At 39.9% G+C, this 144179-nt stretch overlaps 1 protein-coding gene across 2 annotated transcripts; it reads left to right on the forward strand.

Moving 5' to 3' along the window:
- Window positions 1-20222: 20222 nt before the first annotated feature.
- On the forward strand, window positions 20223-119414 carry LOC149772517 (guanylate-binding protein 1-like). Of its 2 annotated transcripts, none has more exons than XM_089947687.1 (12): window positions 20223-20482; window positions 77485-77763; window positions 79826-79953; window positions 80464-80573; window positions 82074-82261; window positions 82861-83103; window positions 84294-84406; window positions 87404-87571; window positions 88106-88318; window positions 113410-113512; window positions 113720-114033; window positions 118432-119414. In XM_089947687.1, the coding sequence occupies exons 2-12, from the start codon at window positions 77565-77567 to the stop codon at window positions 118576-118578; spliced, it is 1926 nt and encodes a 641-aa protein (XP_089803813.1). In that variant the 5' UTR covers window positions 20223-20482; window positions 77485-77564; the 3' UTR covers window positions 118579-119414. The 2 variants fall into 2 exon arrangements, with proteins under 2 accessions (XP_089803813.1, XP_089803814.1); XM_089947688.1 differs by having other exon boundaries at window positions 20473-20568.
- The last annotated feature ends 24765 nt before the right edge of the window (window positions 119415-144179 follow it).

Raw genomic sequence — 144179 nt, forward strand, 5'->3', positions numbered from 1 at the left:
CCTAGCTCCACGATACACTTTGAAAGTGCACCCTCAAGAAGTGCGCGGGTCTCTGTTGTTTCGAGGGCAAGATTTTAAGGACGGAAAATACATTCATGTTTATCATCACGATGACCATTTCGATACCATTACCAGTATCACCGGATTCCTGGGATACGGTTATTACTGTGAGAAATGTGACCATGGTTATAATAATCGAGAGCAACACAAGCATTGTGGATCGAAATGCTCAGGATGTTTGGCCTCTTCACCCTGTCTGAGCGAAGAACCAGTGCCTTGTTCCACTTGTCTGCGCACGTTTGTCAGCCCTACCTGTTACCAACAACATCTGAAAACGCAAGGTTCACAGCAGAAATGTGCTTGTCAACTCCTGAGATTGTGCCCTACGTGTGGACAAGGCATACGTACCAATAGTACCAAGGCACACGTATGTTCAGGAAAAAAGAAATGTCACATTTGTCACCACATCGTGGACTTGGAACACCAATGTTACGTGCAAAAATACCAACCCCTACCAGAGAAAGAGGACGGTCAGAAGAAGAAAGGCAATTTCATCTTTTTCGATTTCGAATGCATGCAAGAGACTGGCATTCACATTCCTAATTTCTGCGTGGCTCATCGAGCGTGCGAGAAGTGCATTCAAGAACCTATCTTCAGTCATTGCCCTCACTGCAGCAAGATTCCTGGAGGGCGTGAAAAAATCTTTCGGGGGCCAAACACGTTAGCCGATTTTGCCCAATGGGTCTTAGACCCCATCGACAAGACGTGGAGCCAAGAGGACATCGGACTTTACGGAGATTGTCATCGTCATGCCACGGTGATGGCTCACAATTTCTCCGGATACGATGGACAGTTTCTTCTCAGATACTATACGGAACATGGCACCGAACGTCCTAAAGTGACTTTGAACGGAGCCAAAATCATTTTCATGCAAGTGGGACAAGTACAGTTTAAAGATTCGATGAGCTATTTGGCCATGCCTTTGAGTCGAATGCCTAAAACGTTTGGAATGACAGAAATGGCTAAAGGGTACTTTCCACACTTTTTCAATACGGAAGCCAATCAACACGCCGTTCTACCCCATTTACCTGAGGCTCACTATTACGACCCCGACAACATGCGTACCGAACAACGAGAAGCTTTCTACGCTTGGTACCAGGCTCATGCCTCTGACCCCTTCGACTTTCAGGAAGAAATGCTAAAGTATTGTCGTTCCGACGTGGACATTTTACGGCGTTGCTGTGGAAAATTTCGAGAACTGTTCATGGAACACGGAGGGGTCGATCCTTTGAAAGAAGCTTGCACCATTGCCAAAGCGTGTTCCTTAGTGTATCGACAACGATTCATGCCTGAAAACACCGTGGCTGTCATCAGTCCTCAAACGACCCACTATGTCAAGCGTCAATACTCGGTCAAAGCACTACGTTGGTTACATTACTTGTGCGACAAGGAAGACAAGTGGATTCAGCATACCCGCAACGGAGGGGGCGAAAAGACCATCGGAACGTATTCGGTCGATGGCTGGGACTTAGAAAACCCCAAGATCGTGTACGAGTTTAACGGTTGCTTATTTCACGGATGTCCCGTTTGTTATCCTGACCGTGGCACTAAAAATCAGTTTTTGCAACGAACCATGGAAGACTTGTACCAGGACACTTGTCAGCGACGCCTAAAGTTAGAACAGCAAGGATACCAAGTGGTGGAAATGTGGGAACACGAGTACGATCACCGTATGAAAACCGATCCCGAGTTTAAACGCCTCGTGGAAAGTTACCAGTTCATGGACCCGCTGAACCCGAGGGATAGTTTGTACGGAGGAAGGACCAATGCCACCTGTTTGCTGTACCAAGCCGACGAAGAGAACGGAGAAGAAATCAAATACTTGGACGTGTGTTCGCTGTATCCCTACGTGTGCAAATATTGTCGCTTTCCTGTAGGGCACCCGCAATTGTTCACGGAACACATCGACCTGGTCAACATTCGACAATACGAAGGCTTGATCAAGTGTAAAGTTTTGCCTCCCACGAACCTATACCATCCCGTCTTACCTCACCATTGTCAAGGCAAACTGATGTTTCCTTTGTGCCGTACTTGTGCCGAAACGTGCAACCAAGACCAGCCTTGTCATCACAGCCAGGAAGAACGGGTCTTGACGGGAACCTGGGTCAGCGTAGAATTGTTCAAAGCTATGGACATGGGATACCAACTGTTAGAAGTGTACGAAATTTGCCACTTTCCCAAGACACAACAATACCACAAGGGTGACCCTACTCAGAAAAGCATTTTCGCCGACTACGTGGATGCCTTTTTGAAACTGAAGCAAGAAGCCAGCGGCTATCCTTCCTGGTGTCACACTCCCGAAGACCAAATACAATTCAAAGAGAAATACTATGAACAAGAAGGCATCACTTTAGACCACATCGAGAAAAACGAAGGCAGGCGATCGTTTGCCAAAGTGATGTTAAATTGCTTGTGGGGTAAAATGGCACAACGACCGTGTTTAGCCAAGACGGAATATTTGACAGAACCTTCCCGCTACTTTCAGATGATTCACGACAAAACCAAATTCATGAAACACGTGGACGTCGTTCGCGAGGATTTGATCTTGGTCAATTACGAAGAAGATCTGGACTTTGTACAAGACGACCCCTTTGGAAATGTCATCATTGCGGCTTACGTGACAGCCCATGCTCGCTTAAAATTGTACGAAGCTTTAGAACTGTTAGAAGAACGCGTCCTGTACTTTGACACGGACAGTTGCATTTACATCCATCACCCGATTCAACATCACCCTGACATCGAAGGAGACCGTTTAGGAGCCTGGACAGACGAGCATCCCGACGACAAGATTCTAAGTTTCGTCAGTGGCGGTCCCAAAAATTACGGCTACGAATACCGGGACAAACAAGGAGAAGTGCACACGACGTGCAAAGTGAAAGGACTGACTCTGAATCATCGTACCAGTCGTGTGGTCAACTTTGGGGTATTGAAAGAAGCCTTGCAATCGGAAGAGGATGGAAACTTTAAAGTGACCACTTACCAACCGAACAAGATTGTACGTTTACCCACTCACCACATCGTCAGTCGACCTTTGGAAAAAGTTTATCAAATCGTGTACCAGAAGCGAGTTCGACTTCCCAATCATTTCACCTTACCGTACGGTCACGTCGGTATTGGTCTGTATATAAAAAGGAACCCTAGGCAAGATCGATAGTTCATTGTGACTACCAAGACCGAGCAAACAAGATGAATACTTTGAAAGAGACATCGTTCCAGTTTGGGGATTGTAAAAAAGTTGTATCTTCCTCTAGTGTGACTAATATTGGATGGATAAGACCCAGGCATTGCGACGGAAAATGTCCGGAAGGAAACTGCGATTGTCCATGTGGTTACCATTGTAATTGCGTAACGGAGTTTGCAGACGAGTGCGATTGTGAGCCTTGCGATGGATACGATGCTGTACGTTGTGACCTGAGCGATGCCGTAAAGCATCATGGGAACTTTAGTGCCCCTACCCCTATCATGGAAAGTGATGCTGTGCGTGTCAAACCTGTCGGATGCGAAAGTGATGCCGCTCGTCCTCTTGGACATTTTACTGGGCTTCGTTTTAAAGGGGAATGTTCACCTTCACGTCTACCCCCCTACGGATGTCATCCAGCCTTGAGCAAACTCCTACCCATGTCACTCAACCCTCATCGAAACGAACCTGTGAAAAACGAATATTCGTTTCCTGTGCGTTTGTCGGAATACTGCGACTTTGAAAATCGTCTTCAATCGTTCAAAGGAAAATGGCCAAAGTATCTGGGAGGACCGACCCCCGAAGAATTAGCCAGAGCCGGATTTTTCTACTTGGGCGAAGGAGATAAAGTCAGGTGCTTCAGTTGCGATGTGACACTTCACCACTGGGAACCGCAAGATTCGGCCTACGTAGAACATGCTCGATGGTCACCGAATTGTCATTACTTACCCTTAGTGGGACCGAGACATTGAAGTAACTTCTTACCATAATAATCTGTTCATGGATACTTTACAAGAGAACATTCGTGCTTTGCCTGTGGAGTTGAGAGAACTCATTTACCGAGAGCTGGTCAAAATACAAGTGAAACGTAAAGAACAATTGCATCCGTTACGTCACCGGTGTTTGAACCACTGGTACCTGAAGGCTATACAAGGATTGATTCAATTGAAAGTGTTCCATCGGACAGACATTGATCAACGATCCTCTAGTTTTAAAAAGGATTGGTTTGGTATGGACGATTCTACCTACATCATTGTAAACGTACTGCATCGATTTCCAGAGGAAGAGTTAACGAATTACCAACATCTTGAACACAATGTCAACTTAGTGAAAGAGGAAACTTCTGAACGAATTGTCATGTATAGATTAGTGACTCAACGATTTAAATTTGACACTGAAGTGAAACCATGTTTGTGCAAAGAGTACATTTCTTGTGTCAGACCAAAGAGGATTTAGTATGACCTATTCATGGATACTTTGCTAGAGAACATTCGTGCTTTGCCTGTGGAGTTGAGAGAACGCATTTACCGAGAGCTGGTGAAAATACAAGTCAAACGTAAAGAACAATTGCATCCGTTACGTCACCAGATCTTTAACCACTGGTACCTGAATGGTATAAGAGAACTGATTCGTCAGAAATTGTTTCAGTGGTCAGACCTTGTTCAACACTTTGAGTTAGTGAATGATCGAAATGTTCATTATTTTGGTTACTTCGAGATTCACCTACAGCAATACATTGAGGAAGACAAGTTAAAGGATTATCAACATATTTTACGTGGAATCTACTTAGAGGAAGAGGAAACTTCTAAACGAACTCTGAAGTTTCGGTTACAGTATGCAAGATTTAGATTCCCTACTGGAGAACGAAGATCTCTGGCTAGAAAGTACGTGTATTGTTTCCGAAACAAAGAGACTATAAAAACAGGCTGCCATGCCACGACTTATGTCACATGTCATCCAACAGATTCCGTGGAAGGAACTCAATGACCATATTCAAACCGTGGATCATTACCATCGATTATTACAAGAACTGTATCCATTCAATTTGGGACGACAAGTGGTGTGTGTCTTAGTGACTTGTTTTTTGGGATTTCGTTTACCAGCCGATTCTTTGTGGACTCTTTACGATCAGTACTTACCACCTCCATGGCCTTAAATGGTCACGAAAAACTCCTTTTGCTCAAAGCCTTGCGTTTTCATCTGGATACTTCTCGACCTCTACGGGAAAAAAAGATTCGTCAACTTTTAGCTACCCAAGACGTGTATGATGATGTGTGTGTAGCTTGTGACTTACATCCCCATTGGACAGATGTCCGTGCCTGGAAAGAATGGGATTTTGAGGCTTGGACCCAAGAAGTGGCCCAGTATGCACGAGAGTTGTTCAAGGAAAAAAGTTACTTTTCAACCCGTGTTAGTGACGGTGCCAGAAGAACCCGTCACCTAGGACAGGACTGTCGTGGACAGACCTGAAAGACCCTTTCGGGAGGACACTTGTGTGACCTTACCCCCTGTTGAACTGGTTAGAACATTACCCGAAAGATGTGATTGTTGTACAGACACTTGTGTTTATTCCACGTTCATCGTTATCATGTGCCTTTTATCCTTGTACTTAAGCCTTTGGCTTTTATGTATTTTTGTCTTTCGTATTCATGTTTGATAAAAAACATTCAATAAACGTGTTCTGAAAAAGTATATAAACTCTTGTCTTGTTCGTTTTCGTGTCACAAGTGACATTTCTCACACCATGGCTACCTCTGCTGTCTCTGCTCCCTCTTCCTCTACTGTCAAAGTCATCGACGAACACTTAGATCGTACCAGTTGGGAGGCTTTGTATCTTCGCCATCCCTTTAACATGCTCATTGCTGGACCTAGCGGTTCAGGCAAAACCGAATTCGTCAAACGTTTGATCGAACATAAACATCATTTGATCGATCGACCCCCTCAACGGATCGTGTGGTGTTACAAAGAGTGGCAATCGGCGTACAGCCTCTTGCGAGAAAGTCAAGGCGATTCCATCGTGTTTGTGGAAGGCATTCCTAAAGAAGACGACGGCATCGTCTCTGACTCCCGTCAAACCCATTTGGTCATTTTCGACGACATGTTAGGAGAAGACGAAGAAGAAATTAAATTGTGGTTCACGCGCAAAGGGCATCACCGTAATGCCAGTGTCATTTACATCACCCAAAATTTGTTTCAACAAAGTAAAGCCCATCGCGCCATCAGTCTCAATGCGCATTACGTGGTCTTGTTTAAAAGCCCTCGAGATAAATCGCAAGTGCAAGTCTTAGCCAAACAGTTAGGAACGCCTTGGCTGACTCAGGCGTACGACGATGCCACTCAAACGCCACACGCCTATTTACTCGTGGATTTGAAACCTACGACCCCCGAGGATTTGCGATTTCGTACCCACTTGTTTCACCACTGGTGCCAAGACGGAGGGCCTGTCCTGTACACGTCTCCGTCCTCGACTTCATTTCACTCCCCATCAAAAAATCTATAAAAACCTCAGACCCTTTTTCGTCTGTCTCACACAGTGTGAACATGACGTCCCTTCAGTCGCATCTTCCCGTCAAATTGATTCGTGCCTTGTATGGCATCAGTCGAGAAAAAAATCCACAAACACGAGCCCGTGTCTTAGAAGCTAGTCTCAAAGAAGTCTTACGATGGTTCACGGTGACGGCACGTCAATTACTCCAAGGAATCATTCAGATTCCTCATCAAACCCAACGCTTTTTCGATCGAAACAAAGTCGCTTTGGTCCAACTGGCCGATCCCCGCATCGACACTCAAACCAAAAAACAAATCATTTTGAAACCTGGAGGGAGCGGTACTCTAGGAGGGGTCATCATTCGCTCACTCTTAAGATGGGATCCTAATGCCCCCAAAGTTATCCCCAAGACAAAAGTCCAACGAAGCCCCAAGAAGAAAAAGAAAAAGACCAGGTCCCCAAGAAGAATAACTTCTCCAGTGGCAGGACCCTCCTCTTACCAGACACCACCACCCCGGAAAAAGAAAAGAAGCCCCCAGAAAAAGAAACAGAGAAAAAGTCCCCAGAAAAAGAAAAGTCCACAGAAGAAAACTAGTCGCAAGAGAGGCACTTCGGCCAGGACGCAACCTTACACTCGCAAACCACGACCTGCCACGGCAGTGACTGCGTCTCCGGCATCCTCACGTTCATCCACTTCTCCGTTGATGACACCCAGAACTGAAGAGTACTTGGAGACGTTGATCACACCAAGAACATCTCCGTTGATGACCCCCAAAAGAACTTCCCCAGTGGCAGGACCCTCCAATTTAGTGGCAGTGGCTGCTGCTCACAAAGTACCTTCTCCCAAAATCAAAGTCCAAGAAAGATCGGGCATGTTACAAAGTTTACTGGATTTGTCCAAGCAAGAACTGGCTCGATTTAGTCCGTTGCGTACCCCTGCACGACGTGTCATGCCTGTCCTCAAACTGATAAAACGTAAAGACAATCAGTGGCGACGCGTTCCAGTATAAAAAGAGCCTGTGACCAAGTCGGGGTATCAGTGAACTTGTAAAAAGATGTCACCTCCAAGAAGCCACAAAAGAAAGAGACAAAGGCAGACGCGTCATCCGACAAAGCACTTAGCCAAACATCGACATTACCCTAAGAAAAGACACAGTCGTTCCAAGAAAAAGAGGCGTCAACAAAGGGGAGGATTCCTTGGTGATTTTGGGAAAAACATTGTCACCTTTATGACAAAGCGATAGTCCCAAAAAAAAGATAAAAGGGTGTGCCTTAAGTCATCGACGTTAGTGTCTGTTCGGTGAATGTCCCGGAACCCACAAGCAAAAATGTCACCCTCCAGAAAACCCCAAGGAAAGAAAAGAAAAGGACTGCCACCACGTTTAGCTAAACATGGGGACCTGTTATCTGTCCTGTCCAAAGCTTCTTCACCCCTACGAAAAAAACTCATTCAAACGGCCTCCAAAGAGGTCATCGATACCGTGTGCGAATGTTGTTTGAACGTTTTGAAAGGCACGATCCCTTTGTCCAAACACCAGAAACAATGCTTAGGCAAACATCGTCACGTTCTTCGCCAAATGGTTCGAAAGAAAATTCCCATTCGTCAAAAAAAGAAGATGTTGGTCCAACGTGGAGGCATTTTACCTCTCTTGTTAGGCCCCATACTGAAAGGAGTCTTGGGAACCATGTTGGGAGGACTGGTGGGAGCAAGATAAAAAGGCCCTCGGAAGTTCCAAGATCTCAGAATCGACCCCTGACAACCCCATGGAAGGACGAAAACTAGCTTTAGTGCCTTACAAACGATGGATGGAATACCATCGGTGGCAAGAACAACGCACCCCGCATTTACCTCCCAATCCCCATTTGAGCGAGATGTCCCAGTTACAACACGAATTGCAATCCTTGATGGATCGCCAAGATTTGTCCGAAACAGAAAAATCGCAAAAGTACGGTCAACTCTTGCAACGACTGCAACTCTTTCACCAGAAAGCTTTAGACGAAACAGCTCTACCCACTTTGAAAGATTTTAAGACCTTGATGAAAAGTCCAGCACCATCACCAGTACCAGTACCAGTACCGGTACCAGTGGTCAAGACAGAAAAAGGAAAAGAAGAAGAAGAAGAAGGGTTTCAAACTCCACCAGAAAAAGTACGCAAGTTAACAACACCACCTACCTCCAGAATTGGATGGATTAAAAAGATGATGGCCACCCTTTCTTCCTCACAAGAGAAAAAGAAAGTGAAGACAGAAGTGAAACAAGAACCGATATCCCCTGCTCAGACATCCTCCTCTTCGACACCTATTGCCGGTCGCACACGCAAAGCCTTGCAATCCAAGAAAATACCCCAAGAGAAAAAGAGTAGCCTCTTCCAAGAGTGGGTGCCTTATTAAGACACCAATCAACACAAAAAAAAATGGAAAAAGTCTTAGCTAGCATTTACTACGATCCCTCGCATCCTGCAGGTTACGCAGGAGTTCAAAAATTGTATCGTGCTGCCAAAACGCGAATGAAAAGTCTCCGTTTACCTCAAGTGCAACGATGGTTACAAGAACAAGCTACCTACACTTTGCACAAACCCATTCGACGCAAGTTTTCCAGAAGTCGCACCCGAGTGGAAGGCATCGATCATCAATGGCAAGCCGATTTAGCCGATGTCTCTCATTTGGCCAGCTACAATCGTGGCTACAAATATCTGTTTTGTGTCATCGACGTCTTTTCCAAATTTGCCTGGGTCGTGCCCTTGACTTCCAAATCCAGCAGCGAGTTAGTGCGAGCCCTGCAACGAGTGTTGAAACAAAGTGGCCGTCACCCTCTTCGATGGCAAACGGACAAAGGCACCGAATTTCTGAACCAAGCTTTCCAAAAGGAATTAAAGAAACGTGACATTCATTTTTTTACCACCGAGAATCCCGAAACCAAAGCCAGCATCGTGGAGCGTTTTCAACGCACTTTGAAAGAACGCATGTGGAAATATTTTACGCATCACCACACTCTGAAGTACATCGACATCTTACCGCACCTGGTGCAAGCGTACAACCAATCTTACCATCGAAGCATCGGACGTGCCCCGCAAGACGTGACTCCCGACAATGAAGTGTTGGTGTTTGAGCGTCTGTTCGGTACGTCCCCGACGAGGGCTGTCCCCAAGAAAAGTGGAGAGTTGACCGTAGGAGATTGGGTGCGCATTGGCAAAACCAAACGCACTTTCGACAAAGGTTACTTACCTAACTGGACAACCGAATTGTTTCGCGTCACTGGACGAGTACATGGCCGTCATCCTGCCGTCTATAAATTGGAAGACATGAACGGAGAAGTACTCAAAGGAACGTTTTATTTGCCCGAGTTACAACGTGTGACCAAAAAAGAAGACGACGTGTACGACATCGAAAGCATTCTCGAACGCAGAACCCGTAAAGTGGGCAAACGACGTGTCAAAGAAGTCAAAGTACGTTGGAAAGGATATCCACCCAGTTTTGATTCTTGGATCGACGCTTCGCAAGTCATCGACTATAAAAAGAAGTGACCATCATGCCCTTTCACACAGCAGACGCAGCTACGTCGACCACTCCTTCTTCACCCAGTTCTTCTGTGCAAGATTTACAAAAACAACCCTTGTGGGTGTGGTGTGGAGAACGTGTGCCTAAAACGCAAATCGTCTTTTTCTGCCAAATCTTCGTGGTGTATTGTGTCATCGGGGCAGCCATCGCCAATTTGAGTTTGCAACAAGGAGACAAACAATTGTGGACCATTTTATTGAGCAGTTGCATCGGTTACCTGCTTCACAATCCCTCCCTGAAATTCTCCTCGAACGGGAACGTTGTGTCCAGTGCCAGTGCCAGTCACCACTCCAACAACAACCACAACCAGAACCCTATTTTGGGCGGAGACACACCTCTGACGTCCAGTAATATCCCCTCGGACAGCCACAGAACTCTGGAATTATGAGTCACCAAAACCAATTTTACTTGACCTTACCCAGTGACAGTTCCATGGAGGTGTTTCCCAACAACACGTTGTGCTGTTACACGGCCAAATTACCTCAAGCCATCCCCTTAGATCACGAAGCCCATTGGGAAGTGGCTTTAGTAGAAATGATTCACCCTACACAAATCCAAAACATCACCGAAAAACAAAACTTTTTTGAGGTGGAAATCCTGAACCAACAATTACAAGAAGCCATGACTGACATCGGGTTTTCAGGGATCACAAGACCAGCCAGCAAACCAGCCTTCAGCATCTACACCGTGAAAATTCCAGCAGGGTTTTATTTTAGTGGTCAACATTTGGTGGACACTATTACGGACAGGTTCGAGTTCGCCTTTGGCAAAGCCCTGAACAGAACCAAAAAAAGTGTCACCCTGGAGTACCATAAAGTGGCTCGTCGCTTACTGATGAAATTTCAAGATACGGACACATTGTCCTTCAGGTTCAATGGTAGATTGTTTGAAATTTTGGGTGGACATTCAACAATGGTCACAAACAATTGGAGCCCCAAGATCAACAGTAATATGGATTTTTACAAAGCTTTTGGAAAACCGGTAGAACTGAACCAAGGACTGAATTTAATGTTCGTGTACTCCGATGTGGTGGAGTACAACGTGGTGGGACACACCTCCGTGCCATTACTGCGTGTCATTCCTTTCAAAGTGGATTCTACCACGAACACTGACGAGGAAGGTGGAAACACTTACCACGTCCACCGCGAATTTGTCCATCCTCACTATTTGCCTGTCAGTAAGTCGTATTTGGACACGGTCAACATTACTATAAAAGGAGATTTGGGACAAAATATTCCATTCACCAAAGGAAAAGTCACGGTGAAACTCCATTTTCGAAAACGGTTCTCTCACGACTCGTAAGTAAGTCATGTATCCAGTGTACCAAGGGGTGGCTCGACAGCGAGGACACGGTTTAGGAGATATGCTGAAATCGGCCTTTCGTTCGGTGGCCCCAGTGTTGAAACCGATGGTGACACGCGGATTGCACGCCTTGAAAGATGCGGCACTGACGCAAGGCAAAGAATTTCTCCAAAATGTCATCATCGACAAACAAAACCCTAAAGAAGCCTTCATGAGGGCAGGCAAAAATGTCTTGCTGCAAACGGGCAAAGACATTTTGGGCCGACGAGACACACCTATAAATGCCCTGCACGCTACCGAATCAGGCATTCAGCAAGGACAAGGCAGAAAGAGACGACGAAGAAGAAAACACCCTTTCACCAGACTTCAAGCAAGAAAGGCCAAGAAAAGAAGAACCGTTCGAGACTTAGACGTTTTCGATTATTGAAACACAGAAAAAATGATGCACCGAGAGTCTTGCGCCTGTTCCAAGACGGAACTGGATCTGTTTGCCATGCCCCCCACCATGATGACCATGCAAGAATCCCAATGGGTGGAATTTCACCCCGTCTCCTCATTGGCCGATTCCGCTCCCATCGAGTTTGAAATCAAAGGACAGCCCGAAGATTACATCGATCTGAATAGCAGTTACTTGTACTTGAAAGTCAAAGTTCTAGATAAGGATGGAAATGATATAGACACTGAGCCAGTAGCTCCCGTCAACAATTTCATGCATTCCTTGTTCAGCTCAGTGGACTTGTACTTGAATAACAAACTAGTCAGTAGCAGCATGGATACTTACCCTTACCGTGCCTACCTGGAAAATCTCTTGACGTACGGAATAGATGCCAAGGATAGTCATCTCAATGCTTGCGTGCTATGGGAACCTGACGAAGCGGGCGAATTTGATAAAACAGGTCTTGAAGCTGACCCCAAATCAAAAACAACCACCAATGAGGGATTTGTAGAACGAAGAAAGAGAATCATGGGAGTCAACCAAAGTTTAGAACTGATGGATCGTTTGCATTTGGACATGTGGTTGCAAGAAAAATATTTGCTGAACGGGGTGAATGTTCGCCTGAGACTGAATCGTAGCAGTACCGCTTTCCATTTAATAGCTGACAGTGCCGATTACAAAACCAAAATCGAAGAAGCCAGACTCTACGTACGCCGTGTGGAAGTGTTACCTAAAGTAGGTAACGACATCAGTCAGACGTTGAGCAGAACGACCGCCAAGTATCCCATACGACGCGTGGAAGTGAAAACTTTCACTATTCCTAGGGGACAGAAATCCATGATCGAAGATCATCTGTTCCAAGGACAGCTACCCAAACGTTTGATCATTGGCATGGTCTCGAATGAAGCCTTCAACGGAGCCTTCACTAAAAATCCTTTCAACGTTCATCACTTCAACGTGAAGAAAATTGAAGTCAGTCGTGATGGCAAGTCCTTGTGTACCCGACCTTTCGAACCCGACTTTGAGAAGAAGAATTACTTGAGATCGTACTTGTCCCTGTACGAAGCCACGGGTCAGTTAGGAACCAACACCAGTCACGGTATTACGTACGACGATTATGACGGAGGCTATGCTTTGTGGTCTTTCGATTTCACTCCAGACCAAGGCAGCGACGAGGGACATTTCCACCCTATAAAATCCGGCCAGATTCGTGTGGAAATTCAGTTTGGAAACCGAACCCTTGAAGATGATGTAACGTTGAACGTCATCCTGTATGCAGAATTTGATAATACCATAGAAATCAACAGTTTGAGAGAAGTCATTCTAGATTATTAGAAACCATGGAAGACTGTTATCCCTCTTTACAAAGTGGAGAAACTTTGGAGACGGAATGTGAGGAGATCGTGGAAGAAGGATCCCAAGACAAAGACGAAGAAGTTGTCATGATGAAGTCAAGATGGCCAGAACAAGAAGCCCATTTAGTCTCCTGTTTTGCCAAACACTTGGTCGACAAAATGACGGAATTGATCAAGAAAAATTGTTATGGATGTCAAAACGATCATCCCAGTCAAATTCAACACGATAAATGCCTGATGTTGAGTCAAGAAGAAAAATTGGACGAGTATCTGGACGAAGCTTGGAGCCTCATCTCGAACAAAGACGTGTTGCACCAGTGGTATAAAGACTTGCGTGAACATTCTTGTCCACCATTAACCACTCAAGAGATCCATCGTATCGAAGCTCTCCTAAATCAGAGTGAGGAAACAGAACGAATCACCGTTTATTCGTCAGACATTTTCAAGCAAAAAGTCAGGATCGAATTGATGACTTATTATTACCTGTGAAGAAGAAAACAACACAAATCAATGGATACCTGGGAACTTTATTACCTTTTGAACCACAGTTCGTATACGGCTTCTTGGAATCCTGTCGTCTGTGCTAAAGATGAACTCCCTCATCGCAAACCTAAAGACCATCAAGCTTACGTAATCAACACGGACGACAGTCATCTCCCAGGAACCCACTGGGTAGCCGTCTACTTTCCTCAAGAAGGCTGTGTGGAATATTTCGATTCGTACGGATTACCCCCTTTGGAAGACGATATCATCGACTTTATGAGAAGAAATGCTCAAACCACCCGATTCAATAATGTGAAATTACAAGGCACAGATTCCTTGGTGTGTGGACAGTACTGTGTGTATTTTCTGCATCATCGCAGCCTGGGCTATTCCTTAGAACATTTAGTGACTCATTTCGATCCTCGTTCTTCTGCTAGAAATGATGTGAAAGTAGATCGATGGTTTTGTGACCATTATGCTTATCTTTTGTCTCAAGCTAGGAAACGTAGTGTCCATCAATGGCCTAATGATTTCCAACAGTGGAAATCACAATTTAATTCACAACGTTGTCAGCCCTGTTTAAAGTAGATTGTCCATTGAGAAAAAATGTTGGTGATTTGAAAAAAATGGTTTGATGTTATAGTGTTGGATTATTGTTAAAAAATGTTAGAGTTGTTGTTTAGTGTTAAGTGATTTTTGAATAAAAAATGTTGTGTTTTGAAAAAAAATGCCTTTGTCTTTTGTTTAGCTAGAAGAATGTTGGATTGATGCTCTTTCATTTCTTACTATCCCTCTCATGACACTCACTAAACGTTGCGACTCGAAATCCGTGTGGGGATGTTTTCCTTCACGTCCGCGCTTTCACTTTAAGAACCGGGGTTGTTTCCAGTCTAACCATCCATTGTCGACTCATCCTCCTACGAAGATGTGCTCCAAACTAGCTAAGCTCAACGAAGCCTACGTGAATTTGCATAGGGTCAGACACAGTCTGATACCGAAGCCAGAAGAAATAGAGAATGTGAGAATGTTAAAAATCACTGAAGACCTGATAGAAGAGCTCTTCAGAGAAGAAGTGAACAGGGAGAAAGAAGAATGGACAGAGAAGTACAGACTTCAAAAACAGCAACAACAACAACAACAACAACAACAGCAGCAGCAACCTGAACCTGACAGAGGCTTTGTCGATTGCCGTATCGACACCAAAGAGTTCTTCTTCTCTTTCCGAAGAAGCAGACCTATCGCCAGAAAGTCTATCCTCAGAGGACATCGCATTCTTAGAAACTAAAAAAGAATGCCATAGCAAACAAAAAAAACAGCCCTTTTCAGGGCTACCCCAATACTCTAGAAAAGAAGTAACGATCGATTTGCGAATGTGTGTGTAGGTAGAGTAGTGTGAAAATAAACACTAACTCTTTTTAAAAATGTGAGGGTATGTGTTGGTGTGTTTGTGTTTGTAAGAGCTCAAGTAAGTTGGCGTGGATAGTAGATTAAAATGATATCTTTTCTTAGTGTTTGAGGTGTAAATTTGGAGTTAGATTGAATTGCTTTGCGTATGTGGATAGTCTATTGAAGTGATTTATAAAAAAATTTTAAAATAGTGATGGGTAGCATAAAAAGTGAGTGAGTGTTTCTTTTAGGTCCGCGCGTTGTTGTTTTTTTTGGTCATGATCGAGGTAAGATAAATTTTATGTTATTAGGGGGATGTTTTCCTTCACGTCCGCGCTTTCAGTATAAATTGAAACTCGTTCGGCAGTCCAGCTACCCTTGTTGATTGATCAACACCCAAAAAATGAACACGAGACTTGAGAAACTGTTGGAGCTTCATGTGCATCTGGAATATGCCAGGCACATATTAAATGAACTGGCCGCGGAAGCCATTGTCGAGGAGGGAAGGATAAGAGAGGAGGAAAGAAGAAACAAAGAAGAGGAGGAGAGAAGATATAAAGAAGAAGAAGAAAGAAGATATAAAGAGGAAAGAAGAAACAAAGAAGAGGAGGAGGAAAAGGAGAGAAGAAATTTCAAAATCCCAGAGAGCGAAAATTGGGATTCTGAAGCAACATATCCTGTCTCTGCTCTCTCCCCCCAAAAGGTAAAAAGTAACTGGGGGATAAGATGTGTATGTGGCGCCAGGCCTGGAAGGTGCCACCATTAACCAGGTGTCCATGAAGTTCCAAACAAAACAGCCCTTTTCAGGGCTACCCCAATACTCTAGAAAAGAAATAACGATCGATTTGCCAGTGTGTGTGTAGGTAGAGTAGTGTGAAAATAAACACTAACTCTTTATTAATAGTGGGAGTGTATGTGATTGTGTGTTTGTGTTTGTAAATGATGAAGTAAGTTTGTGTGAATAGTAGATTATGGGTTTATTTATTGTTTCTTAGCGTATGTGGAGAGTATAGTTTGGGTTATATTATATGAAATGAGAAAAGTGGGGATGTTTTCCTTCACGTTCGCGCGTTGTTGGGTCATGATCTAGGTAAGATCGATTTTATGTTTTTTAGGGGGATGTTTTCCATCACGTCCGCGCTTTCACTATAATAACCCACAGTGTTCGTTGTTCAAACCATTCTGCAAAGAATAAAAAGAAGATGGCGTCAAACCAAATCGACAAAATTCAAACCTTGCAAGACGTTTTAGACAACTTAGGAATAATGGAACAGATGCTAATAAGACTGGTTGAAGACCATTATTCCTATAGTCCCCATCGTGTGAAGATGGAAATTAATAACTTAAGGAAAGCAAAGGACAAGATTAGTGGTGTCATGAAAGAGATCAAGGAGGAGAAGGAGGATGAAGAGGAAAGAATAAGAATAAGCAAATGGAACGAAAAGATCGAAAAAGAAGAAGAAAATGAAAAGAGGAAGAAAGAAGAGGAGGAAGAGAAGAAGAAAGAAGAGGAGGAGAAGAAAAAAAAGAAAGAGAAGAAGAGTGTAGGAGATAAAATAAGAACTTGGTGGAGGAAAAGAAGAAATTAGAAGAAGAAGAAGAAGAAAACCCAAAGGCCCTTTTCAGGGCCAGCCATATTTCTCGAAAAGAGATAGTCTTTGAATTGCCTACCCTTTTTTTATTTTATTTTTTTTAAAAAAAATAGAGACCCTCCCTGTTTCAATTTTACATAGACCCTATACAGTCCCAAGGGTTTATGTCCATGTTAAATTTACATAGACCCTATATTGTCCCAGGGTTTTTGGCCATGTTAATTCCCATAGACCCTATATGTTCCCACGATTTTTCTCCATGTTAAATTTACATAGACCCTATATGTTCCCAAGGGGGTCTGTAATGATAAATCCCATAGACCCTATAAGATCCCCATTAACTACTTACAACCCCCCCCCCATTTTAACATTAAAGTCCCATTGTCACTAGGGTATCCCCATTCACTACTTACACTTATATGACGTTTAAAAACATTTTAGCTTTGTACGAACAGTGGCTGAAATATAATTGGTAGTTGCAATGAACAGCGCCTGAACTGTGTACAGCGGAGCTTGCGTAATGATGCAAAGGTGAACAGGTAACAAAAAACAATCAAGTCCACTATATCCACATGGCCAAGGGGGGGGGGGGGCGAGAGCCGGGAGCAAGCGGGCATATAGAACTAAGAGATTCCCGGGTGTTTCTTACCCCAGGGCCAGTGATCGCTCTCTACGGCCCTGTCTATTCCATAAGATTAATTGAGACGGACCCCCCAAAAAATAAAGAAATAGTCTACGAATGAACTTTTATCTAGTCATAAGAGTTTCCCATGTACCTGTCACTTAAGTGAAAACCACTTTCTCTTTATCTAGGACTGTTGGAGACATTTTCACTCCGTGGTGTACAAAGGGTAAATGACGCTGGGGTCGATTATGAAGGCCCACATTTTTTGGGGGTACCCCAAGAACTCTGGAGTCCGTGGTTTTGGTGCCATAAGACCTCTGGAGCCGGGGCAACCTCCCCTTCCATCCCCGACTACTGCTTTCACTTTCACTTCTATCTTTGATGAAATATGTCAGAGTTTAGGTTTGGTGTGGCTTGTACGTCGCTGATCTTATTTCAAAGTCGGTGACACTTGATAATGAAATAATTGTACAAAGCGAAATTGGTTTCCACCTCTACGTCATATAAAGCGATATTACGGTGTTACCTTAAAATAACTCCTTTTAAACACCTAGTGTTTTGAGTCATTGTTCCTTCAGTATTTACTGGCGTAATCCAAGTGAATATAACTTCCCCAAAATAACAAGTAGCACACAACACAGAAGTAAAGTAACTGAAAATCAAAGTTTGGGGAGTGGGGTTTAAAACAGAATTAAGAGAGAGCGAGATTTTACCGTTTTTGCTCAATAAAAGTGTTCTCAATTATTTTCAGATAGCATTCCTCCATATCATTCTCTCTCTCTCTCTCTCTCTCTCACACACACACACACACACACACACACACACACACACACACACATTTACATATACTAAGATCGGACAATTTTGGTAGGTGATATGTATAAGTTTAAACCATTTCACGCAGATATAACAAAAAGACAATTTTTTTTTTTGTTGAAGATGAAACCTTCACTCACCCGTTTTACATGGTCGAATAGAAAATGAAAGGAGTCTGTAAGATGCTGCCACCGAAACACCTAACCGAACGTCATTCTTTTTTGTTCTTTTTTGAAGTAGTGAAAAAAAATCTCACGTCTATGCATCTGAGTTTATGTTTGGTGTCACCAGTCAAATGTTTAATTATATGCGCAGCGCGTAAGTGTGGTACTTCCCCAAGTTGCCAACATACTTAGAAAACAAAACTTGTGTAATCAGATGTGTGTAAAACAATTGCGTAAAAGAAGACATCGCAAAAGCAGCGAATGACTCATTTAAAACTGAATTACTAAAATGTTTTGTATAAAATATTAGAGATATGGATACAGTTTTTCCACAATATTATAATATCCAGTAAAGCATGTTGTGAATCAAATTTGGCAAATCTTGTATTAGACTGAGTTAGACTCTCTCTCTCTCTCCTCGGCGTGATTTATAGCCTATCCTATGTGTTGAAAGTGCCGCGAAAACGCAATCCTTCGTACGTACGTGTGTGTAATTTGGAATTTTAACGTAGATTTAACACATTAACCCTTGCGACGACTTAACGGGACAGGAAGTAGTAGCCTACTTCCGAGCTCTGTAGCGTCATGGTCATGCATGATACACTAAAGTGGGTGGTATTATAGAAAGGTAGGCAGATGTAGCTCTACAATGATACAAAAGAAAATCTGGAATATCTAGTCGCACTACAAAATACAGATACAAAAAAACTAAAAATTTTTACCTGACTTTTTCCTACCCAAACTTCGCCCGTGGTCGGGATCCTATTTTGTGTCCGAATTATAGACTTTTTGGTCTGGGATGTAAGGCAAACCGGTATGAACTGCAAACAGACAGATAAGCCTTTGCAAAAAGTATAAGATGGGCATTTGGAATAAAGAGTGTTTTCGACACAAAAATAATGGCTCCGTTTAGCACCAAAAAAAAAAAAAAAAGAAAAAAAAGAGAAAAAAGATAAGAAAGACCAACTCTTACCTTTCTGTTCATGTTCGAGTCAAATAGCCGATAAAAACGATGTTTGTAACACAGCTAGGCAGTATGTTATTGAAAGAACACCGGGGATTTGGTGTTTTCTGATCTATTCAGAAATACCTTTCAAAATGTGTTTCCTACTCGATTTTCAGGCAAAAATGACAAAAACCTCCAGGGGTTAATGTGTTAACAATGTTAACACACGATGTCTGCAGTGTGACAGTTTATAGTGATGTCAAGCACTGGGGCATCATGCCGTAGACATGTACCTATGTTCCACCCAGTCACGTTATCCTGACACCAGGCCGACCAGTGATAACATTAACCTCTTAATGCTGAGCGCCAAGCGAGGCAGATGTTAGTACCATTTTTTGTAAGTCTTTGGTATGACTCGACCGGGTATCGAACCCACGATCTCCCGCATCCGAGGCGGACGCTCTAACCACTAGGCCACCGGAGCAGTTCTCGCATATATATATATATATACACGATCCACTTATTTTAGTGTACATAGACACATTTCCAATTTTCAGGAAATATCTTCAGCTTATAGACTAATAAATAATCCCCAGTTACGGCATGATTTATAGACAGCCCTTCCAGCCAGGATCTTACTTTATTAATTTTAGAATGACTGAAAGTCTGAGATTAACGGTTTTGTAATTTGATAAAAACAGACACTGTTAACACCCTTCCCTAACATGTTATATCCTATACATCTGGAAACCAGAATAAACCCCTTGATTCATATTTATCGGTACAGCTATATTTTCCAATGCGTTATAACTTTGTATCAACTATTTATAGTAATTTTATTTTGCATGTTGTCTAAAAAAATATTTATATATTACCCAACATTTAATTAATATTTTAATACAGTCACCATGTTTATGAAAACATACAGTCGGCGTTTTAGCACGTGAACTTACCTTATGTCTTGCTTCAAGACTCAGTCGTTTTTTAACTGTAATTCAGTCGCGCAATAGGACGAGGAATTAACATGTTTCTATTTATAGACCAGTCGGGGATTTCGGTTTGCCTATTAGTCAAGCAAACTGTGTCACTGCAGAAGATTTATTTAAATTAAGTTAACAAAAGGACATAGAATTATAAAATCAGTTTTGATAGCTTTTGCTGATAATACAGTGATTGGTGCATTTGATTAATTGAGAATCGTAACGGTATAGGTACGACCTTGACAGAATCTGAAAGTAGCAAAAGTGAAAGGAAAACCCCACTCATGAAGGAGGAATTTTTCTGAGCGTCATTCTGTTCTGTTATACAGCAATGTAAGTCTGTTCTTTAATTTCCTCATTATGGATTTTTTTTCTCAAAACATTTACGTTCAATTGGTATGTTCAGTGATAGAGGACTGGTATGTAACATTCATTTCATTCTTTATCTACCATCTTTAATGTGATAATTTTCTATAACGTTTCGGTACAGCTATATTTTCCTTGCGTATAAGTTTGTTTTTCTTGTTGTTTTATAAATTTAAATTATTTTTGTACGCTGATGTAGATGAATAACATTCAAAGCTGTCTTTTCACCAAAACAAGAGCGTAAGTACACATAAATAATACTAACACCCACCCACCCATCCTCCACCCTGATACTTCACGCTTACAGGCCCACACAGTATTAAAAAAAGCGTTTTCATCACTCACAATCACCACCACCCATTAGTATTCAAATTCAGTTGAACTTAAATGTTGTTTTATGTAGGTGTTTTAGTGGGAAATATGTACTATTTCACGTGATTATTTTATTTAGGTCCTTCTAGTCGGAGATCCATACGAATTTATGTGGGTGTTTCTTGTGGGAGATGTATACTATTTTATTTAGGTTATTCTATTGGGAGATATATCCTATTTAGATATTTCTAGGAGGAGCTATATATTATCTTATGTTTTTTTTTTCTTCATTCTAGTGGGAGATGTATACTGCTTTATTTAGGCTATTATAGTAGGAGATGAATACATTTTTTATTTAGGTATTTCTAGTGGGACATATCAATCAATCAGTCCTCTCTGCGCCGTCTGGTGCTTGAGGCGACAGCAAGGGAGCACCATTTTGGTCTGTCGGCTGCTGTTATGGGGGCGGTACGGCGCCAGGTCTCTTTGGGTCTGCCACGGTTCCTTTTCTCCTGTGGAGTCCATCTCAGTGCCACCCTTGGTAGTGAGTCAGGGGGCATTCTGCAGACGTGGCCGAGCCATCTCCATCAACGAGAGATATATACTCTTTTATTTCGGTTATTCTAATAAGAGATGTATATTATTTTATGTAGGTGTTTCTAGTGGAAGCTACATACTATTTTGCGTAGGTCATTCTAGTGGGACCTATATACTATTTTATTTAAACTATCCGGGCAGGAAATGCATAATATTTTTTATAGGTATTTCTAGTGGGAGATGTATATTATTTTATGGAGGTCATTCTAGTGGGAGATTTTACTGTTTTTTTTAGGCTCTTCTACTAGGAGATGTATACTTTTTATTTAGGTGTTTCTATTGGGAGATATGTTTCTGGTACATCGTTCCCAGTGAACAACTTGCAACAAACAAGTTAATTATCTTCGCCTCTGCCTCAGGAAGGTGTTAACCTTTTCAGTGGGGCAAGCTCACACACATACCCCCCCCCCTCCACGTTTCTGTTTTTCTTCAATATAATGTACGTTTGTTTTCAGAAATGTTGCTGTTGTTTGCTTTCGTTGCAAACCTTTGCATTTTGGTCGCTACAAGAATTAAAATAAATTCTCCGCTAATCTGTGGGGTTTGTTTTGGGGGGGGGGGTGAGTAGTGAATGGGGTCACTTTAGCGACAATGGGAATTAGCATTAAAAACCACCCTGGGTCACTTTGGCGACAATGGAAATTTAACATTAACCACCCTGGGTCACTTTGGCGACAATGGAAATTTAACATGGGCAAAAAACCCTGGGTAAGATTAGCGACAATGGGAATTTAACATGGGGAATAGAGTTTGGGTCGGTCTAGGGACAAGGGGAATTGAACATGGGGAATAGAGTTTGGGTCTGTCTAGGGACAAGGGGAATTGAACATGGGAATAGAGTTTGGGCTTGTCTAGGGACAATGGGAATTGAACATGGGAATAGAGTTTGGGTTTGTCAAGGGACAAAGGGAATTGAACATGTTAGAAAAAAAAACTACTTTAGGGACAAGGGGAATTGAACATGGGATTTTTTTAAAAAAAAAAATTTTAAAAAAAGGGTAGGCAATGGAAAGTCAGTCTCTTTTCGAGAAATGTGGGTGGCCCTGGAAAGGGCCTTTGGGTTTCTTCTTCTTCTTCTTCTAACTCCTTAACTTCTTTATCCATCCTCTTATTTTTTCCATCATTCCTTTCTTCTTCTTCTTTTCTGTTTCTGGTATCCAGTCCGGGTGACCCATGGCTCGGAACTTCTGTTGGATTTTTATCCAGTTAGCGTTCAGTTTCTCTAGTTCTTCCTTTTCTTTCTATTTTCTTCTTCTTTTCTATCTTTTGCCCACCTGTCCTTTATTTTCTCCACTTCTTCATCTATCACCTTTCTCATCTTTTCTTCCCCTTTTTTCAATCTTTCAACACTCCTTTTGACAAAGGGCCACTCTGACCTTTTTTCTATCTCTTCCAAAAACCTTCTTACTTCTTCTACCTTCTCCAGGGCCTCTTTTAATGTTCCCACTCTGATATAAGGGGGATTTATTAGCCCTCTCAGTCTCTTCACTTCTTCTTCAATTAATCCTTCTATCATCTCCCTGGCTAATTTTAGTTCGTTCACATAGTGCACACTGGTTCTTAACCTCCAATCTCTTTCAATCCTTTCAACTCCATATTCACCATCCACCATCCAAAAATAAACATGCCTTAAATCACTGAACAGTTGGGACACTTCCATCTTCTTTTTTATTCTTTGTAGAATGGTTTGAACATCAAACCTTGTGGGTTCTTATACGAAAAAGCGCGGACGTGACGGAAAACATCCACCTACTTTCTCATTTCATATAATATACTATCCACATAAGTGAAGCAACATTTAACAAACCCATAATCTACTATCCACACAATCGTACGTGAGCGGTTACAAAACCCAAACTATACTCTCCACATACGCTAAGAAACAATAAACAAATCCATAATCTACCATCCACACCATCGTACGTGAGCGGTTACAAAACCCAAACTATACTTTCCACATACGCTAAGAAACAATAAACAAACCCATAATCTACTATTCACAAAAACTTACGTGAGCGCTTACAAACACAAACACACAAACACAAACACATACACTCACACTATGAAAAAAGAGTCAGTGTTTATATTCACACTACTCTACCTACACACATTGGCAAATCGATTGTTATTTCTTTTCTAGAGTATTGGGTAGCCCTGAAAAGGGCTGTTGGTTTTTAACTCCAGATGCACCTATCTAATGCTGGCACCTTCATGGCCTGGCGCCACACACACATCTTCTTCCCCAGTCTCTTTTCACTCTTTTTGGGGGGAGAGCAGAGGCGGGATATGTGGCTTCAGAATCCCAATTTTCTGTCTCTGGGATTCTGAAATTTCTTCTCTCCTTTTCCTCCTCTTCTTTTTTTCTTCTTTCCTCCTCCTCTCTCATCCTTCCCTCTTCGACAATGGCCTCCGCGACCAGTTCATTCAACAGGCACCTGACATATTCCAGGTGCATCTGGAGTTCTAGCAGTTTCACAATTCTGGTATTCATTCTCTTCATCAATCAACAAGGGTAGCTAGACTGCCCAGCGAGTTTCAATTTATACTGAAAGCGCGGACGTGAAGGAAAACATCGCCCCAAAAACATAAAATTGATCTTACCTAGATCATGAACAAAACAACGCGCGGACCTAAAAGAAACACTCACTTTTTTATGCTACCCATTACTATTCTAAAAAAATTTCATTAATCACTTCAATGTACTATCCACATACGCAAAGCAATCCAATCAAACCCACAAATCTACTCTCCCCACACCTCAAACAGCCAAAAGCATGATCTTAATCTACTATCCTCACCAACGTACGTGAGCACTTACAAACACACAATCCTATACACATACACATACCCTCTCACTATAAAAAAGAGTCAGTGTTTATATTCACGCTACTCTACCTACACACATTGGCAAATCGATTGTTATTTCTTCTCTAGAGTATTGGGGTAGCCCTGAAAAGGGCTGTTTTTTTTGCGTTTGCTATGGCAATCTCTTAGTTTCTAAGAATGCGACGTCCTCTGAGGATAGACTTTCTGACGATAGGTCTGCTTCTTCGGAAAGAGAAGAAGAACTCTTTGGTGTCGATACGACAATCGACAAAGCCTCTGTCAGGTTCAGGTTGCTGCTGTTGCTGCTGCTGTTGTTGTTGCTGTTGCTGCTGTCTCTGAAGTCTGTACTTCTCTGTCCATTCTTCTTTCTCCCTGTTCACTTCTTCTCTGAAGAGCTCTTCTATCAGGTCTTCAGTGACTTTTAACATTCTCACATTCTCTGTCTCTTCAGCTTTTAGTATCAGTCTGTGTCTGACCCTATGCAAATTCACGTAGGCTTGGTTTAGCTTAGCTAGTTTGGAGCACATTTTCGTAGGAGGATGAGTCGACAATGGATGGTTAGACTGTAAACTACCCCGGTTCTTAAAGTCAAAGCGCGAACGTGAAGGAAAACATCTCTCCACAGTTTTCGAGCCGCAACGTTCAATGAGTGTCATGAGAGGGATAGTAAGAAGTCAAAGAGCATAAATCAACATTCTTATAGCCAAACAAACCGCAAAGGCATTTTTTTTTCAAAACACAACATTTTTTATTCAAAATCACTTAACACTAACCAATAACTCTAACATTTTTAACAATAATCCAACAATATAACATCAAACATTTTTTCAAATGACAAACATTTTTTTTTTCAATTCATACTCTACTTTAAACAGGGCTGACAACGTTGTGAATGAAATTGTGATTTCCACTGTTGGAAGTCATTAGGCCATTGATGGACACTACGTTTCCTAGCTTGAGACAAAAGATAAACATAATGGTCACAAAACCATCGATCTACTTTCACATCGTTTCTAGAAGAAGAACGAGGATCAAAATGAGTCACAAAATGTTCTAAGGAATAGCCCAGGCTGCGATGATGCAGAAAATACACACAGTACTGTCCACACACCAAGGAATCTGTGCCTTGTAATTTCACATTATTGAATCGGGTAGTCTGAGCATTTCTTCTCATAAGTCGATGATATCTCTTCCAAAGGGGGCAATCCGTACGAATCGAAATATTCCACACATCCTTCTTGAGGAAAGTAGACGGCTACCCAGTGGGTTCCTGGGAGATGACTGTCGTCCGTGTTGATCACATAAGCTTGATGGTCTTGAGGTTTGCGATGAGGGAGTTCATCTTTAGCACAGACGACAGGATTCCAAGAAGCCGTGTACGAACTGTAGTTCAAAAGGTAATAAAGTTCCCAGGTATCCATGTTTTGTGTGGTTTTTTTCTTCTTCACAGGTAATGATAAGTGATCAATTCGATCCTGACTTTTTGCTTGAAAATGTCTGACAAATAACCGTTTCTTCGTTTCGTCTCCTCACTCTGATTCAGGAGAGCTTCGATACGATGGATCTCTTGAATGGTTAATGGTGGACAAGAATGTTCACGCAAGTCTTTATACCACTGATGCAACACGACTTCGTCCGATATGAGACTCCAAGCTTCGTCCAGATACTCGTTCAATTTTTCTTCTTGACTCAGCATTAGGCATTTATCGTGTTGAATTTGACTGGGATGATTGTTTTGACATCCATAGCAATTTTTCTTGATCAATTCCGTCATTTTTTCGACCAAGTGTTTGGCAAAACAGGAGATTAATGGACTTCTTGTTCTGGCCATCTCGACTTCATCATGATAACTTCTTCGTCTTTGTCTTGAGATTCTTCTTCCACAGTCTCCTCACATTTCATTTCTAAAGTTTCTCCACTAGGTAAAGAGGGATAACAGTCTTCCATGGCTTCAAATAATCTAGAATGACTTCTCTCAAACTGTTGATTTCTATGGTGTTATCGAATTCTGCATACAGGATGACGTTCACCGTTACATCAGGGGGTGGGTCTGCAAACTGAAGTTCCACACGAATCTGGCCGGATTTTATAGGGTGAAAATGTCCCTCGTCGCTGCACTGGTCAGGGGTGAAATCAAAAGCCCACAAAGCGTAGCCTCCTGCGTAATCTTCCTACGTAATGCCATGACTGGTGTTGGTTCCTAACTGGCCGGTGGCTTCGTACAGGGACAAGTACGATCTCAAGTAATTGTTCTGGGTAAAGTTAGGCTCAAAGGGTCGGGTACACAAGGTTTTGCCATCGCGACTGACTTCGATTTTCTTCACCTTAAAGTGTTGAAAGTTGAAAGGATTTTCATTGAAGTCTCCGTTGAAGGCTGAATTCAGGACCATACCAAGGATTAAACGCTTGGGTAACTGTCCTTGGAACAGATGATCTTCGATTATGGATTGATGGTTACGGGGAATGGTGAACATTTTCACTTCCACGCGTCGGATGGAATACTTGGCGGTCGTTCTGCTCAACGTTTGACTGATGTCATTTCCCACTTTAGGTAACACTTCCACGCGTTGTACGTAGAGTTTGGCCTCCTCGATTTTGCTTTTAGGATTGCCAGTCTTAGTAGCATCATCATCAGCCACCAAATGGAAAGCGGCACTGCTGCGATTCAGTCTCAAGCGGACATTGACCCCGTTCAGCAAATATTTCTCTTGCAACCACATGTCCAAATGCAAACGATCCATCAGTTCTAAACTCTGTCCTTTTTTGATTTTGTTTCGTCTTTCCTCAAAGCCGTCATTGTCTTTATCTAATGTGTCAAACTTGCCCGCTTCTTCAGGTTCCCATAGCACACAAGCATTGAGATGAGTATTCTTGGCATCTATTCCGTACGTAAAGAGATTTTCCAGGTAGGCACGGTGAGGGTAAGTATCCATGCTGCTGCTGACCAGCTTGTTATTCAAGTACAAGTCCATTGAGCTGAACAAGGAATGCATGAAATTGTTGACGGGAGCTATATTCTCAGTGTCTTCTACTCCACCATTATCCTTATCTAGAACATTGACTTTCAAGTACAAGTAACTGCTATTCAGATCGATGTAATCTTCGGGTTGTCCTTTGATTTCAAACTCGATGGGAGCGGAATCTGTCAATGAGGAGACGGGGTGAAATTCCACCCATTGGGATTCTTGCATCGTCATCATGGTGGGGGGCATGGCAAACAGATCCAGTTCCGACTTGGAACAGGCGCAAGACTCTCGGTGCATCATTTTTTTTTTGTTCTTTCTCAATAATCAAAAACGTCTAAGTCTCTAACGGTTCTTCTTTTCTTTGTCTTTCTAGCTTTAGACGTGTGAAGTCTGGTGAAAGGGTGTTTTCTTCGTCGTCTCTTTCTGCCTTGTCCTTGCTGAATGCCTGACTCGGTAGCGTGCAGGGAATTTATAGGTGTTTCTCGTCGGCTCAAAAGGTCTTTACCCATTTGCAGCAAGACATTTTTGCCTGCCCTCATGAAGGTTTCTTTGGGGTTTTGTTTGTCGATGATGACATTTTGGAGAAATTCTTTGCCTTGTGTCAGTGCTGCATCTTTCAAGGCGTACAATCCGCGTGTCACCATCGGTTTCAACACCGGGGCCACCGAACGAAAGGCCGATTTCAACATATCTCCTAAACTGTGTCCTCGCTGTCGAGCAACCCCACGGTACACTGGATACATGACTTACGAGTCGTGAGAGAGCCGTTTTCGAAAATGGAGTTTCACCGTGACTTTTCCTTTGGTGAATGGAATATTGTGTCCCAGATCTCCTTTTATAGCAATGTTGACCGTGTCCAAATATGACTTACTGACAGGCAAATAATTAGGATGTACAAATTCGCGGTGGACGTGATAGGTGGACGTGATAGGTGTTCCCACCTTCCTGGTCACTGGTCGTGGTACTATCCACTTTGAAAGGAATGACACGCAGTAACGGTACGGAGGTGTGTCCCACCACGATGTACTCCACCACATCGGAATACACAAACATCAAATTCAGTCCTTGGTTCAGTTCTACAGGGAATCGAAAAAACTTGTAAAATTCCGTATTGCTGTTGATCTTCGGTTTAAAATTTGGAGCCATTTAAACTGATGGACAACGTTTGGGTATCCTGAAATTTCATCAGTAAGCGACGAGCCACTTTATGGTACTCCAGGGTGACACTTTTTTTTATTCTGTTCAGGGCTTTGCCAAAGGCTAACTCGAACCTGGAAGCAATGGTGTCCACCAAATGTTGGCCACTAAAATAAAACCCTGCCGCAATTTTCAAGGTGTAGATATTGAAGGGTGAATTGTTGGCTGGTTTTACGTCGCCTGAAGACCCGACGTCATTCATGGTTTCTTGCAATTGTTGGTTCAGGATTTCGACCTCAGAAGTCTTTTGCTTTTCAGTGATGTTTTGGATTTGTGTAGGGTGAATCATTTCTACCAAAGCCACTTCCCAATAGGCTTCGTGATCTAATGGGATGGCCTGAGGTAATTTGGCCGTGTAACAGCACAACGTGTTGTGGGGAAACACCTCCATGGAACTGTCACTGGGTAAGGTTAAGTAAAACTGGTTTTGGTGACTCATAATTCCAGAGTTCTGTGGCTGTCCGAAGGGTTACTGGACGTCAGAGGTGTGTCTCGGCCCAAAATGGGGTTGTTGTTGTTGTTATTGGAGTGGTGACTGGCACTGGCACTGGACACAAGGTTTCCGTGGTTCCCGTTCGAGGAGAATTTCAGGGAGGGATTGGGAAGCAGGTAACCGATGCAACTGCTTAATAAAATGGTCCACAATTGTTTGTCTCCTTGTTGCAAACTCAAATTGGCAATGGCTGCCCCGATGACACAATACACCACGAAGATTTGGCAGAAAAAGACGATTTGCGTTTTAGGCACACGTTCTCCACACCACACCCACAAGGGTTGTTTTTGTAAATCTTGCACAGAAGAACTGGGTGAAGGAGTGGTCGACGTAGCTGCGTCTGTGTGAAAGGGCATGATGGTCACTTCTTTTTATAGTCGATGACTTGCGAAGCGTCGATCCAAGAATCAAAACTGGGTGGATATCCTTTCCAACGTACTTTGACTTCTTTGACACGTCGTTTGCCTACTTTACGGGTTCTGCGTTCGAGAATGCTTTCGATGTCGTACACGTCGTCTTCTTTTTTGGTGACACGTTGTAACTCGGGCAAATAAAACGTTCCTTTGAGCACTTCTCCGTTCATGTCTTCCAATCTTTAGAGGGCAGGATGACGGCCATGCAATCGTCCAGTGACACGAAACAATTCGGTCGTCCAGTTAGGTAAGTAATCTTTGTCGAAAGCGCGTTTGGTTTTGCCAATGCGCACCCAATCTCCTACGGTCAACTCTCCACTTTTCTTGGGGACAGCCCTCGTCGGGGACGTACCAAACAGGCGCTCAAACACCAACACTTCGTTCTCGGGAGTCACTTCTTGCGGGGCACGTCCGATGCTTCGATGGTAAGATTGGTTGTACGCTTGCACCAGGTGCGGTAAGATGTCGATGTACTTCCGAGTGTGGTGATGCGTAAAATATTTCCACATGCGTTCTTTCAAAGTGCGTTGAAAACGTTCCACGATGCTGGCTTTGGTTTCGGGATTCTCGGTGGTAAAAAAATGAATGTCACGTTTCTTTAATTCTTTTTGGAAAGCTTGGTTCAGAAATTCGGTACCTTTGTCCGTTTGCCATCGAAGATTGTGACGACCACTTTGTTTCAACACTCGTTGCAGGGCTCGCACTAACTCGTTGCTCGATTTGGAAGTCAAGGGCACGACCCAGGCAAATTTGGAAAAGACGTCGATGACACAAAACAAATATTTGTAGCCGCGATTGTAGCTGGCCAAATGAGAGACATCGGCTAAATCGGCTTGCCATTGATGATCGATGCCTTCCACTCGGGTGCGACTTCTGGCAAACTTGCGTCGAATGGGTTTGTGTAAAGTGTAGGTAGCTTGTTCTTGTAACCATCGTTGCACTTTAGGTAAACGGAGACTTTTCAGTCGCATTTTGGCAGCACGATACAATTTTTGAACTCCTGCGTAACCTGCAGGATGGGAGGGATCGTAGTAAATGCTGGCTAACACTTTTTCCATTTTTTTGTGTTTGTGTTTTAATAAGACACCCACTCTTGGAGGATGCTACTCTTTTTCTCTTGGGGTACTTTCTTGGATTGCAATGCTTTGCGTGTGCGACCGGCAATGGGTGTCGAGGAGGAGGATGTGTGAACAGGGGATATCGGTTCTTGTTTCACTTCTGTCTTCACTTCTGTCTTCACTTTCTTTTTCTCTTGTGATGAAGAAGGGGTAGCCATCAACTTTTTAATCCATCCAATTCTGGAGGTAGGTGATGTTGTTAACTTTTTCTGGTGGAGTTTGAAACCCTTCTTCTTCTTCTCCTTTTTCTGTCTTGGTCACTGGTAGTAGTGGTACTGGTACTTGTGATGGTGCTGGACTTTTCATCAAGGTCTTAAAATCTTTCAGAGTGGGTAGAGCTGTTTCGTCTAAAGCTTTCTGGTGAAAGAGTTGCAGCGGTTGCAAGAGTTGACCGTACTTTTGCGAATTTTCTGTTTCGGACAAATCTTGGCGATCCATCAAGGACTGCAATTCGTGTTGTAACTGGGACATCTCGCTCAAATGGGGATTGGGAGGTAAATGCGGGGTGCGTTGTTCATGCCACCGATGGTATTCCATCCATCGTTTGTAAGGTACTAAAGATAGTTTTCGTCCTTCCATGGGGTTGTCATGGGTCGATTCTGAGATCTTGGGACTTCAGAGGGCCTTTTTATCTTGCTCCCACCAGTCCTCCCAACATGGTTCCCAAGACTCCTTTCAGTAAGGGACCTAACAAGAGGGGTAAAATGCCTCTACGTTGGACCAACATCTTCTTCTTTTGACGAATGGGAATTTTCTTTTGAACCATTTGGCGAAGAACGTGACGATGTTTGCCTAAGCATTGTTTCTGGTGTTTGGACAAAGGGATCGTGCCTTTCAAGACGTTCAAACAACATTCGCACACGGTATCGATGACCTCTTTGGAGGCTGATTGAATGAGTTTTTTTCGTAGAGGTGGAGAAGCTTTGGACAGGACAGATAACATGTCCCCATGTTTGACTAAACGAGGAGGCAGTCCTTTCCTTTTCTTTCCTTGGGGTTGTTTAGAAGAGGGATGTTTTCTGGAGGGTGACATCTTCAGGAGCACCAAAACACTGATACCCTACTTGGTCACACACCTTTTTTTATACGGGAACGCGTCGCCACTGATTGTCTTTACGTCGTATCAACTTGAGGACAGGCATGACACGTCGTGCAGGGGTACGTAACGGACTGAATCGAGCCAGTTCTTGCTTGGACAAATCCAGTAAACTTTGTAACATGCCCGATCTCTCTTGGACTTTGATTTTGGGAGAAGGTACTTTGTGAGCAGCCGCCACTGCCGCTAAATTGGAGGGTCCTGCCACTGGGGAAGTTCTTGGGGTCATCAACGGAGATGTTCTTGGTGTGATCAACGTCTCCAAGTACGCTTCAGTTCTTGGTGTCATCAACGGAGAAGTGGATGAACGTGAGGCTGCCGGAGACGCAGTCACCGCCGTGGCAGGTCGTGGTTTGCGAGTGTAAGGTTGCGTCCTGGCCGAAGTGCCTCTCTTGCGACTAGTTTTCTTAAGTGGGCTTTTCTTTTTATGGGGACTTTTTCTCTGTTTCTTTTTCTTGGGGCTTCTTTTCTTTTTCCGGGGTGGTGTCTGGTAAATGGAGGGTCCCGCCACTGGAGAAGATCTCCTTGGGGACCTGGTCTTTTTCTTCTTCTTGGAGCTTCGTTTGACTTTTTTCTTGGGTAGAAGTTTGGGGGCATTAGGATCCCATCTTAAGAGAGAGCGAATGATGACCCCTCCTAGAGTACCGCTCCCTCCAGGTTTCAAAATGATTTGTTTTTTGGTTTGAGTGTGGATGCAGGGATCGACCAGTTGGGTCAAAGCAACTTTGTTTCGATCAAAAAAAGCGTTTGGTTTGATGAGGAATCTGAATGATCCCATGGACTAATTGACGTGCCGTCACCGTGAACCATCGTAAGACTTCTTTGAGACTAGCTTCTAAGACACGAGCTCGCATTTGTGGATTTTTTTCTCGACTGATGCCATACGAGGCACGAATCAATTTGACGGGAAGATGCGACTGAAGGGACGTCATGTTCAAAATGTGTGTGAGACAGACGAAAAGGGTTTGAGGCTTTTATAGATTTTTTTGTGGAGTGAAATTAAATCGAGGACGGAGACGTGTACAGGACAGGCCCTCCGTCTTGGCACCAGTGGTGAAACAAGTGGGTACGAAATCGCAAATCCTCGGGGGTCGTAGGTTTCAAATCGACGAGTAAATAGGCGTGTGGAGTTTGAGTGGCATCGTCGTACGCCTGAGTCAACCAAGGTGTTCCTAACTGTTTGGCTAAGACTTGCACTTGCGATTTATCTCGAGGGCTTTTAAACAAGACCACGTAATGCGCATTGAGACTAATGGTGCGATGGGCTTTACTTTGTTGAAACAAATTTTGAGTGATGTAAACGACAGTGGCATTACGGTGATCCCCTTTGCGCGTGAACCACAGTTTAATTTCTTCTTCGTCTTCTCCTAACATGTCGTCAAAAATGACCAAATGGGTTTGACGGGAGTCAGAGACGATGCCGTCGTCTTCTTTAGGAATGCCTTCCACAAACACGATGGAATCGCCTTGACTTTCTCGCAAGAGGCTGTACGCCGACTGCCACTCTTTGTAACACCACACGATCCGATGAGGTGGCCGATCGATCAAATGATGTTTATGTTCGATCAAACGCTTGACGAATTCGGTTTTGCCTGAACCGCTAGGTCCAGCAATAAGCATGTTAAAGGGATGGCGAAGATACAAAGCCTCCCAACTGGCACGATCTAAGTGTTCGTCGATGACTTTGACAGTGGAGCAAGAGGGAGCAGAGACAGCAGAGGTAGCCATAGTGTGAGGAATGTCACTTGTGACACAAAAAAACAAACAAGACGAGAGTCTATATACTTTTCTTCAGAACACGTTTATTAAATGTTTTAAACATGAATGCGAAAGACAAAAATACATAAAAGCCAAAGGCTTAAGTACAAGGATAAAAGGCACATGATAACCATTAACGTGGAATAAAAACAAGTGTCTGTACAAGATGTTTTGGGTAAAGTTCTGACCAGTTCTATAGGGGGTAAGGTCACACAAGTGTCCTCCCGAAAGGGTCTTTCAGGCCTGTCCACGACAGTCCTGTCCTGGGTGACGGGTTCTTCTGGTACTGTCACTAACACAGGTTGAAAAAGTCGCAAGGCTCACAATCGCATTCCACTTCAGAAGCCCCACACTTGAATTGTGCCTTTCTAAACTTGTTTTGTGTTTCTCTGAAAGTATTCATCTTGTTTGCTTGGTAGTCACAATGAACTATCGATCTTGCCTAGGGTTCCTTTTTATACACAGACCAATACCGACGTGTCCATACGGTAAGGTGAAATGATTGGAAAGTCGCACTCGCTTCTGGTACACGATTTGATAGACTTTTTCCAAGGGTCGACTGACGATGTGGTGAGTGGGTAAACTTACAATCTTGTTCGGTTGATAGGTGGTCACTTTAAAGTGTTCGTCCTCTCCAGACTGCAAGGCTTCTTTCAAAACCCCAAAGTTCACCACTCGACTGGTACGATAATTCAGAGTCAATCCTTTCACTTTGCACTGCGTGTGCACTTCTCCCTGTTTGTCCCGGTATTCGTAACCGTAATTTTTAGGACCACCACTGGCAAAACTTAGAATCTTGTCGTCGGGATGCTCGTCTGTCCAGGCTCCTAAACGGTCTCCTTCGATGTCAGGGTGCTGTTGACTCGGGTGATGGATGTAAATGCAACTGTCCGTGTCAAAGTACAGGACACGTTCCCCTAACAGTTCTAAAGCTTCGTACAATTTTAAGCGAGCATGAGCTGTCACGTAAGCCGCAATGATGACATTTCCAAAGGGGTCGTCTTGTACAAAGTCCAGATCTTCTTCGTAATTGACCAAGATCAAATCCTCGCGAACGACGTCCACGTGTTTCATGTATTTGGTTTTGTCTTGAATCACCAGGAAGGAGCGGGAAGGTTCGGTCAAATATTCCGTCTTGGGTAAACACGGTCGTTGTGCCATTTTACCCCACAAGCAATTTAACATCACTTTGACAAACGATCGCCTGCCTTTGTTTTTCTCGATGTGGTCTAAAGAGATGCCTTCTTGTTCATAGTATTTCTCTTTGAATGTCTTTTGGTCTTCGGGAGTGTGACACCAGGACGGATAGCCGCTGGTTTCTTGCTTCAGTTTCAAAAAGGCATCCACGTAGTCGGCGAAAATGCCTTTCTGACTGGGGTCACCCTTGTGGTATTGTTATGTCTTGGGAAAGTGGCAAATTTCGTACACTTCTAACAGTTGGTATCCCATATCCAGAGCTTTGAACAATTCTACGCTGACCCAAGGCCCGTTCTTCCTGGCTGTGCTGACAAGGTTGGTCTTGGTTGCACGTTTCGGCACAAGTACGGCACAAAGGAAACATCAGTTTGCCTTGGCAGTGGTGAGGTAAGACGGGATGGTATAGGTCCGTGGGAGGCAAAACTTTACACTTGATCAAGCCTTCGTATTGTCGAATGTTTTTCAGGTCGATGTGTTCCGTGAACAATTGTGGGTGCCCTGCAGGAAAGCGACAATATTTGCACACGTAAGGATACAGCGAACACACGTCCAAGTATTTGATTTCTTCTCCTTTCTCTTCGTCGGCTTGGTACAGCAAACAGGTGGCATTGGTCCTTCCTCCGTACAAACTATCCCTCGGGTTCAGGGGGTCCATCAGCTTGTAACTTTCCACGACACGTTTAAACTCGGGATCGGTTTTCATACGGTGATCGTACTCGTGTTCCCACATTTCCACCACTTGGTATCCTTGCTGTTCTAACTTTAGGCGTCGCTGACAAGTGTCCTGGTACAAGTCTTCCATGGTTCGTTGTAAAAACTGATTTTTAGTGCCACGGTCAGGATAACAGACGGGACATCCGTGAAATAAGCAACCGTTAAACTCGTACACGATCTTGGGGTTTTCTAAGTCCCAACCATCGACCGAATACGTTCCGATGGTCTTTTCACCCTCTCCACTGCGGGCATGCTGAATCCATTTGTCTTCCTTGTCGCACAAGTAATGTAACCAACGTAGGGCTTTGACCAGGTACTGACGTTTGACATAGTGGGTCGTTGAGGGCTGATGACAGCCACAGTGTTTTCAGGCATGAATCGTTGTCGATACACTAAGGAACACGCTTTGGTAATGGTGCAAGCTTCTTTCAAAGGATCGACCCCTCCGTGTTCCATGAACAATTCTTGAAATTTTCCACAGCAACGTCGCAAAATATCCACGTCGGAACGACAATACTTTAACATTTCTTCTTGAAAGTCGAAAGGGTCCGAGGCGTGAGCCTGGTACCAAGCGTAGAAAGCTTCTCGTTGTTCGGTACGCATGTTGTCAGGGTCGTAATAGTGAGCCTCAGGCAAATGGGGTAGAACGGTGTGTTGATTGGCTTCCGTAGTGAAAAAGTGTGGAATGTACCCTTTAGCCATTTCTGTCATTCCAAACGTTTTAGACATTCGACTCAAAGGCATGGTCAAGTAGCTCATCGCATCTTTAAACTGCACTTGTCCCACTTACATGAAAATGATTTTGGCTCCGTTCAAAGTGACTTTAGGACGTTCGATGCCTTGTTCCGTATAATACCTCAAAAGAAACTGTCCATCGTATCCTGGGAAATTGTGTGCCATCACTGTGGCATGACGATGACAATCTCCGTAACGTTCGATGTCCTCTTGGCTCCACGTCTTGTCGATGGGGTCTAAGACCCATTGGGCAAAATCGGCTAACGTGTTCGGTCTTCGAAAGATTTTTTCACGCCCTCCGGGAATCTTGCTGCAGTGAGGGCAATGACTGAAGATAGGTTCTTGAATGCACTTCTCGCACGCTCGATGAGCCACGCAGAAATTAGGAACGTGAATGCCAGTCTCTTGCATACATTAGAAATCGAAAAAGATGAAATTGCCTTTCTTCTTGTGTCCATCCTCTTTCTCTGGTAGGGGTTGGTATTTTTGCACGTAGCACTGGTGTTCCAAGTCCACGATGTGATGACAAATGTGAAATTTTTTTTTCCTGAACATACGTGTGTCTTGGTACTGTTGGTACGTAGGCCTTGTCCACACGTAGGGCACAATCTCAGGAGTTGACAAGTACATTTCTTCTGTGAACCTTGCGTCTTCAGATGTTGTTGGTAACAGGCAGGGCTGACAAAAGTACGCAGACAAGCAGGACAATGTACTCTTTCTTGTCCTTCACTCAGACAGGGTGGAGAGGCCAAAAATCCTGAGCATTTCCATTCACAATGTTTGTGTTGTTCTCGATTTTTATAGCCATAGTCACATTTCTCACAATAATAAACATATCCCGGGAATCCAGTGATAGTGGTAATGGTATCGAAATGGTCATCGTGATAATAGACATGAATGTATTTTCCATCCTTAAAGTCTTTCCCTCGAAATAACAGAGGCTCACGCACTTCTTGAGGGTGCACTTTCAAGGTGTAGCGTGGAGCTAGGACATCTTGCAATTTTTGCATTTCAGGAATGCCACAGGGTGTGTCTTTGGACAGGCCAGCTTGTTGCAACAGGAGTCCTGCTTCGTTTCGTTGTTTGGCTCTGTCGGATCGTTGAATAGTTTTCCAGGCTCTTTTCCATTCTGCCGTGTCGTTCTTGTTGGCATAGGTTCGTCCCACCACGATGGCTCGGGCTACACACATCTGGTCTTGAGAATTGTGAATTTGGACGAGACTCTTTTTGGTGTTGCGAAGGTCGTTCACCAATAACACCTTATTGCGTTGTCCGGTCCCTTGAGGAGGAGAGACGTGGGCCATTTTCAGTGTGGCTTTACCATCGGTGATGTCAAACTGGTCATTAGATTGTTGTACGTGTTGAATCTTGTCCATGACTTTGGAAGGGGTTAGTTCTGCGGGTCTGCTAAACTCGATCCAAACAGGGGATTTCAAGCTGTCGTGATCTATGGATAGTGTCAAGCGATCGTCTTCTTTGGGTTGACATTGTCGCTTGAGTGCGGTGAGCAAAGAATCCCACATCTCGGTGATAAACCCTTCTGCTTTCTCCAATGGTACGTCGGACTTAAAATCTTTAAACTTCACTGTGTAGGTGTAAGCCGTGGTTCTAAATGTTCTAGAGGAGCGCTTTTCCGTCTCTCGAATGGAATAGTACTTTTCAGGGTTGACTAAGGGTGGTGAACTTTGTTTAGAGGGTTCAGATTCTGGTTCACTCATGTCCTCTTCAAAATCACTGGCATGAATTTGTGCCAAGACTTCAGCTCTGGTACGAGGCGATAGATCACGTTTCTGCCTTTTACTTTCTTCTTCTTTCTTCTCGAATGAATAGGATCGTTTCATCTTGAGTGCAAAACGTCAAATGACTCAAGTTTAAACACCATAGACTAATTTATAGTCATGGCAAGCCAGCGTATATAAAAGGGTGTGTGTCTTGTCCTTTCACTATTCATTTCACTCTCAAGCCGAGCACAACGATGGAAGAGACGTTTCATCAGACCTTTGCGAGGAGTCATTAGAAAATTCTCTTCAGACCAGCCGACGGACTACTCTCCTTGCTTTCGAGATAAAAGTCAAGATACCTGCTATATCTGTCAGTAGAAAGGGCACTGGTCTTCATAGTGTCCAGACCGTCAAAAAAAAAAAAACAGGGACTAGAAAAGACAAAAGTCAAGATACCTGTTATTATTGTCAAGAAAAAGGACATTGGTCTCCAGATTGCCCAAAAAAGAAACAAGAGGAGTCAGAAGAAAAGAGGGATTCTTCAGAAGAAGAGAGAGATTCTTCAGAGGAAGAAAGCAGCCAGGTGAAGAAAAAGAAACAGGAGAAGAAAAGAAGAAGGGAAGAAAGTGAGGATGAAGAGGAGGAAAAGACTGTGACTGTGAAGAAATTTAAAAAACAGAGAGAGTAAAAAAAAAGAAACAGAAGAAATGTATGAACTTTATAAAGTGTTCTGTTGTAAATTGTGAATTGGATTGTAACTATGGAGAAAAGAATACATTAATTATATAAGGTAACTGTCTTTGAGTTTTGATTTTAAATAAGAAGCTACACTCACGCACTCATACACAGACACGTACTATAAGGGTAAAATGTTTTTTTTTGTGTTGATTTTTGAGTTATTGGCAAATTGAAAGGCTATCTCTTTTCGAGAGAAGTGGGTGGCCCTGAAAAGGGCCTTTTTTGGTGTAGGGGTGAGTTTAAGCAATCAGCTTTAACTGCCTTAAGCCTTTGCCACGGCAGAGGCCTACTTCTGATGATGATGATTGGGTTGAAATCACTAAGGGTGGTACGGTAGGCTTAGTCACAGGGTTGGCGTGTTTAGCTCGGGAAGGTCGTATTCTCTTCGGTCGTGATAAAGAAGTCTGATACATTTGTTTCAGACTTCTTAACTCCGCTAAAATGTCCAACAGTACCGTGACCGTTTGATTTTCACCCTCTTGTTTCTTTGCTGCTACTTCTTCTTGTTGTTTTTTTTTTCTTACCTCTTCTTGTTGCTGTTGCTGTTGCTGTAGGAGAAAAGCTTGTTCCGCTTCCTTTTGTCGTTGCATAAATTTCTCCAATTCTTCTTTCTGTCTCTGTCTAAAATTCTCCACTTGCGGTAATGAAGAATGAGACGAAGGTTCCGGAACAAATTCTTGCGAGGTAAGAAAATCCACAAAATCCCAATGTACCTCTTCTGAAAGTAAGTCCGGGTTCCCTTGGGTGGTCTCCACTGCTGGTGCACCCCAGTGAATCGTTTTCTGAGTTTCCGTCATGTTGAATCACTGTCGCATAGATTGACTGCACACAGGTGCTAGCGAATCTATATAGACCACGTGACGTCACAGACTGCTCTCTTCGGATTGGATGCGGGCTGACTGAATTTTGTCACGCGTATTTGGATTGGTCAATGAACTCAATCCGTTTCAATCCTTCCTCTCCCTATAAATAAGCGCAGTTCAGCGCAATCACTCACCTGTTTTCGGAGCCTCAAGATGTGGACCGACGTTCAATCTTCCACCCTTGTGTCAACAATGATGTTCAGGACGGACATACCCATGTATGTCCGGTCCAAGTGGACTGTTGTCGATAGGACAGATACTAGTCTATGGATGAGAAGAGTTTACATAGAAAGACAAGGATGCCTCAAGAGGGTACTTGTGTATGGACCTGCAGTTAGAAGGAGTTTAAGAAGAAGAAGATGTGACAGATGCCGTCTATGTTAATATTAACATAAAACCAAAGGCCCTTTTCAGGGCCACCCACATTTCTCGAAAAGAGACTGACTTTCCATTGCCTACCCTTTTTTTAAAAAATTTAAAAAAAAAAAATCCCATGTTCAATTTCCCTTGTCCCTAAAGTAGTTTTTTTTTTCGAACATTTTCAATTCCCCTTGTCCCTAGACAAACCCAAACTCTATTCCCATGTGCAATTCCCATTGTCCCTAGATAAGCCCAAACTCTATTCCCATGTTCAATTCCCCTTGTCCCTAGACAGACCCAAACTCTATTCCCCATGTTAAATTCCCATTGTCGCTAATCTTACCCAGGGTTTTTTGCCCATGTTAAATTTCCATTGTCGCCAAAGTGACCCAGGGTGGTTAATGTTAAATTTCCATTGTCGCCAAAGTGACCCAGGGTGGCTTTTAATGCTAATTCCCATTGTCGCTAAAGTGACCCCATTCACTACTGGGGTGATTGACATTTTCATCACACTTCACATATTCCGGTTAATTCGAAAGGGGGAAAAGAGCTGAACATTTTTCGGTATATTCTTATTTATACACAGTCACTTCAGTCCGAAGTAATTAAATGAAATACTTATCATTGCTTTGTATAATCTATAGGGGATTCGGAAATCTGTGCCTTTATAATCCATAGGGGATTCGGTTCCCTATGCCTTTATAATCCATAGGGGATTCGGATCCCTATGCCTAGTTGCAAGAATCTGCACAAGCATAATTTTCAAAATTAAAAGTAAACAATTGTAGCAAAAATTTTGTTTCTAATATTCAAATACATTGATCATGATTGGTCCCACTGCATAATATTTTCTAATATAGGAAAATGTGGGATCAAACGTGCCTAGTAAGTATCCAACTTTTATAAATTTGTGTATTATAAAATGTCCCGCACTGCAAAAGCATGCATAAGGGCAGAAAAAGTTTTAACCACAAACCTTTGTCTCAGCGTTCAAAATGTGAAATTAGTCATCGTCTTTCACGAAAACAACAACGGTAGTCAACAATTAATCTTTTCTCTGTTGAAAATTGTGAACAAAGAAGATTTAGTATCAATCTTGACAGTCCAAGCTGGAGACGGTAAGACGGTTGTAGATAAGAAAAGTACTTTATGATGCCATACTTATCCTTAGTTTATTCATTTCTTTATTCTGAATAACTTTTGGGGCCATCAAAGTTTATAGATGTTATTCTTAATTCATTCTTGGTACTAAAATTATTTTGCGATTACGAGGCCTGAAAAACGATACTACAGGGAATGCGGGATGATTTTGTAAAATATTATTTTGCGATTATGATGCCTGAAAAACGATATTACAGAGAAAGCGGGATGATTTTGTAGAATATTATCTTGCGACATTTCACCCGGCTGCTGGGAAGTGCAGGCCGAGGCCCGATGCACGTGGAGACAGACGATCCGTAAGGACGGTAAGGGAATGGCAGTCGCTGAGTGAGGAGAGGCCAGCTGGCGGCAGAGAATGTGAGAGAAAGAAGAGGGCGGCAGAAACTACAGCACCTCAGACCTCCCAGTACGTCTGCACCAGCTGCAATAAGGACTGTTACTCGCGCATAGGCCTGCATAGCCACATCAGACGTTGCCAAAACCCCAGAGACAGACGACACTCCAAGGGCGCTACTCACTTGGTCTCTCAAGACTGAGCCACCAGTGATGATGATTTTGCGATTACGAGTCTTGGAAAACGATAGTACCGGCAATGCGGGATGATTTTGTTAAATATTACTTTGCGATTAGAAGGCCTGAAAAATGAGATTACAGGCAATGCTAAACGAATCTGTGTAGTCTGGTGAAATACGTGACGAAGCTTAAGAGATTTATTTTGTGGACGTAAACTAAAAAAATGCGCACACACACAAACACATACACATACACTGAAACAATTTAGAAACTTGTTTAGATGTAAAATTGTATTAATAACATAAACATAAAACTGTGTATAAAATATATGCTTTTATTATATACAAAAATCAAAACTGATTCTACTTTTGAGAAACTGGAGTAAGGTTTTCCCATGAAAAAATGCGAATCGTCATTGTCTGTACTGTATGTGTGCGATTATTTCCCACGTTTTTCTTCTGACTTTGTTCATACGTCAGTCAGTGAGAGGTATATTATTATACAGTAATGAGTATAGCTTCCTTTGACCCAGATTTATTATTAGAGAATGTCGATGTACATTACAAATGTCTAGGATATTTGAATGGTCCTTTTAAAAGATGAGAGGGCGGGGACGTAGGAGAGTTGTCGCTGAACTGAAATTAGCACGGATGTATGCAAATGTACAGTTGTAATTTGAAAGTGAAATATTTCGATAGAAGACCTAATGCCTTTATTTCCTTATATGTCCGCCTTGTAGGTGCTGTTTTTAATCTTTGTGAAGATCTACTGCTTCTCATCCTTAAACAATGTGTCAGATGTCGTTTACTATACCTCTGCATCAAAAGAAATGTATGCATAGTTTGTGCTCAATCTGATTAAAATCATATCACCACTATCTTACGTGAAGATCTGACATCGACCGCTTAGGAGTCATGTTCTGGTGACCTTTGAACTTGCCAATGGAAATGCAGTTTTCAGAAATCTGAAAGTGAATCAGATTGTTCTGCACACATTGACGCTCTACAGCCATAATGAACAGTCTCTCAAACATGAAGATATTAGACTTCATCTGATTGACTGATAATATAAGTGATTATGGTAATAAGATATGTCGCTGTCAGATCTTCACGTATGGCAGTGGAGATTTAATTTTAATCAGACTGAGGTTCTACAGCTCATTTTCAGACAATGTGTTAAGTTACACAGTGAAGTATAAGGTATTGTCAGTCCTTTCTTGTATGAATACGTGTTTGAATGTATAATGTTGTAAAATGCATCAAAGTCGTTTAAAATGTAAACTTCCTACATTGATAAAATTATTTGCTTATGAAAGTGAATGTTAAGAACTGTTCAAGTATTTGATCACACTTCTGGGAACTGGGAGAAATTTTAAAAAGGCAAAAATAAGGAATACACCAGGGAGAATAATGGAATTCGATCGGTTAATAAACAAAAGTCCTGAGCAAAACTTAAATCGCGGAAAGGAATGCCGATAGTTTACATCTATAAGGAAACAAAACAGTAAATAACGGAAAGGAATGCCGATAATTATCATCTGTAAGGAAACAAAACAGCAAATAACAGGAAGGAATGCCGATAAGTATCATCTATGTATCTATGAACTCTTGAGAAATGTAATAGTTAGTGGAATAAAATAATTATGCTTGTAATAATCAGTTTGTCTTTAATTTATCTTTTTCATCCAGGCACGTATTTCTTCCTGAACTAATGGATGGTAATCAGCCAAACGTGTTAGTTGTTTACCTTTGTTGGATTGGTAACAATTTGTAAAAATAGAATTTGTTTTCTCCGCGCGACTCCCTGTGAAGTGGTCGAAAGTAAAACGTACACACACACACACACACACACACACACACACACCAAGTATAGTGACATTTTTGAAAATTATAAAAAAGACTTGATCTGTGCCGTTCTAGCTGACACGAGGACGCGTAATCTATGCACCATATTTCAGCTTTTACCCATGTAGCACTTCTGGCGGTAATTGGGGATGGGTGTACAAAATGTGATGTGATGTGATGTGATTTTGATTTTTATCGTAGCTTTAACACTTTTTCAGTCATATCACTACGATATCTGCGTTGTGACAGTTTATAGTGATGTCTAGCGCTGGGGCATCATGCCGTAGACATGTACCTATGTCCCACCCAGTCACATTATCCTGACACCAGGTCGACCAGTCCTAACACTAACCTCTTAATGCTGAACGCCAAGCGAGGCAGCTGTTAGCATCATTTTTGTAAGTCTTTGGTATGACTCGGCCGTTGATCGAACCCACGACCTCCCGCATCCGAGGCGGACACTCTAACCACTAGGCCACCGGAGCGGTGTGTACAAAATGGAGGGGAGGGATCTGGACAGAGGGTCTAAAATGTGCGTGTGTATGTTTGGATTTTTAACGTAGCTTTAACAATATGAGTCATATCGCTACGATGTCTGTAGTCAAAGTGTGGCAGTTTATAGTGAGAGAGAGAGAGAGAGAGACAGACAGACAGACAGACAGAGAGAGATGTTTAGATTTAAGAATTTTGCAGTCTACCAGAATGTCACACCCAGTCACATTATCCTGACAACCAGGTTGACCAGTCCTAATACTAGCCTCGAAATGCTGAGCACCTAGCTAGGAAGCTGTTAGTAACATTTTTATAAGTCTATGGCATGACTCGGCCATTTTTTGAACCCGCCACCTCCCACACCCGAGGGGGGGCAGTTTATATTGATGTCTAACACTGGGGCATCATGCCGCAGACATGTGACTCCATGTCCCACCTAGTCACATTATCCTACGACCAGGTCGAGCAGTCCTAACACTAACCTCTTAATGCTGAGTGCCATACGAGGCAGCTGCTAATGCCATTTTTGTAAGACTTCGGTATGACTCGGCCGGGACTCGAACCCTCGACCTACCACATCCGAAGCATAGGATCAAACCACTTAGGCTACCGGAGCGGTTAGGAAGGTTTAAAATTAAAATGTCTCCAATTAAACACTCTCTGTAAATGACTGTTTTTATAACTGTTTAAGTATTGGTGTGATTTCATATTTTCAGTCTCGAATTGCTCTAAGTAAAACTGGTTCTGTACATTTTATAACTTTTCTGACCTATTTCAGTCGCACATAGACTGAGATGATGCAATTGGTTTCTGTACGAGTTTGAAATGTCTGTTGTACACACTGAAGAGACTTGATCATATTTATTTCGAGTGATTATATATTGTTCGTGTCACAAAAGGGCTTGTACAATTACAGAAAACTGAAGTATTCTCACTCTCTAAATTTTTACGGTATAAATACAATCACTCAGCGTGAATAGGTTTCATTTGCCCTCCCTTTAAGTATGTGTCCGTCAGGTTTTGGGTAAGATGGGTTAAACCCTGTTTCCGGTATAAGGTTTACTCTGGATTTATCGTTAATCACGCCATATAAATATCAAATTGTATTAGAATTTCTACAAATTAATATTTCAAAACTGTGAATAAAAACGGTTAACATGTTTTTGTAATAAATATTTAATCCTAAAATATAAAAAAAAACATTCGAACGGATTTTTATTCATCACCAGAGTGATAATATATTTCCCTGATATTGGCATATCACTCAGAGTTTTCCGGATATTGGCATATCATTCAAAGTTTCCCGGATGTTGGCATATCATTCAAAGTTTCCCTGTCTATTATATCAATAGTATAGCAAGAAAATTCAATGTCAACACTTCCTACATTGTAACAAGTAGCTGACTAATGTCAGCCCTTTCACAGGATGTCCGCGATAGTATAATCTTAATCATCACACTCAAATTACAGATTCTACGTTACAACTTATACAACTGTTAGCATACACGTATCAAATTAATCTACCATTCGGTAACTTAGGTTCGGGTGGTGGCTACAACTGTCTTTTGAGCTGTCATAGTTTGCTTTCTTTTATCCCAAGATAATTCTTTAAATTATGCCATATGTATAATATGCTGTTCTTTTGCAGAAATCAGTGCAATATATTTTTCTGCTGTTGACCCTGCGCCCAAAAGTAAACTTGTTTGTCAGTTATATATGTCGCATATCGTGGTACATATCGCGGTAAATTCAGAAATGCCGCTGTATATTCCGTGGAACAAAATTGTTCGTGGTACCCGGCTATATTATATATGAATGGTTATATACATATAAAACTTGTTTTCAAGACATGCAATCAGCATGAAAGGTTAGCGACAGTTGTTTGAAAAGAAAGTAATTATGAAAATATATGACGTCATGTGAAAACTGTCATAAGATTAATTACGGGGGAGTGGGTGTCAGCAATTTACATTTTCAAAGAAGACATGATTAGTTCTGGTGTCTGATTTTTTTGTGTGTAAATGTTATTGAGATGAAAAATATGAACGTACATTATAACAGTATTTAAAACCAAGCTAAAATAAGACAAGCAACGTATGCAGTTCTGAACAATTATTTTGTGTCACTGTAAGATAAAAAGAATCCCCAAAACATATAAGATGTTGTCTCTGCGCGCAACATGCAAAAAGAAAATAAAATAATCTCAGGTCGTTTGAAATAATTCTGAGTATTTTGATAAATATATTCGTTGCAAAAATCCTACCGAATATCTTAAACTCTAAGGTTTGGACTTTTGGGAGTTTTATACAATTTATATTTTTCGCCAATATACTCTTTTGTACCCATTCTTTGCATAATCAAGCCAATTTTTCCAACATATCTGGAACAAGATAACCGGGTTGGAATTCGGATTTATAACAGAACACTTCTGATGGTTGATACAAATTTAATGTTTATTGATGAATGACTAAAAAATGAAACAATTATGATTAATGCATGCGTGTATAGGATCCAAATATTGGACAAAATTATCACAATCCCACGAAACTAATAATGTAACATAAATGTGAATACAAGTAAATGATCTTACACTGTACAATAACAAAGGTTAACGATTCACAGCAATTTCATACGACGAAAAGAATTAGGGTTTTTACTCAAATAGTAAAAATGATGTGCTTTACTCTTATAGTAAAATGATGTATTCACTCAAATAGTTGAAAATGAGGTACTTTACTCAAGTAGTAAAGTGATGAAAGATGGGACAGATATCATACACAATACCTTTCCAGTCCCAAAACACTATAACCACCCCTCTTCTAAGAGGGCGACGTTACAATATTCAATATTATCATTGATCAAAGCTATGAAGCAGAAGAGCTATGCATGTATGTTTTCGCATTAGAAGCTTCTTCAAAAGTCATGTACACATACCCATACGCCGACACTATTCACACATACCCATACGCTGACACTATTCACACATACCGCACGAACTTTATTGATTCATAAATTATGCACAGTGAATTTCTAAACAACAAAAATTCAAATTGTGATTACCAAATCAAAATTCTAATTCTCCAGATACCACTTCAACTGTTTCGGGCTCACCGGAGACACTGCCCTACCACCTCTTGCACGCGATTGAATTTTATGACCTTATTCGGTTTCATAATTGTGAGTGAAAGAAAACATTCCGTCACTTATGAAAATGTATAAATAGTAAGGAATGCCATGGAATGTGGTATGTTAAATGATTGGCAAGGGTAAAGCCATCGCAAACTCAGGTATTTTGGATCTACAGAGTTAGGTCTTAAACAGCTATCATAAAAGACTTTTCTGACCATAAAACGGGTAAAACAAATGCGGATATGTCCCACTGGTACTTTGACAATGTTGTTTTTATATGTTCTTTATATTTATTACAGCATTTGTCTAATTATTGCTGAAAATTCTCAAAAGAAACCGAAACTTGTCTATTTCTCAAAGATCATGCATCGCTTTGACAGAGAGACTGACCTAACAGGTGTTTTTACTCTCTGGTCTGTCATGCATCGCTTTGACAGAGATACTGACCTAACAGGTGTTTTTTACGCTCTGGCCAATCATGCATCGCTTTGACAGAGAGACTGACCTAACAGGTGTTTTTACTATCTGGTCTGTCATGCATCGCTTTGACAGAGATATTGACCTAACAGGTGTTTTTTACGCTCTGGCCAATCATGCATCGCTTTGACAGAGATATTGACCTAGAAGGTGTTTTTTACACTCTGGCCAATCATGCATCGCTTTGACAGAGATATTGACCTAACAGGTGTTTTTTACACTCTGGTCAATCATGCATCGCTTTGACAGAGATATTGACCTAGAAGGTGATGTTACACTCTGGTCTATCATGCACTGATTTGACAGAGAGACTGACCTAACAGGTGCTTTTACACTCTTGTCTATCATTCATTGATTTGGCAGAGAGACTGACCTAACAGGTGCTTTTACACTCTTGTCTATCATGCATTGATTTGGCAGAGAGACTGACCTAACAGGTGCTTTTACACTCTTGTCTATCATTCATTGATTTGGCAGAGAGACTGACCTAACAGGTGCTTTTACACTCTTGTCTATCATGCATTGATTTGGCAGAGAGACTGACCTAACAGGTGCTTTTACACTCTTGTCTATCATGCATTGATTTGGCAGAGAGACTGACCTAACAGGTGCTTTTACACTCTGGTATTTCATACATAGCTTTAGCAGAGATATTGACATAACATGTGCTTTTACACTCTGATCAGTTCAATCACCAGTTACAAAAGAAGAAGAAAAAACATTCTCATGTGTTTGGATGTAGGCATTTAATCACCAGTTCTGAGGCACATAGAGAAAATCTAATATGTTTTACAATCCATTTGGCTGGAATATTTTCTCTTTTGTTTAAACGTCATTTTTAAAGAACCATATATAGATAAGTGGAACATATATATAGATAGGTGGAACATATGTGTACATATATTGAAAAATTATGCAGTAGTATGACTGCACCTAACTAAAACTCCAGTATTTGCAAAACAAATTTTATTGCTCCGACTAAACGAGTCTAACATGTGTATTTCTGTTGGACAGCACCTATAGAATTTACGTCATGAGACGTTCTTATGCGATCATAAAACTACGATATACCGATCGATCACTTACTATTTTGAAAATTGTAAACTTCAATCATGGCAGCATGATAAGAAAGGTGTCACAGGGTTTATGGGAGTAAAGAATCACTTTTCATGAAATGTCTGCATAATCAGACCGTGTTCGATTAATGTTTTGATATCGTTCTCGTAAATCAGACCGTGTTCGATTAATGTTTTGATATCGTTCCGCAGACAAATGGTTTGACTTCGTTCCACAGACAAATGTTTTGTTGTCGTTTGTTATGTATATTTGATTTATATCGTGTGATTGACCTTTGTCCATAATTTAGGGTTGGAGTTTGGACCTAGCGGGTTATTTTCATGTAATAAAATACATGTTTACTTGGATCTGAGCTCAGGACATTGATTTTCACCTTGGAAATTCCTTATCTACCTGATATTTGTCATATTCTTTTCTAACATGTAAGTAATATACCTGACCTTGCTTGCAGCTTAGAATGTCATAGAAATGAACTTTTGACCAAACTAAACAAGGCATATTAGATCATTCTAGAAGGCTAGTTTCCGTTAGGTAATGGTTGTTTTTGGAAACTGCTAATTGTGACCTGAGGTCAAGTAGAGAACTATATTATCTTGTATAAGGCGTGCTTTAACATCTGGCACATTAAGTTGTAGTATGTTGTGACCAGTTTGGGCTGAATTTTATTTTCTTCAAATTACTAAATTCAAGTGATTATTTTCTCTGGTAATACAAGCGTGCTCTGATAAAAGTCTTTGATAAAGACATTCACTGGAATTTATATTGAATTCAACCCTGAAATAAAATCTGTGATTAAACAAGTGACTGTTCATACATCAACACTTCGCAGGCGATAACAGAAATGTCATCTTCATTTTTGGTTCTCTTTGGGACTTGAACTGATTTTTATTCGGGTCTTTTTATTACTAGAACTTGTCTTTAATTTTTTGATTATCTTTCGATTTAAATCGCAATACCGAAAGTTCTTTTTACTTATGTTACACCTTATATTATAAGGAGATAAATTATTTGTTAACTTTTACAAAGACTGATGTCTTCACTCTTTTCTGTTATTTTAAGGGCATAGACTCGTAACACACAGACGAATGTTTTACTGAGGTTCTACAGACACATGTGTGAACCTTTAGTGGTTGTTGAGCATTCATCATAATGCATTAGTGTTGTTTAAAAATGTATTCTATTAATATTACGTTTGTAAGTGACACAATGCGAACCTTACTGATAATTTTGATTTGAACTATAACAGTCGTTATATGGTGTTCAAGCTTAACCAGCAATTCGGTCACGTAATACATTTTTACTCTTAAGCGAAGATGAAGGAAATGGGTACACATAGCGATATTTTGTTAACATTGCACATTTCCAACAGACTCATCTCAAGAATTACTTCTCCAATCGATTATTTGTTCAATTTTACGTCGAATTTGATATGAGGTGATGTACAACAGCCTTAATTTCGCCAAAGATAAAGACGAACATATCATCCCTCCTTTATGAGGGGGAGGGGCGATTGAAACGGTTGTTTTGCAAATATTGCACATTTTGCATTGCGTCATCTAAAATAGTATAGCTGTAATCGATTCTTTCATCACATTTTGCATCAGTATTGATGTCTGACACCACAGATTTTGCCAAATATTAGCACTGAAATACCGATCCTCCTCCACAAAAGATTCATCTACTATCGTATATAACCCACTGCATCATGTAAATAATTTTGACTTGCAATCGATCCATTGATACCATTTTACATCGGAATTGATATAAGGCGATAGATGACAGCCTTAAAGTGCCAAAGATTATGATCAAAATACCATCTCTGTTCTATGGAACCGAGTGGTTGGGAGGGGATTGGGTTACAATGAGGGGATTGTGTTGGTACGGTAACAATATTTTCCAACAAATATTGCACAGTTGCACATCTAATGGTTCCGTTTGCAATCGATATATTGATCGGTTTTATATTGTTACTGATTTATCATTCTACATGACATCCCATATTTTGTCAAAGATTAATCATTTATCAGTTATGAATTCCTCGTTGAGGGGAATACTTTTGTTGAAGGAAGGGGAATACTTTTGTTGAAGGAAGGCGAATGCTTTTGTTGAAGGAAGGGGAATACTTTGGTTGAAGGAAGGGCGGTTGGGGAAAAAAGTTTATGTTTTGCGATACAAGGATTTGACGCAGCTTATTCAGTTTTGAATTTCATCTTTTATTGGAAATAGATACAGAGAAACGCACGTGCATCACTTTATCTTACATTAGATAAAAATACAAAACGACACGGTTTAAAGAAAGTGTTTCAGCAATGTGGCGAGGCAGGACCAACGTTCCCTCTAAGCTGCGCCGCATTCGGCCGCGTAGCTTCTCAGACATCCCCGCGCAGTTGAATTGTTCTCCACGCAGCAGATCAAAATTACCGAATATTCAATCCAACATTAATGCTGAAGTCACCGCAATGCTTGCACATTGCAGCGCGCATAGCATGCACATCTACCATTCACTTAGAGGGAACGCTGGGCAGGACCCTTGTTTACGTGGGGAGCTGAAGACATGGATTGAGAGAGTGTAATGGAATTACAAATCCAATTAAGACTGCAGCGTCCAAAATTTACCATTAGTAACATCTTTATTTATTTACACTGATACTTTCTGTTTACATTGACATGGGGGGGGGGGTAAAAAAGATGTTTAAAGAATTAAAAAAGCTATGTATATGCCAAAGTGTGATCAAAACTTCATGGTATTAAGTTAAATAACTTTTTGTCAGATGAACTTAAATTTAATATTGTATGTTTAATTAATAACGGCAGCATAAGAGGGGTGAAGCATTTTTAATAACAAGATGATTTCACTATTCTCTTTAAGATGAACAGTACTTTAGGAATGTTTCTTTCATATTAAACATTTAAACCGAAATTTCAATCCATATGTGGGCCAACATTTACAGAAATTTTACCAAGAAGAACGCCTTATAAAGATTCACTTATAAAGATTCACACACATCTCTGTCATCTCCACTCCATAATGTTCTAAAACTGCATACAGTTAATTTTGTTCCCCATTGCCCCTAAACCAGCACAAGGAAATTCATTTAACACACTATCATTTACCATCAACAACCTCGCATACTATAAAAATACGTAAATTGCTTGATAAAAGTAATTTTAGTTGAAAGGAAATAACTTGTTTTCTTCAAATTTTTGTTCATTATAGAGGAATTGTATATTTACTTTGGAAAATAATGCTTTATTTCCACAAAGAACACGTAATTTTATTCGAAATCAGCCCAGTAGCTCAACAGACCTATTAGTGAAGGTCAGGTTAACACATGCGGAGAATTTTAATTTTATTAAATCTAACGTAATTCCCAAATTAAACAATAAAACTTAATATATTTTTTAATAAGGAATTGTTACCTTGTGTAATGTTAATGGCAATCATACTTACTGGTATATAAGAAAAGGATTCTGTCATTTTATCGTCGGATTATACCTTTTTGACCTCTACTAATAACGGTAACCTCACAGTTGTTTGGCCCCATGAAACCCTCTTTATGAAGAATAATGTACATTCTTTATTGTAGCTATTTGCAAGGAAATTGCTTCCTCCAATTGTTTTTCAAAAATCACTTTCCTAATTGAGGGACGTTTGTAACAAACTTCATTCTGTTCACAGGCTTAATTCACAGATGGTAAATCCGGTATTTATCTCTCTTTTTCTTTAGCAGAAGAAATACACAATTTTTACTCGTATAGTAATAGCATCACCCTTAATTAGTTTGTACGTTGAAATATTTGTATTTCAATATAACATGTACTTAACCACTGGATATGTTGCAGTTATGAATAGGTGTCTATCCAAGGAAATGTACAAATTGGTTTTGGGTTGTCCATTCATCACTAATGCGGTCACACCTATAACTTGTAAGCAAGCTATCTAAAACAACTGTTAAGTCAAACAAAACCTAATTGGATACTTATATATCTTGAGTGGGTTCAAGGGTCCGATCGGGTCCTGGTAACTGACCTTTTTTTTAAAAAATTATTTGCAGACTTTTTTTGTTTACCTTTTTGTCTCAGACATTTTATTGCAAAGCTTTGTAAGCAACATTAAGAAAATCATTCCAGGTTGAAGAAAGAACTTTGATAGACATGCATGTATTCATGTTATAATTAAATAATCCAATTCGACTTTCATGCCTTTTTTGTGGCAATAATTCATCTTTTTCACGATTATAAACATTTGGGACTTGGAACTATTTAATATAGACCTTGTGAGGAAGATAAGCTAAAATCACTTCAGGTAGACAAATGGAATGTATTTGGCATTTGTGCAATATATGATTGATCTAATTAGAATTTCAAGTAATTATAGCAATTCGTTCAATTTTCTTAAATTATTACAGAACTTTTTGAGCAAATTTGTGTAAGACGGGGGATCAGTCTGGGTTTCTCCTCCACCAGATATACTGGCAGCCATATATCATGTGCTGCAAAATGGCGTAAAGCCCACAACAACACCAACATCCTGCGGCGTTTCGATTTGCATGTGTATGATAACAGGGACATAGATTAGCATGATAAGCTATTAGCAGCAGGGGGGGGGGGGGAGGGCGAATCCGACATTTTGTCCAATCGCTATTTTGCTTAATTATTACTTTCTGCACTCAGCGGATCCGGTGTAGTCAGCGCCCGGTAAATAAAAAACGACGACGGTCCATCCTACACGACGGTGACGTCATCTGGTTTAATACACTTTTCTGCGCGCCGATCCCAGCGTCGTCAGCGTCCGGTAAACACAGCGACGACCGCGTCGATGTCATTTCCCCCCCTGCTGCTAAGAAGTTATTTACAATGAAAATTATTTACAACTAACCGAATATTTGGTCAAGTCCGATACGATATCGTGTCCGAGGATCATGTAAATTTATCGTTACAAATCCATGTGGGGTCGACTGAGCATGACTAAAAAAGTTTCGAAAAACATTAAAGTCCATGTCACCGCCGCACCATGTCTGCCAAATATTTCGTAGCGTGTGTGTATCAACGCCGTTGAATACAGCAAGAATATTACAGTTGTCTCTGATTACTTTTGGAATCTGAGTATACCGTTGAGTGACATATATCACGTCGGTGTTTTTATGCCTGCCTCTGGAAAATATCCTAGCTGGGTTTTTTTGATTGTCTAACATAACATCATCGTACACGACTAGATTGTTAACGTCGCCATCAATATCATCAATACCTGGTGCATCATTGATATCTGTAATAAACTCAATAACATTTTTTTCAGCGATCGCTGATGCATTCTCGTTAAAATCTTTCAACACCTCGTAGCATCGTTGATCATCCACGCTAGGGGCGATTAAATACAACTTATCCCACTTCATCCATCTCATTATTAAATTGAGTAACAATTGCGTCTTGCCGGATCCAGATGGTCCGATGATAATCATCCGGAGCGAGTTTGGTAACGCTGCAACATGCTTAACTGGTTCTCTCGTTTTAGTCGCCGAAAAATCAATTATATTCATATCTCTATACATAAATTATGGATCTATATTGTGTGAAGTGTAGAGTGCGTACTGGCACAAATGATATGACAACCGTTACAACAAGAAATAACAGATCGGCACTTGCTGGTAAGTGTGTACAATGCGGTACAAAGAAATTTAGATTTATTTCTATTAGACCCGGGGATGCTTTAAAAAAAAGCGAGGAGGTGATATTGCAGCCAAGTTATCAAAACTCCCCGGAACACCGTGGGCAAAGTATCCAGGAGAAAAGCACCTCCCAGGATATAGCTACTGTGGCCCCGGAACACGATTAGATATCAGACTCGATGATCAAAATCAGCCCAAACCCGGTGAGTATCCAATAAACGCTATCGATAAGGCGTGTCATGCTCATGATGTTGCTTACTACAAAAGTAGCGATCTGCAACAGCGTCATATCGCGGATGTAAAATTAATTCACGCGTTAAATGCTATTCCTGATAAATCATTCAAAGAAAAATTGGCTTCATGGTTGGTAAAATCGGCTATGAAAGGTAAATTAATGATTGGAAGCGGAGCTTCTCGCGCTGGTAATTGAAAACGCTAGCGTTTATAATAACAACATGGAATCCATCTATTATTCTCCGAGAGGATACTGGAAGGGGAAGGCCGCAATTGGTAAACTCGCAAGCGCTGCAAAGGTAACAAAGGCCGTTGCGGCTAATTGGTTATCCAAACAGGCTATATGGCAAATTTATCTACCACCGCCTAAACAAATCAACTTTTCGCGCTTTGATGTCAGCGTACCTAATGAAGTTCATCAGGCTGATATACTATTTCTGCCGCATGACAACGGTTACAAATACGCGCTAACCGTAGTTGATGTTGCGAGTCGATACAAACAAGCGGAGCCGTTAAAAACAAAGTCAGCAACTGAAGTAGCCGATGCGTTTGAGCGGATTTACCGAAGGGGTCCTCTGCGCTGGCCAAATCTATTACAAGTTGATCCTGGCAATGAATTTCGCGGCGCTGTTTTATCAACGCTGAAACATCATAGCGTCGCGATACGACGAGGTCATACTGCGCTACATCGTGATCAGGCAATTGTTGAACGATTCAATCGGACTCTTGCTGAACGGTTATTTGGGTATCAATACGCGAAGGAATTCATCCAAGAAAAACGATCTCGTGAATGGGTCAAAAGGTTGCCAGGCGTAATTTCAGCGTTAAATAACGAGATTACCCGAGCAATCAACATGAAGCCCAGCGACGCGATTAAAAAAAAGTATATACCCGGAAGATCAAAAATAGATAGCGTTTCCAAGCCGATTCTTGGCGATGTCACTGTTAGATATCTGTATGAACCAGGAGAGCTTGAAGGCGGTAAAAAAAGAGCTACTGATCCTATTTGGAGTGTTACCACACATAACATATCAACGATAACACGATCAACTGGTAGACCACCGATCTATAGACTGGATTCAACTGCTCCTCAGCGCGGATTTACTCGCGAGCAACTACAAGTGATACCTGACGATACTCAATTGCCCCCACGTGGCCTTAACTAGCGCCGTTGCGTCTATTGCACTCAAGACAGGTCAACCTCACATTGTTTTTGACATGACCGAGACTGTTATCGATCCTGTCCACGGTAAATTGGCGAGCGTCTTTATCCGAATAACGCCAGCGCATTACACAATTGCAACTCGCGCAGTGATTATTCTGTTGTTGTCGTAACGCAATTATTAATTCGGCATCAATATCAAAACGCCGCTGTTTTTTTTTTATCCTGTTGGCGGTAACCCGAGAGTTTTCTATCAATGACGCTTGCATCGATGATGTCATCGTTGTCACTGGCTTCGTCAATAACAATTCTTCGAAGCTGATTCATTCTCCGTACTCTGGACACTGCAAGATAGATTAGATTTGACCATTCGATGCGATTATCAACCATCCAAACAATTGTGTCCGTGATGGTTAATCCCTGCGAGGAATGTATTGTCGTTGCGTATCCTAGCGTCCACGGGGATTTATCAGCACGTAGCGCGTCCTCGACGACGCTGATATCAACGAGCACAATATCATTCAGCACGAGAATTTGTTTTTTTGTCCCTGACGCTGTCGGGCCCGGGATTTCAACTTCAATGTTCTGCCGCCGTGTGTCCGCGGGTCTATAACATAACGGTACTGGGCGCGTTGGAAACTTTTCCTTATGCAACGCAAACAACTTCCGCTGAAGTGTGTCTCTGACTATCTTTCTGCTCGCTACAATCAAATCGTTTGGTCTCCATGTTTCCCAGAATTCATTTAACGGCGTTTCCGGAATCACCTCGCGGATTATTTCACATTGAACTCTATCCGGCTGTAATCTGATTAATTTTTGAACCTCGCGCAGTTGTTCATCAAGTGCTCGGTAATCAGTATCGGTTTCTTCATAATAGTCCACAAAATCCTTTAACCAATCATGCGGACCCTCGCCGACAAATGGTGGTGGTTGGCCAAGGTCGCCACACATGATTACCGCTGTATTCGCGCGCAGCAACCACTCAAGAAACATTTGTAAAACATCTAACGAAACAGTACATATCTCATCCCAGATGATAACCTCAGGAATAAATTTTTCCCCCATTCGATCAGGAGTCCACTCACCGCCGCTGTATCGAAAAAAGCTGTGATAAGTAACGACGTCAACATTTCGTTGTTTTATCTCTCGCGCTAGTCTATGGGTCGGTGTAAGCACGATTATACTTGCCCGCGTTCGAAATAATTCAATTGCCCGAGTCGTCTTTCCTGACCCGCCACAGCCGCTTAAATAAACTGTTTTATATCTACAAATTGGATCAGAACACGGTGGTGCATTAGACCATTCTGACAATTTATCACCGCGTAAGTAATTGTTTTCAACGGTGACATTTGCTGACGGGGAATAATCGCGTCGTATTTCATTTTTAATTCTCCATATACCCCAACTCTCGTCCGGACTAGTAAACTCGGCTATGTTTCCCTTGTACTTTACGTCTATGTAAAATGAATCAATCGCAACTCTAACCGCGGTGTCGGGGAATCTATTTATCATCGAGAATAAATTGATAGCGGCGTAACCCAGCATAGACGCCCTCAAATGTGGATATGCCGGGCTGTCTCCATCGCTGTAGGTAACAACTGTACCCAACTTTGTTCCATTGGACAAGAAAGCTGTTTTGCAGTTCACGTATCTATTTTTTGCCACTGCATCCTTGATTATGAAATCATATTCTGCGTCATCTATAATCAGCCGTGAGCAATATCGTTTGTAGTCGCAGTTTTTTCCACCTTGTGTGAACTTACCGATTATTCTTCTACCGAGATCTTTTGCCTCGCGGTTTCGTTGGTTGAATATCTTTTTGGACCATTCGATGATATATTCCTCGTCGGCATCAATGTGTTTTCTGGATTCGTCAATTATGCTATCTAGACGCTCTGGTTCTGGTAACCAGACTTCAGTCTGCGCCCGATATGATATAATCGCGTCACTGACAATCAACGATACAAGCATGCTACAATCAATCATATACCGTAGCAGCGCTATTGGCAGCCACTTCTTTTCAGCCATGTGTCTACCGATCCAAATATAACAACAGCGATGAAGTCCTGCCGCGAATTCAAATGATACTATGCGAGCGAATCCGGTTAAATCAAAATCAGGCAGTGGTCCATTAATAGCAACACGAGTCATTTCATGTCTGGGGTGTCCAAATCGTTTGAAGTACTCAGCGGCGGATCCATACCCGAGAAAACTCGCTGGATAACAGGCAACCATATCAACAGAAATCATAGCGTCGCGGTTGTATTCAGTGTTCCATAGTCCACCGTGATAATATTCCAAACAACTGGATTGTACATCCGGTAGAAATTCCTTGCGCGTTGGTCTCCACGCATTTTTCCTTGCTGCAACATGAGCCGCAACCGATGGAATCGTAAAACAATTTGTTAGCAGTTGTTCATCATGCTCTTCAAATTCCATGGCGGTTTTTTTCATCTTGTTGTGAAACGCTTCAGTGTGATATAATTCACCGTTTGGTCTTACAAACTGATCAAAGGTATCCACATCGTTTTCAGTGCTGCGAAGTAACCACACTGACACAGGGTCGTTTTTACACAAGCAGGCAATAGCATCAAATAGTTTCCTCTCCGCGAGAAAACCATCCTCTCCCAGGAATTACCCCGGGATATACTTTACTGTTCTATCCCGTGGAAATATTGTGACCGCGGGCGTCCACGCGTGTTCGTTATGATCAATAATTTTGATTTGGGGCTCCATTTGATTTATACTTTGATTCGTATAATACTTCACCGGTTATTGTTGTAACGGTTATTGGAAATCTCAGCGACGTTTCTAATCTCGCTATGTCGCTGATGGTTGCTCCTCGCTCGCGCACTGTCTCCTCCCATTGGTTTATTTTGCTACGTCGTAAATCAGTCAATTTGTTTCCTCGACACGCATTTGTAAAATGCTCTATTACTCGTTCTGCTACACAATTTATCCCCGTTGACTGTTTCATCGGCGCTAGTTTTCCGATATCAGGTTTCTTATTTAACGGGTATATTCCATAGACAACTGCTGTTTCAGGATACGCTCGTTCATAGTATGGTCTGTCAGCTCCGGTTAACAGCCCTGGCTTAGAGTCGCGGCTAACAATAACTGTTTTCTTGTCGCTGAGAACCGGTTCAAATTTATCACGTATGATCCAATTACCTGATTCCACCCGGACAATGAATTTTACTCTGAAGAAATACTTTTTACCGTCAAGTTGTGATATTATCGTTGCTGCGCGGTTGTCGTTCATGGTAGCATCAACAACACCATCAATTCGAAATGTTGACCAACTATGAGATGCACCATCACGCTTAAATTCATTGATACAGTCGCGTATTTTATTCAACAGGGTTCTATCGTTTATTAACGCATTTGTTGCGTCCTTGAGGACTCTATCGAGATTGAACTTAATATTTTTCCAGGGCTTAATTGCTGCTAATCTCTCGAACTCCTCCATATAATTAAAACAAGTATTTAAAAGAAAGAATATAGTATAATGAATCACTGCAAATGGTTGATGATTGGGTCGACAACCCCGTGCAATAAATCATGTAGAGGTGAATTCTGCGGGTATCATTTACAAAGCGTTCGTAATGGTTCTCTTGGCCCCCTACCGTGCTTGGTTTGCCACGTTGGTGTAAGAGGAAAATCACAATTATGTATCAATTGTGGCGGAAAGCGATACAGGGAACTAAAACGTTATTATGATAAACGAATAAAAAATGCCGTCATTGACCCCACCGCTGACTCAGTCATCAAAACTCCTCAGGACTACATTGCAAGGTTTATAATTAAACCAAATAATGAATTAGACAAGTAGTATTATTATACAAATGAACCAAGAATTTCAGCCGCATCCTGTGCTCGTTAATTACGAGGCATCTCGCGACGGCGTTGTTAGAAATTGTAGACTGAAGAAGCCGGTTGGTACCGTAAATAATCAGGGGTATTTGATGTTTGGTGTCGGAAAGAAGAATTATTATGTTCATAGGGTGGTATTTGAAGTATTTAACGGATTAATCGAGAATGGGCTTGTGATTGATCATATTAATAATAATAAGACTGATAATTCTCTTATAAACTTGCAAGCCATCTCGCAAAGTCAAAATGCCAAAAAAGGCCAAACTGGTAAGTTTTCAAAGCAAGCAAAAAGCGTAAAGTCATTTGATACAACAACGCACGAAGAAAAAATATTTCAGTCGATGAATGAGGCAGGAAAATATTTCGATATTTGTAGAGCCTCAATACGATTTGTTGCAGAAGGAATACAGAATTCAGCGATCTCAAAAAAGACGGGTCACAGAATTCGATTTTCGTATATAAATAAATCCTTGTCACCGTGACGAAGTCGCCATGACGAAATACTTCATACTAGATAACACACCTCGGGATTGATACGCGGGGTTCATTTTGTAAAATAATTTTTTTTTAATTTAAAAATAAGATGTTTTATAAGAATATGAATATCGAAGACATCAATAATATATTAACCGAGATTTTAAAATTAAAAAATCAAGGAATTGAATTATCTGATAAGCTTGATAACCAAAAAATATTGTCCGATTATGAAATTATTAACGAGCAATCAAAGAAAGGTCGATATACCTTGCCACGCGAGTATTCTTTTATAAAGCGATTACAATATACGATCAATGAAAACTTGTATGGCAATGACGTAAATGCATTTATTGGACTATTTACTGCCGTTGAGACAGTACGAAAAAAACTCGGACAGGCTTTTGAACGACGGCGGGAGATTTCTAATAAAATTAAAAACATTAGAAGGATTATAGACGAAAACTCCGTGGAGCCCCTGGGACATATCCCTCCCCCCCCCCCGCCACACTCGGCGGGAAATTAGAAATTACGGAGCAATTGCAATAATGGTAGGCGAATCACTTACTACTCGGCTAGCCAGAGAGCGGCTAGTAGCGCTTAAAAAGTTCATACCGTTACGAGACAGGGTCCGAAAACAACTTCAAACGCGGCAACAACTACAAACTGATTTTGCTGTTGGAAGCGAACAGCTCTTTGCTCCGGTAACTAAAGCGACCAAAGATGTTACGGCGGCAACTGTACCCGTCCTCGGTGCGCTTGAAAAGATAGCGGCTCAGACCGAGCAAACAAAAGAGTCTCTGGAAACACTCCCTGCGAAAATAGCGGTTGCTACAACACGGAGGCCGCCACCACTCGCTATAACGGACCCACAAGAACCTTATGTTACAATGGCCGATGAAGAAGAACTAGGCGCCACCGCAAGAGAACCAGAAGAAGAAATACCGGAAGAAATACCGGAAGAAATAGAGAAAGAGGGGAATATACCCCGTAATGTGCTTAAAAAGAGCACAATAGATACAATTAGAAATCTCGGCTACGAAGAATTAGTTAATTTTACTGTTACAAATTTTGATAAGGGCACACGAGATGAGCATATCAATAGCGGCTACGAGAAAAATATAAGGTCGTTAAAGGACTGGACAAGAATAGTGTATTTGGCAAGTAAATATAAAAATGAATTACCACCGCGTGATAATATTTATATAATGTTCTACAATAAAGTAAAAAGTGAAAGACCAAAGCACGGAAAAGGATACTCTGTTGGTAAAGACGTTACTTGTCCTGGTAGTGTTCTCAGTGATATATCACGGCTAGAAATACTAATCGGAGGAAAACGAGCCGGAAATAACTCTCCGGAAATAATCAATGAGGCCGCTGATATTTGCAGGCGGTTATTTGCCGGTGGTATCATGGACATTAATGTATATCGAACGCTCATAGACGAACTCGTGGACCACGGTCATTACAGCGATTGATCAATCACTGGTGATCAATCACTGGTGACCAATCACTAATTGGAAAACACTGGTGTTTTTTATAATAAAGATGATTATACACTACAAACATGATAAACCAGTCAGCGTCTACGTGGTAAACTCACGATTGCCTGTATACCGCGCGTGGTACGGAGACGGTCTCGGTAGCACCATTGCGGGGTTATTTACAAGAATGGCTCCAAAAGTAGCGCCGTTAGCCAAACAATTAGGAATGAAGGCTATTGATGTTATTCGTGATAGGGGAATCAGCGCTATTGGAGATGTTGCCGGAAGGGCGTTTTCTGCCGCACGAGATAAACTAATGTCGTTGGTGAGAAAAAGAAAACAGAAACCACCGGTAATGCCATCAACGACAGTGATGCCTGCAAATGTCAGTAAAGTAATAAATAACGCCGTGGAAGAAAAACTAGAGTCGTTGGCGGCTCAGTCATCCACCGATGCAACAACCAACGCGCTCATGAACGCGATAGCGGGAAGTGGCCTACGACGAAAACGACGTTGATGAATTAAACATCAACATGATAAATAATAAAATGTTTGCGCAAACCGCTGATTCCGCGTTTGATATGGACGCCCCAGTGCGCAGGGATGATTCTGTCCGTGATTATCAATTTTATTCCTATCAACCACCACAAGCCAACCTACGATCGCGAATTGAACTTCAAGTCCAAGATACCAGTAAATACTTTTTGCCGTGTGAAGCGTTTATCGAAATTGAGGGAGAACTTGTAACAAATGCTGCCGATAATGCACCATACCCAAATGACGGTCGTACTCGAGTTGGCTTCGTCAACAACGGTATCATGGCGTTATTTGAGAGCGCCAGATATCTTATTGACGGACGAGAAATTGAATCAATAGAAAACGATGTTGATGTTGCAACAACGATAATTGGGCTAGCAAGATACTCAGATGATTATACAAGATCGGCGGGCCCATCTATGATGTTCGCAAAGGATAGCACTGATAACGCTGATCATATTCAGTATATTAACGTGCTGATGAAAGGAGATACCGTAGTTGATAATCAAGCTGAAGCAGACCATCCAGACCGCAGAGTAAAACCACTCGCTAATTTCACTGTTATAAAAAGTACTAACGATAATTTTAATTTCGGGTTTGCAACACGAGTAGCAACATTACAAGGACAACGCCGACAGTTTTCATGCGCAATTCCACTCCATCACATATTTGGATTCTGCAGAAATGTCAGAAAAGTTATCTATGGGGCTAAGCACACAATTGCGCTATCGCGAAGGGGTGATGATAACAATGCAATATGGCGTGCTGCTGGTGTCGCTGCTGGTAAAGTCATTTTAACTAAAATAGCATTGTGGATGCCGGTGTTAACTCCATCAGTTACCACGGAAGCACGATTGTTATCATTTATGGAACAGGGGGGAAAATCGTTGTTGAGTTGGCTAGCGGTAACAACTGATGCTAAAGAGGATAATGTCGGCGATACATTTACATGGCACCTGGCATCAAAACAAGGCGTTTCAGCCCCGCGTCATATATTTGTTGCGTTACAGAATAGGAATCGATTGAATAATCAAGAACACAGTCATATGATATTTGATCAATTAGGAGTCAGGGAGGTTTCGCTGAGAATAAACGGACAACAGGAACCATCCGAGGATATACAGCTTAATTACGACGACAACCATGTCGCACGTGTGTACCATCGGATGCTGTCATATATGGGTCGTGATCAAAACGTCGACACCGGTTTGCAAATATCACAACTTGATTTTAAAAAACTGTATCCGATTTATTACTTTTCGTTGGAACATCTTGATTTAACGAGACAGTCCGTCGTTGATATACACTTCCGAGCTCGTATAGACCCGGGTGGTGTTAATTATAGAGCGGTTGCTGTCATTCTCAGCGATAAATCAATGCTGTTGGAAGGTGTTGGTGGACGAATGAGAATCGTTGATGCACCAGTGGAAAACATGTAATTGAAAACATAAACGCGTTTACAATAAAAATGTCGTATAATGTTGTCGATGTAGAGTTGACCGATGGTCAAGTCAAGAAATTACGATCAAAGTCGGCTAAACAATGTGGAACCACAATAACGTTAAAGCCGTCACAGATGGCAGGTGGTAATCATAAGATATCGTTGACGGCGCGTCAAATAAAACATTTCAATGATGCGATGAAGAATAAAAAGGGTGTTCAAATAGATTTTTCAGCCGCAGCGATTAAAAACATGGAAAAGACCGGTGGGATATTTCCGCTGTTAGCTGCGATTCCAGCGTTGATTGCCGCGGCGGCCCCAGCAGTGGCGAAGGCGGCGGCGTTAGGAGCCGTTGGTACCGCGGCGGGAATGGCATTGAAGAAGGCAACCGGGAAAGGCTATAAAAAAAAACGACCCGTAGCCGGAAAGGGTCTAAGACTACCGGGAACCCCGTATTCATGGTACTCGGGGAAGGGTCTAAGACTACCGGGAACCGTTTAATGACTCCTATGTCTAATTTTGATTTAATAGATGCCGCAAACGCGTTAGCGATAAAAAACTTCAGAGGTGTTTTTATGAGGGATCAATTACCGACAAAACCAAGGAATATTGAAACCGGTATAATTAACCTCGATAAATCCTCCGGAGCGGAGACTCATTGGGTTGCATACGCAATTGATCCGCGTGCGATCGTCTATTTTGATTCATACGGGTTAGCCCCGCCAAACGAGTTCATGCGGTATATCCGGGCGTGTTCAGCCCCGGTTTTTTATTCCACGCTGCCAACACAACAATTAAGTGACCCACCGATATGCGGCCGTGAGGTATTGAACGTACTCGCGGCGATTTCATCATCGCGGAAACCACCTCATGTGGTTGTAAACGAATACACTAGTGGGGTCGTAGAGGCCCGGCGGGTTAATTAAAAACACTGTTTTTTTTACAATAATAATGATTGATAATTGGGGACGACCGGTTTCGGCGCTGAAAAAATCCACGGAAACGCTCGCCACCGATGACACAAAAAACTAATTGAGGATGAAATCGCTGATACGTTAAATTTAACCAGTGTTGACCCGGGCGAAATAGTTGTATTTCAAGACCGCCAGGGTAAACTGAAATCCAGTAATGTGTCGCTGAATGACGTTTTAATACGACAGCGTGATGCCGCCGAGAACAATATCGTGTTGTATACCGATGACGGACGACTTAAATCAGGTGAATCCATCTTGACGATAAATGGAAAAATAAGTACACTTGGCAACAATTATATATCCGTGTCGGATTCGTTAAAAAATTTGTATGATAAATTTAACGCGCAAGCAAATCAGTTCGAGGGGATACAAAAGTCTGTCACCGATATACAACTCACTACTGCTAGTTTTTTGGAACCCCGACGGTAACCGAACCGAATCTTGTGGGGATAAAAAGTACTATTTCGGAGTTTACAACGCTGTCGGGCCAATTTTACACGTTACGAAAAAATTTTAACAGGGCTGATAACACCATTGATAAATTCTTTGGTAAAAAAAATACCAGACCGGATGAAATTACAATAACTATAAATGATATCACTGCGTATGGACAGGAAATAGAAACAATCAAAGCGGGGTTATACGTTCATATACAGGAAATAGGAACAATCAAAACTAATGTTGTAGCGAACAAAAATAATATAAACGCGCATACACAGGAAATAGAAACAATCAAAACTGATGTTGAAACGATCAAAAAGAGTGTAAACGCGCATGAAGTGCTCATAAAAGCATTCAGCGTTAATGTTGCAGCGAACAAAAGGAGTGTAGACGCGCATACACAGGAAATAGGAACAATCAAAACTGATTTTGAAACGAGCAAAAAGAGTGTAGACGCGCATACACAGGAAATAGGAACAATCAAAACTGATATTGAAGCGAACAAAAAAAATATAGACGCGTATTGGCGGGGGATAATAGGAATAATCAAAACTGATGTTGCAGCGAACAAAAGGAGTGTAGACGCGCATACACAGGAAATAGGAACAATCAAAACTGATATTGAAGCGAACAAAAAAAATATAGACGCGCAAACACAGGAAATAGGAACAATCAAAACTGATATTGAAGCGAACAAAAAAAATATAGACGCGTATTGGCGGGGGATAATAGGAATAATCAAAACTGATGTTGCAGCGAACAAAAGGAGTATAGACGCGTATACACAGGAAATAGGAACAATCAAAACTGATGTTACAGCGATTAAAGACAGACTACCGGAGGTGACAAAAATAAAAATCCCTCATGAAAACACCATCAACACAGTATACACGATTCATCATGGATCATTCGCTTGGACTCCTACACAGAATACAGTAAAAATCACCGCAACTGTTAAGGGTATTTATCGATTGACACTGGTTTCAATGATGCAGTTTAATATATTATCGTCGAGTTCATCCGGGTTTAACAATACAATATCAACAATTATAGACAAGGACGCAACTGAACAGTTTACAATTTATGCCGTTGATAGAAATTTAACCGGGGCAAACATTACATGGTATGTGGAATTTGTAACGGATCTAAGTAATTAAAAACACTAGCTCTTTTAAAATAAAAATGACCACCAAGGTAATTGAATCAGAGGTATCACCGACGTCACATCAATATCGATTCAATACCGTAAAAGAATTCTCCGCGAATTTGAAAACGCTTTCCGAACAATACCGTGTAAAAATAAAAAAATACCGCCGAAAAATAACCACCATCGACGCGGTCGTGTACTCGGTGTCGGGTATAGTAGCCGGTACCGGTGTTATTTTATCCACGGTGACCATGATGGCCCCGATCGCTGTTCCAATCGCTATCTCCGCGGCGACAACAATTGCTGGAGTCGCCAACGCAATCACTAGAAAGATATCATCGTGTTCTCAGAAAAAACTCAACGAGTATACAGTAAAACATCAAATAGTATCCGACGCGTACTCGAAATTATCCGGGTTGATCTCGTTGGCGATAGATAATTCGTTTATATCCGATGCTGAATTCTCCACGATGGTCCAGTTGTATGACTCCGCGATGTCAAAAATCGAGGATTTTCAACTGGAAGCTGGAAACCACGTCGCTGAAACCACTTCAATGGGCTTAAAACATCCTCCTGAAACCACTTCAATGGGCTTAAAACATTCTCCTGAAACCACTTCAATGGGCTTAAAACATTCTCCTGAAAACAAGCAGGTTGTTAATATTCGGTGTTGAAATTAAACAATAGAAACGACGAATAATAATAATGTCGCTGCTGAACCCCGAAGGGTTTCAATTACTTCAACGGATCGCGGAGAACACCACTCCGGTACAAACAAATATGATATCGATAACATCAACGAAGCCAGAATTCAGTGTAAACTTCCCTTCTCCGATTCCAGTGAAGGAAATAGCGCTGGCAAAATTGCGAATATATCACAGTTGGCCTAATATCCGAGCGGAAGCATTTAACGGACAACAACCTAATAACTCGCTGGTTTTTGCATGGACAAATAAACCCGATGGGACCCCAGACTGGAATGAGGTTACAATACCAACTGGGTCATACCAAGTAGAACAAATCAATAAAGAATTTCAACGCAGGATAAAATCGATCACAGGAAAAGAATCAAAAATCGCTATTACGGTTCATGAACCGACGTTATCGTCGACGATTGAAATAAGCACACCGGGGTATATAGTTGATATTTATAACAGTTCAATAAGAACCATACTAGGTTGGCCCGAGAATCCACCTAATGAAATCTCCGCGGATTTGCACACGAATGCGCAATCGTATCATGAAATTAATCCCAGTTATCAAGATAAATTGTCTATTATGAAAAACGCGTTATTACCCAGTTGGTTTATATTTCAAAACAGGAATGTCATGCAGTGGTATTTTCGGTATGACAAAACCCCTGAATCGATCGTCATATTGACAGTTAATTTAGATGATATCGATAGTTTTTTTATCGAGATTAATCGTAATTACCAATTGCAACTAGAACAACTACGGAAAACAAAAGCACGAAAACACGTTGAGGTGTTAAATCAACTTATATCAGACATGAAATATATCAATGAACGAATCGTTAAAATAATATCCGATAACAGCGATGATAATAAACAAAAATTCGTAACCGAGTATAATATCACAGAAGCCGATTTACCCGATTTCAAGTTTCCAGGATACAACGCGCCAGAACTAAGAAAGTCTCTTAATGATTTTCTCGGTCCATCAATTATCCTCAGACACGATAACGGAGATGGTGGTAGGCATATTGCTCCATACAACGTAAATATCGCATCGGTGATAGCAATCAATCTAGTGTGTGATGTTATCGAAGGGAGTTACCAGGTAGATACCAAGCAATCAAATCAAGCTCAACAGGGGTATATCCTTTATTCATTTTCGCCAACAGCCCCTCCCGGATTCTTAATCGTTGAGAGCCCGATTAATCCGGTCTATATGCGATGCCATAATCGGTTTTTAACGAGAATTAATTTTAGACTTACCGATCAGTCAAATAACCTACTTGATCTACAAGAGGAAGAGTTAATGGTTACTCTATTTGTGAGATCATTGTAAATAACTTCTTAGCAGCAGGGGGGAAATGACAACGACGCGGTCGTCGTTGTGTTTACCGGACGCTGACGACGCTGGGATCGGCGCGCAGAAAAGTGTATTAAACCAGATGACGTCACCGTCGTGTAGGATGGACCGTCGTCGTCTTTTTTTTACCGGGCGCTGACTACACCGGATCCGCTGAGTGCAGAAAGTAATAATTAAGCAAAATAACGATTGGACAAAATGTCGGATTCGCCCCCCCCCCCCTGCTGCTCTATTGCTGAAATCAATGGTAACCATGACAACAGTACTGATTAAAATGCATTTGACACATTGTTTGGTCAGAAACACGGGACTGTATTTCTATAAGCTTGAGCTAGTCTTGCAAAACAGCCATTTAAATTCATGGATCAACATATATTCTGAATCATCCATTTCAAGTCAAACAATTCGTCGAATTCCTTAGGGACTGATTAAGTGAATAACTCCACAAAAAGCATCATGTGATATATTTTTTTTCAGAAATAAAGCATTTTGAAAATATTCGACCCAAAAATAAGAAACTAAATGAACACCTAGCCATGTTCATACAGTTTTCATTCTTTGTTAACGGCTTTAAAAGTTGTAAGAAAAAAAAACGAGAGGGAAAGAGAGAGAGAGATTGGCTAGAAAGATATCCAACTTCCTCCAGGATTCCATGGACAGAATGAAAAGAACCTATATCCCTCCAAGATGTATTTACAATACGAATAATGTATTAAATATGTTTGGTGATTTTCCAGCAGTAATTTAGAATAAGTTATATTTACAGACAGAACGGGCAAACGGACATAATTAAGGAATCATTAAATCACTAGACAATGACACATGTTCAGTGTCATATTATGGATGATGATCTATATTTGATGTATATATATTGGTGAGACTGCAATGAGCAATCTCTAATTCCCTATGAGACTGCATAGATAAATAATACAAAAATAAATACGTTTTAAAGAAAGTGTACGCTATTTCGCCATGATAATTGAACTTAAATCCCTGAAACGAAAAATGATAAATAAGAATGCCTTCTCTCTCTCGCGCGCGCTCGCATCTTGCGTCTGTCATGTTTAGAATCTGCAATATACTAGATAAATGACAGCTCGTCCTATTCAGTGATTTATCTAACAGCTCCATTTATTGTCATAATGGGTAATTACACTAATGCCTCATTATGACAACAGATGGCGCTTATTACAACACTCCAACTTGTTTTATGCTAACATCCTAGTTATAACATCCACCGTACTACATCGCAACATATGTAATTTTATTGTAATGGTGATAAATATTTAATTAAATAAACAGTCAGAATGTAACGAGGAATGGAATAATGCAATGTAGAACGTAGATGTGTGTAATACTGAAAATATGCACATGGATTTGAAGATGCAATGTAGAACGTAGATGTGTGTAATACTGAAAATATGCTCATGGATTTGAAGATGCAATGTAGAACGTAGATGTGTGCAATACTGAAAATATGCAAGTAGTGAATGGGGCCACCCTAGTCTCAATGGGAATTATCATTACAGAGACCCCTGGGCCACTCTAGCCTCAATGGAAAATTAACATGGAGAAAAATCGTGGGCCACTCTAGCCTCAAGGGGAATTTAACATGGGAAATAGTCTTGGGCTACTCTAGCCTCAAGGGGAATTGAAAATGGAGAAAAAACCCTGGGCCACTCTAGCCTCAAGGGGAATTGAACATGGGGGAATAAAGTGTGGGTCTATCTAGGGACAAGGGGAATTGAACATATGGAAATTGAACATGGTGGATCTGTATAGCGTCAAGGGGAATTGAACATGGTGGGACTGTCTAGGGACAATGATGATAGAGGGTCAAGCACAACAGAGACAGAGACATACATACAGTAGTACAAGCGTGAGATTTATATATAAAGCATTACCAAGACCTGAAATCTTGATGGGGTGTTCAAAAATTTGCATAATTGTAATGATGCTATAAATAGCGATAATCAAGGAAATGCTCAACGACAAAATGGATGTGACTAAAAGTAACGTTAAAATGACGAAATTGTCCCAGAATTTAAAGGAAAATAAACATATCCACGAAAATTAAGTTACAATGGTTTAGACTAAAATGGATAAAATTAGTAACTACTTACAATATCAACTTCTGTGACGATCGTGGATAAATACCTATGTATGTATAATCAGCTGAAATTCCTATGAAATCCCACTATCTATTTATAGCTCCAACTTGTGGGTTTTTCCTTTGGAAAATCCCACTATCTTTTTATAGCCTCAGCTTGAGTGACGTTCCTGTTTATGAATTCTAGTATATATTTATAGCTACAAAATGTGGAAATCCCCAAGTCGATATTTATAGTCTCAAAATTTCCAGCGTCAGTGACGTCACTGTACTGAACACTAGGGGATAAATGGCAACAGTGTTGCAAGTGGCTGACCTGAATACGCGCTACTGTAGGTAGGTCGGTAGAGTGTATCTGATAGGGATAAAGTGAGTTTTATAGGGACAAACAGAGACCAATACACACACACACACACGCACAACATACGCGCGCAGACATACGCACACACACATACACACATACACACACACAGAGGGAAGAGGAAAAAACAAACCCCAAATATGCTATCAACACAGAAGGGAGATAATACAAACCCCAAATATACTATCAACACAGAAGGGAGATGATACAAACCCCAAATAAACTATCCACACAAACGTACGCGAACTCATACAAACCCCCAAATATACTATCAACACAGAGTGAAGAAGAAAAAGTTTTTTGAAAGCACCTAAGCCCTCACCTGCAATGACCAACTCTGCCAAACACCTACACCCCCCACTCCCAACACTACAAAACCCATTTAACCCGTTATTTTATGGCATCAGTGTGTGATTTAGGAAACATCAAGACACAAAATGATGGATGAATAGACTGACTATTGTTTACGGACTTGCGTGCCTAAAGAGCGTGCGTGAAGGAAAACATCCTTCCATTTCAATTCTAACTAAAACGTGATCCAGAGGGATAGAGAGAGGTGAAAGAGCACAATTTCATAAGTGTGAGTAAAAACAAAACACGCCATCCTTATTATACAATGTCAAGACCAAGAGACACTTACGTTTTCTTTCTGGTCTATTCTCTTTTAGAAGATAGTATGAAATTTCACATCAGGGCCAACGCATCGGCTCACATTGTCAATTTTTCCATTTCCAGGTCTTTACTGGCACAAGTTCTTCATCATCTTCAATTTCTTCTTCTTCTGAATCCCTCTTCTCTGTTTCGTCTTGTTTCTGTTTCTTCTCTTTTCTCGTAGGGCACTCTGAATTCCAGTGTCCTTTCTCCTGACAACGATATTAGGTATCTTGACTTTTGTCTCTCTTTCTTAGACGAAGCAGGTATTCTGGAGACAAATACACATTTACCTTTGCAGATATAGCAAACTTCATTAGCACACACTTTCGTGTGACTCTTATCAAATCAACGACCAAAAGAGTAAGTTTTGTTGCCACTTTCGCATGTGAATTATGCTTTCGTATGACTTTTAGCAAATATTTGACCAGCAGGTCGATCTGTGCTGACTCTTCCATCTTCTTGATCGTTTGAGAGTGGAATGAATACTCTGACGCTAAGACACTCTCCTTATATACAATGACCTGCTGCGTATGAAACCTAGTCAAATGTAATTTTGCAACAAGATGAAACGATTTCATTGAGGAAGTAAAAGGCAATGATGTACCGTATCGCCTCACACAAAACCTGAAGTGTTAGCTCAGATCCGTGTCAGCGATTTCGAAGACGACATAACTGAGCTTTCATCAATGCTCTCCATTTATACCACAAAACCACGAGTCCTGATTCACGCCAAAAGAAATTTCGTTCGGTCCATAAAAAATAGTATCACATCTGAGAAACGCAAAAACGAACTTCCAGAAAACTGAGAACGACGGAGTTCAAGTAGTGCGTAAAAACTTAGTCAAATTAAATTTTTATAGTCAAGACGAAACGATCTCTTTTCGAAGAAGAAAGCAGACACCAAGCGACAATGGCGATCCGTGTCACACAGCACTTTTCAAAATGTATATGATCAGAGGTTTGTTCTAGCGATCTGCACGGTTAAATTAAATGTTGATGTATTTTGCAATAAGACGGACACAATTTCCATGGGATCGCCCATGGAACCATTGTTCGTGCATTAGTTTAATTTTTTAAAATATTTTTTTATATAAATCGCCTATAGGATAGACCCAGTAAAGCATGGCCATTCTCGTCACTGTGTGAATAGCTACTCAAGTCAATTCGAAGTGAACGCGGTAAGAAAATAAGTATAGCCAATGAAATGGCTTACAACGGGTGTTGCATTGTTTTGTTCTAGGACTGTGTGGCATAATAATCCCTATGTTCTTGCGTTGTTACCATTACAGTGCAGACAGACTGAAATGTGAACTTACAAGCCCTCTTTGTGTGTGTTGTACCATTTCTTCTTACCACATCAAAATACTGAGCGTCACAGTATTGGTTCGCGTTTTCAAGCTGACCATTTTTTTATATCTCACTTAAACATTTTAACATAAACACTCACACTCGCATCGGTAGAGTCAGAACAGACGTGTTACAGTACTGAGGGGCATGTTGTCTTTTTTTTTCTTCAAACTAATAAATTTGGGGTTTGTATGAAGTAAAGAACCGAAAGTACAGTGAAACTCAAGGATGATGACCCAATCTGTCTGTCTATTGATGCATGTATTTACTTAAGAAGAAATATGACCTCCAAAACACAAAGAGATACGGCAAGCATGATTAGAAAGAACATAACGATGTTTTCCTTCACGCCCGTGTAATTTAGAGTTTCAATTCTCTTTGAAAACAAACTTGGTCTCCTTTTGTAGGGCTTGAAATAATAAAAGGCCTGAAAAAATCTTAAGCACTTTGCTATAGATAATTTCATCAACAGACTTAACGACATAAATGCCGCTACAACACTAGAAAGCCTTAAATCTTCTATCAAAAAGAAATGCATCAAAAAATTAAAGATTAACGATAACTAACCAATGAAACCAAATTTAACAAAGGCAGTGACATGTGAAGAAATGTCTCTCACTTTGGAAAGGTAGGCGAATGTACTCTGTCATGAACCATCAACTTGAAAAAAATTATAAACAGAGAGAAACCTGAATTCAAAATTCAGTTGTTTTTTCTTCAAAATTGTTTCGTTTCTTTTTTCTTTTTTTGGAACAAATCTAAGCACTAATATGGAGTGGAAAAGGGAAAATGCACATACAAGCTTTGATATTTCTGAAAAAATGAGGGGATATTCCTAACGTTCATAACCACCTATATATGCTTGGACTTGTCTGTGACTTATCCACAAAACAAGATGTACATATTTCTGGTCAAGCTGCAAGTGTGTGCGTGTTTATGAAAATGGTAAAAATTGGATATACAATTTTCTCGTGACACTTATAAAGTGAAGAGTCTGTGCAAGTGTCAAAAGCCAAAGTCATATAAGTTTTGTATTTTGTACGGCTTGTAAAGATTTCCACTTTAGAAAATGTGAAGTATCACAAGTTATTATCACAAACAAAAGTGGAACATAGGGGCTTGCAAGAAAGAAAATAACCCAGACAGTTGGTGTCATCAAGAGTGCTAGAGACGGTACCCGAACTTGCTTGCTTGCTTACTTGAATTAAAGTGATTTTCGCTCTAATGGAGCATATATCACTGGTTTAATAACGCACCGCATGATTTTTAATTACTCCTGGGAAAGGAAAGAGAGCCTCATCCCCCAGGCTTTTATGTACTCACAGACTACTTTTAAATTTAGCCACTCAGGTGTAGGACTAACTAGTCCTTAACAACCTGACTGAAAGGCTTTAAACATGAGTGGGAATAGTCTCACCACACACTCATTTTTCTGTCCGAGCGTGGTAAAGGAGGGAAAAGGTGCTCAGCAAGACAGCCATGGGTGTTAAGTACTCAACAAAACGCTAGCCCGTACTTATTTCAAATCAAGTCCCGTTTTTGCTAATGGACAGTAAAAAGTACCAATAATGTGTTAACCACTTGTGCAATTAGTTCAAATCTAACGATTCTGTTAAATTTCCTACTTCCTAACATATCTATCTAATATTAGTACTTAGTGTACATAAAAATAGCCATACTGATCTTATTTAAATTATTATGTCTAAGCGACATATACCAGTTTGGTCACTGCTAGGTTTAAAAAGTTAAGTTTGTTGCGGTGTTCCAATGGGTCAAGTTTGTTTCGAGAATAGTTTAGTCAAGGAGGGATACCAAGCCAAATATGGTTCCCTAGTTAATAAAAAACAATCTTTTGGAGCCCTAAAAAAGGCTGTTTTTTTCTGTTAGAAGGTAACACGTCTCTCTTTTGCTTTCACGTTCTTTCCCGCACTCCTAGTCTCATGATTCTTGATATCAAGAAATGCGTAGCCATGATGGGCGGCAATGTAAGCAGCGGCTTCTACCAGTTGACTGAGGGGGTATCCAGTGTAGGTTTGTCTGTAGAATTGGGGAAGAACTCTGACCCTAATCCCCATTGAGAAGGTCTTGATTTAAAGGTGTCTAGAGATTTGTAGGCAACGTATTGTATGGCTCTAATAAACTACCCTGTTTTGTTGACGTCATACAATGCTTGATCTAGTCCCATTTCGGTGTACTTCTCAACGAGTGTCAGCGTCCCCCCTCCTCCTCCTCCTCAATCGCCTCAATTTCCTCTTCTGGTTCTGATACTAATTCTTTAGTTGAGGTAGATAGTTTCAAATCCGCTGTTATGGTGTCTGTCGCTGTTATTGTTGCTGTGGTTGTTCTTTCAGCTGAGATTGCCTGTAGTATCGGAGTGAGAAAAGAGCGTTGTTGTTGTTGTAGGGTTTAACGCCATTTTTCAGCACGCGATAGGCTATACATGGCGGCCAGTATTAATGGTGGAGGAAGAACCCGGGAAAAAACCCGGAAAGAACCACCGACCCACGAGAAGCTACTGGCAAGCTTTCTCACATACCGACATTAGCCGAATCCGAGACTCGAACCCACGCAGACAAAGGTGAGATGACAGTGATCCGTAACGGAGAGCGCTTTAGACCACTCGGCCACTCGGGGCTCCAGAAAAGAACGTAGTGCCTCCGATAATTACATTTGAGTTTGCCATACCGTTTGTCTAACATAATTGGCCCTTTGTTTTGCCACCACTCTTTCCGGGGCAGGTTGTTTGTTAGGTACAGTCGGATGTTGACTAGATGTTATTTGTGTTCTCGAGGTGGGTGGAGTGCTAACTGGCTAGGTCTGCATTTCTTGCTCCCGCTACTGTTGCGTATATTTCTTCCCTCCACACCGAGTTCTGGGCCTAATTCTTTTAATTTCGTTGTACCCGAACTTACATTATCCATATTATCACCAACAAAAAAAAAAACGCACAAACCTAAAAGAAACACTCACTCACTTTTTTACAGAACATTACTATTTTTAAAATTTTGATAAGCGACGGAAACGAAGGACTTAGAGTCGCACTTTCTAACCAAGATAAAGAAATCATGTGCTGATAGACTCACTTCTGTATTTTTTCTTCTAACTGACTAACATATCATAGGCAATGGAATGTTATTTCTTTTCGAGAGTATGGAGTAGCCCTGAATATTTTTTTTTGGAACTTGAAGCTATGGCGATCGCTTAGGTTATAAGATGGCGACTTCCTCTGACGACAGGCTTTCTCACAGGATAAGGTCTGCTTCTTCGGAAAAGAGAAGAAGAACTCTTTGGTGTCGATACAACTGTTGACAAAGCCTCTGTCAGGTTCATGCTGCTGCTGTTGCTGCTCTCTCTGCTGTTTATGAAGTCTGTACTTCTCCATCCATTCTTCTTTCTCCTTCTTGAATTCCTCCTTGAAGAGCTCTTCTTTCAGGTCTGATACCGAAGCCAGAAGAGATAGAAAATGCGAGAATGCTAAAAGTCAGGTTTTCAGTCGCTTGTGTGGATAGTTTATTTGGGGTTTGTATCATCTCCCTTCTGTGTTGATAGTATATTTGGGGTTTGTATTATCTCCCTTCTGTGTTGATAGCATATTTGGGGTTTGTTTTTTCCTCTTCCCTCTGTGTGTGTGTATGTGTGTATGTGTGTGTGTGAGTGTGTCTGCGCGCGTATGTTGTGTGTGTGTGTGTGTGTGTGTGTGTATTGGTCTCTGTTTGTCCCTATAAAACTCACTTTATGCCTATCAGATACACTCTACCTACCTACCTACAGTAGCGCGTATTCAGGTCAGCCACTTGCAACACTGTTGCCGTTTATCCCTAGTGTTCAGTACAGTGACGTCACTGACGCTGGAAATTTTGAGACTATAAATATCGACTTGGGGATTTCCACATTTTGTAGCTATAAATATATACTAGAATTCATAAACAGGAACGTCACTCAAGCTGAGGCTATAAAAAGATAGTGGGATTTTCCAAAGGAAAAGCCCTCAAGTTGGAGCTATAAATAGATAGTGGGATTTCATAGGAATTTCAGCTGATTATAGATACATGGGTATTTATCCACGATCGTCACAGAAGTTGATATTGTAAGTAGTTACTAATTTTATCCATTTTAGTCTAAACCATTGTAACTTAATTTTCGTGGATATGTTTATTTTCCTTTAAATTCTGGGACAATTTCGTCATTTTAACGTTACTTTTAGTCACATCCATTTTGTCGTTGAGCATTTCTTTGATTATCGCTATTTATTGCATCATTACAATTATGCAAATTTTTGAACACCCCATCAAGATTTCAGGTCTTGGTAATGCTTTATATATAAATCTCACGCTTGTACTACTGTATGTATGTCTCTGTCTCTGTTGTGCTTGACCCTCTATCATCATTGTCCCTAGACAGTCCCACCATGTTCAATTCCCCTTGACGCTATACAGATCCACCATGTTCAATTTCCATATGTTCAATTCCCCTTGTCCCTAGATAGACCCACACTTTACTCCCCCATGTTCAATTCCCCTTGAGGCTAGAGTGGCCCAGGGTTTTTTCTCCATTTTCAATTCCCCTTGAGGCTAGAGTAGCCCAAGACTATTTCCCATGCTAAATTCCCCTTGAGACTAGAGTGGCCCACGATTTTTCTCCATGTTAATTTTCCATTGAGGCTAGAGTGGCCCAGGGGTCTCTGTAATGATAATTCCCATTGAGGCTAGGGTGGCCCCATTCACGACTTATGCACATGGATTTGAAGATGCAATGTAGAACGTAGATGTGTGTAATACTGAAAATATGCTCATGGATTTGAAGATGCAATGTAGAACGTAGATGTGTGTAATACTGAAAATATGCACATGGATTTGAAGATATGCAATGGTAGTATTACAATATCATTCACATAAAATTCAGAAAGCACTATTGGCAGCTGTGTCATTCAATCTTGTTGAATGTACATTTTTTAAAGATAGAAAATTGGAAAAATAGAATAATGAAGAAAAGAATATGCAGCGTACACTGATAGAGAAAAACATGCATGGAAGTATGACAGTAATCCCTCCATATTATTTAAATCAATTCCGAATATTAGCGTTATTACCACGACTTTAACCAATCCAAGAGAGGTAACTCACCGTGATTAGCATAAACCCGCCACCTGTTGTTGACATCAATCTCGAGTAAGGACAGCAAATAATTCATTTTATATTGTCTTCTTTAACAGTTTCCTACATACCAAGCCTTGCAGAACTGATTCCAAAATTAATTAAAATTTTGGAACGAGTTTTGTGATTTGCTGTCGTCATGGCAGAAGCGGATAATGGACTTCTGATGCCTGTCCCTATGTGCCTTGTAGAGAACACTCAAGATAGGCTGATTGTGCGGGAGGATACTGTCAGGGTCTTATCTCAGGTTAGACTTCCCATGGTAGTCGTGGCCATCGTGGGTCCCTATCGCACTGGGAAATCGTTCCTCATGAACCGTCTCATGGAACAGAACTCCGGTAATTTGAATATATCAACATATGTCTAGTCACAGTTATAGTTTTATGCACAAATTTAATGCCTCTTCTACATGCCTAATATACAGAATTATTAAATATAAAATAAACAAATGGGTCAAAATATTTTTGAATAGCTATATACCAAGAAGTCAGTGGCAGTTCATAGCTAGGTTTATACCTACCGAAGGTCATTTTGTACTCAAAGTGATGCACACAAAGCAAACACCCGCCATCTTTTATGTGATAATTATGAAAAGCGTCGTATACTAAACAGCTTCATGCAATTCAAAATAGTTACTTTGAATCCACTTATACACTCTTATGGGTGAAGTTCTTATTCCTGGCCGACTATTCGTATTTCATTGTCTATATACTGGAAAATAACTATGGGAGGTGTACGTGCCTCGCATAAATTGCAAGCTCGAAACATTTAATTCACAAATATATCCATATTTTTAATTAGTAAGCAATAATATCTGGAAGAAGTCACATAATACACAAAGTCAAGAAATTTGACACGAGCCAATTTACGAAACTGTCCCCTGCCAGCTCAACATCAGGTCATAAGACAATATGAACACCTCGTGGATTTTCTCTCAAACGTCCATCTCTAATAATTTCATTCAATCAGACTCTCACGTAGTTCTGTTACCACTAAAAGTGTTGTTGGTAAGGCTTTGAAAAAGAGTCCAAAAATAAACCACTAGGATATCACTCCTTTTCTGACATTTTGCTATACATATTTCCTGCCATTTTTTAATCACACTAATATTAAAAACTTAAAAGGATTTAATTTATCGCCACTATTTATTGAGGAGGTGTGTCTGAATCCCTGCGGATGTGAATTTCCATGTGTTTGACATCACAATGTCATCGTACATGCGCAAGACATTGCCTCAACTCATTGGTCAGTGTATCGCTTTTCCAAAGCTTGGGAAAGCGTTGTTCTGGGATTGGTTTGAAAGAGACTGGGAAATATTTTACTGGAATGATACAGAGTATAAAGGGGAAAATCGCCGGGAAATTAGGACAGCTCAGTCACACGCTAGACAAAATAGTTCTTTGTATTGAACAGATTATTATCTGTATAATATAGAGGAAATGGGGCTAGGTGCCATTCCCAAGGACACACCGATGCAATCGACCCGGTTGGGTATAATGTGCCTGATCTTTGATTTAAAATATCTACGGAGCTACTGCGGCAACCTTGTAGTCAAAATAGAACCAGCATCATGATACCTTTAACAGGCTGAGTAAATGAAAGTTCCTTTGTAAGCTCCTGTTTGGAAGTTTTTAAAGAAATATTTGGGAATGTTTCGGACAATTATAAATAATCTCAATCACTTCGACATAATGAACGTTATGAAGGCGTTTTGACGTGTATATCACATCATTTAGTAAAAACAAGATATATGCATATGCAATGGTGGCTATTTCCGTGGTGTGGAGGCCTGAGAATGTTCCGATTAGACTTGTGTTAATGTGAGATGATTAATTACGTAATGTTACTCCTACTCAATCAGTTGATTTTAAAGCATATATCACTATTCGCGTAACTATCATTTTATTTGGTAGAAACCTCCCATTTTTATAATGAGGAACTATTCTTAAAGTGTCATGTCCGATGGTTAAAGACAGGTACGATTTAAAATAGCCTAACATTAGAATGAAAATATGGAAATAGTTTTCCTTAACTGTTGTCTTCTATCATTTGATCTTTTATAATTGTTGCAAATGAATATGCATCTGTTTTAAACTTTAAGTATTCTTTTGGTCTACGATTTGTAATTTTATAATCTGCAGCGAGAAGTATGGCACATAATTCTGGATGAAATACTTCAATAGTTCATCTCCAAGTCGATCTTTACAGATTATATTTCTTAGCTCCATTTTTTACACCATGACTCGGCGGTCAGTGAGTCGAGTTTTGGGGTTATTTGCTCTTCCCACGTCATACCCAGAGTTGAAACTCTTTTTGTAGGGAAGTTTTTAATTTACTTTGGTAAACAATTCAGTCTAAGCACCTAAGCGTCCTAAAACGTATTTGTTTAATTGTTGTCAGGGTTTGCACTTGGTTCCACCATAGAATCAAAAACAAAGGGAATCTGGGCATGGTGTCGGCGTCACCCGATAAACCGAGATCAATGCCTGCTACTTCTGGATACAGAAGGACTTGGTGACGTGAAGAAGGTAACAATAATTTACGAAACCTCCTTTGCAATATTTAATAAGAAATATGTTAGACGAAACAAATCTTTCTCATCAGATCTTAAATATATCAGACAAATTTTTTGAAGCGCAGATGTAAGAGTTTAAACTTACACTATACGTTTTCCATGTCAATTAGGCACTTTTCTATGTGTGGCAGGAACTGGCGAAGGGGCGTATAGTCAGAAAACCTCCCTTAACATTTAGGAAGGACCTGGGTTCGATACTCATTGCTGTCACACATTGGCCTTAGCTGATGCAGCTGACTCTCACTGTGTAACTACAGTTTGACAAATGGGTACGAAATAATAAGTATTTATTCATGGGAGGAGGGCGGGAGATCTGAGTGGTTGATAAATGGAGACAGAGACCTCTGACAAGCAAGAGGTAAGTGACTAGTTATATGGACCAAAGGAATATTGTGAAATGATGGCTTGTTGTACTCGAATGGACCATAGATGACTTAAACTAACTCGGTAATATATTTTTCAGGGTGATGAGAACAACGATAACTGGATATTTGCCCTCTCAGTCCTCCTCAGCAGTACACTGGTATACAACTGTGTTTCGACCCTCCAGCAAGATGCGCTGGAAAAGTTGCAGTATCCTTCATTGTGACATGTCTCATTAGGTTGTCTAAAGACAAATGGTTATGTACATTTTTAACTTAAATTTGCTCTTCTTCATTGAAAGCACAGCTCGAATGGACGCGACCAATCTTTCCGGTTTCTCTCATGATATAATCCGTAAAAGTACATCAGCAGAGAACGCAAAATTCAGATTATTAAAATCAAAGGCAGAAAAATTAATTTTCCATTTATTAATTTATGACTTAATATATCTTCGTTATTTGTTGAAGAAAATAACTTTTAAGTAACGCAAAAACGTTCTATTTGCACTGGAGAACTTGCATGTGCCCTATTGCAAAACAGGATATTACGCATTATTGCTGTTTTTCGAGTGTATGAACTATATTCTGAAATATTTTCGTTCACATGGAATATTATGGTAGTGAAAGGAGACAAAGTCACAAATTGAACAATTTCGGCCTTTACTGTTGTAATATGTGTGGTTCATTCTACCTGAGGCGACTTACCTGACACATCAAATTGATGTATATTCCTAAAACTACTTCAGAGATTATTTCATGACCTGCCGGAAATGGCCGAGCGATGTTCCGATCGTGAGCACGAGTTAAACAATCTGTGTAGGCAGTGTCATTGTTACTTACGTCACTGGGGAGTAATTTGCCAGGCTACGGTTTCTTGACTTGCGCAGCTTCAGTCAGTACATATCTTTCCAATGAGAACCAAATAGGAAATTTGGATCAAAATGGATTGTTTTGTGCCCGAGCTGTATTTTGTCGAAGTAGGTAGAGATAATAAAAGTACCATAAAACCTGAATTTCCCCTAAAATTCTCCTTTTCACTTAGATTGGCACTATTTGTCAGAAATGACAGACATTTCGTGGGCAACACAAACGAATTTCAGCTCCATTCTGTTACCAAATTCTCAAAATGAGTTCTGACTGGATCATTTTGGGATTCTGACACAGGGAGAAACAGAAGATGATGATTCATAGGGCTTTTTAAATTTAGATAAAATTACGATTTAAATATTAAATTAAAGTTGTGTAATGGTCATTGAGTCTCATCTTTGTTTTGCTCACATGTTTGTTATTTTCATGTAATGAAATAGGTATGTTCCACATCCAGTATAGTTAGTTATTTCTATTTATTCTTAAGGCCCAACTACAATATTGCATAAGAAAATTAAATACACTTAATAAAGAGCGAAATGACAAAAGAAAAATATATATAAATCATACCAAAATACATCAAGTATTTAAATTAAATCTTAAAATTCTTAAAGTATTACAATATTTATACAAATATTTTGTCATTCATAACATACTTGAGAACATTAGAGCTATATTTCAGGAAATACTGTCTAGCAGTACATGCCAAAATATATTATATATATATAAACCTCTTGTAACCTCCAATATAAACCATTGTTGATGTCATTTGTAAAATAACGTTGTACGAGATGATACTGATGGATGGTTGATTAGTGGATTTCTTGTGTTCCTTAGCTTGTAGTTATGTGACACAATTGACGGATCTGATCAAAGTCCGGACTGGGCGAGAATTCGAAGATGGTATAGAATTTGTTAAGTTCTTTCCTAGCTTTGTTTGGGTTCTAAGGGATTTTACGCTTGAACTCGAAAGAGATGGTAAAGAAATCACATCGGACGAATATCTGATGGACGCTTTGAAACTGAAGCGAGGTATTTCAAAACATATGAGAATAATATACATACATGGTACTAGGCTGTAACAGCTGTTTAATGTTTTCTGTTGATTAAAATTTACATCAGGGACCAAATGTGTTACGTTAAAAATTCACATTTCTTTCAGTTATGTCCAAAGGCTGACAACTATTTGGTTATTTAGTTATTTAAAGTTCAAATAATACAAAACTTTGCATATTGCTGCATGATTTATTGGAATAACTCTTAATTTTTATCACATGCATTTCTATATTTTTATCCTCCTTTATTTAATTTTGTTTTGTATTTGTTAGAAGAATTAATCAACATGATATTAGTTTTAAAATTGCTTTTTCAGGTATATGAAGATAACTGTCGCAGTGTTTTCACTTAAAATGTGCACATTTCCAAAATCTTGGAATAAATGGCACCGTTACTGTCGAGACAATTATAGAACAATGCATCCTTTCTAGGTTAACATTGTGATGGTTCTGCATAATCAACATGGCGTTGATGTGTTAAAATATTGAGCGATAAAAAAATGCTGTAACCTAAGTTTAACATTGTTAATGATACTGTCCCAGAATCATTTGATTCATTGTCTCCATTCTGAATAGGAACTGGGAAGCGGGTGAACGACTACAACCTCCCACGTGAGTGTATTAGTAATTTCTTCAGAGAAAAGCATTGCTTTGTGTTCAGCCGACCTGTGCAGAAGAGGGAACTGTTGAGTCACCTTGAGACGGTGCCAGACTCGCAGCTTGAGGTGGATTTTGTGCAGCAGGCTCAACAATTCTATGACTACATCTGCACAAGCTCAAGTCCGAAGTCTGTCATGGGACGTCAGTTGAATGGCAGCAGTATGTTTACTGGAAACTCAAACCTAAGGGATCTAAAATACGTCTGAATGTTTCACAAGGACAGTTTATATGTGAAAATTACTGTGTAGTCATTTTATTATGATTAATACGTTTTGTTTCCTTTATATTTTATTAAAATCCATTACTTGTTACAAATCTTATAAAATCTTATATTAATGGCTCTTGGCACACGTAGCTAACCAAAGCGTTTGATTTTTATATTATTTATTTTCAGAGTTTCTTTCTTTGTTCTTTTTGTTTTTGTTTTTAGCAATTTGTAACTTCTCTTTACTTAGGTTATGTCCATGTCTGCTAACATCCTTGTTCTGATCTCAACAACATGACTTAGTTCCATGGTCCTTAATGTGTTTGACCACATGTTCTATTTACATTTATGTATTTGTTTGAAGGTTTATGTCAAGAAAGGAAAGGTTCAGCCTACAACAACACATTGGTTTAAAGAAAATGCTCATATAGTAAAATGTACATCTTACGATTTTTCGGTACAGTAAGTGCATATAAAGTGTAATAAATATTGATCATAAAACCGGAAGAAGCTATAATGGCAAAAATTATATTTTCTGCCAGGTTTATTTTTGTCTTTGACACTAATTCGTGACTAGATTTTTTTTTGTTGTTAATTGTGCCGGGAAAACCTTTCAACAAATTTGATACAGATAAAAAGGCTAAGCAAAATTTAGATAGTGTATGAAACATTTTGAAATTTATTGTGTAGTTATGTATATGCCAAACCGGAGTTTGTGGTATTCGGAGTTTGCTCAATTGATTTAAGTTTAAGCAAAGGTGAAAAATAGGTTATCACAAGAATGAGACAGATTTTAATAGTTGTAAATTGTATTTTATTTGTAGACAGATAGATGGATGGATGCATGGATAGATAGATATATAGATAGATAGATAGATAGATATATAGATAGATAATGATGTAAAGAAAGAACATTTTAAATTTTATATATAAAAAATAAACGGAAGCTTTTGTATCAATATAAATACTAATACGTGATCAACTGTAAAGCAAGGAAGCTTCAGCAAGAAAAGGGAACTGATAATAAAAGTTAGCAAAATAATTTTGCCATCTATTTTAAAATATATATGCAAAAAAAACATAAAATAGATATGATAACATGTTGCATAGCGTGTTTACTTACATATTTTTGTTATTGCTGTAGTGTTCTGTCGACTGGTGGAAACCTATGTGGACACCATACAGAGTGGAGACATTCCTTGTATGGAAAGGGCCATTGATGCAATGGCGAAAATTGAAAACGCCAAAGCGGTGCAGGTTTGAGTTCCTTTTTCCATTCATTCCTTTCTTTGTTCCTTTGCTTACTATTAAAGAGAAAATTATCAGTACACTCCCCAAATATTATTTCACATATTCGATTGTTTGGTTTACGACTAAACCTTTCATTAGAAAGATCTGAATAATAGACTTGAGGAATGATGACCAATTTGCTTACGAATATGTAACCCCACCTCTCATCCCGCCCTTACCCAATGATGGATGTGCTAAAGAGACTGTGTCATATACTACATTGAGCTACAAGACAACAAGGTTAATAATGCTAACAAATATTGTGGTAGCAAAGAATGACTTGTCGACACTCGCATTGTTTGATGATGGCCGTAACATTTATGACGTTTTTTAGCAATCTGTCAAAACGTCGGGACTAGCTGCGCTAACGAGATTTTGTCATACACTTCTAATGGGCAAGGAGCTAATAACTCTAACAAAGATCGCCGTAGCAAAGGGATTTGTTGATTTGTGCATAGTCAGATGACGACCATAGTATTTGCCAAGTTTCATGGCCAGCCACTCAATCCATTCAAAACTGCTATGCTAACAAGATCGTGTCAAACCGCTCATTAAGTTCGAAGACAGAATTACAACTCTTAAAAATTGCGAGAGCAAATTCGTTCGTCAATATGCGCATCTTGAGATTTCCCATTTATTAAGTTTAATGCAAGTCCATAAATAACCCTAGGACTAGTTGCTCTAGCGAGATTGTTATACACTGATTTATGCTGGAAAATAAAAGGTCAATAACCCTAACAATCCTTACAGGAGCAGTGATTTGCTGATCTGCTCATGTGCACATGCTATCCTTGACACTGAACATGCTTCATGGCAACCCATCAAAACTGTGCAGCTAGCTAACAAGACTGTCATACGATGCATTTAGCTACATGACAAGTGCAGTAACTAATAAAAATTACAAAGTGTTTTGTCTATATGCAAAACTTAAGGTGATGACCATAATATTCAACAAGTTTCATGGAAATCTATCAAAAACTTCTGGACTTGTTGTACTAGCGAGATTGTGTCATACACTGCTGTAATACATAAATGTCAGTAACTAAGAAAAGTTTCGAGAGCAAAGTAATTTGCTGAAATGCACAAACTCAGGCGATGACCATAATATAATCCAAGTTTCACTGCAATCCAAGCCATATTTTTAAATATCACGCAAAAGTATTACAATGATAATATTTTTTAAAATGAGATACCTGATTTATAACTGTTGAAGTTTACGCATTCCTCGGCAAAGTTTTACATCTGCTTATTATTAATACCAACACATTTAAATTTTGTCATTTTTTCACCAAAAAGTGCGGGCGAAGGGAAACGTGGTGCTTTGTAGGAATCTGCGAATATGATTTTGTACCGTTTATTGCTCACTTCATTGAAGGTTTTGCTCAATGAATTTTCCATAATGTTACTGAACAGTCAGATAACAGCATTGATATGAGAAATTATATTGTTTGTTTTTTGTGTTTTTTTATTATTTCTTTTTAAATCGCAGCTTGAAATATGACATTTATGAAGCAAGGCTACGATGATTACATATGCTAAAGGAATCAGTACAGTTGAAATCACTATCTTTGGCCAAATTGGCACACCTCGTGACTTTTCAACAAGATTTTTTTTATCGCTGGCGGAAAGGCTTGAGAGTGTTCCAGCTGTCATTCTCCTCGCGTGAAGCGACTGTTTCTTGCAAGGGGAAGGAATCCAGGCAAAGTAAATAAGACCACAAGACATGGCTCTCATTTCTATGTGCAAGGTGATTGTTGAAAGAAGAAATATTACGCTTATCTATTATTCTGAAATTTTCACTACCAAGGTCATATTAAAAGTACCAATGCAGAGAACCAAGAGATTATGTTGAGTCGTCATTCCCGAGTCCCCAGACAAAGCTTAAAGTGACGGGATGCACCATTCTCTATTGCTTACTTTACAGGAAAATGTCATATTTCAGGGTGTTAGAGTCTCAGATGTTCATCACAATATGTTATATACATTTTGAAAAAAGTTACAATACATTTGATGTTGACGGTGGTCTCTAAAAAAAAAGAAAGCATGCTTTACTAATTCCTTTACAAGAATAACTTAAACGGCAAGTAATGCCGTCCAAATTAAAATATTTAATTTCATAATTGTCATGAGTTTAAGACCATTGCTTACCTTACATCACCCCAAACAATTTTGGGAACCGGGGGTGGTTAAGCAAGATGTCGACAAAGCAAGGATTGTGTGTTGGGGTGGAATAAGTGTGGGGGATGCTAGTAATTTTATTCTGTCATCATTTGATCGATGTTATCATTTATGCAGAGAATTTGGATTTTTCTGGCAAATATTTAGTGGCAGTATGAAAGATTGAGGTGGATTTTCACGTTATTGCTTCATCGGTTTTAAATTTCAAACTAAATTTTAATGGATATTTTCTGCACAAAATCAAATTCTATAATTTAGAAACACGTCTTTTCCAGCATGAAACTTTTAACCCTTTGTAACACATTTTCACATGCAGTTTGGCACAATGGCCAGAGAGAGAACGAAATTGTATTTCTAAATTTTAATGTGAGATTTTACAATTCCAATTTCAATAATTAGAAACTATTTTTGGTGTGCAAAAACATGAAGAGCAACTTGAACTGTTCCATAATTATTTTTCTGTATAATATTTGCATGAAGAGCTACAGTCTATGTATAATTTGCTAGCATCGCCAAACCGTGACAGAAGAAATAACTAAAAGCAAATCGCAAGGAACGCACAAATCTTGTTTACTCTTCCCTGATCGCCTATGGCACCAGGATTCCCGGGTTGTTTGGGGTATAAATCTCAGATGACGATATAGTTTATACCAGTCCAACATTGCTTTTAGAACTTCCTAGCTGTTACAATTTAGATGCATGGTGGAAGTGGAAATTTCTACAGGTCTAGTTGATTTCGGCATGAATAAGTAGATGACCAAATTTGAAACTCATGTTTTTGAACAGGCTGCACTGGACCACTATAAGACGAGGATGCAGGCATCTGTGCAATTTCCAACAAATTCGCCCGATGAGTTGTCGGGTGCTCACGTGATATGTGACCGTGAAGCCATTGAGATCTTCATGTCCATGTCCATACTAGATGAGAAGCAAGAATCTCAAATGAAACTCCAGGTTATCATTGTCGCTGATACATAAAATATATTGTAACATTTGTCAGTATACGCAAACATACATGCATGCATGCATACATACATACATACATACATACTAGCTATCTAAATAGATGCCCCAACAATGAGTACTATAGGATGACCGAAAATAGATGCATCTATCAAATTCTTACTTTGAATTTATAAAAAAAAAACTTTTCTATTTGATAGATTTTAACAATATGTCAAATTAAATTTCAGTAATAAGCCTGGAGCATATGTGTTATCGTTACAACATGTCTCTTATCATGCAAGTGGTTTTATACCTCCATGGAACAGTTTGGGGTAGTATTGCATGACGGAAGAGAATACAGATTGTTTCTTCTATTTATGTATTTTTTTATACATTTAAAGAGCGTGCGAGATGCAGTTGCCATGACATTCCTCTAATTATAGGAAGCAGCACGTATGTCTAAGCTGTTCGTTAAGATGAAGTTAATGCGTATCTACTCTCCTTTATTCCATGACTTGGTCTTAACTCATACCAATTTTGTAGGATTCTATCGAGGAAGAATATAAGAGATTTTGCGATTTAAACAGACGTGCCTCCAAAGAAAAATGTTCTCACATTCTAAGAGAAGTAACAGCACCATTATCAAAGAACATCGCGGAAGGTGTATACAACAAACCTGGGGGATATTGGGAGTACCTCAAAGACAGGGAACAAGCTTTACTGCAATATCGACAGGCTTCCGGGAAGGAAATCATGGTAACCTTTCATGCGCAACAATTAGTAGTTCCCCTGTTTTCCCTAAGCCCCGCTCACCTTACTTTGCAAGAAGAAATCTGTAATAAATTCAGTTATTAATTCTTAAGATTCCACTCTACAGTTTAGTATATTGCACGGGTTTGATTTTGAAAGAAGAAGCAATTTGTCAGGTTTTCCTCACTGGTTATCCTGGTTATTACAAAATACCTTGTATAGCTTATATATTTTAAAACTAACTTTGAATTCCATTTATGTTTATGATTGATTGTTGAGTATAATTGGATTTTAGTGTATACACCTTGGCCTTACTTCAGATGTTGATCTCTCAACAGATTAATTGCACCGCTTGTCATTTTCATCTAGCTGACTTAAACGGTAAATTGGGAAAGAAAGAAAATTGCAGATCAAATTTGTACACCCCCAACCAATGTTTTTATTTTATTGTTATATTTTATAATTCATCTATTGCACTTTAAAAAATTAGTATTATCAACTGGGAAAAATTATTTTTCCTGTAAAATTGGTGCACTGTTTGGACTTGTTCGGGTTAATTTCTCGAACACATGTGAACAAACCTTTTGATCAGCTGTTTGCTCTAGGCAGCGCGCTATTTCCTTAATACCACATACAAAACAATTTCGGTCACAATACATTAAAGAATCATGGGGGTATGCCAACATTAACTTCACTGTGATTGTTAAAAATCCAGGTAACTTTACCTTAAACTGTACTTCGGAACCTGACATAAATGATGTAACTCACATAATATGGACACATGACCAACTATTCGGAACTAAGCGAGGATGTCATTAATACAAAGACTTAGCATGCACTGGGGAGCTCTTTGAGCAAATTTACGAAAAATACTATTTTCTTATTCACATATGGCTTGATAAAGAAATATAACAGCATCAATTTCCACTTTGTTGAAAGATGTGTGGAATTTTGCCTCATTTTTGTTCACCATACAAAGTGGAGATAGGCTATTGTACTACACCTGACGTCGGAGTCGGCACAGGTAAAATTAATTTCATATGTACAGCCTCACTGATTCTCAACCCGTCTTTCTTCTTCGTGCCTTGGCAACAGTTTGAAATGGTTTTCATAGCATCCACCCACTTGTGCGGTATCAGAGGGGGATAAATTTGTACTTGAATGTAAATTATATATATTTTCTTGGTTACTGTTTGCATTTACATAAGTTTTTTGCACACAATGTAAATACAATTGTCATACGTGAAAGTACGATGCTTGGTTATTAATCACATGTTTAAGAGTAAAACAAATTCATTACAAAATGGGGCACTGTGACTAATATTTAACGTTTTCCTGTTTTGTGTTTTTAGTTTATTTCTCAGGCTTCATTTAGGCTAGAATCATCAAACTATATGATTGTATGGATCTACTCCATTTTTTCATACTAGGACATTGTGATCCACATTTCATGCTTCACTGACGTACTTGGGGTACATGCATCATATTCCTATTATACCTAGAATCAGTGGTTCCGACTTGGTTTTCCGGGTTCTTCTTCCACCGGTTATACTGTATGGCCCATTTTGCGCTGAGAAATAACGTTAAACCCAAAACAACAAACAGCAACAAATGACTACGTAGAATCATGAAACATGGTGACAAGATGCATCATGATGAGCACCATTCAATTTTTTTCACTGCTAGGTCTTGATTACCCATACTGGCTTGGGTTAAATTTTGTATTTGATAGTCAGTTCTCAGGTACTATTCATGCTGCTAAAATCATGAAATAGGTAATGAAATGTATCTATATTACTTTCACACCCTTACAACAAAAGAATAACATTGTGACCTATATTTCATCTGTTTTTATTCTGCTTAAATGTTCGTGTTTAACTCAGGAACACGTAAATATTGTGCATGTTATATGCATACTATACCTTGAATGATGAAACAAGGTGACTTATTGCGTATTGGTATGTTCTACAGATTTCTTGTCAAATAGGTCGCTGTGATATGTATATCGTGTTTTAGTGGCTCTGTTCAAGTTTTGTATTTGAAGTACATTTATTATGTACTGTTTAAGTTCCAATATGAAACTTGATATTAGATGTATCTCTGTTCATTCTACATCTTTACAACCAAAGAAATACTGTGACTACATTGTCTGCTTTCAAACATGGGTGAAGTATATGTGTTTATAACCACATTGATTCGTCCATGCTATATATATACTAGCCTACTCAGAATGCCTTTTCTGACCAATGCGATTCAAATTCGGAACAACTATATTTATTCAATAGTAAGTGTTTCATAGTATTGAATATACATTATACATTGTGATAGGCTACCCACAACAGGTTAATTTTATATTTCGCATGTGAATGAGCAACAAACATAATGAAGTGGGGTGCTTGCTTTTCATGTGAGACCTCGTATGTAGTGGCTAATCAATGAAATGCTTGCACTACTTGCTATCACTCCAGGGTTAGTCAAAGCATGTGGCTTTGATTCAATAAAATCTGGCTTCTTTGAGGGCGACAACTTTTGAAGTAGATTTTAAGAACAATGATCTAAACAATAATAATCAAAAGAAACTACAATAGTCTCTGGTTTTGATCAACTGATTATAGTACTTCTACTTAACTATCATAGAAAGAAATATAATTTTTATTACGTCCTGTCTGCCCTCTTAGCACAATACTTATGCTATAGTGCCAATTGATATTTCAAATGTTGAACTGTAAAACGATTGAAAATACAATGTAAAGGAAAAACATTCCAACAAAACCTGAATTAGAAATGAGGACAACATTTCGTTGTCAATATGTCTTTAGTCTGAAATTATTTGTTTGCATGATAATTACCTTTTAAAGTGGATGCTGAAAACTATTAAAAGTGAAGGTGAACTATGTAGTCATTGGTTACACTCTAGTTGTAATTTTGAACTTTATTCATCACTGTTTCCATAGCAATGGTAGCATGTAGTCATTGGTTACACTCTAGTTGTAATTTTAAACTTTATTCATCACTGTTTCCATAGCAATGGTAGCATGTAGTCATTGGTTACACTCTAGTTGTAATTTAGAACTTTATTCATCACTGTTTCCATAGGAATGGTAGCATGATGATGTTCAACCAGGTCGGCCATGAAATCCCTAATACTCATCCTAAAACAATCTTGCATTTTGTTTGTCTTACATAAACTGTATGGAAAAAAAACCTTCTAAAATTGCATTATTTTCAATATTTCTGTATATTTCCTCAGAACATCTAATTTTTAGTGATGGAGATGTTTCCAACACATGTCGGCTTTTAATTCAAACTTGATGTTGGGTCATTATATAGTAGTTGTCTTCCAATAGTGTCCTTTATATCAATGTATTCTTGGGATTACATATTAAATATATGCAGTAATATCCTTTATATCAATGTATTCTTGGGATTACATATTAAATATATGCAGTAATATCCTTTATATCAATGTATTATTGGGATTGCATATTAAATATATGCAGTAATATCCTTTATATCAATGTATTCTTGGGATTACATATTAAATATATGCAGTAATATCATTTATATCAATGTATTATTGGGATTATATATTAAATATATGCAGTAATATCCTTTATATCAATGTATTATTGGTATTACATATTAAATATATGCAGTAATATCCTTTATATCAATGTATTATTGGGATTACATATTAAATATATGCAGTAATATCCTTTATATCAATGTATTATTGGTATTACATATTAAATATATACAGTAATGTCCTTTATTTCGTTCCATTATGGGGATTACTTGTTAAGTATAGTAGTAGAAGTAGTGAAGAGGGATAGATTAGCGTCAATGGGAATTAGCATTAAAAACACCCATGGGTCAGATTAGCGTCAATGGAAATTTAACATGGAGAAAAATCGTGGGTCAGATTAGCGTCAAGGGAAATTAACATGGAGAAAAATCGTGGGACGGTTTAGCGTCAAGGGAAATTAAACAGGGTGGGACTTTATAACGTCAAGGGAAATTGAAAATGGGATTTTTTTTTTAAAAAAAATAAAAAATAAAAAAGGGGTAGGCAATTGAAAAGTCATTCTCTTTTCGAGAAATATGGCTGGCCCTGAAAAGGGCCTTTGGGTTTATGTTAATGTATTCATTAACATAAAGGGCACCGCATTGGTCTTCTTCTTGTCCTTAGGCTGCGTCTTACTGTTGGTCCGTAAATCAGCACTCTTTTCAGGCATCCTTGTCTTTCAACGTAGATCCTACGTATCCACATGCTGGTGTTTGTCCTGTGGACAACGGTCCACTTGGATCGGACATACATGAGCATGTCCGTCCTAAACATCATGGAAGACACAAGGGTGGATGACTCAACTGTGGTCCACATCTTGAAGCGACGAGAACAGGTGAATCAATGCAGTGAACTGCGCTTATTTATAGGTAGAGGAAGGATTGAAACGGATTGAGTTCATTCACCAATCCGAACACGCGTTACAAAATTCAGTCAGCTCGTATCCAATCCGAAGAGAGCAGTCTGTGACGTAACTTGGTCTATATAGATTCACTAGCGCTTGTGTGCAGTCAATCTATGCGACAGTGATTCAACATGACGGAAACTCAGAAAACGATCCATTGGGGTGCACCAAAAGGGGAGACCGCCCAAGGGAACCCGGACTTACTTTCAGAAGAGGTGAATTGGGATTTTGTGGATTTTCTCTCCTCGCAAGAATTTGTTCCGGAACCTTCGTTACCTTCTTCATTACAGCAAGTGGAGAATTTTAGACAGAGACGGAAAGAAGAATTGGAGAAATTTATACAACGACAAAAGGAAGCGGAACAAGCTTTTCTCCTACAGTAACAGCAGCAAGAAGAAGAGGTAAGAAAAAAAACAACACCAAGAAGAAGTAGCAGCAAAGAAACAAGAGGGTGAAAATCAAACGGTCACGGTACTGTTGGACATTTTAGCGGAGTTCAGAAGTCTGAAACAAATGTATCAGACTTCTTTATCACGACCGAAGAGAATACGACCTTCCCGAGCTAAACACGTCAACCCTGTCATTAAGCCTACCGTACCACCCTTAGTGATTTCAACCCAATCATCATCATTACGCAGTCCAGAAGTAGGCCTTGGCCGTGGCAAAGGCTTAAGGCAGTTAAAGTTGATTGCTTAAACTCACCCCTTCACCATGAAGAAAAAAGGCCCTTTTCAGGGCCACCCACATTTCTCGAAAAGAGATAGCCTTTCAATTTGCCAATAACTCAAAAAAATATTAAACAGCCCATTTTACCCTTATAGTACGTTTCTGTGTATGAGAGCGTGAGTGTACGTTCTTATTTTAAAATCATAACTCAAAGACATTTACCTTGTATCATTAATTTATTCTTTTCTCTATTTTTTACAATCCAATTCACAATTCACAACATAACACATTTTAAAAAATGTCATTGACTTCTTCTTTCTCCTTGTTTAGGCTCTCTGTTTTTTAAATTTTTTCACCGTCTTTTCCTCATTTTCTTCCCTTCTTCTTTTCTTCTCCTGTTTCTTTGCCTCTTGTAAATAGAATTGTCTTCTTTCTTCCTCTTCTTCCTCTGAAGAATCCCTCTCTTCTTCCGAAGAATCCCTCTCTTCTTCTGAAGAATCCCTCTTTTCTTCTGACTCCTCTTGTTTCTTTTTTGGGCAATCTGGAGACCAATGTCCTTTTTCTTTACAATAATAACAGGTATCTTGACTTTTGTCTTTTTTAGCCCCTGTTTTTTGTTCTTTTTTGACGGTCTGGACACTCTGAAGACCAATGCCCTTTCTTCTGACAGATATAGCAAGTATCCTGACTTTTATCTCGAAAGGAAGGAGAGTAGTCCGTGGGCTGGTCTGAAGAGAATTTTCTAATGACCCCTCGCAAAGCTCTGACGAAACGTTCGATTTGGTTAGTCTCTTCCATCGTTGTGCTCGGCTTGAGAGTGAAATGAATAGTGAAAGGACAAGACACTCACCCTTTTATATACGCTAGTCTGCCATGACTATAAATTAGTCTATGGTGTTTGAACTTGAGCCATTTGACCTTTTTCACTCAAGATGAAACGATCCTATTCATTCGAGAAGAAAGAAGAAGAAAGTAAGAGGCAGAAACGTGTTCTATCGCCTCGTACCAGAGCTGAAGTGTTGGCACAAATTCATGCCAGTGATTTTGAAGAGGACATGAGTGAACCAGAATTTGAAACCTCTGAACCAAGTTCACCACCCTTAGTCAACCCTGAAAAATACTATTCCATTCGAGAGACGGAAAAGCGCTCCTCTAGAAAATTTAGAACCACGGCTTACAAATACACCGTGAAGTTTAAAGATTTCAAGGCTGAAGTGCCGTTAGAGAAAGCAGAAGTGTTTATCACTGGGGTGTGGGATTCTTTGCTCACTGCACTCAAGCGACAATGTCAACCCAAAGAAGACGATCGCTTGAGACTTTCCATACAACACGACGGTTTGAAATCCCCTGTTTGGATCGAGTTTAGCACCCCTGCAGAATTGACCGCTTCCAAAGTCATGGACAAGATTCAACACGTACAACAATCTAATGATCAGTTTGACATCACCGATGGTAAAGCCACACTGGACATGACCCACGTCTCTCCTCCTCAAGGGACTGGATGCAGAAAGATGTTATTGGTGAACGACCTTCGCAGCACCAAAAAGAGTATCGTCCAAATTAACAACCCTCAAGACCAGATGTGCTTAGCCCGAGCCATCGTGGTGGGACGAACCTATGCCAACAAGAACGACACGGCAGAATGGAAAATAGCCTGGAAAACTATTCAACAATCGGACCGAGCCAAACAACGAAACGAAGCAGAACTCCTGTTGCAACAAGCTGGCCTGTCCAAAGACACACCCTGTGGCATTCCTGAGATGCAAAAATTGCAAGATGTCCTAGCTCCACGCTACACCTTGAAAGTGCACCCTCAAGAAATGCGCGGGCCTTTGTTGTTTCGAGGCCAAGATTTTAAGGACGGAAAATACATTCACCTTTATCATCACGATGACCATTTCGATGCCATTACCAGTATCACCGGATTCCTGGGATACGGTTATTACTGTGAGAAATGTGACCATGGTTATAATAATCGAGAGCAACACAAGCATTGTGGATACTGGAAATGCTCAGGATGTTTGGCCTCTTCACCCTGTCTGAGCGAAGAACCAGTGCCTTGTTCAACTTGTCTGCGCACGTTTGTCAGCCCTACCTGTTACCAACAACATCTGAAAACGCAAGGTTCACAGAAGAAATGTGCTTGTCAACTCCTGAGATTGTGCCCTACGTGTGAACAAGTCATACGTACCAATAATACCAAGGCACACGTATGTTCAGGAAAGAAAAAATGTCACATTTGTCACCACATCGTGGACTTGGAACACCAATGCTACGTGCAAAAATACCAACCCCCACCAGAGAAAGAGGACGGTCACAAGAAGAAAGGCAATTTCATCTTTTTCGATTTCGAATGCATGCAAGAAACCGGCATTCACATTCCTAATTTCTGCGTGGCTCATCGAGCGTGTGAGAAGTGCATTCAAGAACCTATCTTCAGTCATTGCCCTCACTGCAGCAAGATTCCTGGAGGGCGTGAAAAAATCTTTCGGGGAGCGAACACGTTAGCCGATTTTGCACAATGGGTCTTAGACCCCATCGACAAGACGTGGAGCCAAGAGGACATCGAACTTTACGGAGATTGTCATCGTCATGCCACGGTGATGGCTCACAATTTCTCCGGATACGATGGACAGTTTCTTTTGAGGTACTATACGGAACAAGGCACCGAACGTCCTAAAGTGACTTTGAACGGAGCCAAAATCATTTTCATGCAAGTGGGACAAGTACAGTTTAAAGATTCGATGAGCTATTTGGCCATGCCTTTGAGTCGAATGCCTAAAACGTTTGGAATGACAGAAATGGCTAAAGGGTACTTTCCACACTTTTTCAATACGGAAGCCAATCAACACGCCGTTCTACCCCATTTACCTGAGGCTCACTATTACGACCCCGACAACATGCGTACCGAACAACGAGAAGCTTTCTACGCTTGGTACCAGGCTCACGCCTCGGACCCTTTCGACTTTCAGGAAGAAATGCTAAAGTATTGTCGTTCCGACGTGGACATTTTACGGCGGTGCTGTGGAAAATTTCGAGAACTGTTCATGGAACACGGAGGGGTCGATCCTTTGAAAGAAGCTTCAACATTGCCAAAGCGTGTTCCTTAGTGTATCGACAACGATTCATGCCTGAAAACAGTGTGGCTGTCATCAGTCCTCAAACGACCCACTTTGTCAAACGTCAATACTCGGTCAAAGCCCTACGTTGGTTACATTACTTGTGCGACAAGGAAGACAAGTGGATTCAGCATGCCCGCAACGGAGGGGGCGAAAAGACCATCGGAACGTATTCGGTCGATTGCTGGGACTTAGAAAACCCCAAGATCGTGTACGAGTTTAACGGTTGCTTATTTCACGGATGTCCCGTCTGTTACCCTGACCGTGGCACTAAAAATCAGTTTTTGCAACGAACCATGGAAGACTTGTACCAGGACACTTGTCAGCGACGCCTAAAGTTGGAACAGGAAGGATACCAAGTGGTGGAAATGTGGGAACACGAGTACGATCACCGTATGTAAACCGATCCCGAGTTTAAACGCCTCGTGGAAAGTTACCAGTTCATGGACCCGCTGAACCCGAGGGATAGTTTGTACGGAGGAAGAACCAATGCCACTTGTTTGCTGTACCAAGCCGACGAAGAGAAAGGAGAAAAAATCAAATACTTGGACGTGTGTTCGCTGTATCCCTACGTGTGCAAATATTGTCGCTCTCCTGTAGGGCACCCACAATTGCTGACGGAACACATCGACCTGAAAAACATTCGACAATACGAAGGCTTGATCAAGTGCAAAGTTTAGCCTCCCACGAACCTATACCATCCCGTCTTACCTCACCATTGTCAAGGCAAACTGATGTTTCCATTGTGCCGTACTTGTGCCGAAACGTGCAACCAAGACCAACTTTGTCAGCACAGCCAGGAAGAACGTGCCTTGACGGGAACCTGGGTCAGCGTAGAATTGTTCAAAGCTCTGGACATGGGATACCAACTGTTAGAAGTGTACGAAATTTGCCACTTTCCCAATACACCACAATACCACAAGGGTGATCCCAGTCAGAAAGGCATTTTCGCCGACTACGTGGATGCCTTTTTGAAACTGAAACAAGAAGCCAGCGGCTATCCTTCCTGGTGTCACACTCCCGAAGACCAAATACAGTTCAAAGAGAAATACTATGAACAAGAAGGCATCACTTTAGACCACATCGAGAAAAACGAAGGCAGGCGATCGTTTGCCAGAGTGATGTTAAATTGCTTGTGGGGTAAAATGGCACAACGACCGTGTTTGCCCAAGACGGAATATTTGACAGAACCTTCCCGCTACTTCCAGATGATTCACGACAAAACCAAATACATGAAACACGTGGACGTCGTTCGAGAGAATTTGATCTTGGTCAATTACGAAGAAGATTTGGACTTTGTAGAAGACGACCCTTTTGGAAATTTCATCATTGCGGCTTACGTGACAGCTCATGCTCGCTTAAAATTGTACGAAGCGTTAGAACTGTTAGGGCAACGCGTCCTGTACTTTGACACGGACAGTTGCATTTACATCCATCACCCGAGTCAACAGCACCCTGACATCGAAGGAGACCGTTTAGGAGCCTGGACAGACGAGCATCCCGACGAGAAGATTCTAAGTTTCGTCATTGGTGGTCCCAAAAATTACGGCTACTAATACCGGGACAAACAAGGAGAAGTGCACACGACGTGCAAAGTGAAAGGACTGACTCTGAATTATCGTACCAGTCGTGTGGTCAATTTTGGGGTGTTGAAAGAAGCTTTGCAATCGGGAGAGGATGGAAACTTTAAAGTGACCACCTATCAGCCGAACAAGATTGTACGTTTACCCACTCACCACATCGTCAGTCGACCCCTAGAAAAAGTCTATCAAATCGTGTACCAGAAGCGAGTGAGACTTCCCAATCATTTCACCTTACCGTATGGACACGTTGGTATAAAACATTGGTTGTAAGAGGATAGTTACCCTACCAGAAAGATGACTTCGCCACAGCAAGAATCGAGTGAGAAACCCGATGAGAACTCCAAGTTCAAACCCTACCATTTTCCAGTCTTCTTACCTGACTATTGTGATTGTGCCCATCGATTGGACACGTTTCAGAAATGGCCTACGGATAGGGAAGGATTACCTTCTTCGCATGTTTTAGCTAGAACAGGATTTGTCTACTTGGGACCTGAGTCAGGATTGGGATACGAGGTACAGTGTTTCGCTTGCGGACTGAAGTTACGAATGGATCTATGTATCTATAAAGATTCAGCTATTCTGGAACATACTCGATGGTCTCCGCACTGCCCTTACCTTTCTATGGCCTTTCCACCCATCACACTACGGTACAATGTTGACGTTACCTTAGAGACGGTACCTTCCAGAACAGGACATAAAAAACGTAAAAAAGGAAAGATGTACAAGCTGGAGACTGCATTGCGACTAGTATAAAAAAGGGGCTATGGTCAAGATCAATAGTTCATTGTGACTACCAAGACCGAGCGAACAAGATGAGTACTTTGAAAGAGACATCGTTCTAGTTTGAGGATTGTAAAAAAGTTGTATCTTCCTCTAGTGTGACTAATACTGGATGGATAAGACCCAGGCATTGCGACGGAAAATGTCCGGAAGGAAATTGCGATTGTCCATGTGGTTACCATTGTAATTGCGTAACGGAGTTTGCAGACGAGTGCGATTGTGAGCCTTGCGATGTGTACGATGCTGTACCTTGTGACCTGAGCGATGGCGTAAAACATCATGGAAACTTTAGTGTCCCTACCCCTAACATGGAAAGGGATGCTGTGCGTGTCAAACCTGTGGGATGCGAAAGTGATGCCGCTCGTCCTCTTGGACACTTTACTGGGTTTAAAGGGAATGTTCACCTTCACGTCTACCCCCCTACGGATGTCATCCAGCCTTGAGCAAACTCCTGTTCATGTCACCCAACCCTCATCGAAACGAACCTGTGAAAGACGAATATTCGTTTCCTGTGCGTTTGTCGGAATACTGCGACTTTAAAAATCGTCTTCAATCGTTCAAAGGAAAATGGCCAAAGTATCTGGGAGGACCGACCCTTGAAGAATTAGCCAGAACCGGATTTTTCTACTTGGGCGAAGGAGATAAAGTCAAGTGCTTCAGTTGCGGTGTGTCACTTCACCACTGGGAACCGCAATATTCGGCCTACGTTGAACATGCTCGATGGTCACCGAATTGTCATTACTTACCCTTAGTGGGACCGAGACATTGAAGTAACTTCTTACCATAATCTGTTCATGGATACTTTACAAGAGAACATTCGTGCTTTGCCTGTGGAGTTGAGAGAACGCATTTACCGAGAGCTGGTGAAAATACAAGTGAAACGTAAAGAACAATTGCATCCGTTACGTCACCGGTGTTTGAACCACTGGTACCTGAAGGCTATACAAGGATTGATTCAATTGAAAGTGTTCCATCGGACAGACATTGATGAACGATCCTCTAGTTTTAAAAAGGATTGGTTTGGTATGGACGATTGTAGGTACCTCATTGTAAACGTACTGCATCGAATTCCAGAGGAAGAGTTAACGAATTACCAACATCTTGAACACAATGTCAACTTGGTGAAAGAGGAAACTTCTGAATGAATTGTAATGTGCAAATTAGTGACTGAACGATTTAAATTCGACACTGAAGTAAAACCATGTTTGTGCAAACAGTACATTTCTTGTGTCAGACCAAAGAGGATTTAGTATGACCTATTCATGGATACTTTGCTAGAGAACATTCATGCTTTGCCTGTGGAGTTGAGAGAACGCATTTACCGAGAACTGATCAAAATACAAGTGAAACGCAAACTCAAAGTGATTCGTCCGTTTTTCAATTATGCTATGTTCCAAAGTACAAGAAGACTGATTATGAGTGGATAATACATTAGGCACAAAGTTAAACGAGGCTATTGGCCACCACCCAACGATTCCAAAAACAGTGTATATACTTATGGATACTTTACAAGAGAACATTTTGGGCTTGCCTGAGAAGTTGAGAGAAAAGATTTACCGAGAGCTGGTGAAAATACAAGTGAAACGTAAAGAACAATTGCATCCGTTACGTCACCAGATCTTTAACCACTGGTACCTGAATGGTATAAGAGGACTGATTCGTCAGAAATTTTTTCAGTGGTCAGACCTTGTTGAACACTTTCAGTTTGTGAATGATGATGATGGACCAGACGTTCGTAATTTTGGTTAGTTCGAGATTCACTTACTGCAACGTATTGAGGAAGACGAGTTAAAGGATTACCAACATTTGTTACATGGAATCTGCTTAGAGAAAGACGAAACATCTAGACAAACTCTGACGTTTCAGTTACAGTATGTAACATTTAAATTCCCTACTGGAGAACGAACATGTTTGGTTAGAAATTACCTTTATGGCTTCCGAAACAAAGACACTATAAAATCAAGTTGCCATGCCACGGATTATGTCACATATCATTCAACAGATTCCGTGGAAGGTACTCAATGACCATATTCAAACCGTGGATCATTACCATCAATTATTACAAGAATTTTATCCATTCAATTTGGGACGACAAGGGGTGTGTGTCTTAGTGACTTGTTTTCTGGGATTTCGTTTACCAGCCGATTCTTTGTGGACTCTTTACGATCAGTAAATACCACCTCAATGGCCTTAAATGGTCACGAAAAACTCCTTTTGCTCAAAGCCTTGCGTTTTCATCTGGATGCTTCTCGACCTCAACAGGAAAAAAAGATTCGTCAACTTTTAGCTACCCAAGACGTGTATGACGATGTGTGTGTAGCTTGTGACTTACATCCCCATTGGACAGATGTCCGTGCCTGGAAAGAATGGGGTTTTGAGGCTTGGACCCAAGAAGTGGCCCAGTATGCACGAGAGTTGTTCAAGGAAAAAAGTTACTTTTCAACCCGTGTTAGTGACGGTGCCAGAAGAACCCGTCACCCAGGACAGGACTGCCGTGGACAGGCCTGAAAGACCCTTTCGGGAGGACACTTGTGTGACCTTACCCCCTACTATAGAACTGGTTAGAACATTACCCAAAACATGTTGTTGTACAGACACTTGTTTTTATTCCACGTTCGTAGTTATCATGTGCCTTTTATCCTTGTACTTAAGCCTTTGGCTTTTATGTATTTTTGTCTTTCGTATTCATGTTTGAAAAAAAACATTCAATAAACGTGTTCTGAAAAAGTATATAAACTCTTGTCTTGTTTGTTTTTCGTGTCACAAGTGACATTTCTCACACAATGGCTACCTCTGCTGTCTCTGCTCCCTCTTCCTCTACTGTCAAAGTCATCGACGAACACTTAGATCGTGCCAGTTGGGAGGCTTTGTATCTCCGCCATCCCTTTAACATGCTCATTGCTGGACCTAGCGGTTCAGGCAAAACCGAATTCGTCAAACGTTTGATCGAACATAAACATCATTTGATCGATCGATCCCCTCAACGAATCGTGTGGTGTTACAAAGAGTGGCAATCGGCGTACAGCCTCTTGCGAGAAAGTCAAGGCGATTCCATCGTGTTTGTGGAAGGCATTCCTAAAGAAGACGACGGCATCGTCTCTGACTCCCGTCAAACCCATTTGGTCATTTTTGACGACATGTTAGGAGAAGACGAAGAAGAAATTAAATTGTGGTTCACGCGCAAAGGGCATCACCGTAATGCCAGTGTCGTTTACATCACCCAAAATTTGTTTCAACAAAGTAAAGCCCATCGCACCATCAGTCTCAATGCGCATTACGTGGTCTTGTTTAAAAGCCCTCGAGATAAATCGCAAGTGCAAGTCTTATCCAAACAGTTAGGAACGCCTTGGCTGACTCAGGCGTACGACGATGCCACTCAAACGCCACACGCCTATTTACTCGTCGATTTGAAACCTACGACCCCCGAGGATTTGCGATTTCGTACCCACTTGTTTCATCACTGGTGCCAAGACGGAGGGCCTGTCCTGTACACGTCTCCGACCTCGACTTCATTTCACTCCCCATAAAAAAATCTATAAAAACCTCAGACCCTTTTTCGTCTGTCTCACACAGTGTGAACATGACGTCCCTTCAGTCGCATCTTCCCGTCAAATTGATTCGTGCCTTGTATGGCATCAGTCGAGAAAAAAATCCACAAACACGAGCTCGTGTCTTAGAAGCTAGTCTCAAAGAAGTCTTACGATGGTTCACGGTGACGGCACGTCAATTACTCCAAGGGATCATTCAGATTCCTCATCAAACCAAACGCTTTTTCGATCGAAACAAAGTCGCTTTGGTCCAACTGGCTGATCCCCGCATCGACACTCAAACCAAAAAACAAATCATTTTGAAACCTGGAGGGAGCGGTACTCTAGGAGGGGTCATCATTCGCTCTCTCTTAAGATGGGATCCTAATGCCCCCAAAGTTATCCCCAAGACAAAAGTCCAACGAAGCCCCAAGAAGAAAAAGAAAAAGACCAGGTCCCCAAGGAGAACTTCTCCAGTGGCAGGACCCTCCTCTGACCAGACACCACCACCACCCCGGAAAAAGAAAAGAAGCCCCCAGAAAAAGAAACAGAGAAAAAGTCCCCAGAAAAAGAAAAGTCCACAGAAGAAAACTAGTCGCAAGAGAGGCACTTCGGCCAGGACGCAACCTTACACTCGCAAACCACGATCTGCCACAGCGGTGACTGCGTCTCCAGCAGCCTCACGTTTATCCACTTCTCCGTTAATGACACCCAGAACTGAAGAGTACTTGGAGACGTTGATCACACCAAGAACTTCTCCGTTGATGACCCCCAAAAGAACTTCCCCAGTGGCAGGACCCTCCAATTTAGCGGCAGTGGCTGCTGCTCACAAAGTACCTTCTCCCAAAATCAAAGTCCATAAAAGATCGGGCATGTTACAAAGTTTACTGGATTTGTCCAAGCAAGAACTGGCTCGATTTAGTCCGTTACGTACCCCTGCACGACGTGTCATGCCTGTCCTCAAACTGATACGACGTAAAGACAATCAGTGGCGACGCCTTCCAGTATAAAAAAGGCCTGTGACCAAGTAGGGGTATCAGTGAACTTGTAAAAGATGTCACCTCCAAGAAGCCAAAAAAGAAAGAGACAAAGGCAGACGCGTCATCCGACAAAGCGCTTAGCCAAGCATCGACATTACCCTAAGAAAAGACACAGTCGTTCCAAGAAAAAGAGGCGTCAACAAAGGGGAGGATTCCTTGGCGATTTTGGGAAAAACATTGTCACCTTTATGAAAAAGCGATAGTCCCAAAAAAGATAAAAGGGTGTGTGTTAAGTCATCGACGTTAGTGTCTGTTTGGTGAATGTCCCGGAACCCACAAGCAAAGATGTCACCCTCCAGAAAACCCCAAGGAAAGAAAAGGAAAGGATTGCCTCCACGTTTAGTCAAACATGGGGACATGTTATCTGTCCTGTCCAAAGCTTCTCCACCCCTACGAAAATAACTCATTCAAACGGCCTCCAAAGAGGTCATCGAAACCGTGTGCGAATGTTGTTTGAACGTTTTGAAAGGCACGATCCCTTTGTCCAAACACCAGAAACAATGCTTAGGCAAACATCGTCACGTTCTTCGGAAAATGGTTCAAAAGAAAATTCCCATTCGTCAAAAAAAGAAGATGTTAGTGCAACGTGGAGGCATTTTACCTCTCTTGTTAGGCCCCATACTGAAAGGAGTCTTGGGAACCATGTTGGGAGGACTGGTGGGAGCAAGATAAAAAGGCCCTCGGAAGTCCCAAGATCTCAGAATCGACCCCTGACAATCCCATGGAAGGACGAAAACTAGCTTTAGTGCCTTACAAACGATGGATGGAATACCATCGGTGGCAAGAACAACGCACCCGCATTTACCTCCCAATCCCAATTTGAGCGAGATGTCCCAGTTACAACACGAATTGCAGTCCTTGATGGATCGCCAAGATTTGTCCGAAACAGAAAAATCGCAAAAGTACGGTCAACTCTTGCAGCGACTGCAACTCTTTCAGCAGAAAGCTTTAGACGAAACAGCTTTACCCACTCTGAAAGATTTTAAGACCTTGATGAAAAGTCCAGCACCATCATCATTACCACCACCACTACTACCATCCCCTGGGGTCACCAGAGATGCTACCCCACGAAGGCCTGAGGAAGAAGAGATGCGAGAAGTGTTTCAAACACCGTCCGCAGCTCCCATTTCGAGTAAGATTGCAGCATCCTTGTTGACCCCGTCCCCCACACCCCAACGAGAAGAAATGAAAGCTTGGGTTAAAAAGATGATGTCCACTCCTCCGTCAACAGAAATGAAAAAGAAAGAAGGGAAACCAGAAGTGAAAAAATAAAAGAAAACCAAAGCCATTCCATTGCCACCTCACCACCACCACTACCTTCGACTTCTACTCCCGTAGCCCATCGGACACGTAAATCCGTTTCTAAACCACCCTTTCGTCCCACCCAAAGTAGCATCACCGAAGAGTGGGTGACTTATTAACACACAAAAAATGGAAAAAGTCTTAGCCAGCATTTACTACGATCCCTCCCATCCTGCAGGTTACGCAGGAGTTCAAAAATTGTATTGTGCTGCCAAAACTCGACTGAAAAGTCTCCGTTTACCTCAAGTGCAACGATGGTTACAAGAACAAGCTACCTACACTTTACACAAACCCATTCGACGCAAGTTTGCCAGAAGTCGCACCCGAGTGGAAGGCATCGATCATCAATGGCAAGCCGATTTAGCCGATGTCTCTCATTTGGCCAGCTACAATCGTGGCTACAAATATTTGTTTTGTGTCATCGACGTCTTTTCTAAATTTGCTTGGGTCGGCACGACTTGACTTCCAAATCGAGCAGCGAGTTAGTGCGAGCCCTGCAACGGGTGTTGAAACAAAGCGGTCGTCACCCTCTTCGATGGCAAACGGACAAAGGCACCGAATTTCTGAAACAAGCTTTCCAAAAAGATTTAAAGAAACGTGACATTCATTTTTTTACCACCGAGAATACCGAAACCAAAGCCAGCATCGTGGAACGTTTTCAACGCACTTTGAAAGAACGCATGTGGAAATATTTTACCCATCACCACACTCTGAAGTACATCGACATCTTACCGCACCTGGTGCAAGCGTACAACCAATCTTACCATCGAAGGATCGGACGTGCCCCGCAAGACGTGACTCCCGACAACGAAGTGCTGGTGTTCGAGCGTCTGTTTGGTACGTCCCCGACGAGGGAGAAAGTGGAGAGTTGGCCGTAGGAGATTGGGTGCGCATTGGCAAAACCAAACGCACTTTCGACAAAGGTTACTTACCTAACTGGACGACCGAACTGTTTCGCGTCACTGGACGAGTGCATGGCCGTCATCCTGCCGTCTATAAATTGGAAGACATGAACGGAGAAGTGCTCAAAGGAACGTTTTATTTGCCCGAGTTACAAGGTGTCACCAAAAAAGAAGACGACGTGTACGACATCGAAAGCATTCTCGAACGCAGAACCCGTAAAGTGGGCAAACGACGTGTCAAAGAAGTCAAAGTACGTTGGAAAGGATATCCACCCAGTTTTGATTCTTGGATCGACGCTTCGCAAATCATCGACTATAAAAATAAGTGACCATCATGCCCTTTCACACATCAGACGCAGCTACGTCGACCACTCCTTCTTCACCCAGTTCTTCTGTGCAAGATTTACAAAAACAACCCTTGTGGGTGTGGTGTGGAGAACGTGTGCCTAAAACGCAAATCGTCTTTTTCTGCCAAATCTTCGTGGTGTATTGTGTCATCGGGGCAGCCATCGCCAATTTGAGTTTGCAACAAGGAGACAAACAATTGTGGACCATTTTATTGAGCAGTTGCATCGGTTACCTGCTTCCCAATCCCTCCCTGAAATTCTCCTCGAACGGGAACCTTGTGTCTAGTGCCAGTGTCAGTCACCACTCCAACCACAATCAGAACCCCATTTTGGGCGGAGACACGCCTCTGACGTCCAGTAATATCCCCTCGGACAGCCACAGAACTCTGGAATTATGAGTCACCAAAACCAATTTTACTTAACCTTACCCAGTGACAGTTCCATGGAGGTGTTTCCCAACAACACGTTGTGCTGTTACACGGCCAAATTACCTCAGGCCATCCCCTTAGATCACGAAACCCATTGGGAAGTGGCTTTAGTAGAAATGATTCACCCGACCCAAGTCCTCAATGTCCTTCCCAATCAAAATTTTTTTCATGTGGAAGTTCATGACGAGCAATTACAACAGGAGTTGGATAAGAGAACCACCATACCTGACATTAAAACCTATAATGACAAAACTAAAACCACGACCTACCACTTGTCCATTCTCCCAGGCTATTATTTTAGTGGTCATCATTTGGTCAGCGCCATAGCCTCCAGGTTTAATGGCGTGTTTGGGAAAGCTTTTGAGATTGTCAAGAACAAAAGTGTCACCATGGAGTACCACAAAGTAGCTCGTCGTTTCTTGATGAAATTTGAGCGGAGTAAAATCGTGACCATTGTATTTTGTCCTGAATTGTTTGTCATGTTGGGCGGTGACATGGAGCTGAGGAAGAAAGTAGAACAAAAACCCGAATCATCAGGCATTTCTGACAACGAGACTTTTGCCAAGTTTTTTCGTACCCCGGTAGAACTGAACCAAGGACTGAATTTGATCTTTGTGTACTCCGATGTGGTGGAGTACAATGTGGTGGGACACACCTCCCTGCCGTTACTGCGTGTCATTCCTTTCAAAGTGGATTCTGCCACGAACGCTGACGAGGAAGGTGGAAACACTTACCACGTTCACCGCGAATTTGTCCATCCTCACTATTTACCGGTCAGCAAGTCGTATTTAGACACGGTCAACATTACTATAAAAGGAGATTTGGGACAAAATATTCCATTCACCAAAGGAAAAGTCACGGTGAAACTCCATTCTCGAAAACGGTTCTCTCACGACTCGTAAGTCATGTATCCAGTGTACCGAGGGGTTGCACGACAGCGAGGACACGGTTAAGGAGACATGTTAAAATCGGCCTTTCGTTCGGTGGCCCCGGTGTTGAAACCGATGGTGACACGCGGATTGCACGCCTTGAAAGATGCGGCACTGACGCAAGGCAAAGAATTTCTCCAAAATGTCATCATCGACAAACAAAACCCTAAAGAAGCCTTCATGAGGGCTGGCAAAAATGTCTTGCTGCAAACGGGCAAAGACATTTTAGGCCGACGGGACACACCTATAAATGCCCTGCACGCTACCGAGTCAGGCATTCAGCAAGGACAAGGCAGAAAGAGACGACGACGAAGAAAACACCCTTTCACCAGACTTCAAGCTAGAAAGGCCAAGAAAAGAAAAACCGTTCGAGACTTAGACGTTCTCGATTATTGAAACACAGAAAAAAATGATGCACCGAGAGTCATGTGCTTGTTCCAAGACGGAACTGGATATGTTTGCCATGCCCCCCACGATGATCACCATGCAAGAATCCCAGTGGGTGGAATTTCACCCGGTCTCCTCATTAACCGATTCCGCTCCCATCGAGTTTGAAATCAAAGGACAGCCCGAAGATTACATCGATCTGAATAGCAGTTACCTATACTTAAAAGTGAAAGTGATCGAACCACCCAACGCTGACCTAGCCGATGATGATGTAGTAGCTCCCGTCAATAACTTCATGCATTCCTTGTTTAGCGGAGTGGACTTGTACTTGAATAACAAACTGGTCAGCAGCAGCATGGATACTTACCCTTATCGAGCCTACCTGGAAAATATCTTGACGTACGGAAAAGAAGCCAAGAACACTCACCTGGATGCTTGTGTGGTATGGAAACCTGACCAAGCGACTAGGTTCAACAGCATTACAGTTGCTGGGGATGCTCAAAATTTATCGGGATTTGTAGAACGACGAACGAAAATTGCTAGAAGTCGTGTTTTAGAACTAACGGATCGCTTGCATCTAGACATGTGGTTGCAAGAAAAGTATTTGATGAACGGGGTGGATATCCGCTTGAGACTAAACCGCAGCAGTGCCGCTTTCCATTTGATGGCTGCTCATGATGCCACTTACAAAACCATCATCCAAGAAGCCAGACTCTACGTGCGACGTGTGGAAGTGTTGCCTAAAGTAGGTAACGACATCAGTCAGACGTTGAGCAGAACGACCGCCAAGTATCCGATACGTCGCGTAGAAGTGAAAACCTTCACCATTCCTGCTGGACAGCGATCCATGATCGAAGATCATCTGTTCCAAGGACAGTTACCCAAACGTTTGATTGTTGGTATCGTCAAGAATTCAGCTTTCAATGGAGCCTACAACGAAAATCCTTTCAACTTTCATCATTACAATGTGTCCAAAATCGAAGTCAGTCGCGATGGCAGGACCTTGTGTACCCGACCTTTCGAGCCTAACTTTGGTGCAGCAGCGAAGAATTATTTGAGATCGTACTTGTCCCTGTACGAAGCTACCGGACAGTTAGGAACCAACACTAGTCACGGCATTACGTACGACGATTATGCAGGAGGCTATGCTTTGTGGGCTTTCGATTTCACTCCAGACCAAGGCAGCGACGAAGGACATTTCCACCCTATAAAATCTGGCCAGATTCGTGTGGAAATTCAGTTTGCGAGTCCACTACCCCCAGAGAACACAGTGAACGTCATCCTGTATGCAGAATTCGATAATACCATAGAAATCAACAGTTTGAGAGAAGTCATTCTAGATTACTTGAAGTCATGGAAGACTGTTATCCCTCTTTACCTATTGGAGAAACTTTAGACATGGAATCTGAGGAGACCGTGGAAAAAGAAGAAGTGATCATGATGAAGTCAAGATGGCCAGAACAAGAAGCCCATTTAGTCTCCTGTTTTGCCAAACACTTGGTGGAAAAAATGACGGAATTGATCAAGAAAAATTGCTATGGATGTCAAAACGATCATCCCAGTCAAATTCAACACGATAAATGCCTGATGTTGAGTCAAGAAGAAAAATTGGACGAGTATCTGGACGAAGCTTGGAGTCTCATCTCGAACAAAGACGTGTTGCCTCAGTGGTATAAAGACTTGCGTGAACATTCTTGTCCACCATTAACCACTCAAGAGATCCATCGTATCGAAGCTCTCCTGAATCAGAGTGAGGAAACAGAACGAATAACCGTTTATTCGTCAGACATTTTCAAGCAAAAAGTCAGGATCGAATTGACAACTTATTATTACCTGTGAAGAAAAATACCACACAAATGGATACCTGGGAATTTTATTACCTTTTGAACCACAGTTCGCATACGGCTTCTTGGAATCCTGTCGTCTGTGCTAAAGATGAACTCCCTCATCGCAAACCTAAAGACCATCAAGCTTACGTGATCAACACGGACGACAGACATCTCCCAGGAACCCACTGGGTAGCCGTCTACTTTCCTCAAGAGGGATGTGTGGAATATTTCGATTCGTACGGATTGCCCCCTTTGGAAGACGATATCATCGACTTTATGAGAAGAAATGCTCAGACTACCCGATTCAATAACGTGAAATTACAAGGCACAGATTCCTTGGTGTGCGGACAGTACTGTGTGTATTTTCTGCATCATCGCAGCCTGGGCTATTCCTTAGAACATTTAGTGACTCATTTTGATCCTCGTTCTTCTTCTAGAAATGATGTGAAAGTAGATCGATGGTTTTGTGACCATTATGCTTATCTTTTGTCTCAAGCTAGGAAACGTAGTGTCCATCAATGGCCTAATGATTTCCAACAGTGGAAATCACAATTTCATTCACAACGTTGTCAGCCCTGTTTAAAGTAGATTGACAATTGAGAAAAAAAATGTTTGTGATTTGAAAAAATTGTTTGATGTTATAGTGTTGGATTATTGTTAAAAATGTTAGAGTTGTTGTTTAGTGTTAAGTGATTTTTGAATAAAAAATGTTGTGTTTTGAAAAAAATGCCTTTGTCTTTTGTTTAACTATAAGAATGTTGGATTGATGCTCTTTCATTTCTTACTATCCCTCTCATGACACTCACTGAACGTTACAACTCGAAAACTGTGTGGGGGATGTTTTCCTTCACGTCCGCGCTTTGACTTTAAGAACCGGGGTCTGTTTCCAGTCTAACCATCCATTGTCGACTCATCCTCCTACGAAGATGTGCTCCAAACTAGCTAAGCTCAACGAAGCCTACGTGAATTTGCATAGGGTCAGACACAGTCTGATACCGAAGCCAGAAGAAATATAGAATGTGAGAATGTTAAAAATCACTGAAGACCTGATAGAAGAACTCTTCAGAGAAGAAATGAACAGGGAAAAAGAAGAATGGACAGAGAAGTACAGACTTCAGAGACAGCAGCAACAGCAGCAACAACAGCAACAACAACAACAACAGCAGCAGCAACCTGAACCTGACAGAGGCTTTGTCGATTGCCGTATCGACACCAAAGAGTTCTTCTTCTCTTTCTGAAGAAGCAGACCTATCGTCAGAAAGTCAATCCTCAGAGGACATCGCATTCTTAGAAACTAAAAAAGAATGCCATAGCAAACAAAAAAACAGCCCTTTTCAGGGCTACCCAATACTCTAGAAAAGAAATAGCTATCCATTTGCCAATGTGTGTAGGTAGAGTATTGTGAAAATAAACACTAACTCTTTTTTAAAAAATGTGAGGGTATGTGATTGTGTGTTTGTGTTTGTAAGTGCTCAATTATGTTGGTATGGATAGTAGATTAAAATGATGTCTTTTTTGGTGTTTGAGGTGTATATTTGGGGTTAGATTGGATTGCTTTGCGTATGTGGATAGTCTATTGAAGTGATTTATAAAAAATTTTAAAATAGTGATGGGTAGCATAAAAAAGTGAGTGAGTGTTTCTTTTAGGTCCGCGCGTTGATGGGTTATGATCTAGGTAAGATCAATTTTATGTTTTAGGGGGATGTTTTCCTTCATGTCCGCGCTTTCACTATAAATTGAAACTCGTTCGGCAGTCCAGCCACCCTTGTTGATTGATCAACACCAAAAATGAACACGAGACTGGAGAAACTGTTGGAACTTCATGTGCATCTGGAATATGCCAGGCGCATATTAAATGAATTGGCCGCGGAAGCTATTGTGGAGGAGGGAAGGATAAGAGAGGAGGAGGAAAGAAGAAACAAAGAAGAGGAGGAGAGAAGATATAAAGAATAAGAGGAAAGAAGATACAAAGAGGAGGAGAGAAGATACAAAGAAGAGGAGGAGGAGGAAAAGGAGAGAAGAAGAAATTTCAGAATCCCAGAAACCGAAAATTGGGATTCTGAAACCACATATCCTGCCTCTGCTCTCTCCCCTCAAAAGGTAAAAAGTAACTGGGGGATAAGATGTGTATGTGGCGCCAGGCCTGGAAGGTGCCACCATTAACCAGGTGTCCATGAAGTTAAAAAAAACCCAGCCCTTTTCAGGGCTACCCAATACTCTAGAAAAGAAATAACTATTAATTTGCCAGTGTGTGTAGGTAGAGTAGTGTGAATATAAACACTAACTCTTTTTTAAAAAAATGTGAGTGTATGTGTTGGTGTGTTAGTGTTTGTAAGAGCTCAGGTATGTTTGTGTGAATAGTAGATTATGGGTTTATTTATTGTTTCTTAGCGTATGTGGAGAGTATAGTTTTGGTTTTTATTATATGAAATGAGAAAGTAGGGGATGTTTTCCTTCACGTCCGCGCGTTGTTGGGTCATGATCTAGGTAAGATCAATTTTATGTTTTCAGGGGATGTTTTCCTTCACGTACGCGCTTTCACTATAAGAACCCACAGTATTCGTCGTTCAAACCATTCTGCAAAGAAGATGGCTTCTAACCAAATTGACAAAATGCAAACATTGCAAGACGTTTTAGACAACTTAGGAATGATGGAGCAGATGTTAATAAGACTCGTTGAAGACCACTATTCCTATAGTCCCCATCGTGTAAAGATGGAAATTAATAACTTAAGAAAGGTAAAGGACAAGATAAGTGGTGTCATGAAAGAGATAAAGGAGGAGAAGGAGGATGAAGAGGAAAGAATAAGAATACGCAAATGGAACGAAAAAATTGAAAAAGAAGAAGAAAATGAGAAGAGGAAGAAAGAAGAGGAAGAAGAGAAGAAAAAAGAAGAGCAGGAGAAAAAAAAAGAAAGAAAAGAAGAGAAAGAGTGTAGGAGATAAAATAAGAACTTGGTGGAGAAAAAGAAGAAATTAGAAGCAGAAGAAGAAGAAAACCCAAAGGCCCTTTTCAGGGCCAGCCATATTTCTCGAAAAGAGAATGACTTTTCAATTGCCTACCCCTTTTTTATTTTTTATTTTTATTTTTTTAAAAATTCCATGTTCAATTTCCCTTGACGCTATAAAGTCCCACCCTGTTTAATTTCCCTTGACGCTAAACCGTCCCACGATTTTTCTCCATGTTAATTTCCCTTGACGCTAATCTGACCCACGATTTTTCTCCATGTTAAATTTCCATTGACGCTAATCTGACCCACGGGTGTTTTTAATGCCAATTCCCATTGACGCTAATCTATCCCCCTTCACTACTAGTAGATCGTGACCTGAAGCTGACTTGCATAATATGATTAATTAAGACTTCAAATTAATATGACAATTCTAACATGTTATAGCAAATAGCAAATAACTACATATACTTTAATCTTAAAAATGAATAAATTTGGCATGAAAGAAAATAATTTAGTTTTAAGCAAAACCATGATCATTTACACAAGCATTGGGCATAAAGGAACTGTGCATTTTGCAAATTAAATCTGTAACTTTAAGTATATTACATGAGTCATGTTATACATGTGTTCATGCTAAGTGGGCTTTGTGATGAAAAAACAGGAGAACACGGGAAAAAAATTTAAAAGGCGGGCAACCACTTACACTTGCATTTGTCCGGAGCATTTGCCAGAATAGCGTATTGAAATATATGGTCGTAAAGCTTCGAAAGCATATTACCAAAGTGTAATTGAGAGCCTTCATATTTTTTAAAGAGATTTCTTTACTGTTTTTGAGGTAGGCTGAAGATGCTCTAGGGGAATTCCTGAAGGAAAGAGATTCAGAGGCAGAGACCATCCTTGCCAGTGATAAAGCTTTAACAGAAGCCGAACGAATTAGAGCCGGTAAACCTGTTTGTGTTGAAAGTAGTGTTAATATGTAGAGGCACTCATCAATATAATGAATAATTTCAGTTTTACACAACGGGGGTATATGAAAATACTTTCTAAATATAACAGAATTAATGTTCGAAATAAATGCAATGTCTGACCAAGTGCTTCATATCTAACCAAGCCTTTGTCCTTAGTCAAAATTATCTCGATGTGTTTCAGAGGAGGTACGTGCAGCGGAGATCAGTGTGCAAAAAGCGCTTGCAGCAGAAGAGGAGCGAGCTCGACAGGAGCGATTGCAACAAGACCAACTAAAAAGTAACCAGAGGAACTTTGAGCTTTTGCAGAAGAAGATGCTGGATGATAAACAAAAACTAATTGCAGAGAACGAGAGACTTCTGGAACAAAAACTACAAGAGCACAAACGTGCCATGAAGGATGAGATGGAAAAGGTGATACATTCACGGGAACAAGAAATAAGGGAGCTTACAGAACAGATAGAGAGAGACAGGAATGAAAGAAGTCAAATTGAGCAGGTGATGTATCAAAGCCAGTCAAAGTAGAGTAAATGATGTAGAGCTAATGCATATTGAGATAAAAATGACCCGACTTAACAGAAAATGTTTGTCTCTAATAGGAAGAGTTCTACCTCTTACAAGGTCAAGACAGATTACGTCTTTAAGTAAGAATACTTATTTAAGTAAGATAACTTCTGTCGCTTATCTCTTTATTGGAAAAAGTTATTTAACAGCTACAATAATTTATCTCGCATATCACTATGCAAAACGATCATATTTTTGTTAATGGCAAATCACTATGCCAAAGATCATATCTTTTGTTAATGGCAGATAACTGTGCCAAAGATCATATCTTTTGTTAATGGCAAATCACTATAGAAAAGATCATATTTTTTGTTAATGGCAAATCACTATGCCAAATATCATATTTTCTTTTGTTATTTGCAAGAGTATACTGTTTTTTAGTATATGTCAAAAACCAATTTTTATTTCCTTGCCTCATCTGCATTTGTGGAAATGTATGGATTTCAAAATTCAACAAGTTGTTTTAGATTCCATATGAGAGTTTTCTATTATTATTTACGCATTAACTTCTGCTTAAAATCCGCATTTCTAAGGATCATCGGTTTAGATATGAAGCAGTCTGCTTGTACCAAATAATATCTTAATACTTTGCTTGGTACATCTTAATACATTGCTTGGTACATCTTAATACTTTGTTTGGTACATCTTAATACATTACTTGGTACATCTTAATACATTACATGGTACATCTTAATACATTGCTTGGTACATCTTAATACTTTGTTTGGTACATCTTAATACATTACTTGGTACATCTTAATACATTACTTGGTACATTTTAATACACTGCTTGGTACATCTTAATACTTTGCTTGGTACATCTTAATACATTACTTGGTACGTTTTAATACACTGCTTGGTACATCTTAATACATTGCTTGGCATTGCTTGGTACATCTTAATTCATTGCTTGGTACATATTAATACATTGTTTGGTACATCTTAATAGATTGCTTGGTACATCTTAATAAATTACTTGGTACATTTTAATGCACTACTTGTTACATCTTAATACATTACTTGGTGGATCTTAATTCATTGCTTTGTACATCTTAATACATTGCTTGGTACATCTTAATATATTGTTTGGTACATCTTAATTCATTGTTTGGTACATCTTAATACATTACTTGGTACACTTTAATAAACTGCTTGGTACATCTTAATACATTGCTTGGTACATTTTAATATATTGCTTGATGCGTTTTAATACATTGCTTGGTACATCTTAATACATCGCTTGGTACATCGTTTCTTATGATTAAGTCCACTTTTGTAGGTAGTTTTTAAAAAAAAATACTCATAGTGTTGTGTACAGTTTGTATAATCTCGTTTTGCTTATCAAATGATTACAAATCATAATCTCATAATCTAATAAAGTAAGAGGAAAGCCATCAAAGGCCACGACAATTGGTTTGCGGGAACATTCTGTAGATTAAAGTTTGATATATTGTGTGAAGATCATCGTCACCGTCTTCATCAGTATCATCATCACCATCAATAATAATGGTAATAATAATAATAATAATATTAGTAGTAGTAGTAGTAGTAGTAGTAGTAGTATTACTAGTACTACTACTGCTATCGCCTCTGATATTATTATCACTACTACTATAACTACTATTTTTCTGCCATCTTCTTCTCTTTCTCATACTACTACTACTACTACAAGCAGATTAGACTACAATTCCTGACAATGATGAATTCCTGTTGGAACTCTAAAAATATCATCTGTTTACTAAATACACGATATTAGACGTATTGCACGTTAGGTGTGAACAACAAAGGCGGCTAGAGAGGAGAACCGTCACAGCATAATGAGACAAAGACAGAAAGAAAAAAATCGATAAATTTGATTCCGTTAGAATAGAGCCCAGAACAAGAAAAGTATGCACTTGAAAAATGGCAGTCTGAGAGTTAGTTTAATTTACACACAAAAAATTCACACACACACACACACACACACACACACAGATATATAAGAAGGCAAATACAAATTTTGTAGATGTTGCTAATCTTTTATGGATTACACTGATTAATTCTAGGGGTATTTGAAAAGTTCTAAATATTTGGCACAAAATTTTTATTTCGTTGAACCTGTCAATAAATGTAACACCAATCAGCAGACAAAATAAGATTCTATAAATTGGTATACACTTGCACGTGTACATACCAGTAGTTATTTGCATCTGACGTAATATGGGGAAATGACTGATCTAAAATGTTAGAGTGGAACAAATCTGCTACTGTGTAAACTTTAAAACAGGGGTTATCTCAGAATATAGAGTGGAACAAATCTGCTACTGTGTAAAGTAAACTATAAAACAGGGGTTATCTCAGAGTACTGTCAATCTCTTATCAAGACTGACTTTTATAAAGTTTACGGATATAATTCTCCGTCATATACTACATTTATGAGGTCGTTTAATCATTTTAAAGATGGTTGTGAATCCATGGAAGATGAAACATGTTCTGGAAGACCATTCTGTAATTGGTGAGCGGGAAGTAGTTTGCAGTGAAGGAGGCAATTGATGAAGATGCTCGATGTTCATTGGAAGATCTTTCTAGTATCACGAGCATTAATTCGTCACCTGTTTTTAATATTATGAACAATCTTTGAAGCTCATAAATGTTTATATAAGATGGATAACTCATTTGACGGCTGATAAAAAAACATTCCGGTTTTAGTCGCTAAAACTTCTCTTGGTAAATATGAAAAGAGTGACCAGAAACTCTTCAGTGAGATAGTCACCGGTGATTAAATATCAATTTACATTTCAGAACCCAACTCAAGATAAAGTAATAAATTCTGGATTGGAAAAATGAGCAGACACAGTCGGCTGTCGATAGTTGTATGCACTTATTTTTTAATGCTAAATACCTGGTCGTCCAGGTACCTTTACCTGACTCTGCTAGTGTCACTAGATACTTGTATGCCTTCAAAGTGTTGCCAGATGTTGTGGTACATTACTGAACTACTCATCCGTGCACCAGTATCTGAAGTGCCATCAATTCCCTGACAACACACCGGCACATAAATCCGCTGTCGTGACAAATTTCCTGATTGTGCACAACATTCAAACATCCTCCATGCATACCTGCTTTTGCTCCAGGTGGTTTTTGCCTGAATCCCATTATCTATAATTCACTGAAGCTATGCGTATGAACAACATAAGTGAATACAAAATGATGTTAATCAGATCGAGAAATTGTATAGAGGTTTGTGGGGAGTAGTTCGAGGGAATGCACTTACATACTATTCATTAATGAAGAACGTTATTGTGCATTCCACCACTATTTAAAAGTTGATAATTATCCATCTTGTGTCAATAATTAATTAAGTGTAATCAGGTGTTCGACATAATAGTGACGGAGAATTAGGTAATATGCTTTGCAGACAAAAGAGTTTATTCTGTGATTTTTTTTGGGGGGGGTGAGAGGGCTTTCATAAGTTGACAGATTGAGCGTTCGCTCTTCGTTCTACTTCTTATTTTATGTGACAAATCGTGGATCCTGATATTTGTGGTGCATGATGAGCCGGCTGATATTGGTTTACTTGTTGCAGAGGGGATGTTTTAGGCATGGATATATACGGTATAGAGCACACGTTGTCTTTCCGTTGACCAGTCCAAATTCCAATACTTTCACATTTCTTAGATATCTCTACTTCGACGTATTTTGGAGGGACTCCTTGGTTAAATCTTTTATGGTAATTTATTCCTGGGTTAATTTCGGTATTCCATTGCTATTCGACCTTCATATTTGTATTCATGTAGATAGTTATATACGTTATATTCGTAGATTAGAAAACATCTAATTTACAGGTGGACGCGGTGTTCCTTTTTCTCTAGATATTTTCCAATGATGTTATTTCATTCTTTTTTCATACAGGTCACTTTTTGTTGTGCTTTGACTAACTTACCACTGGTTTAACCAGTGATAGTATTCATTGCTTTCTATGTGGGATTGACAACAGGATTTGGTTGAACTTAAACATCTACAGTTCCTTGAAGTTTTGACTAATCAATACTAATATTGCATTTATCTGAATCGTTAGTTCATTGCAATCAGTAACTGAGACTTGCCTTTGAGAAAATAGTTATTGTCCATCAAGCTAAGATCGCAATTTCTTTAACAGCAATTAATTTTCATCTACGTAAAATAATTGTTTCTAAAATAAAAGAATCAATTTTCCAAAACGTAAATTAGGGAAGTACAATTTTAAGTTTCCTCTCCTAGTTTCATAATTCTTTGCTATTTGCCTCAAATTGTGTATATCAAACATGTTGACAGACTCATTTATATTATTTATATATGTTTTCTTTCTTCAAGCGTGACTGCTCTGGGTTTTTTGGCCTCTTGAAAGCTGCAGGAAGTTTCTTGTTTCCTCGATTTTTTTCCTTCGCCGGAGGTATTCCAGCAACAGTAGCATTCTTTGTTGCGGAAGAGGCTGTAACAGGACTTTTAAATAATACATAAAGACAATGCTTATATGTCATGATGTTATAATTCCAAGTGGATTTTAATGTACAATATAAAATATTAAAACAATATCAAGAGATGGAATTCAATTGATTCATTTTGATGAACAACGTAAGCTATGTTTAACATTTGAACGCGGCTTTGGTTTTGTAACAGCTCTTAAATAAATGCATCTTTAGTGTTTTAATAGGAAAATCAATTTCTCTTGCTTGTGAATATTTCTAAAAATCATGACTGATTACAAAGTACAACAAAGCGTGAGAATTAAGGACACCCGTGAGACTTGGCAAGAGAGTGAATAATTATGTGGTGCCTCCATCAGTTATCAGTCGTGCAGAACAAACGATACGAGTCTCTCACTTAGCTTACATATAATTCATGTTACTTTTTAACATTACAGTTTATTGCACATTATAAGCATAATTCACATATCTACATAATTATGATTTTGTTTACATTCAGAATGATTATTTTTTGCAATTTCAAATAATATTCATTTGATTATCTCAGAATTAAATTAGCAGTCAGAAGAATTCTATCAAAATAAACAAGGCAAAGTATTATCAGGTGCATTTTACTTCAGACTAGTATACTTACACTATTCTAAAGTCATGAGTTATTCATTATCCATACATTAAATACTATTCCCGAGTCCTAGTATGCCATGTCATCATCAAAATCGACGGTCCATCTTTTGCTAACAGGTCTACTATAATTATCAGCAGAATTCAATTTTTTGTATGATGATATGCACAGCAGATTGTTATGGTGTGCTGTATTTTTGCCACTGTAAATTACAGATATGGATTAATAAATATTATATATTATTCTGAAAGGAATATAGTTTGTACTCTGTATTTCGATGCATGTAAAACTGCTTGCCCACTAACAGGAGCCAGTTAACCCAGGATTAGTGAATGGGGATACCCTAGGGACAATGGGACTTTAATGATAAACTAGGGGGTTTGTACCCTGGGGACAATGCGAATTTAACTTGGGGAATGTTAACATGGGTGGGACTATAAAAGGACAAAAAGTATTGGGACTGTCTAGAGACAATAGGAAAGGAACAGGTTAGGTGATGTCACGGTACTAACGATTAATACTGACGATTAGCAACAATGTAGCATGGGGCAGACCTCAGTCGGAGCAAACAGCGGGGAAAAAAACTAGAACGCTTGGCGGGAACGAGACTGGCGTGACAGAGACCGAGTTAACACAGACAATAGACATTATACAAACAACTATACAACTAACTGAACAAAAAATTAGGCAAGAAAGCAAATCTTTTCGAGGCATATGAGTGTCATTGAAAAGGGCCTTTGGGTTTATGTTAACATCATTCCATTAACACAGAGGGCATAGCATAGGTCTTCTTCTCTTCCTCAAACTTCTTCTGACTGCTGGTTCGTAGATTAGAACTCGCTTCAAACAGCCTTGTCTCTCCATATACATTCTTCTTTTCCAAACGCTCGTATGGGTAAGTCCGTATGGAACCGTATTGACGATACGAGAGTAGATGATTCTACGTTTGTCCACATCATGTGACAAGAAGAGGTGAAGGGAATGCAGTGAATGGGGTTATTTATAGTCGAAGAGTGGATCAAAACGGATTGAGTTTATTCACCAATCCAAACACGCGTTACAAAATTCAGTCACAACACGGAGTCGGTCTTCCAATCTGAAGAGAGTGGTCTGAGACGCCACATTCCTTATAATAGATGTGCTAGCACATGTGCGCAGTCAATCCATGCGACAGAAATTTCAAACATGACAGAAACTAAGAAGACAATGAATTGAGGTGCACCGGCTGTAGAGACAAGAAGCGATGGCATAGCGGCTACCAAAGTCAACACAGGCCTACTTCCAGAAGAAGCCGATTTTAATAGGGATTTGGTCGATTTTCTTTCTTCGTCGCGAGAATTTGTTCCAGTACCAGTACCTACGCCACCTTCTACTTCACCACACGTCGAGGATTTTAAACAGAGACAGAAAGAAGAATTGGAGAAATGTTTACAAGAGCTGATAGATGAGTAGTAAATGGGGGCACCCTAGCGTCAAGGGGAATTAGCATTACAAGACCCCTTGGGCAACTCTAGCGTCAAGGGAAAATTAACATGGAGAAAAATCGTGGGTCAGATTAGCGTCAAGGGAAATTAACATGGGAATAAATCGTGGGACTGTCTAGCGTCAAGGGGAATTGAACATGGGGAAAAATCGTGGGACTGTCTAGCGTCAAGGGGAATTTAACATATGGAAATTGAACATGGTGGGTCTGTATAGCGTCAAGGGGAATTGAACATGTTGGGATTGTCTAGGGACAATGATGGTAGAGTGTCAAACACAACAGAGACAGAAACATACATACACTAGTACAAGCGTGAGATTTATATATAAAGCATTACCAAGACCTGAAATCTTGCTGGGGTGTTCAAAAATTTGCATAATTGTAATGATGCTATAAATAGCTATAATCAAGGAAATGCTCAACGACAAAATGGATGTGACTAAAAGTAACGCTAAAATGACGAAATTGTCCCAGAATTTAAAGGAAAATAAACATATCCCCGAAAATTAAGTTACAATGGTTTAGACTAAAATGGATAAAATTAGAACTACTTACAATATCAACTTCTGTGACGATCATGGATAAATACCTATGTATCTATAATCAGCTGAAATTTCTATGAAATCCCACTATCTATTCATAGCTCCAACTTGTGGGTTATTCCTTTGGAAAATCCCACTATCTTTTTATAGCCTCAGCTTGAGTGACGTTCCTGTTTATGAATTCTAGTATATATGTATAGCTACAAAATGTGGAAATCCCCAAGTCGACATTTATAGTCTCAAAATTTCCAGCGTTAGTGACGTCACTGTACTGAACACTAGGGGATAAATGGCAACAGTGTTGCAAGTGGCTGACCTGAATACGCGCTATTGTAGGTAGGTAGGTAGAGTGTATCTGATAGGGATAAAGTGAGTTTTATAGGGACAAACAGAGACCAATACACACACACACACACACAACATACGCGCGCCGACTCACACACACACACACACACACACACACACACACACACAGAGGGAAGAGGAAAAAACAAACCCCAAAATATACTATCCACACTCGGGAGGAAAATATAAAAAACAACCAAATATACGATCTACACAACGTACGCGAACAAACACACACACACACACACACACACAACATACGCGCGCAGACTCACACACACACACACACAGAGGTAAGAGGAAAAAACAAACCCCAAATATACTATCCACACTCGGGAGGAAGAAAAAAAAACAACCAAATATACGATCTACACAACGTACGCGAACAAACACACACACACACACACACACACACACACACACAACATACGCGCGCAGACTCACACACACACACACACACACACACACACACACACACACAGAGAGGGAAGAGGAAAAAACAAACCCCAAATATACTATCCACCCTCGGGAGGAAGAAAAAAAACAACCAAATATACGATCTACACAACGTACGCGAACACACACACATACACACACACACACACACACACACAGAGGGAAGAGGAAAAAACAAACCCCAAATATACTATCAACACAGAAGGGAGATAATACAAACCCCAAATAAACTATCCACACAAACGTACGCGAACGCATACAAACCCCAAATATACTATCCACGCTCGGGAGGAAGAAGAAAAAAACAACCAAATATACGATCTACACAACGTACGCGAACACACACACACACTCACAAACACACACACACAGGGAAGAGGAAAAAACAAACCCCAAATATACTATCAACACAGAAGGGAGATAATACAAACCCCAAATAAACTATCCACACAAACGTACGCGAACGCATACAAACCCCAAATACACTATCAACACAGAAGGGAGATAATACAAACCCCAAAAAACTATCCACACAAACGTACGCGAACGCATACAAACCCCAAATATACTATCCACACAACGTCGCTAACGCATACAAACCGCAAATATACTATCCACACTCGGGAGGAAGAAGAAGAAAAACAACCAAATATGCGATCTACACAACGTACGCGAACACACACACACACACACACACACACACACGCACGCACACGCACACCACAGAGGGAAGAAGAAGAAAACCATTATACACTATCCACACGCAGTGAAGAAATAACCCTTTATATATACTATCAACAGAGAGTGAAGAAAATAACCCATTATATTCCATCAACACAGAGTGAAGAAGAAAAAGTTTTTTGAAAGCACCTAAGCCCTCACCTGCAATGACCAACTCTGCCAAACACCTACACCCCACCCACCCCCACTCCCAACACTACAAAACCCATTTAACCCGTTATTTTATGGCATCAGTGTGTGATTTAGGAAACATCAAGACACAAAATGATGGACGAATAGACTGACTATTGTTTACGGACTTGCATGCCTAAAGAGCGTGCGTGAAGGAAAACATCCTTCCATTTCAATTCTAACTAAAACATGATCCAGAGGGATAGAGAGAGGTGAAAGAGCACAATTTCATAAAGTGTGAGTAAAAACAAAACACGCCATCCTTATTATACAATGTCAAGACCAAGAGACACTTACGTTTTCTTTCTGGTCTATTCTCTTTTAGAAGGTAGTATGAAATTTCACATCAGGGCCAACGCATCGGCTCACATTGTCAATTTTTCCATTTCCATGTTTTTACTGGCACAAGTTCTTCATCATCTTCAATTTCTTCTTCTTCTGAATCCCTCTTCTCTGTTTCGTCTTGTTTTTGTTTCTTCTCTTTTCTCGTAGGGCACTCTGAATTCCAGTGTCCTTTCTCCTGACAACGATATTAGGTATCTTGACTTTTGTCTCTCTTTCTTAGACGAAGCAGGTATTCTGGAGACAAATACCCATTTACCTTTGCAGATATAGCAAACTTCATTAGCACTTACACACTTTCGTATGACTCTCATCAAATCAACGACCAAAAGAGTAAGTTTTGTTGCCACTTTCGCATGTGAATTATGCTTTCGTATGACTTTTAGCAAATATTTGACCAGCAGGTCGATCTGTGCTGACTCTTCCATCTTCTTGATCGTTTGAGAGCGGAATGAATACTCTGACGCTAAGACACTCTCCTTATATACATGGACCTGCTGCGTATGAAACCTAGTCAAATGTAATTTTGCAATAAGATGAAACGATTTCATTGAGGAAGTAAAAAGCAATGATGTACCGTATCGCCTCACACAAAACCTGAAGTTTTAGTTCAAATCCGTGTCAGCGATTTCGAAGACGACATAACTGAGCTTTAATCAATGCTCTCCAATTATGCCACAAAACCACGAGTCCTGATTCACGCCAAAAGAAATTTCGTTCGGTCCATAAAAAATAGTATCACATCTGAGAAACGCAAAAACGAACTTCCAGAAAACTGAGAACGACGGCTTACACCTACAACGTAAATGTGTGAGTTCAAGTAGTGCGTAAAACTTAGTCAAATTAGATTTTTATAGTCAAGACGAAACGATCTCTTTTCGAAGAAGAAAGCAGACACCAAGAGACAATGGCGATCCGTGTCACACAACACTTTTCAAAATGTATATTATCAGAGGTTTGTTCTAGCGATCTGCACGGTTAAATTAAATGTTGATGTATTTTGCAATAAGACGGACACAATTTCCATGGGATCGCCCATGGTACGATTGTTCGTGCATTAGTTTAATTTTTAAAAATATTTTTTATATAAATCGCCTATGGGATAGACCCAGTAAAGCATGGCCATTCTCGTCACTGTCTGAATAGCTACTTAAGTCAATTCGAAGCGAACGCGGTAAGAAAATAAGTATAGCCAATGAAATGGCTTACAACGGGTGATGCATTGTTTTGTTCTAGGGCTGTGTGGCATAATAATCCCTATGTTCTTGCGTTGTTACCATTACAGTGCAGACAGACTGAAATGTGAACTTACAAGCCCTCTTTGTGTGTGTTGTACCATTTCCTCTTACCACATCAAAATACTGAGCGTCACAGTATTGGTTCGCATTTTCAAGCTGACCATTTTTTTTTATATCTCACTTAAACATTTCGACATAAACACTCACATCGGTAGAGTCAGAACAGACGTGTTACAGTATTGAGGGGCATGTTATCTTTTCTTTTTCAAACTAATAAATTTGGGGTTTGTATGAAGTAAAGAACCGAAAGTACAGTGAAACTCAAGGATGATGACCCAATCTATCTGTCTATTGATGCGTGTATTTACTTAAGAAGAAATATGACCTCTAAAACACAAAGAGATACGGCAAGCATGATTAGATTAAACACAACGATGTTTTCCTTCACGCCCGTGTAAATTAGAGTTTCAATCGTCTTTGAAGACAAACTTGGTCTCTTTTTGTTGGGCTTGAAATAATAAAAAAACTGAAAAATCTTAAGCACTTTGCTATAGATAATTTCATCAACAGACCAAACAACATAAATACCATTACAACAATAGAAAGCCTTAAATCTTCTATCAAAAAGAAATGCATGAAAAAAATTAAAGATTAACGATAACTAACCAATGAAACCGAATTTAACAAAGGCAATAACATGTGAAGAAATGCCTCTCACTTTGGAAAGGTAGGCGAATGTACTCTGTCATGCACCGTCAACTTGAAAAAAATTATAAACAGAGAGAAACCTGAATTCAAAATTCAGTTGTTTCTTTTTCTTCAAAATTATTTCGTTTCTTTTTTCTTTTTTTTTTTTTTTGGAACAAATCTAAGCACTAATATAGAGTGGAAAAGGGAAAATGCACATACAAGCTTTGATATTTCTGAAAAAAGGAGGGGATATTCCTAACGTTCATAACCACCTATACATGCTTGGACTTGTCTGTGACTTATCCACAAAACAAGATATACATATTTCTGGTCAAGCTGCAAGTGTGTGCGTGTTTTTGAAAATGGTAAAAATTGGATATACAATTTTCTCGTGACACTTATAAAGTGAAGAGTCTGTGCAAGTGTCAAAAGCCAAAGTCATATAAGTTTTGTATTTTGTACGGCTTGTAAAGATTTCTACTTTAGAAAATGTGAAGTATCACAAGTTATTATCACAAACAGAAGTGGAACATAGGGGCTTGCAAGAAAGAAAATAACCCAGACAGTTGGTGTCATCAAGAGTACTAGAGACGGTACCCGAACTTGGTTGTCTGCTTACTTGAATTAAAGTGATTTTCGCTCTAATGGAGCATGTATCACTGGTTTAATAACGCACCGCGTGATTTTTAATTACTCCTGGGGAAGGAAAGAGAGCCTCATCCCCCAGGCTTTTATGTACTCACAGACTATTTTTAAATTTAGCCACTCAGGTGTAGGACTAACTAGTCCTTAACAACCTGACTGAAAGACTTTAAACATGAGTGGGAATTGTCTCACCACACACTCATTTTTCTATCCGAGCGTGGTAAAGGAGGAAAAAGGTGCTCAGCAAGACAGCCATGGATGTTAAGTACTCACCAAAACGCTAGCCCGTACTTATTTCAAATCAAGTCCCGTTTTTGCTAATGGACAATAAAAGGTACCAATAATGTGTTAACCACCTGTGCAATTAGTTCAAATCTAACGAGTCTGTTAAATTTCCTACTTCCTAACATATCTGTCTAATATTAGTACTTAGTGTACATAAAAATAGCCATACTGATCTTATTTTAAATTATTATGTCTAAGCGACATATACCAGTTTGGTCACTGTTAGGTTTAAAAAATTAAGTTTGTTGTGGTGTTCCAATGGGTCAAGTTTGTTTCGAGAATAGTTTAATCAAGGAGGGATACCAAGCCAAATATGGTTCCCCATTTAATAAAAAGCAATCTTTTGGAGCCCTAAAAAAAGTCTGTTTTTTCTGTTAGAAGGTAACACGTCTCTCTTTTGCTTTCACGTTCTTTCCCGCACTCCTAGTCTCATGATTCTTGATATCAGGAAATGCGTAGCCATGATGGGCGGTAATGTAAGCAGCGGTTTCTACCAGTTGACTGAGGGGGTATCCAGTGTAGGCTTGTCTGCAGAATTGGGGAAGAACTCTGACCCCTAATCCCCACTGAGAAGGTCTTGGTTTAAAGGTGTCTAGAGATTTGTAGGCAACGTATTGTATGGCTGTAATAAACTGCCCTGCTATGTTGACGTCATACAATGCTTGATCTAGCCCCATTTCGGTGTACTTCTCAACGAGGGTCAGCGTCCCCCTCCTCCTCAACCGCCTCAATTTCCTCTTCTGGTTCTGATACTAATTCTTCAGTTGAGGCAGATAGTTTCAAATCCGCTGAGCAGCAGAGAGGGTGAACAGACCACTTAAGGGAGTGGTCACCCTTGTGTTTTACCAAAACAAATAGTGACCACTCATAGAGGTCAATTACCACGTCTACGATTATTGTTTGTCCCAAACAGAATTGTAGACGAACCCTCTCTGCTGCTATCAATCTTGGGAATCATCATCTGAATCATGGGAATCTTCATCTGTTTCATCTTCATCTGTTTCATCTTTATTTGTTCTATGTTTCAAGTAATATTCAAGTTCTGATGGTGGTTTTTCTATTTTGGGATTTATGTTCTTTCTTTTTCTGTAATAGTTCATCAAACTTCGATATCGATCTCCACCGCAATTTTTGCAAATCTGATATAATCCTCTAACACCGTTGTTACAACCAACACAACTTCGTGGACCAGCATGAAGGTTTTTCTTTATAAGATAATTATGTTTCTTGCAATATTCTCCACGGCACCTTTTGTTGCATTTATCTGTTGTTCCTTGACGCAGCCACGCACAGTTGTTCATTATATTAATGATATCTATTTAATTCAATTTAATTTTATCATCACCCCTGCTACCCAAATATTTTATCAAGACCCACACGATATCTTGTTCTTGGATCATGTAGATTTATTGTTATAAATCCATGCGGAGTAGCTTGCGCTGGTGAGAAGAAATTTTTGAATTTAATTATATCCATGTCACCACCACACCAAGTTTGATGAATATTTCGCAACGTGTGTGTGTCTACGCCATTAAACACAACTAAAATGTTGCAGTTGTCTCTGATCACCTTCGGAATTTGTGTATATCGTTGAGTAACATAGATCACGTCTGTATTTTTGTGTCTACCTCGGGAAAATATTCTGGCTGGATTTGATTGTTTATCTAGCATCACATCGTCGTATACAACTAAATTATTAATAAATCCGTCTATGGAATCTACGGATGGTGCTTCATCAATATCGGTTATAAACTCTATAACATCATTATCCTCATCCAGTAATCGTGCGTTTTCATTGAAATCTTTAAGTACATCATAACATCGTTGATCATCAACGGATGGTGCTACTAAATATAATTTATTCCATTTCAACCATCTCATTATCAGATTAAGTAATAATTGAGTCTTACCCGATCCAGATGGTCCTATGATAATCATTCTGATGGAATTCGGTAGCGCAGGATGGTGTTTAACTGGCTCTCGTTGCCGAGTTGCTGAGAAATCAATTATATCCATATATGTTATAACATGAATCTATATTGTTTACGCTGTAAAGTTAAAACTCCAACTACTGATTTAGCTACGGTTATAACAAAAAATAAAAAAATAGCGTACGGTGGAAAATGTTCTATATGCGGTAGAAAGAAATTTTCATTTTTACCTAATAAGCGGGGTGGTGATATTGCTAATATGATGTCAAAGTTTCCAGGTGCTCCATGGGCTAAATACAGTGGGGAAAAACATCTACCAGGATATAATTATTGCGGTCCTGGTACTCGACTCGATATCAGGCTCGATAATCAAGATCAACCAAAACCAGGCGAGGAACCAATAAACGCTATTGATCGAGCTTGTCATGCTCATGATGTAGCTTATAAAAGTCAAAATCTACAAGATAGGCATATTGCAGATGTGAAATTAATTCATGCATTAAATTCTGTAAAAAATAAAAATATTAGAGAATCATTAGCTAATTGGTTAGTAAGATCCTCGATGAAAGGTAAATTAGCGCTAGGGGCTGGTAATATATAATGGAATCGATTTATTATTCACCAGTTGGATACTGGAGAGGCAAAGCAGCAATTGGTAAACTCGCTGATGCAGCAGCGGTTAAACATTCTACTGCTAAAGCGTGGTTGTCCAGGCAGGCAATATGGCAAATTTATCTACCACGTCCTAAACAAATTCAGTACGCGTATTTCGATGTCAGTGTTCCTAATGAAGTTCATCAAGCTGATATTCTGTTTTTACCGCATGATACTGTACGTGGAAAAACGTACAAGTACGCGTTAACCGTAGTTGATGTTGCAAGTAGATATAAAGAAGCAGAGCCGCTATCAGCGAAAACATCATCTGAAGTAGCCGATGCGTTTGAACGAATTTATCAACGAGGACTCGGACCACAAGGTTGTCTGCGATGGCCACAGCTACTACAGGTTGATCCTGGTAAGGAATTTCTTGGTCCAGTATCATCGCTGATGAAACAACATAATACCAAAATACGACGAGGTCATACTGCAATTCACCGTGATCAAGCAATTGTTGAGCGATTTAATCGAACACTTGCTGAGCGGTTATTTGGATAACAATACGCGAGGGAATTTATTCAGGATAAAAGATCTCGCGAATGGGTGGCAAGATTACCAGGCGTGATAGCTGCATTAAATAATGAGATCACACGAACAACCAACATGAAACCCATTAGCGCGGTCACAAAAAAAAATATACCAACACAACGAAAAGATGTTGGAAAACAAAAAATATTAGGTGATGTTACAGTCAGATATTTATATGAGCCTGGTGAACTTGAAGTTGGTAAAGCGAGAGCGACTGATCCTATTTGGAGTGTTACCACACACAAAATATCTACCGTGACAAGATCCACTGGAAGAAACGTAGGCGTTTCCAGACCTGCAATCTACAGATTAGATTCGGCCGCTCCTCAACGTGGATTTACACGTGAACAACTACAAATAATTCCCGCGGATACACAACTACCACCGCGATCACTTCAGTGATTTCGATCACTTAACTAGCACTAGCGCTAAGGGTGCCTGCACCCAAGGTGCCAGCGCCTCTACGTCGATTACACTCAAGACAGGTTAACATGGTATTTTCTCGTGCATGACCGCGACTATTATCTTTTCTATCTACGGCAAGTTGTCTTGAATCATTACTCGAATATCGCCATAACATTATACAATTACAACTGGCGCAATGATTGTTCTGCTGTTGTTTTAACTCAATAATAAATTCAACATCAAGATCAAAGTCGTGTTTATTTTTTTTATCAGATTGTTTGTATCCGATTAATTTTTTTCTTATTATATCATCATCGATGATGTTAAATTTATCAACGATTTCAGGAATTATGATTCTACGTAATTGAGATATATTTCTGACCCTCGATACCGCCAAATAAACTAAATTTGACCACTCGATGCGATCGTCTACAATCCAGACTCGTGTGTCAGAAATAGTTAATCCCTGAGACGAGTGGATTGTCATGGCGTATCCCAACACCCATGGAGATTTGTCAGCGTGTATTGCATCTTCAACCACACTGATATCAACGGCGACAATATCATTTAATACGAGATTCTGTTTCCTTGACTCTGTCAAGGGTCCTGGAATATCAACATTAATATTCTGTTTTCGTGTATCTGATGGTCTATAACACAACGGTACGGGTAATTCTGAGTATTTTTCTTTATGTAGTTGAAATAACTGTTGTTGTAAAGCGTCTCTGATTATTTTTCTACTTGCTACGATCAAATCGGTGGGTCTCCATAATTTCAAAAAATCACTCATTGATGTCTCTGAGATCACTCCACGTATTATTTCACACTGAATTTTGTTTGATTGTAATCTGATTAATTTTTTAAACTCCTTCAAATTTGCATCAAGAGCTCTATGATCATCATCTATTTCTTCGTAATAATCAACGAAATTTTTTAACCAATCATGTGGAGATGGTCCAACAAAGGGCGGCGGTTGACCATGATCGCCACACATTATTATGGCGGTATTTTTCGTCAACAACCAATCAAGAAACGTTTTTAATGTATCCAATGAGACCGTGCATATTTCATCCCAAATAATTATTTTAGGTATATATTTTTCTCCCATCCGTTCAGGAGTCCATGTATCTCCGCGCCACCGAAAGAAACTATGATACGTACACGATTGTACTTGCCGCTGTTTCATCTCACGTGCAAGTCTATGTGTGGGTGTCAGCACGATTATATCTGAATTTCTAAAAACATTAATCGTTCGAGTTGTTTTGCCGCATCCACCAGGTCCATTGAGATATACTGTCTTATATCTAGTTATTGGATCACTCAACGATGGTGCTTTCGACATTTCTGATATTTTATTACCCTCACGATAAAAATCTCTCATTGGAACATCTGCTGATTCTGTATAATTGTGTAATAGTTCCTTTTTTATTCTCCACGAACCCCATCGTTCATCATTACTTGTAAATTTCATAACAGGTTCTAAATATTTACTTGAAATATAAAACGAATCTGTTGCGACTCTGACTGCGGTCTTGGGAAATCTATTAATCATCGATAATAAATTTATAGAAACATAAGCCAACATGGAAGATCTTAGATGAGTATATTGCGGGGATACGTCATTTATGTAACTAACGATCGTACCTAATTTTGTTCCGTCGGATAAATAAACACTCTCTCGATTTACAAATATATTTTTCGCCGTTGTGTCAGCGATTATAAAATCGTACTCGGCATCATCTAAAATTAATCGTGCGTGATGTCTTTTATAATCATATGCACCACCTTGAGTAAATTTACCTATAATTTTTCTACCGAGATCTTTTGCGGTTTTGAGTTTATTAGGAATATCATCTTCGGAAACATCCTTAAACTCGCTGATAACTTCAGAATCTGACATGGGCAACCAAACTTTGGTCTGTGCATGATATGATATAATTGCCTCACTGACCACCAACGATGTCAGTATCACACAATCTAGCATATATCGCAACAAAACTATAGGTGCCCAACGTTTTTCACAAAAATGTCTACCAAACCAAACATAACAAATCTTGTGAAGATTTTCGTTAAACTCGAATGATTCAATAAAGGCGAATCCAGTCAGATCAAAATCAGGTAATGGTCCATTAATTGCCACTCGCGTCATCTCGTTTGTAGGGTGACCAAATCTTTCAAAGTACACAGAACAATCTCCGTATCCCAGAAAACTTCCTGGATAACATGCAACCATATCAACCGAAATAACATCATTGTAATTATATTTGGTATTCCATAATCCGCCATGTCCATATTCGACGCAACTTGCGCGTACATCTTCAAGTAAATCAAATCGTGTTGGTTTCCATGAATTTCGTTCTCTGGCGAAATGAGCCGCAACAGATGGAACGGTAAAACAATTAGTTAGTAATTTGTCAGTATTTTCCGCGTGCTTGCACTGTAAAAACGTCGCAAGATTTTTCATCTCGTCATGGAGGGATTCTGTTCGATATATTTCACCGTTTGGTTTGACAAACTGATCAAATTCACCCTCCTCATTACTTTTAAATAACCATACCGATACAGGATCGGTTTTACTTATTTCGTTGATAAAATCAAACATACTATCTGCCACAGAATTATCTGGGGAGTAAAATCTAACAGTTCGATCACGTGGAAATATTGTTACTGCGTTAGTCCATGCGTGCGCGTTATGATCGATAATATTTATTGGAGCTCCTTTCGATTTATATTTCGATTGGTACAGTACTTCTCCCGTTATTGTCGCTACGGTTATTGGAAATTTTAATATTTTTCCTAACTCAGCAACATCTTTTATTGTAGCACCGATATCCTTAACTGAATCAGCCCACGAGTTTATTTTTTCACGCCTTAAATCAGTTAATCCACTTCCACGCATCGCGTTTGTAAAGTGTTCTATTACTTGCTCGGCTACACAATTTAACCTTGAAAATTTCATCGGCGCTAGTTTATCAACGTTGGTTTTTTTTATTTATCTCATAAATTCCATAAATAACCGCTGTTACAGGATATGCTCGCTCATAATACGGTTTGTCAATACCCGTCAGTAGACCTGGTCTGGAATTTTTACTTAATATGATAGTTTTATTATTACCAAGGACAGGATCATATTTGTCACGGATAATCCAACTACCTGTTTCTGTTAATACAATAAATTTTACTCTGAAGAAATATTTTTGATTGCCCTCGTATTCAGCGATGTAGTTAATGATAGTTGCCACTCGCTTGTCGTTTATTGTGGCGTCCGTGACTTTGTCGACACTGATTTTGTCAGCTTTCTTGACTCCGTCAAGGCGTATGATCTTGAACGTTGACCATGTATGAGATGCACCATCCGTGTAAAATTCTTTCTTGGCGTCGTGAATTTTCGAGATCAGACTTTTATTTTTCGGATCAACCAAATCTCGTACTGGCAAGTCAGAAGATAATCTGTCAAGGTTGAATTTATATTTAACAGGCCTAGTTTGGGATAATCTCTCAAACTCGTTTATATAATTAAAACAAATATTTAAATAAAGAAAATTATATATATATATATACAATGTCTCAATGCGGATGGTTGATGATCGGCTCAGTAAATCGATGCAACAAATCCTGTAGAAAGGAATTTTGTTGGATGCACTCACAAAACATACGACGAGGAAGTCTAGGACCAATACCATGTCTGAGGTGTGGTATTGGAGTGCGAGGAAAAACAGAATTATGTGGAAAGTGCGGCGGAAAACGGTTCAGAGAACTTAAAAGATATTATGACAAAAAAAATAATAGCGGTGAAAACGCTATAAAATCCGTGAGGGATTATATATCAAGATTTCAGACAAACAATGATTTAAACGAATAATATTATTATAATGGAGCAAAATATATTTGTCCCACATCCTGTCATAACAAACTATGAATCAAATATTAATGGTATCATCAGACACTGCAAGTTGAAGAGATCAGTTGGTTATATTAATAATTTTGGTTACCTAATGTTCACATGCGAGGGGGGAAAGAAACATTATCTATGTCATAGATTTACGTATGAATGTCATAATGGGATGATCAATGACGGTCTTGTTATTGATCATATTGACGGGGATACTCAAAACAATAATTTATCCAATTTACAAGCTATCTCTCACAGCGAGAATAATACACGTGGAAATACAGGAAGATGTCAGACAGTTTCTAGAAGGGTAGTAATTTCCACAAACATAGAAACTGGCAAAGAAATTATATTTCAGTCTATGAACGCGGCTGCGAAATATTTTGATATTCACTCGCGATCAGTACAAAGAGCGGCAGAAAAAATATATATAAAACCACCTTCTCGAAAAAATATAAACAGAAAATTACCTTTCAGTATCAATAATTATCATCACCACATTATTAACTATCATCACCACATTGAATTAATTTTTTTAATTTATGTCACAGTAGGTCCTCCATACACTACTGAATTTTTGATTATATAAAAGGGAGATTACTTTGTAATATATAGTTTTCTTCGTAGATTTTTGATTTTTTATGATCGTAATTAGTCAGTTTAACTAATTACATCGTAATTAATTACTCGTAAGTATTATTTATGGTTTTTAAATATTTCCCATCATACAACATTACGAGAGATCATGATAATGTTATTGATCCGCAAGGAAGCTGTGTAGGTACAGAACAGAAACCGTTGTCATGGTAATCGATCTGCAGGTGTGTTCATGCCACCGTTATTATTGATTCGCAGTCTGCTTAGGAAAAACGCTGCTATAAATACAGAAACTGTTATTATTCAGAAACTGTTATTATTCAGAAACTGTTATTATTCAGAAACCGCTGTTATAAATACAGAAACTGTTATTATTCAGAAACCGCTGTTTTAGTGTAAATATTGGTTCCTTAGCTATATATTAACTTCCGAAACATATGTTCGTAACAAGGTTTGATAGCTCAATCAGTATGGTATTGGACTGTGACGCTCGCGGTCCAGGATCAAACCCCAATGGCTGACAATTTGTCGGTGGTGTACGCATAATTGCGATTTTTATATTAGTGGGGGAACCGCAAACACCCCCCCGCTCAGCAAAATTCACCCACAATATTGACTTGTGGTTGATACATATTTTCGTATCACCCACTGGATTAATTATTGTGGGTGGGTTTTTGCTGAGCGTACATGTTTGTACTGTCCTTAGTTAGTTATATGTTTGTGCCGTCCAATGCATAATCTGAGCTCGCTAATACACTCGATAGGGGCTCTTCATTCATTGTATATAACCATTTCATTGTATATAACCATTTCATTGTATATAACCATTTCATTGTATATATCCATTTCATTGTATATAACCATTTCATTGTATATAACCATTTCATTGTATATATCCATTTCCTTAGTTAAGTTATATGTTTGTGCCGTCCAATGCATAATCTGAGCTCGCTAATACACTCGATAGGGGCTCTTCATTCATAATCTGAGCTCGCTAATACACTCGATAGGAGCTCTTCATTCATTGTATATGTTGTGCTGTCCCTGAAACATCCCGACGAACTCGCTAAACACTCGATAGGGGTTCTAGGGATATTTTTTTTTTATTTTAAAGATTTATATATTATATAATGAACCATGAAAATATCAATGATGTAATTGTTGCTATTAAAAAATTGAAAAAAGATGGAATTAATATATCTGATGAACTTAATCCTGAAAAAATAGTTTCTGACTTTGAGATTTTACAAGAACGTAAAACCCAGGGGACACACACACTATCATCTGAATACAGGCTCATGAAACGGATTCAGGCGGCAATGTTTCAGTCGCTAGCTACCGTAGAAGATGATCATGTGAAGGAGTTCGTTCCTCTCTCTGCCGCCGTAGAAAGAATTAAATCGTTATTATCCCACGAGTATGAGGCAAAGAAAACGATTAGTACTCGCATAAGACTATTAAGAAAAATTATGTTAGATCGTGAAACGATCCAGAGTAGTAATTCCGATGAAGATGACTGAGATCTTTGATCAGAAATATTATTTCTGAATTTGATGGGTTAGTTGGTACTTAGAATCAAAGATTCTGATTCATGCAATTTGCAATTTTGATGGGCTACTTGGTACTTAGAATCAAAGATTCTTATTTATTATTTATTTCTGAATTAATTTATTTATTTACTGAAATAATTTGTTTTTTTTACTGAAATTTAACAAAATTGTACAAATTTCTTAATTTTGACTACCATTTACCCCATCAAAAACATAAAATTGTACAAATTTCTTAATTTGACTACCATTTACCCCATCAAAAACATAAAATTGTACAAATTTCTTAATTTTGACTACCATTTACCCTATCAAAAGCATAAAATTGTACAAATTTCTTAATTTTACAAATTATTTATTTCTGAATTATTATTTTATTTCTGAATTATTATTTATTTATTTCTGAATTAATTTATTTATTTTTACTGAAATTTAACAAAATTGTACAAATTTCTTAATTTTGACTACCATTTACCCCATCAAAAGCATAAAATTGTACAAATTTCTTAATTTGACTACCATTTACCCCATCAAATTTACAAAATTGTACAAATTTCTTAATTTGAGTACCATTTATCCCATCAAAAACATAAAATTGTACAAATTTCTTAATTTTACAAATTATTTATTTCTGAATTATTATTTTATTTCTGAATTATTATTTATTTATAACTCTGATGGGTGAGTTGGTAAACCCTCCATTACATAAAGATCTACGATAAAGTCTTACGACAAAAGTCTTACGACAAAAGTCTTACGACTTTACATACAGATTTATTACAAGCTCTTCTTCACGTATGTCAATTAAGCGATTAAGGTGGTCTGTGAGTTTAAAATTGATTCGTGTTAACATATTATTGTGACACCGTAAATACACAGGATTAGTTGGTTCTTGCACGATTAAACTTCCAGGGGGAACTTGTGGTGTGAACGTGTACAGGATGTATCCTTGTTGAGCCTGATTTGATCTTCCGAGATCTATTTGATAGCTGCCATCGATTACGTCACAAACCAGATTGACCGCGACCGTCGGTGTTATATTAACGATTCTCGGAGATACGTGTCTTCCGCCGCCGTGTGGATCATTATCATATCTAAGAACAACTGCTGGTGGAATTAATTTTCTCCATGCATCAAGTATTTTAGGAAAAAACTCATCAATGACATCATTGACAGATTTTCTTAACTCGATTACGTTATACCCGGGAAATTTAAAATTTGGTACATCTGCTTCTGTTAATTTATATTTTTCTAACCATCTTTTTGCATCATATCCTTCAAATGATTCTAAACTAACCATCGCTTGAACTATTCGGTTATTAAAATATTCCATATCTGATATAAGCTGATTTAATATTTCCACACGCGTGATGATTTTTTCACGCGATGACGCCGATATGTCAATGATATGTTCGTTAAAATATTGATTTAGTTGATCTAGTTGTTTTTTACATTCTTGATTGATTTTCTGAAAATATTCAACAATACTACTTCGATGAAGACTAAAACTATTTGCTTTTTCCCCGGAATTGTTAAAAGCCCATAACTCATCATAACTGAGAACGAAAAACCTGCTGAGCATCGATTTACTTTTTAAAATACGTAGTTTTTCCCCGTATGATGGATTAATTTCATGATATGATTGCCTATCCGTGACATAATCAGACTTTTTCGGTTCTGGTGGTATCGGTGTTATCGGTGGTGATATTTCAGGCCATCCAAGCACGGATCTTATCGTGGATTTATAAATATCAACGGCATAATCAGGCGAGTTTATTTCAATCGTCGAGGACAGGGTGGGTTCATGAACATTAATTGATATTTTTGATTCTTTTCCTGTTATTGATTTTATTCTACGCGCAAATTCCTCACTGATTTGTTCGACCTCGTAACTGCCAATTGGTATTCCAACAACAACCCAGTCAGGTGTTCCATCGGGTTTGTTGTTGTTAGCAAATACGAGCAAATTATTTGCTGGTGTACCATTAAATGATTTTGATCTGATATTTGGCCAGCTGTAATATACTCGTAATTGCGCTAGTGCTATTTCTTTTACTGGAATCGCAGTAGGAAAATTAACACTAAATTCAGGATTAATTGAACTTACCGAGATCATCGTTATCTTTGGCGGAGTTGTGTTGGTCACGATCTGCTGGAGTAATTCTGTCATTATTGATACTTGTATCTTTAATACCGATACCCTCGTCGTATATTCTAGTTATCATTGAAAATTCGAAATCAGATATAATTCCATCACTGAGACTTGCTGATAACAACGAGAATAATTTCGAGTATGCTACCGTCGCTGTATGTAATTTTATTGTGTAATCGGATAATTTTTCGTTCGTACAAGTACATATTTTTTGTGATGACATTAAGCACACCTGCAATAGTTGTTGCTGCTGAAATACAAATAGTTACAGCTACTGGTGCCATCGTTGTCAACGCTGATAATATTACACCGGTTCCAGCAACAACAGCGGATACTGAATAAACAATCACATCAACGATAACCAATCGTCGTCGATATTTTTTTACTTTTACTGTATATTGATCAACTTGATCTTTTAGCGCCGCCTGCCATTCACGCGCTTGATTGTATCTGTATTGTGCACCGTCCATATATATTTTTATGCAGTAACCAATTGATGTATTTCAGCTACAAATTCCAAACACCACCAGTAAGATGTTGCGATTAATGTCCTATCATCTGCTTCCAGAATAAATATTTCTTCGGTTCCGATATTTAATATAACAGATACAACCCCGGAAAACCTGTCGGTGGAATGACGCCATGGAAACGTTGTAAATATTTCAAATTTTGCAGCACTAAACACAGACAGCCTGTACACGCCAGTGCTTGTTGCGGTATATTTGATAGTATTATTTTGTTTTGACCATGTTGCAAATCCCGATGATACCGTGCATACGATGTTTGTGATGTGCCCGGGAGTTATTTCAGCTGAAATTTTAATCAGACTGGTTTTATTGATAATCTCAGGAATTCCCGCTACGATGTCTAGCTGTGTTCGTTTGATCGTGTCTAGGTTACTTTTGATATCAGAAAGTTTTATATCGATGACGGAAGGAGTTCCAAAGAACTTATTTATGGCATCATCGATTTTCTGAAAATTTCTTCGAAGTCTTGTAAAACCGGTTACGTGAACATCATATTCGGCCCGCAGCGTGGATAGTTTTCCATCCACGTCGTCGACGTATAGTTTGTTTGCGACGTCGTTGTCAGATTTTGGAGCTGTTACAGCTACTATTTTGTTCCCGTTCATGCTAAGTTCACCTGTCATTGTGTCACCGGTGTTTCTCACGCGATTAGCAACACTTTTTGCAATTTCATCTCTGATGGTTTTAAGTGACATACTTGAATCTCTGATTCTACCACCGTCAGTAAACACGGGAATATTATCCGTAACTGCACCGAGTACTCGTCGAACTATATCATTCCATCTGATGTTGCTGGTTTTTAGTTTACCATATCGATCTTGAAAAATAACAACTTCATCTGGGTCAACTCCAGCCAGGTTCATAATATCAGCAAGGTCATCCTTGGTCGCATACTTCGACAGATCAACGTCGGATTTTATTTTCTTACTAGTAGAAGATCTTCCGTAGATGTCAACCATTATAATAAGATCCGTTGTTTAAAACGCCTTACGCGCAACAAATCGGTTGCTTGTATAATCGTGCACGACTTTATGTGGCGGCCTGGATGATTTTGATATAGCGTTGAGTACATTAATTACTTCACGACCGCATATTGGCGGATCTGTCATTGTTTGTGTGGGTAGCGTTGAATACCAAACTTTGGAACCTCTGGTTGTTGCGTGGAGTGGTGCGACATACTTGATAAATTCAACAGGTGGAGCTAACCCGTACGAATCAAAATAAACAATTCCACGTGGATCAACCGCGTATGATACCCAATGAGTACCGGGTCCGGAACGTTTGTCAAGATTAATAATACCTGTTTCAAGTTTGTTTGGTTGTTTCGGTAATTGATCTCGCATAAAAACACCTCTAAAGGCAGATATTTTTAATTTTTTAGCAGCATCAAGTAAATCAAAATTTGATGCTGGAACGTTTAACGAAGTGACCCTGGAAGCCTTAGGCCTCTCCCCCAACGAGATCCTGGCAATCTTAAGCCGCGTCCCTTTTTTTGCTATATCATCCACCAGTAACTTTATCAAAAATTTTTTTACCCGCCGCTCCAACAGCACCCAACGCGGCTGCTTTTGCTACGGCTGGAGCAGCTGCAGCTATTAATGCCGGAATGGCCGCGAGAAGTGGGAATATACCACCCGTTTTAACCATGTCTTTGATGGCGCTCGGGGAGAGATGAAATTGAACTCCAGTTTTTGATTCCAGAGCTTTATTGAAATGTTTAATCTGATTATTTGTCAACGATAATTTGTTTGGACCACCACTAATCTGATCTCGTTTTAGTGATATTTTAGTTCCGCATTTGTTGGCGGTTTTTGATTGAAGCTTTTTTACCTGACCGGGGGTCAGAGTAACATTAACATGACCATACGACATTTTTATATAAATAATATTTTTCTAAATAACACGATTAAATATTTTCCACCGGTGCATCAACGACCCTCATTCGACCACTACCACCTTCAAGTAACATGGCTTTGTCGCTAAGTATGACCGCGATCGCTCTGTAGAAAGCACCACCACCTGGCGGGTTAGTAACATGAGCTCGAAAGTGTATATCAACGACAGATTGTTTGGATAAATCAAGATGTTCTAGTGAAAAATAATAAATCGAATATAGACCTTTAAAATCTAGTTGTGATAATTGCAAACCGGTATCCACATTTTGATCACGTCCCATAAATGACATCAAACGATGATATGCGCGCGCTACATGATTTTGATCAAAATTTAGTTGTATATTTTCTGTTGGTTCTTGATGTCCATTTATTCGCAAGGAAACTTCATTAACTCCAAGGTTATCAAATATCATATGTGAACGTTGTTGATTATTTATCCGGTCAATATTTTGCAATGCAATAAAAATATGTCGTGGTGCAGAAACACCCTGTTGTGATGCTATATGCCATGTAAATAAACCATTAATATTGCTTTGAGCAGCATCTGTGGTTACTGTTAACCATGATAGCAATGATTTACCACCTTGATCCATAAAAGATAGTAATTTTTGTTCTTCAGTAATAGATGGTGTCATTACTGGGATCCACAATGAAAGTTTTGTTATATCTACTTTACCAGCATCAGCAACACCAGTACCTCGCCAGATTGCATCATTATCATCACCTTTTCTTACGAGCACAATTGTGTGTTTAGCTCCAAAGATTACCTTTCTAACATTTCTGCAAAATCCAAAGATGTGAGATAATGGAATTGCACACGAAAACTTTCTATTATCTCCCGACAGCGCTGCCCGGCGTGCTGCAAACCCTAAGTTGTAAGTCGGGGTAATATCTTTTATGATTTCAAATTCGCCTGCTGGTCTACCTTCACGGTCTGGGTTGGCAGCTTCTGCCTGATTAGCAACAGCAGTATCCCGTAGTGTGAGTACCTTGATATACTGATTATGGTTAGCGTTGTCGGTGATATCTTTAGCGAACATCATTGTTGGACCAGCTGATCTTGTAAAGTCGTCAGAATATCTCGCCAGACCAATTATTGTTGTAGCAACATCAACATCCTTCTGAATTGATTCAATATTTTTTCCATCAATCATGTATGTGGCGCTATCAAACAGTGCCATAATTCCGTTGTTGACAAAACCAACACGCAAATTGGCACCATATGCCGTATCATCCCCCTTTACAAGTCTACCTTCTACTTCAATAAACGCCTCAGCGGGCAAGAAATATCTACTTGTATCATGAACCTGTAATTCGATTCTCCCCCCTGATTTGGTAGTCTTGCGTCATAAGAATAAAATTGATAATCACGTACCGATTCATACTTAAGGACAGGTGCCTCCATATCAAATGCTGGGTCTGATTCGCGCCTGAACATTTTTATTATAATTATCATTTTTCCAAATGATGATCATCGTCGACGAAGACCGCTTCCTGCTATTAAATTTGCTGTTATATTTTTTTCTGCTTCTTCAGATATCGCCGCTAGTTTTTGATTTGCAGCCTGATTTATTATTTTACTTACGTCTGCGGGCATCACCTCAGTACTTGCCAGTTTCACCGGTGGTTGTTGTTTTCGTCGCAATAATCGTTCTAGTCTTTCTTTGATCGCCGAGAACGCCTTACCAGCAACATTGACAATTGCTCCAGGAGCTTTATCACGAACAATATCAATAGCCTTCATCGATAATTGTTTTGCAACAGGTGCTACTTTGGGAGCTATCCTCGTGAATAATCCCCGAATGACATCACCAAGTCCATTTCCGTAAATAACACTATAGATTGGTAATCGTGAGTTTACCGCTCTAACCTGTGTGGGTTTACGATGATTATTATGCACAATCATCTTATTTTATTTACCATTTATCTAATCGCGGTGACTAATCATCAACGAGCTCATCAATAAGTTCTCGGTAAACGCCAATATCCATGATACCACCTTGAAATAGTCGCCGACAAATATCAGCTGCTTCATTGGTTATTTCTGGTGAATTATTTCCGGCACGTTTTCCTCCTATGAGAACTTCTAACCGTGACACGTCATTGATGATATTATCAGGACATAAACCAGATCCTGTTTTAGGTTCATCTTGAGGTGTTTTAAATACTGGTGGTTGCATTACCGGAGTAAGTACTTCAGTGGTGGCCGGGGGTGATCCAGGTGGTGAATCTGTCGGTGTAAATGTCATTTTCGGTGCAGAAATTTTACGTAAAGGTGAAGGAATTTTCTTCGAGGAGGGTGATTTAAGTAACTCTTTAGCCTTTTTAATTTCCGACTTCAACCTTTGCTGCGGCGAAGAAGATTGCTGTTGTTCTATTTGTTGCAGAGGTGGAGGAAGCTGATACTGGGAGGACTCTCCTTGTCCTAGTTGTTCCCGTCTCCCTCTAAGTCTTTCTACTTCTTCATTAAGTCTTTCAAATTCTGAACCTCTAGCTTGTTTTTTATTGTAATATACGCGATATATCCATTTAATGAACTCATTATTATTTGTTTTTCCATAAAAGGGTTTTACAAAATTAGATTTATCAGATATATTATCTAATATCATCTTAGGTAATTTCTCTCTTTCAGTTTTTCTAATTTCCTCAACAACTCCTTCGTTAAATCTTGCAATTAATTTTAAGCTCTCTCCTGCTGATTTGGATTTAGATGCAAGTTTTTTTCTCACATCGGCGACTTCAGTACGAAGTTCTCCAATACCTTCAAGTATTTCCTCACCAACAGGTGGAGGCTGAGCTGCAGCTATGTCAGTTGGAAGGTCTCGTAAAATCTTCTTTGCCTGTTTAGTTCTTCTTGCTATTTTTTCTGATACCGGAAGAAGATCTTCTTTGATGACTGTTGTAACTTTCTCAGTAGCTGCAGTGACGGGCTTAAACAGTTTTTTAGTGTCTTCTTCAAACTCAACTCGTGCTTCTTGCTGCGCTTGTAAATTTTTTCTAAATGAGTCTTTGACAGGAAGAAATTTTTTAATTGCTTCTAATCGTTCTCGAGCTGTTCTTGCAGTATGAGATTCTGGATGTATCATTTTATTATAACATAATAATTTAACTAATATCAGCAGAAGGGGAGCAGCAGAGAGGGGTGATGATAAAATTAAATTGAATTAAATAGATATCATTAATATAATGAACAACTGTGCGTGGCTGCGTCAAGGAACAACAGATAAATGCAACAAAAGGTGCCGTGGAGAATATTGCAAGAAACATAATTATCTTATAAAGAAAAACCTTCATGCTGGTCCACGAAGTTGTGTTGGTTGTAACAACGGTGTTAGAGGATTATATCAGATTTGCAAAAATTGCGGTGGAGATCGATATCGAAGTTTGATGAACTATTACAGAAAAAGAAAGAACATAAATCCCAAAATAGAAAAACCACCATCAGTACTTGAATATTACTTGAAACATAGAACAAATAAAGATGAAACAGATGAAGATGAAACAGATGAAGATTCCCATGATTCAGATGATGATTCCCAAGATTGATAGCAGCAGAGAGGGTTCGTCTACAATTCTGTTTGGGACAAACAATAATCGTAGACGTGGTAATTGACCTCTATGAGTGGTCACTATTTTTTTTGGTAAAACACAAGGGTGACCACTCCCTTAAGTGGTCTGTTCACCCTCTCTGCTGCTCAGCGGATTTGAAACTATCTGCCTCAACTGAAGAATTAGTATCAGAACCAGAAGAGGAAATTGAGGCGGTTGAGGAGGAGGGGGACGCTGACCCTCGTTGAGAAGTACACCGAAATGGGGCTAGATCAAGCATTGTATGACGTCAACATAGCAGGGCAGTTTATTACAGCCATACAATACGTTGCCTACAAATCTCTAGACACCTTTAAACCAAGACCTTCTCAGTGGGGATTAGGGGTCAGAGTTCT

Source organism: Sinohyriopsis cumingii, unplaced genomic scaffold (assembly GCF_028554795.1).
Source record: "Sinohyriopsis cumingii isolate HCF-2022 unplaced genomic scaffold, ASM2855479v2 utg001414l, whole genome shotgun sequence".
In the NCBI taxonomy this organism is placed as follows: Eukaryota; Metazoa; Mollusca; class Bivalvia; order Unionida; family Unionidae; genus Sinohyriopsis; species Sinohyriopsis cumingii.

What these genes read in the sequence shown, in the direction of transcription:
- LOC149772517 (XM_089947687.1), top strand. Translation starts at nt 77,565, where the DNA reads ATGGCAGAAGCGGATAATGGACTTCTGATGCCTGTCCCTATGTGCCTT. An exon ending in GATGCGCTGGAAAAGTTGCA is followed by an intron (nt 80,574 to 82,073) that starts GTATCCTTCATT and finishes CTTAGCTTGTAG; the next exon opens with TTATGTGACACAATTGACGG. An exon ending in AATCTCAAATGAAACTCCAG is followed by an intron (nt 87,572 to 88,105) that starts GTTATCATTGTC and finishes CCAATTTTGTAG; the next exon opens with GATTCTATCGAGGAAGAATA.